Source organism: Microcebus murinus, chromosome 11 (assembly GCF_040939455.1).
Source record: "Microcebus murinus isolate Inina chromosome 11, M.murinus_Inina_mat1.0, whole genome shotgun sequence".
Taxonomy (NCBI): domain Eukaryota; kingdom Metazoa; phylum Chordata; class Mammalia; order Primates; family Cheirogaleidae; genus Microcebus; species Microcebus murinus.
The window spans coordinates 3,665,631-3,780,000 of NC_134114.1; the positions used below are offsets into that span (position 1 = coordinate 3,665,631).

Consider the following 114,370-nt stretch of genomic DNA (forward strand, 5'->3'; position numbering starts at 1 on the left):
AAAATAAGCCCTAGTGATGGGCCTGGCTACACAGCGCGTCTGCACAACCCGTGCATTTCCTCGCAGAGCGGTCAAGAAGACGAGCAGCCCTTGTCATCTGCCCTGTGAGAGCTCCATCGCCCGACGGGAGAGATCGGGGCCAGTGGTTCTCAAGGAAATAGAGTCGCAAGACATTCAGGATAGAATTCAGGGTTTGGAGAGTTAGGATGATGTTCCAGAAAAAGACGACTTCACTATATTTGAATAAATGTAGATTGTTGTACCGTACTTAAAAAAAAAAAAAAAACATCCCCTGAAAATAAGCCCTAGGGTGTCTTCTTGAGGAAAAATAAATATAAGACCCTGTCTTATTTTCGGGGAAACACGGTAGGCTTGCAATAGTTTCTGTGTAACATCTGGTTCTTCCTGCTGCATCTTCTGGTTGGTGAGACGGCAGATCTCCCTGCCTTCTCTTGTTTCAGGCTGCAGCAAGGTAGGTAGTCTTTCAAGTTCTCCACACTCGGGTCGGGGCAGTGCACCCACAAGTGGTAAACTCTGCCTCCAAAACCGGAAAAAAAAAAAAAGGCCCTTGTACGTGTTCACAAGGTTTGCCGCTCCTGCCCTGTCAGGACTGTAACAAGATATTCCTGGCTTACTGAATTCAAAAAGCATGATGCCACCAATAAATTGAGCCAATATGGTTCCCTGTAGGGTGCTGGATAATCCAGTCCCCTAAAACTAAACTGGGATTGAGAATAAGAACGTTGATGTCTAGCAAAAGTAAAAGAGTCCAGAACATCTGATACATTCTGCCCAAACTCAGGTCCCTTTTGCTCTGCTTTAACATTTTTGTAACTCATTCCAAAACATATCACCCAGCTTGTTTAGTAATTACGCATGAACAAACATAAATTAATTAAGTTAATTAATTAAATATAAACAAATTATAACAAGTTATAATTATTCTGATGAGTAAATCTTCTCTTCCTGGACCGGATTCTGTACAGTGCCTCTAAGGCATGTGGGAATCTGATTATAATTATAGGTGTCGAGGCGACATGGGAGGTTACATTGGCAGGAGGAGAACTGGCATTCCTTCCGGGGTGACTGTGCCAGGTGACGGGAGATTGGCCTCATCAGACAAAGGAGGAGGAGCTTCAGCTAGCAGGGGCATCCCCGTTCCTGTTCTCCTGTTCTCACTCTTAACCAAACGATCTCCAGCATCTGGTAAAGAAAACCTGGTGAAGCTTGGAATTCAGCTTCCACTGCAATTCAGCCACGTGCATGATGACGACTCCACCCAGGACTTGTGGCTAGGGCCAGGCCTGCAGTCCCGAGAGACAAGCAATAGCTTAGGACTTAGAGGCTTGTCATCTGATGCATCTTGAGTTGAGAACGTAAACCTTTGAGGCTGACATTCCCATCTCCTTCCTCAGTCTGGCCACAAGCAGCCACCCACCCCCCGCTCCTTACACCCCTTGCTGTGATCTTGCAGCAGCCACTGTCTTGCCTTCAATAGGCTTTTTACTCCCAATGACTCTGGGTGATAACTGACTAGGTGTTTCCTGCTGCGTGCCACATGTGCCCCCTTTCTCATTTTCTGGTGGTAATTAGATCCTTATTCACCCCAAATCGCCCCAAATCCAGCCAGGACCCATAAGCAGTCTCAGGGCTTGTCCCTGGAGGGCTGTTGCCAACAACCACTTCTGCTACCAAATCCCATATTAGTGAGCATTAAATCAGAGGAAATAAAAACAGGCACCGAAAGACAGATACTGCATGGTCACCCATGTGGAATCTAAAAAAAAGTCAATTTTATAGACACAGAGGCTGGAAGGGAGGGGGCAGAGGGGAAGGAGGGTGTTGATCAAAGGGCTCCAAGTTTCAGTCAGGCTGGAGCAGTAAGTCTTAGAGATCTATGGCCCTGCATGGTGAGCACAGTTTACAATAACATATTTTATATTTCAAGATTGCTAAAAGAATAGATTCTTAATGTTTTCTCAATACACAAAAAAAGTAAGTTGGTGAGGTGACAGACATATATTAATTAGCCTGACTTCATCTTTCTACATTGTATACAGAAATCAAAATATGCCATTGTGCTGCATACTATATACCCTTATTAGTTTTCAATTAAAATTTAATTAATTAATTTTTTAAAAATCCTCCTATAAAACAATTTTAAGTGGAAAGGGATTTAAAATGGAGTGTCCACAGACTTGCTAGACTCCGGGTTGGAAAAGTGGCTCCAGACGGGACCTCCAGAAAGAACACCAGAACGCTGCGGGCCAGGAAGCCCGAAGCTGCCACCTCTGCCAAGTGGGGAAGGCAAGGAGTCGGGGGGGGGGGCGCACATGGCTGGGGTCTGCAGCCCCCTCTCCTCGCTGGACAAAGACGTTCCAGCCATCCTGTTGACCTAAAGAGCTTGGCCTAAAAGCTGGTAACGGTGTCCTGGAACACCACAGGGCGCAGAGCTCGAGAACATAGTCAATGCAGCAGAAGCTCGACTTCCCCTTCTTCTTTCTCCCCACACTATTGTGAGTGCATCTACCGTGTTTCCCCGAAAATAAGACAGGGCCTTATATTTATTTTTCCTCAAGAAGACACCCTAGGGCTTATTTTCAGGGAGTGTGTTATTTTTTTTTTAAGTATGGTGCAACCATCTACATTTATTCAAATAGAGTGAAGTCGTCTTCTTCTGGAACATCATCCTAACTCTCCAAACCCCGAATTCCATCCTGAATGTCTTGCGACTCTATTTCCTTGAGAACCATTGGCCCCGATCTCTCCTGTCGAGCACTAGAGCTCTCACGGGGCAGATGAGAAGGGCTGCTCGTGTTCTTTCCCGCTCCACGACTAAATGCATGGGTTGTGCAGATACGTGTAGCCACGCCCATCACCAGGTCTTATTTTCGGGGTGGGGCTTCTATTGTGCAAATGCTTAGAAATCCTGCTAGGGCTTATTTTATGGGTAGGTCTTATTTTCAGGGAAACACAGTAATTGGCAGGTTCTCACTCACATTCAAAACTCTAGCCATGAACCCTTCTGCCCTCAGTGCCTAGATCATAACCCTGTGCGTGACTGGTCCTGCAGCTCCCCGCACGGCCGCTGCCAGTCTGCTTCCCTGCGGCACAGTGGGAAATGTTTCCAGTGTAAACCACATAACGCCACTCCGCTTGTTAAAACTCTTCAAAGTTCTAAAACATTTCTACCCTGGCAATAGGAGGCCCTATGTATCTGCCCTGTGCCCACCTCTTCTCCTCAGTTAGGCAGTGCCAAGTGTCTCCTTGTTCACTGCAGTCCCGCGACCTTGGGCTGGTTTCCGATGCTTCAGCGTGGCACATTTTCCCTGACTTTGCCTTTTTCAGAAGGTCATATAGTTGGAATCACACAGTATGCAGCTTTTTCAGATTGGCTCTTTCACTTACTAATATGCATTTAAAATTCCTCTATGATTTTTCATGGCTCGATAGCTCATTTCCCTCTTTTTTAAACTGAAAAAATAATAATTGTACATATTCATGGGGTACATAGTGATATTTTGATACATACAATGTATAGGGATCAATCAGGGTAATCAGCATATTCATCATCTCAAACATTTATCATTTATTTGTGTTGGGAGCATTCAATATCCCCCTTCCAGCTATCTGAAACTATGTAATATGTCACTGCTAATTCTACTCATCCTACCGTGGTAGAGAACACTTTCTTTTTAAAATCGAATAATATTCCACAGTCTGTGTGTACCACTGTTGATTTATCCTTTCGCCTACTGAAGGACGTCTTGTTTCTTAAAAGTTTTGGCAATTCTGAGTAAAGCTGCTTAAATATGCACCTGCAGGATTTTGTGCGACATAAGTTTTCAACTCATCTGGGTAAAGACCAAGGAGCACGATTACTGGAGCTCTTGGTTTTTGATCTCTCTGGGTTATACTTTTATCTGGATAACAGCTGGATAAATATCCACTTATTCATTTGCTCAGCTCATCAATTCTCTCAGCAACCATTTCTTGAGTCACTGCCACATGTGAGGGAGGCATGATTCGGGTGCCGTAGACACGGCAGGAGCAGAAAGTGCCCCCCCACATCCATTCTCAGGGAGGGGGCAGTCAGACTCAGGGACAGGGGCGGGGAAGACAGGAAGCAGGTAGCAAGACAGAGGTTGATGAGAATGGCTGCTTCGGATAGGCTTATCTCATCAAGTGGGCCCTCTGCCCAGGTGGCACCAGAGATAAGAATGACATGAGCGAGAGGGGCCACCAGATCTCGGGGAGAAGAGAAGTCTGAGTGAAGAAAACAGCCCTGCGGAGACCCAAGGAGAGGCCTCCCAAGGACCAGGAGTAGGGGTGAGAACGGAGACGCAACAGGACTTCCAAGGTTGAGATCTTACTTTTTCTTGGTACAAAGAGGATTCTGATCTGACTTGTGTCTGACGGCATCCCTTAGTTTTAATATATGAGACAGACGTCAGGGCACGAGGGCAGCAGAGGACGTCACAGGTGATGAGGAGCGGTGGGGCTGCAGGTGCGCCGGTGATGGGGGGGCGCCCTGGGTTCGGGGCCCAGCAAGTGGGAGAGCAGGGGACACCTGCAGGGAGTGTGCTGCACAGAGACGCTCCTTGCATGACCCAGGGGATCCCAGTGCCTGGGATGACAGCGACGGTGACAGCCACGGAGGAAGACGCAGAAGGACATCATGGAGCACACCCACAGGACCAAGGCTGCTTAGCTGTGGGGAGGTGTGAGGACCAAGAGAGGAGGACTGAGAATGACATCAAAAGGAAACAAGGAAGTCAGACATGCAGAGCAATACCAAGGAGATTTCCCAGAGAGACTGCACTTGAATGGACCTTGGAGAACTGGTCATTCTTAGTGCCTGGGATCTTGGTGCAAGAGTGTCACCTGCGTGCCAAGCCCGATCCTGCAGAGTGGCGGGCAGGAGTGGTGCGCTGTGAAGGATGAGCGCTGGGGTCTGGGCACACACCTAGCACCGCAGCTCAGGAAAGGCAGCCCCAGGCATGGAGTGGTCACAGACCACTTCATCCATTAGGGGTTTTTAAATCACCATCCTCAGCGGGATCTGTTCTCTGGGCTCTCTCTCACCCTAGATGAAGTCTTGAGCATGCACCCTGCTTCGCAATCACTCCTGGACAACACGGAATCCAGTGCAGTTTGCTGGTCCCTTGTCTCCTGCCTCCAGCTGTGTCTGTTCTTAGACTCCAGCAAGAGCAGTGGGGGTGGGGAGCAGGGCATGGTGGGCTGTCCCTTTGCTTCAGCACTTCCCTGATTCAGCGGCTAGTTTGTGGTCCCTCCAGATTTGGGCTGGAGGAAGGGACTCAGAGGAAAAGGTACAGTTTGTCATGGCTCATTCCATTGTGACTTGGGATCCTCAAGTGCTTGACTCATAGTCCGAGGTCGAGGTAGGAGAACAGGTTGTGGAGGAAGCTTCCTCCTGCAGCCTTGCGGGGGGCTCTTGTGGGACGTCCCACCATTTTCAACAGAGCACTCACTCTGGGCTCAGCCAGGAGACCAAAATCACACTGGTGTTTTTTTGTTTTTGTTTTTGACAGGGTCTTGCTCTGTCACCCAGGCTTAAGGGCAAATGGCATGATCATAGCTCACTGCAGCCTTGAACTCCTGGGCTTAAGCAGTTCCCCTGCCACAGCTCCCAAGTAGCTGGGACTACAGGTGTGACCACCATGCCTGGCTAAGTTTCCTATTTTTTGTAGAAATGGGGGTCTTGCTATACTGTCCAGGCTTGTCTTGAACTTCTGACCTCAAATGGTCCTCCCACCTCAGCCTTCCAAAGTGCTGGGGTTATAGGCATGCCACGGTGCCCAGCCACATGGATGTTTTAAGGCAAAAAAAGAGTAAAAAGATACCACAGAAGTAGCTGCTCTGAGAAGCAGCTGCCACCCTTTAGGCTGGAGGGAACAAGGGAAAGAGGAAGGACCGAGCAAAACTCAGAATCTCAGAGGAGACACCGCCTGGAGCTCAAACCCAGACGCCTGCAGAGGGGCCCTGCGGGGCTGGTGCTGGGTCTCTGCCCACGGAGGCAGGGCCGGGGGAGCTGGGAAGCCAGCATTTGCTGGTGTCCCAAAGGGGGTGCCAGGAGCCTGGTGCTGCACGTGTGGACTGAGGTGCTGCTACCTGGATGAACTGCCACTGCCAGGGTGCAACAGCAAGGACGGGTGGCAGGACGGGGAGTCAGACAGGACAGGACGCCAGGCACAGGCCTTGTGGCCATCTCTTGGCACAGCTGAGCCGGCTCCAGCAGGCGAGGCAGCCACGTGGCTACTGAGTCCCAGCACCACTGGGCAGAGTGTAACAGGGAAGGCATGGGGGTTGGGAGACGGTAGCTTGGCCGCCAGCTCAGGGCCCTGGGATTCCTCTTCTTCCAGTCAGCAGGAAGTGACAAAGAGCATGAGCCAGGCCCCTTCTGCTGTCATTCGACTAGTGGAATCTAATCACATGTCAGGTGCAAGAAGGCTGGGAAACTCTTGTATGTGTAGAAAAAACAGAAACAGGTTTTGGTGAGCAGCTCACGTTGCCTGCCACTGCTGCCTTCTGGATACAGGAGAAAGTCAAGGCGGCGCTGCAGTTCTTTGGATGGTGGGCGGAGGAGCAAAGTCTTATTTCTGGCTACTCACTTCCAGCCTGCCTGGGCCCTGGGCATCCAGCAGAACACCTGCTGGCCTTCCTTCTCCCTCTTGGCTGTCCTCGGGTCCATGGGCAGCTCTCACTGAGATGCCCACCGTATCTAGCACACAGAACCCCAGAGCCCATTGTCCCAGGGCTGGTGTGAGTGTGGCTGTCTCAGCCACCTCCCACTGATCTCCTGTAGCCGCCCTCATTGTTCCCTTAGAGCGCTCCACTCCGTGGCCCCTCACTGGCCTCATGTGAAGGGGAAACACTCCCTTCCCTCTTCTACCTCTTCTTGGGGTACGTGGGACATGCACTTGCTCGCTCCCCTGCAGAGAATCCCCTCCTCAACCCTCCTCCACCTCAGCCCTCATCACCTCCAAACATCTGCCTTCTTTGTCCTTCAGTCCTGGAGGCCACAGGAAGCTTCTCATGTGACAAGCTGTTACAGTTGCCAGGTGTTCACAAAACACGCTGTAAGGCGGGTGGCCCAATCCTCCCTTGCAGAGGGCTACTGCAATGTGAAAGCCCTTTAAAATTTGCTTTAACAATCATGTCAACATTGCATTCTAGTCTAAACTATGATTGCTTTAAAACAAATGTGTTTTTTTTTTTTTGTCTGGTTTCTGAGTAAAATCAATGGTCCAGGAAGAAGCAATGTTTACCCTCTGGCTTCACATCACTTTGAGGGTAAGAGCTGAGGCTGCAAGCAAACTCCAGATCCATAGGGACAAGTCCAAAACCACCATCACAACCTAGAATAGTAAGAAGAACTGGAGCAAAGGTAGCTTAGAAGCAAGCACAGTGGACATGAAGCCAGGCAAGGTTCCTACAAGATGCATTCCACACTTGGCTGTCCTAGAGGATAAGCTTTTACCTCCCTTAAGAAGGTTTGCTGTGTCCTAACTTCAGTTGGAAATTTTGCTTATGTATAAAACAGACAGGGAAAGATAGACATCTTGTGGGCATATGGTAGCATTACATTACAGGCCTGGAAATGAACATACAGTAACTTAATCGATAATACCGTGTTTCCCCGAAAATAAGACCTGCCCATAAAATAAGCCCTAGCAGGATTTCTAAGCATTTGCACGATAGAAGCCCTACCCCGAAAATAAGACCTAGTGATGGACGTGGCTACGCAGCGCATCTGCACAATCCATGCATTTCCTTGCGGAGCGGTAAAGAAGACGAGCAGCCCTTCTCATCTGCCCCATGAGAGCTCTAGTGCTTGACATGAGAGACTGGGGCCAGTGGTTCTCAAGGAAATAGAGTCACAAGAAATTCAGGATGGAATTCGGGGTTTGGAGAGTTAGGATGATGTTCCAGAAGAAGACGACTTAACTATATTTGAATACATGTAGATTGTTGTACTGTACTTAAAAAAAATAACACATCCCCTGAAAATAAGCCCTTAGGTGTCTTCTGGAGGAAAAATAAGTATAAGACCCTGTCTTATTTTCGGGGAAACACGCTATCACTGAATTACAAACTGTTAGAGTCACAAACTACTCAACAAAATGTCTCTTAGGTTTTTAGAAGAAAGAATCTATAGTTCATTTTTCTTAGGGGTAAATGCATCAAATCCTTCCTTTGAAGGAGGAGCAACCTACCTCCTTCTTGTAGGTTGCTCTTTTCATAAAGCAACCTACAAGAACTTCCAAAGAACAAATACCTTTCCATTTTGAGTTCTCCTTGGATTACAGACCAAATCTATTAGCCATTTCGGTGGAATCATATGTTAATAAATTAATTCGTCAGTTACCTCTGAAGTACATTGTATTTCAAAGCCTTAGTTTTAAGACCTTACCAAGTATCTGGAAGGTAATGAGGATTTGGGCAAGAACTGAGACCTTTTTGGTTGGATCCTCTAAACAGCTGACTAGACTGAAAAAGTGCAGGGAATCTCAGGACCAGAGGCTGGAATGCAGACATTCCTTCCAGTCATAAGGCACTCAAGCAGAAAAACAGGTTTTTCTTGAAGTTTGACAAGAAAAGTCCTCTGTTAAAAAGTTAAAAAAACAAAACCTTTTCTTCCTGTGAGTAGGCTGAAAATAACATTTATCTATTTTCCAAAATAGATGCTGCCATCAATAAATGATTAACAAGTACTCTCTGTATAGAGAGTCCTATGGACTTGCAACTGTCCTTGTCACTTTTTCCTTCAATTATAATTAGTCTTCTGTAAAGAAACGCCAGCACAAACAGGTCACCCACTTCAGAATTTAAAGGCAGATGTGCAGTTCCAAATCCATAGTTCATCACTTTTGCCGTCTAGACATTTAGTTGTCTGTTTCCATCACAGTGACAGAATAGGTATGGCCTATCATGTAAGAAAGAGGAAAAGTGTAATTTTAAGCATTCTTCACTTAGTGGCCCACATCAATTTCCCTTATGACCTATAATCACACATGTTTTTGTACAGCCTGCATACTAAGAATGATTTTTACATTTTTAAAATGTTCTTTTAAAAAACCCAGAAAATGACAAATAGGTGGCCGACACCTGTGCCTGCAAAGCCTAAAATATTTATGATGGGGCCCTTTACAGAAAGTTTGCCGACCCCTGCATTACCCAAACAAGACTTGTTTTCTTTTAATGTCTTGAGAACTGGCTTTGAGAAAGGTAGAAGAAAAGCACTTTCATCTTTGAAGGCAAATACTTATTCTTTTTTACCCTCAATGAGTTGCAGCACATTTGCTCACTCTGACATTCACTTAGCTGCACCTACTGCAGCAGCGTTTTGCAGTGTTTAAAAGGAAGATTCATCTCTAAGACATAAAAATCACTATCATCCAAATCTAAATGTGGTGTTATTAAAAATTACTCAATGATAAGGGGCAGAAAAGGAAGTAGGTGTTACTTAGGGTTGCAGAAGTAAACATGGAACCTAAAATGGCAGGTAAGGTGTAGAGTTGAAAGAAAGGGCCTTCAGGTAAAGGGAAAACAGCAGTAAGCGTGGATAGGGAAGGAGGCAGGAGTGAGAATTCCAAGCTCCCCCAGCAGTGTTTTGTGGCTGTGGTTGGATGATGCAGAGGGAGAGAAAACGGGTGCCTCCCTCCACTAACGTACTTTGAAAAAAACATTCATTTAAGCAACCTTAAATAAAAGGGAAGGTATTGTGTAGCTAAATTTGCCTGGGATCTGAACCTGGAACTGGAAAGTCATCAAGATACATACAGGTCTCTCCCTTTCTCTAAAAGGTCACATGTTACCTTGTCTTCCAAAGGATATGAGGCTGTCTGGAAATTATCCAGACATTGTTAATGTAACGAGAATGATTTGGGCAACATTGATATAACCTGGCAGCCAAGGTGAGTGGGCTGTAATACACATGTTTGAACAATGACGACTTCACCGTACTAGTCAGTGGGGCACTAGATGCTGTTGAGTGAGCATATGTTCTGTGTGGCTGTAGCATTCAAAATGACTGAGTGGAACAACTAATCTGCTTCAAATTTTGCTTTAAGCTTGAATAGTCCTCCACTGAAACTATTTAGGTGATTCAGAAGGCTTTTAGGGGGCAATGCAATGAGTGCAGTGCAAATAAAAGTATGGTATGAATGCTTCAAAGGTGGTCAAGAATGGGTTGAAAGGGATCCACGTTCTGGAAGGCCTGCCACAAGCAGAAGACCTGAGAATGCTGAACATGTACTGGTTAGGTTAAGAGATGCTGGGAGAACTGTGAGGTCCCAAGGTGCCTCCTTTGAAGAGGAAAGAGACGTCATTGACCTATGCACAATCTTTATTGTATCTTTTTCAATAAATGTGCCTGTTTTTCAAATTACATGCCTGGATACTTTCAGGACAGACCACACGCAGCTGCTGCCTCCTGTGCCTCTGCTCACTTCACCTTTCTCTTTTAACCCCAGTCTTGCTTTTTGCCCACTCATCTCTGAGGAGAGCCCAGACTTCCACGTGGATGTGCTCTACCCAGGGCATGTCCTCAGTTAGGTACAGGGCTGTCTTGCTTGGGTGTCAATAGCAGAAAACCTGTCAGAAATCTAGCTGTGGGTGGTGGCTAGAAAGTGTAAGCAAGGGTACGGGGGTGAAATCTGAAGAAATCCCAGGGGAAAATACAAATTGCTTTTTGGGAAGGGTTTTCAGTTGCAGTTTCCATACTTAGGAGTTAGAAAGAAGCTGGTAAGGCCTGGACATTAACGTATCACATGTAATGCTCGCGTTGAACTCTAAGAAATTTGGACTTTATAAATCAGACGAAGGGAAGGAAGCCACAAGAGGCTTCCAAGCAAGGTACTGAGGGCAACTGGCTGTGACTGTGAAAAAGATGATTCTAGTGAGGTGAACACGGTGACTGGAGATGGGAAACACTGCGGTTCAGGCGAGAGATCAGGGCCTGAATTTACCCAGTAACTGCGGTCAGGGCGAGGATTCTTTTCTTTTTTCCCCTTGTTCCCTCACTCCCAAGAGGTATCAACACAGGACTCGTAGTGGCCGGATAATGACCAAGTGGGTGTGCGGGATGGCCAAGGATTCGGCCAGGCTCAGTGCTCGGCACCCGGCGAGTGGCGGCGCCCACAGCTGGGGCCTGGGAACCCGCCGCTCGGTCTTCAGGGGCCGCCGCAGCGATGAGTGCGGAAACACGACCGAAGAGAGAGAGGCCGAAAACAAGAGAACCAACGCAGAAGCGGAGCGGCCGCCGGCAGCGAAGGCCGTTAACAGGCGCTGAGGCGCACGGAACACCGCCGGAGAAACCGTTCGCCCTCTGCCCGCCGCGCGGCGCAACGGGAACTGTAGCTCCTCCTTCTCCTGCTCCCAGACCCCGGACGGGCTCCAGGACAACACCTCTCCCTCTGGTTATAAATCGCGCACTTTCGCGTCCGGAACGCGGGGTCCTTCCACTCAAGCAGGCTCCTAGAGATGACGTCATCAGCGGGTCACCTGCCCCCATAGCTGAAGCGTTCTGGTGGCTGTAGAAAGCCTGTCATATAGCAAGCTGATAAAAAAGGATAGGCTCCTAGCAATGGGAGGACTACGCTTACGATGCCTCTTTACCCCTGGGCTTTTCCTTCGCAGAGGTCTTCTCCGCCGCTGCGGCAGTGCCTATTTTGTTCAGGCAGCGCCTTAGGCAGCCCCCCACCGCGACGAGGGGCGGGGCGAGTCAGGGCGGGGCGGGGTCCTGGCTGAACTGCGTCGCGCTCGGGGGCCGCGCCGGGTAGCCTTCTCTTTAGTGCCTGAGGCAGCTCTGGCTCGGAGAGCCTTTTGCCAGATCCACGGGGACCTCTGTGCACGGATGGACCCGCCCGGACCCGGCGGGAAGCGGCCTGGCAGGCGGCGGCCCCGGCAGTATCAGCAGAGAGAGGACAGGGCCGAAGCCGCGGGTCCCTGAGGCGCGCGTGCCCACCGGGCCCGGCGGCGGCACCACCATGATGCCGGGCGAGACACACTCGGCGGCGCCCGGGACGGCAGCAGACCTCTCGCGATGTCAGGGCTGTGTCTCCTTGCAGCAGGTGTGGCATCTCCCGGGGGTCGTGGGCGCCAGGGGCGACTGGGCCCGGCAGGCCGAGGGTGTGGGCCGCGCCTTAGCGCGCTGCTCCCGTTTCACAACAGAAGCGCCCCGTCGCCCCCTTCTCGTTCCCTTTTCTCGTATTGTTCTCCTGTCTTGTTTTGGGGACAGATTCCTTTGCTTTGTTTAGGCCTGGAACCCCGAATTCATTTACTGGCATGTGATGGTGGTGGGGGGCGGAGGGAGGGAGTTCTGAAGGGCCCCCTCTTTCCCTATCCAGCCTAGGGCTGACTTTTCGGTTAGTAAGATAGGCGAAATGCTGACGGTGGTTACCACTCCGAGGATAAGGCTTCGATCGTCTGGCTGATCTTAAGTATTTGTTACTTGGAGGCAGAATCTTATGTGGCATGTCTGGGTCTTTTTTCGGGGAAGCATTTCGACTCATATCTGATGAGCTCTCCCGAGGCTAATTTTTTAAGTATAATTTATGTAATTAGTTAAGTCAAGCAACATCTCAGTTGTTTGATTAAACTATTGAATTAAAGGCATGTAGAGACTGGAAGCTTCTAACAGCAGCATAGATTATTCTGTACAGTGACAGGAGAGTTGCTAGAGTCTAGCTTTAGGTCTTATGGGATGTTATTTGGGGAATAGTCCCTCTCGTTTCCAGCGACTCTCTTAGCTCTTTGATGTGGGGAGTCTCATTTAACTCCTTACTGTCACTGTCTTCAGTGATAAATGGAACTCATGGAACTCACCATCGCCATAGCTACCTCATGTAGTGTTCTAGGCACTGTAGACATTGTGGTGAACAAAATAGATGAGCTCTGCTTTCATAAGTAAGATGTGTGTGTGTAAATAAGACTTTAGAAATTTTAAGTGTTAGGAAGAAAATAAAGTAGGATGTTGGAATAATGGTCTTGTCTCTTGGGTGGAGTGGTCAGGTAGGGTGTTTTGGAGGTGGTGACATTCAGAGGGGAATTAAAAGGTGTAAAGTTTCCTGAGGTGAGAAGAAGGCTGTCTTTGAGCAGAACACAGTGTGGTTGGCATGAGTGTAGTGCAGAGGGAAGATGGTTAGTAAGATGAGACTAGAAGGGAGTGCAGGCTAGGTAGGCCATGCGGAAAAGCTTAGTTTTTATTTTAAGAATATTATCAATGAACTGATTCCAAACACTTTAAGTATCGGAAGCAGGGGAGGGAGGAAGGAAATGCGCTGCCACTCTGGGTAGAAGGGGGACTGATAGTAAAATCATTGTCTTTATTGCATTGTGTAGGTGTCTTATAATGTGCCGCTTCCCCCCAAAAAATCCAGGAACATGAGTGGAATTCAAATCTTTAATAAATTGTATTTATTCTTTGAGCCAGTTAGTTCACTGAACAAATGTTTATTGATCATCTGCTGCCTTTTAGGCATTGCAATAACTGTGATGGGGTCAAAAAGACAAAAATTCTTGCTCTCTTGGAGATTCCATTCTAGGATGGTAGCTGGATGAATAAAACAAGGAAGTTATGTTAAAAGGTAATAAATACATTGGTGATAAATTTGAGCACGGATGGGGAACGAAAGAATGTGTGAGGAATGGGCCAGTGACTGTAGGAATTTAGATAGGGAGTCTTGGAACAGTTATATTTGAGCAAAGGTGAGAGAATGAGCTCTGCTGATACCTTGGGAGAAAAGCATCTCATACAGTGGAAACATCAGATGTGGAGAACTGAGGCAGGAGCTGGCTTGGTGTGCTTGGGAAGAGCAAGAAGTCCAGTGAGGCTGGATTGGAGTGAATGTTGGGCGTTGGATGAGGTCAGAAAGGTAAAAGCAGGGTCTGATTGTGTGGCCTGTGCAGACGAATGTAAGGGATTGGGCTTCTCGGATTCACATGGGATGTCATTGGAGGCTTTTGTGCAGAAGAACTACTGATGTGAATTATGCTTCTGAATCATAGATCTGATCTTCCATCAAAAACCTGGTCTACTCCAATTTGAAAGTAGCAACTGTAGCTTTCTGGTTGCTTAGGCTAGAAACTAGATGTTATCCTTGGTGCTGCTTTTTTCTCTCACAGCCTATCAATCTGTCAGCTGGTTCTGATGGTTCTACCTTGATTGTCCACTTGCTGTTCATCATCTTCACTGCTTCCACCCTGGAGTGAACTGCTCTACTCTATGGCCTAGAAATTACTACATTAGCTTCCTAAAGACTCTGCTTCCTTCTACCCTGTATTTATTGGTTCCCACTGTTGGTTCTCAAAACAGCAATAGTGGTAATCCTGTTAAATCTCTAGATCCAGAGATATGCAAACTTTTGCTGTAAGGGGCAAGATCATAAACATTTAGGCTTTGGGGACTTGTTCACAGTTATTCAACTCTGCCACTTTAGTGTAAACACAGCCATGGATGATCTGCAAAAGAATGAATGCAGCCGTGTTTCAGTGATACTTTATTTACAAAAACTGGAGGAGTGCCTTAGTTTGCAGAACTCCTCTGTGGGTTAGGACACTCCATTGCATTTGGCTTTTCTGTGGCTTAGAATTGGAATGTCTTTAGGGGAAAAAGTTGGTCAGTTGTGAGTGAAGTCTCTGGAGCAATTCCGTTATTTTACAAAGTGAGGCTGGAAAAATACATTCCTGGTGATTTATAGAGTCTTGAATAGTAACCATTCACAAAGTCTTATACGTATTTCTGTCAGTAGTACAGTATGGTGAAGGTCTTTGTATGGCTGCCATATGAAGAGCAGTGCTTGTAGTAAATGGAGCAGTTGGTGGTATGCAGGATGGAATTAGAGGGAGTGCAAGTAGATACAGTAAATTATTTTACAGTACATACTAGTTATAAAAAAGTCTGAACTAATTGGGGCTTCCTGGAAATGGAATAGAGAAGAGAAAGGTTCTGAATGTGAGAAACTGCCAAGCCTGGACGAATCTCATGTCAGGGAAGTGAAAGATCCAGAGATTTAAAACTTGAATGATCATGAGAACTATGGTAGATGTAGGAGGAGGAAACCAAGGTGGAGGGGATGTTTGAAATGTGGGACTGAAGTTTTTGAATGACACCAGAACTAGGTGTTTTCAACCATTTTCAGATTTATTGTTTGTGAAGCACAGTGCCTCCAAGGTACTGTAATACACATCCAAGGTAATAGAGGAGGCCAGGTTAGATAGACACTGTATTCATTGTAAGAATTCTGTTTGGGGGAAGGGAGATGTGGATAGGAGATTGGGAGGAGTATGTGAAAACCCCTGTGCCAGTTCATGGTTCTATGTGCCATCACTAGAGTCAGTGAAGAAAAACCAGCTGGCTGGTGAGTGGCCTTCGATGAAGGTGAGCATGGAATAGTGAGAAAAGGATAAAGAGTGTTAGAGAGTTAAACAGGACTGTGTTGTAGAGGGAAGCAAGATAAGCAAGATTGGAAAGAATGAGAATTGAGGAAAAGCATTCCATTGGTCAATTAGTAGATGGATAATCACCTCTAGGAAATAATTTTCTGGGTATATTATAACCACAGCAAGTACCGTGCTTTGATTAAACTTTTGCATGAGAGAGAAGCTAAAGAGGTTAGATACCAAGAGAAATTCTTGCTCTGTAGTGTTTTGGGTTTTTTGGTTTTTCTTTTTGAGACAGAATCTCTTTTTCCTGGGCTAGAATGCAGTGGCACAGTTGGCTCACTGCAACCTCAAACTCCTGTGCTCAAGCAGTCTTCCTGCTTCAGCCTCCTGGGTAGGTGGGACTATAGGCACATGCCACCACTCCTGGCTAATTTTTTTTTTTTTTTTTTTTTTTAGTTTTTGTAGAGCTATGGTCTTGCTATGTTGTTTAGTCTGGAATCCTGGCCTCAAGTGATCCTCCAGGCTTGGCCTCCCAGGGTGCTAGGTGTACAGGTGTGAGTCACCACATCTGCCCTGCTTTATAGTTTTATCACAGTGAAACTTCTTGATCTTGCATAAAATTTACAGGTAGTGTATGAGCCTTTTCAACAGGAGACAGCATTAAGAGGTGCTGTGACTTTATTCTGAATTGCATTGTTTGACCGACTAGCCTCTGTCCTGAGTTGAACAGTGGTTTGCTTTCACTGAAAGTTTTCGTTTCATGTCTTACTCCTCCATCCCCTTTGTTCTTTAATAGAAGAGGTAGAGTACTAAGATCATTACTTGATATAGAAGTGCATAGAATGACTGCATTTTATGCTTTTTTTCGTAATCTCACAAATCACCTCTTCTCTGTTTCCTCACCCTTATTGATGACAGTGTTTCATCACTGAGCTGTAGTACAGTGTCCATGTGGGTTGCAGAGCTTTGGTAGTCATATAAACCAGTGTGGGGCCTTACTCTGGTGATGTTATATACAATTAAGAAAATCTTAAGTTGCATTTTTTTTTATTTCAATGGAAATATTACTTTATTTCTTCCTTCTGCTAGGCACTTCTACACATCATTTACTACATTATTCAAAGTTTTTTAAAATTGATTCATTTTTTTAAAAAATTTCAGAATATTAAGGGGACACAAATGTTTTGGTTACATATATTGCTTTTGTACAGTTTATGTCAATGTTATAAGTGTGTCCATCACCCAAATAGTGTGCATTATACCCATTAGGTGTGAATTTACCCAACCTCTTCTCCCCCCTCACCTACTTGATTTCTGTTGAGTTTTACTTCCATATGTGCATATAAGTGTTGATCGATTAGTTCTAGTTTAATAGTGAGTACTTGTGGTAAAGTTGCATGGTTTTAAGTCAAGCTAGTCATGCTGACTGACGTAAGTCACTTTATTCTAGAGAAGGAGAGGCCCCTTTTTGCCTAGCTTCACTGCAGGGAAAACAACTGGACTCTCTTGGGGATCCAGATGAGAGTTTGAAACACATGGTCATGCTCTGCAACTAATGTAACTAGATTAGATTCTGTCAGTTTGGTGTTTGGCTGTCTTTGGCACAGATTTGAACCTACTATTTACATAAACTTGTGCTGGATTCCCATTCATAATTGCCAGCAGTTTAAACTTCATCTTTGTGAAACATTTTTCCCCAGGCATACTGATCTGTAAGTGGTTCTAATACAAGGAATGCTCACAAAGTTATAATTTATTCATTTACTAAAGATATTTACTGAGGATCATTGTATATGTGATGCCATGCTGTATTTTGGAATACAGTAAAGAACAGAAGAGGCATGGAGCTCATTCTAGTTGAGGTTACAGTTGAGTAAAAAGGCAACCACAGTCTAAGTGTAATATAAGTATTACGGTGGGCCACAGAGGAGGTGATCTGGGAGCATGTAGAAGGGACAGCTATACAGGACTTTGTGTGACCTCTGTGAAGGTTCGTACAAGAAGTGATTCTAAAGTGAGGTCTGCAAGATGGTTTGCAGTTAATTAAGATGGAATAGATGGAGGGAGAGTGTTATAGACAGAGGGAATAACTTGTGTGATGGCTTGGGGGGAAGAAAACAGTTTCGGTAAGTCAGCACAAAGTAAAAGATAGGGCTGAGGAAGGGCGAGGCTCCCCAGAGGCTGGGATTTCGTCTTCTTCTTCATAGGACCCAGAAGCCACGAGGCTAGTTTTTGGTGGGTGAGTGTGCCTAGAGCATGGTCAGAGAGGGGTGGGCTTTCCTACCTTGCTGTCCTGTCCGGTATACACCATGCCAGAAGTCCTAACAGCTGATCTCTTAGAGCTCAGTGTAGGCGTTGATTGATTTTTAAAAAGAGCAGTTAATAAACACTTGGCAAACCAGGAGTTGGAAATGTGCTTTATCAAAGAGGGGTCAGTCTGAACAGTTGGCCAAATCTCCCCCAGCAAAACAATAAATGTGATTATGATTAGTGTGATTTTTAAAAATAATTACTTTGAAATAATGTCAGACTTAAAAGAAAGCTGTCAGGATAATACAAATAACTGTACTTGTCTCAAATTCATACATTGTGAACATGTCATTGCATTTGCTTCATCATTGGGTGCACACATATATACTTTATCTCCCCTGCACGTTCCAGAGTATTTCCTCTGAATATGAATGAGCACTTTATGACGTAATTGGTCTACAGCCCTCCAAGTCAGGATATTAACACTGGCGCAGCACTTTAATCCATACACCTATTTAGGAATAGTGTTTTCCTTTCCTTTATTTCAAGGTGCTGTCAAGAAGATGTGTTATATTTTATTGTCATGTCTCTTCAGCCTCTTTAATTTAGTCTCTGTTTTTCATGTTTGTGAAAGTTTAAACAGTAGAGCCTGGTATTCCCCAGGGAGTATTTGGCAACATCTGGAGACATTTTTGGTTGTCACAGTGTTGGGAGTCCCCAAGACCACACCCAGGTTCAGTACTCAGTAAGACTTAGCGATATAGTTACACTCCCAGGCATGGTTTCTTATAGTGAAAGGATACAGAACAAAATCAGGAAAAAAAAAAATCACATGGCGCCAAGTCCATAGGAACCCAGGCACTGGCTTCTAAGAGTCTTTCCCAGTGGAATCACACAGGACATGCTTGATTGCTTCTGCAGTGTATTGTGACAACATTGTGCAGTGTTGTCTACCAGGAAAGCTTATTGGAGACTCACTGTTCAGGGTGTTTATTGGGGGCTGGTTATGTAAGCACCCTTTGCCTAGCATGTACCAAAATACTCTTAAAAGGAAAGCAGCTGTTCAGCATAAACCACATTGCACAGTTTAGGGATGTTGAACCACTTTTATCAGTTCAGGGAATGGTGGGAAGTAACTCCTCAGGAATCCAAATTCCCAAATGCCAGCCAAGGGCCCACCTTGCAAGCAGGCCTTGCTGTCCTCAGGCCTGCTATGTTAACTTTTCTGTACACACCTGTTGGGGCTGGGGAAGTGTTATGGCCAGCTGGTAGAGGCCAGGGATGCTGTAGAACATTCTCTTTCTGCTCGAAATGTCAATGGTGCTGAAGTTTTGAGAAACTCTTCTCTCCTGTTTACGTATTTTTACAAGTAGTCTACTTACTGCATTATCATCTGTGCATTTACTTATTTGCTATATTATCCATATATTTTGCTTATTTGCCTAGTGCAACCATTTTCCCAGCTACACTGGCCATCTGTTCACCACCTCTCAGCCCCTAGGTCTAGTGACTTGGCCCTGGCCCTGTGTGCCCAGCCAGTGTTGATTCCATTTCCCTATGAAAGAAGGGAACGTGGGAGCAGTATTCACAGGGACAGTTCAGAAGGATACTGGATGGATAAACTTTGAGCAGTCTGTATAGGAAAGGAGTAAATGGGAACAAAAAGTCTTGAGTAAGAGATAGGCTACTTGGGGGATTGTGTTAGTATGTAAGTATAGCCTGAGGGAATCACCCAGAAGGCAAAGAAGAACAAGAGATGGTAGTTAGGAAAGAAGAGATAATTGAGAATAAATCTAAGCTTCCCAATAGGCAATATAATAGAAGTTCTAGAAGACGAAGGGCTACTGAAAGAAAAGTGATAATCAAGAAAACAAATGCTTGCTATTTCCTGAGAGGAAGAACACCTTGAACCCACTTGCTTCCATAGAACCCAGACATGTGCACGAATGTATGCCCATTAGAAGACCCCAAGTGCCCTCCACCCAGGCACAGACTGCTAACTTTCACAATTCTAAGGTTTATTAGAGACCTTGGTTTCAACCAACGTAAGTGACATACGAACCTGATGGGGGTTTTATGAGGGTATTATAGTATCTAACCAAAGATACTGCAGTATCTCACCAAATTTTAGCCGACTTGTATCTGGGCCTCAGGAAACAATGTTAGGTAGGGATTGGAATGCTGTAGGATAACCAAGAAGTGTTCTTTTTTGTTTTTTTCCTGTATAATGCTCTGTTTTGTGATTTTTAATTGCTCACACTGTGTGTTGTGTAGTGAGCTCTCTTACCATTGGGTAATAGAGTTGTGTTGCAGACTTTGGGAGGTGAGGATTATGCTGTCTACTGCCCCATACTCCATGCCTGAGCCTGCACCTCCTCTCCCCATTTTACTTAGATCGATATTTGGAGTTGACATTGTTATGACAGTATGTTATTGAGAGCCAAGTTTTGGTGTTAATTATTATTTTTTCTTTCCTGCATGGTTTCTTTTTTCCCTGATTAATGATTATATCTCTAATTCAACTTTTCATCAGTGTGGTTACACTCATAGTTATACTCATTTCATCAACTTTTCATTCAATATAGTTACACTCATAGGTGTGGTTTATTATAATGAAAAGATACAGATCAAAATCAGGAAAAAAAGTCACGTGGTGCTGAGTCTACAGGAGCCCAACCACCAGCTTCCAAGAGTCTTTCTCAGTGGAGTCACACAGGACATGCTTGATTGCTCCTGCAGTCAGTCACTCTGACATTTTGAGGAATTGCCAAACTATTTTCCAGCAGCTGCATCAGTTTACATGCCCACCAGCGATATATGAGGGTTCCAGTTTCTCCAAATCCTATCAACACTTGTTATTGTCTGTCTTTTTAATTTTAGCCATACTAGTGGGTGTTTATGTTTTTAATATTTAAGAGTTTTTTAAAATCAGTTTCTTAGAGCTCTGAATATTCCTTTTAAACATGGCCTCTTATTTCATGAATATAACATCATTTATCTTAGATCATATTATTGCATATATTTGAAGTTTTATTCTCGGTTTCGTTTACTTCAAGTTGCTTTTGCTTGTTTTGGTCTCTCTCTTTCACACTGCACATCTGTGTCTCGTGTTTGGAAATCTCTGATTGTTCGTATTAAGAGTGGGTGGCTAATATCCTGATTGTGTGGGGCTTTTGGACCCTGAGCTTCATTGCAATGTAGTCTAGTTGGGCCAGTTATTGATCGAAGAATGTCCAGTGTCAATACTCTTAGATCTTATCTCAGAGAAGGTATTTCCATTCTTCTGCCTGGAGTGCAAAAGGACTGCCCTGTTTGGAAGGAGCTTGGTGGGGAGAAACAGGCAGCCAGTCTCAGATCACTTTGTTTAGGTTTACTTAATCTGTCTGCTTTTGGTACAGTACACCTAACCCAAGTGTTTCATGGTGTCCCAGTCTTCTTCAAAAAGCAAGCCTTCTGCTGGATTGGGGGGCGAGTGATTTCTCCAAGGCATGGTGGATAGTTGGGGATTGGGATTAAATGTTTATCAGAAAATTTGCAACTAGTATTTTAGTTCCATCCCTTTTCACCTTTCCCTTGAAAGAAACTTTGTCACTGATTGTCAAGCTTATTGAAGTTTTGCTGTGTAAATTGAGTTGGTTCTCACTTTTCTCCACTGCTGGCTTTCTTGGGTGCTATCTCAGTACTCTAGAATCTGCTTTCCAGTTTCAGTTTGTCTTCTATTGTGTTCTCATCCTTGTTGATGTTGCCTTTTGAAAAAAAAATTCCTTTGACTGTATTTTTAGCTGGTTTCAGGGAGGAAATAAAAGCAGTTGCCTGTATCTACACTCTCTGTCCAGGAATCTGTATTATGGCCCACTCTAATCCAGTATGACTTCGACTTAACCTGATCACATCTGCAAAGACCCTATATCTAAATAAGGTCATTCTGAAGTACTGAGGGTGAGGACTTGAGCGTGTTTTTTGTGGGGCTGGGCATGATTTATTAATAACAGATGGTGGACCCAGCAGTTCTGTACCTGGCACACTTTTATTCATACATGAGAGGTATTCATGGTTTACCTCCTCCTCACACTTTTTGAACAAGGGAAAGGTATCTAACTAATTTTAAGAACCATGTACTGTATTTTGTGTATTGCATTATTTGTAATACTGGACATCATACAAAAACAGTATAGGCATATCACTTTTGAACATAAGTTTTGAACATGAAGTAGGATATTGGGGAATTGAATCCAGCAGTGTGTTTAAATAGTATTAACATGATATTCAAGTATTTTTATCTCCAGGAATGCAAAGCTCTTTAACATTAGAAAATCTATTATTTTAATCCACTGGAATTAGTAAATAAAAGGAGAAAAATATACATTTAAACTAAATAGATACAGAAATTTATTTGAAAAAGTTTAATACTCATAGATGATAAAATCTTTTAGCAAACTATGTGTAGCAGTTTCATAACATGATTAAAAGATATCAATCAAAAACCTGGAGTAGAGCAAACTTAATTCTAATTTAAGACAATAATTCCTGTTATCACCCCTATTCTTCAACATTGTGCAGAGTTCTTAGTTCAGAAAGAGAACACACAAATTTAATGTAAGCATGAATAAAGGAAGGATGAAACTATCATCCGTATCCGTGAATGTTATAACTCTTCATACAGAACATACAAGAGAATCTGCAGATAAGTTATTTAACACTACAGGGGGTGCTTTGCAAATATTTTATTATTCCTTTTGCATCAGTGTTCATAAGTGATGTGAAATAAACAAGTCTACTGTAATAAAAAAATTAAAAATTAGTACTATTTCTGCACACTCAAAAACCAATTAGGAAACATAATATAGAAAAACAACAGCAAAATATAGATAACATTCATGCTGGTGATAAAAACAAACATTTACATTAGAAGAAAATCTAATGGGGGATATAGAAAACTAGCATAGAGGGAAAACAGAAAATTGTTAACTATATACATTTTGATTTTATTATATGCTGCCAAAGTGCTTTTCAGATACTACCAATTATGGTCTGACTTTTGTTATATTCATACCAGTGCTTTCATTCCAGTTTATTCTGGTGGATGAAGAATAGATCTTTGTTATTTTAATTTGCATTTTCCTGATGTCAAAAAGGTAGAATAATTTCTTTTACATGTATTGTCTATTCAGATTTTTTTTTTTTTGAGACAGAGTCTTGCTTTCTTGCCTAGGCTGTGAGTGCTGTGGCGTCAGCCTAGCTCACAGCAACCTCAAACTCCTGGGCTCAAGCGATCCTCCTGCCTCAGCCTCCCAAGTAGCTGGGACTACAGGCACGAGCCACCATGCCCGGCTGATTTTTATATATATATATATTAGCTGGCCAATTAATTTCTTTCTATTTTTATGGTAGAGACGGGGTCTCGCTCAGGCTGGTTTTGAACTCCTGACCTTGAGCAATCCGCCCGCCTCGGCCTCCCAGAGTGCTAGGATTACAGGCGTGAGCCACTGCGCCCGGCCTATTCCAGATTCTTAATCTGTGAATTGACAGTTTATATGTTTTTCTTTTTCCCCCTACTTCCTATACTTACTTTCTGAAAATTAATTTGTGAGAGTTGCTTATATATTATGGATTGTTTTCTTTTAAATAATTTCCTCAAGACTGTCATACTAACTTCATAGTGTCAAGTGCCATGTAAAAGTTAAAATTTTGCATAGCTAAATACCTCAACACACTTGTGCTTTGGTGTATAATTTTAAAAATCCTTGTCTACCTTGAAATTGTAAAGGTAGTATCCTGTATTTTGCCTGATAGTATAGGCTATAGAATTTATTTTTGTTTTATGAAAGATTTGTTTTAAATATGGAAAGCCAAATGCATTAATGCTATTGAATAGTCCATTTGTTGCCTTTTTGATTTATAATGGTTTTTTAAAGTCTCCGTATCATACTATATATAAGACTAAATTCCAAAAGAGTTAAAGATATAAATACAAGAAGTTAAGAGCATAAAAGTACTAGAATAACATAGAAGAATCCTTCCCTTTTACCATCCTGGGGTGGGATAGAACCTTCCGAATTTTATGGCAGAAAACAAAGATTTAAAAAAAGACATATTCAGTTGTATAAATCTTTAAAACTTTGTATGCATGTGTGGGTATATTTTAAGGATCAGTTGACAAGCATGTATATGTAACATTTGATGAGAGGTTACTATGTCTCAAATATTAGGTAGGGCTCCTAAGAAAAGTACAACTACATGTGTACAATGAGCAAATGGTAATAACAAGCTACTAATAAAAGAAAAGAACATGAATGACCAGAAGAGATATGGAAGATTTCTCAGTGTAACTAATAAATATTAATGAAAAGTATCTCTAAGATTATCAAAGATCACAACTATCACTAATGCAGAGAGCTGGTGAAGTTACCAGAAGCACAAACACTGGAGATGTGGGTGTGGGCCTCTAAACTTCCCTGGAGGGCAGCCTGCTGCTAAATGTCAACATTAAACATCTCAGTACATTCTCAGGTCCAACAATACCACTATTTGGTCTTTATTCTAAGGAAAGATAGAAATGTCTCTCAAAGGAATGGGCAAGGAAATCATTGCATGCTCTTAGTAAAGACTGAAAAAGCACCTAAATGTCCTTCAGTAGAGAATTGGTAAATTGAATACATCTAAATATATTTACAAATGCAGTAACAATTCTGAAAGATAACAAAAAAATTAAGAATGATTTTTAATAGGTGGTGAGACTCCAAGGGAACCTGTTCTTTTTACTTGATGTATTTTAATGTGTAGATTTTTTGTTTCAATAGATATGTTACATATATAACTGTAAAAAGTGTATTATCATAAAGGGAAATATTACTGTAACGATCAAAAATCATTTGTGTTATCTAGAAAAAGATACTTGTGGGATAATCAGTAAAAATTGAGCATAGTCTGGATGATATTACTGAATTATTACTTGTGTTTGGTGTGAAAAGGCTATTGTGGTTATGTTTAAAAATAAGTTCTTATTTCTAAAGTTTTCACTGTTTAAAAAGAGACATTAAAGGAAAGAAGTTAAAGAAAAGAAGAAACCAGCTTATTTTTAAATCTTAGGAATATTTGAATGGTGTAACTAATGATGTTTTCCCTTTCAAATTGATAGTAATAATTTAAAAGTAAATCTTGGTTGGTGTCTAAAGTGTAGTATAGATTGAAATGAATTTTTTTACTTAATCTTGGCCCCATTTTAATATTCCTATTTATCTGCCCCCGTTTTATTTATTTTCCAGGGTTTTTTTTATTATTTATATGTTTTGGAGTAGTCTTAAATCCTTTTGGAAACAATGCAGGGTGAAGATTGATGCTTAATAATTAATCAGTGAACTAAAACAGTTAATATTTATTGAGCTCTGTGACTGAGCACACAGTAAAAGAATTTTTACAGCTCCTTGGTCTCAAAGGAATTACCATCATTGAGATCAAGAACAAGTTTTAGAGAGGAGTAGGAGCATGGGCTCAGGTTGTGTATGTGTTTCTATACAATATAAGTAATAAATTTACATATTTTAATGTAATATAGCAAACAGTAAGTTTATATTTTGTGAATAATGTTACAGAAAATAATTGCCTTAATTATATGTGTTAAAGATAAACAGCTGACTGTAGTTTTTTGTATTTCAGAATTTGAATGAATATGTTGAAGCATTAATTACCTTGAAACAAAAAATTATCAACACTGAGTAAGTATATTTGCATATGTTTGGCAGAACTTTGTAAACCTGACAAACTGGCTGAAGCAGAAGCAGGTGGTGGTTTTAGGTCCCTCTGGCTGCAATGAGAACTGGAGTTTCTCCTGTGGAGGCCTAGATGGGGCTGACTGAAATAAACTGCTTGTGAGCCTTTTCAGCAAGGGGAACCTTCCTTCGGTTTGTGGTTCACAGGCCCTTAAAACAAGACTCATGAGTTAGTAGGAAGTAATTTTTGTTAAATTGGAACTTTTTTAAAAGCCATTTTCTGTCTTCAAAACTTTCTTAGCCTTAGGGCTAGACCTCACATTTCCTCGCAATATTTCATAGCCATGGTGGGAGATTTAATTTTTTGAAAAAATTTTGCAAGTCTCATGTATTTATAGGCCAAGATAGTACTTAGATCAAAGGGATTTTAAGTTAAAAATCTTACATATCAGTGTAATGCTTTCGAGGAATTTAAGTTGATATATGTATATTTAGCATAAATTTGTTTCAGGAAATTTAGGAAGACAGGGTGCCTTGCATGTTTTGAAACATGATTTTAACATAGCCTATTTTCTAGATAAAAAAGTAACCCAATTCTTCTTTTCTTTGTTGCAGTAATTTGTTAACAGAATATCAGAAGAAATGCGATGATATCCTTTTACTGGCTTTTTCTGTTGAATTTTAGAATTAACTTATGTCTTAATTCCTGAAAGAGATGTGAGAATTGTTTTTTATACTTATCTTTTGGAAGGCAATATTTACAGCTGAAGTAGGGAACACTTCTTGCGAACGCAATAAATAACTAGTGCTTTCACTATTAATGCATGTTTAATGATAGTTTAAAAATGAGATCTAGCAATCTTTATTTTGTTTTTGTCATTGATTTTGATTTTCTTAAGGTCTCATAAGCTATTTAATGAGTGGGTTTTCCTCATTTGTTCTGAGGATATATTTTTTTAGGTTTAGGAATAATGTGAAACCTAATGTAATACTGTCTGAATGTTATTTTTGAATCTGCAAAAAGTGCACTATGGGAAATCCAAATTTGGGGAAATTGACTTTCATTAATTGTTTTTGCTGTTTGTAGAAAAATAATGTGTATATCCTGAATCATATATAAATAGTGCAATTGTATATTCACAAGAGAGTTCATAGGCATTCACAAGACAGTTCTTGGCCATACAGTCACCATTTGATTAGTACCCATTTCATGAGCACCGTTGTGCACTTAGACTCTGGTTAAATATTTTCTTAGCAGTGGGAAAAAGGTATGTGTAATTGATCTCTCCATATCTTGTGGTGATAACACCTTATTTTAAATCTCTCCCATAAAAATGTCAAATTTCGCCCATAAAAATAAATATACATATACTTTTAGTGATTCACTGCAGTTCAGCTTCATCTTCAATATTGGGACAGATTCAGCTGTCCAACTTTGGTAATAACCAGATATTGCTTCAATATTGTTTCTGGCATACCTGAACTTATACATCATCACCATTTATTGATTTGTGTTGGTACTATCATATCTAATTTGTGTTATTAAAGTGATAAAATAAAGATATATCGTTTAGATTTCTTTTTAGTATCTGAATTTTTACATTAAAAAATAGAGGTCATTGAAAATCTTGCTTTATTTGTTCAAACATTCAGTCTATTTAACTATAAATGTATATTATTGCAAGAGTATATCTTTGATTATGAAAGCTGTATGGAAACAATATAACTTTTTTAGATAGCTAAATAGGGAAATAGATGGGCAATTCCAATATTAGGAGAATATGCATTCATTGTATCATATTTGGAGAAAAGATATAAGCTTTTTGAGGCAATTACACATGTACTCTACTACAGAATTATTGTTTTACTCTTCTAAATTTTGGCCACAAAAATTTTAAATAAAAATTATTAGAATTTTTTAAACTATATAAAACTTTGGATTATTCTTGAATTTCAGAAACTCATTCTATAGTAGGATATTAGGCTTCAGCTTCAGCTACAGATAAATACTTGATTTTTCTAAAAGCACATTTGGCATTTGCACCAAAGTATTTATCATATCTCAAATATGCAGTAGTTTGCTCTTGAAGTGCTAATGCACTTGAAGTGCTAATGTCAGAGCTTTAATATGTCTTTGTTATATAATTTGGTTCCTTTTGCTACAAAAGTACCAATAGATTTTCCCCTTTTTTGCAAAATAGGAAAGTTATTTCTTCAATAACTGTACTCTGATAATTTAGGATTACTTCAGTGCCTTATTTTTTTGTGTGTGATTCTGAATATTTTATCGTTTATTAATCACCACTCTAAATGGCAGGGAAAATATTATTTTTTTTCATCAGATATTTTTTGAACTTATCTATTCTGCAAAGGCTGCTATAATTTAGGATGAATAAAATATAGTTCTTACCTTGAGAAGCTTATATTCTAAACAGAGGAGGATGCAGACAATGTTTTTATGAATATGCATATGCTATATTGTGATATAAACATAGGAATTTGTAGGAGATGAAACTTAAAGGAATTATCTTTTACTGTCTTAGAATAATTTACTGGCAGTATGAGATGGGAAAATGAGTTTATCAGATTGTATAATTATAAAACTGAGGGCTTATGTAAATTTTATAATCTATTTCTTTCCTAATTACTCGTATAGTTATATATTATTTTTGTAAGTGCATAACTCTTGTTTGCTGGAATTATTCTCTGGACTACTTGAGAAATGAAGGACAGGTTGGGGGTTCTGATAATATTCACAAATGAAGATATTTTCTATTACATATTGCTTTGTCTTTATTCATTAATTCTAATCATGTATTTATTTAAAGGACTTTTTATTTAGAGAAATAAATGTTTTGACTTTTGGTAGATGTTATGGTAAAAGAATAACCCAGTAAAAAGACTTCTGTATTATACATGAGACTTTGAACATTGTTTTCTAGGATTCATGATCTTCCTTGTATGTACATTGAATACAGATTATTAAAGATAATCGTAAAGTGAGTTTTATCTCCAGAAAAGTATCAGAAGGTAAAATTCTCAGAGTTTTCTTTAATAAGTTATACAGCTGCAGTTTGCAAGAAGGTGAGCCAACCTGTTTTCATAGTTGATTATACCACCTATTTGAGGAGTTGATTTGGGGTAGACATTTATCAGAGCAGATTTTTAAATGAATTTGAACAAAATGTAAATAAGATTGACCCATAATATTGAGTGGTGCTTTCATGCTCATAATAAAAGAAGATTTGTGTTTTCCTACTATCAAATTGTTAGAATTAATTTATTACTGAGGTCTTAAGTTACAACCTGATGTTTAATTTTTCAATAACTTTACTAACTACATTGCCATTGAGATAATTTAAACAATTTAAAATAGGCCTACTTAAAGTTTTGGCAATATTTCATCCTCTGATTACATTTATCACTTAGAAAAAGGCAAAACATGGTTCTAAACTAAATCAGGAAATTGCCTAGTACTTACTTTGAATAAACTGGGATGAGTTCAAGATGGGAAAAGCCAGGATTTTTTGGCAGATTGTCCTCTAATGTATTCTTCAGCAGATTGAGCATCTACTGTATTTGTTTCTCAAGTTGCTTTTGGTATATGTTTACCAAAAATAGACTACTATGCCTAAGAAATGGAAAGCAATATGATGATTATGTTGTATGAACAGAAGAAATGCATGTAAAAAGAGATTTTTTCATTCCTTTCCTTGATCCAAGTTAGAAGTAAAATCTAAAATCGTCAGTATATATATTTAATAACTCACTATAGATACTTTTGTATAATGTCAATGTACTGTCCATTTCTAGAGAGAATAGTACTCTGCATCACCAAGTGGAACAGATGCTTCAAAAAATTTCTCCTCTGCAGAAATGTCAGGAAGAACTGGGATCTTTAAAAGCAGAGTTAGAAGAGAAAAAGGTAACTAAAATGATTTTTCTGAAAAGGTTTATGGTCAATAAATTAGGATCAGCTCTTTCACTGTAACTGGGACAAGGGGAGTTTTTTTTTTTTTTTTTTTTTTCCTTTTTTTTATTTCGGCATATTACGGGGGTACAGATTTTAAGGTTTCAATAAATGCCCATTTCCCCCCCCCAAAGTCTGAGTCTCCATCATGACCATCCCCCAGATGGTGCACATCTCACTCATTATGCATGTATATACCCGCCCCCCTCCCCCCGACAAGGGGAGTTTTTATGTGTTTAAAAAAGGAAATGAATACTAGTGAAGACTCTTTAATTGTATTACTGTCCTTAGAGAACATTGAACTAATTGATAATTGGCTTAGTTTTTAGAGTGATTGTTCGCTCTGCAATACTGTGTCAGTTCCTATGCTTTTGGGGAGGATCAGGATCAGTAAAGGAAACTTCTAGCTGTGAATTTTTATGGTTTTATGTATTCTGCATTAATTGCTTTTTCGCATCTCTTTTGCCTTAACTAAAATAACATGCAAAAATTTCAACTTTAAAGGTGGAGGAATCATGTGTGAGAGAGTGAGTACAGGAGAAAATTTGATTTCTTCAGTGGCTCTGGTCTAGCCTTGGTGAGCCCAGTGGTGAGAGAAGCCACAAGAAACAAAAAAAAAAAAAAAAAAGAGAAATTTTTTAAAAAGGGTCAAAGGTAGCAGGGTTATAGAGGTAAAAGTAAACAGACATTGCTTGAAACATTGAATAGTTTGAATTATGAGAGCAGGTTCTTTAAAGGACATCTTAATGCAGACCAAGGCAGAGGCCCTGAGTGCTTCATTCACTACTGGGCTTACCTTCTGTGAGAGATGCACAAAATGAGAGAGTCTTTCAATAATATATCACATGTTCTTATAAGTAAGCCTTCAGGTTAAAGGTTATTTCCCATGCTCAGGAGGATGATGTGTTTGATCTTTTCGGGTGATACTTACTAAGCTGAGATGGAGCGCTGGGAGAAGTCCACTTCAGATATGAAAATCTGATTAATGTATCTTTAAATGGAGGCTCTTCTTTTCAAATCAACTTATATTAGGTCATTAAATATGAATTTTGATTTTGAATCAAAAGTTTACTGTATTTCAAACAAGAAGCAGTGCAGTTTAATCAAAGTATGCACCTAAATTATCGACACAATTTGTCATCTTAAGGGTAGCTTATTTGTGCCAGCAGTGAAGAAGCCTGGAGAGCAAGTAACAGTGAATTCACTAAAGTCGTTTTCCACAGCTTGTTGAGAATTAAATACTTTTCCTTTCAAGAAGTGGTCAAAGGCTGGGAAAGTGGTAGTCAGTTGGTGCAAGGTCAGTGGATGACAGTTTCCAAGTCCAGATTCTGTAGTTTGAGCAGTGTTGTTTGTATGATGTGGTCACGCGTCGTCTTGCAAGAGGATTGGCCTGTCTCTGGTGATCAATCTTGGCTGCTTAATCTTAATTACAACCATCCTCATCATTTCGTCCAATTGGTAGCAGTAGACATGGTAATCGATTGACCAGGTTTCATGAAGCTGGAGTGAATAACACCAGTGCTGGACCACCAAACAGACACCATTAGCTTCTTTTTGATGAATATTTGGTTTTGAACTGTGTTTTGGTCTTTCATCTTCATCTAACCATTGTGCTAAACACTTGGAATTGTCTAAAAGAATCTATTTTTCATCACATGTAATAATACCGTGTAGAAATGGTTCATCTTTATGTCATGACAGGGAAGAAAGGCAAGCTTCAAGAAGATTTCTCTTCTGGCACTTGTTTAATCCAAGCAGTACTCATCTGTTCAGGTTCTTTACCTTGCCGATTTGTTTCAACTGGTCCAATATTGTTGGAATAGTAATGTCAGACCTTGCTGCTAATTCATGGGGAGGTTGAGATGGATTTGCTTCCACTACAGCTTTCAGCTCATCATTATCCACCTTGGTCTCAGGTCATCCACATGGCTCACTTTCAAAATTAAAACCACCAGAATGGAACTTCTCAAACCACTGACATGCTGTGTGTTCATTAGCCACATCCTTCCCAAATACCTGGATGATATTTCAAGTTGTCTGCACTACATTGATTCCTTGATGGGCCTCATACGCAAAAATAACACGAATTTTTGTCTTATCCATGATTTCACAAAAATTGCTCTAAAAAACATGAAAGATAATCACAAGCCAAAATGCACATTTGAAAGATAGGATGTACTTTCACAATAGGAAAAAAATACAAGTGTCAAAGTGAAATGTCAAATATCAGGAAATCATACATTTCATACTTAATGACCTAACAGTAAAAGAGTTAATTAAAAATGCTGTAAAATTGTTCTGTATAAAATTTTGGTTTACTTGTTATAGGACTCTTAGAAGAGAATTCATAGCTTTTACAGATAAAAAACATTTGAAGTCCATAAAGTTAGGTGGTTTGAATGAGACAAATTGTAGTTACCCTGGAGTGATTCTTACTTCTCTACCTGTTCTTTCTAGGTTCATTTCATGAGAGTATTTGTGCCTCTTGGTCTTCTTCAAATTGTGCTATTTTAGTAGTGAGCATGTAGCTTTTCAAGACCTTTGACAGTACATATTTGTTTTTCTATTCTGTAGAAATTCATTGTTAGATATTTATGCTGTCAAAGTTAAACCTTGATCATATAAACTCTTCAGCCATATTTGAGAGGCAGCATGAGCATTGGAATCATACTTAATGATAATTAGAGTTATACTTAATAGTAAACTCTAATTAGTAACTCAGTCACTGTGACTTTAGAAGAATAAGTCAACCTGTCAAACCCTCCAAGTCTTCATTTGTAAAAAAGGGGTAATAAAGCTTGTCTCTTAGAGCTGTTGAGATTAAAGTAATATTGTATATATATATTATAATGGAACCCTCAATAGCAATGTCTTTTCCATTTCACAGTGGCTGCCAGTGTGTTGTTCACACATTTTTCCTAGTTATTGTTAAGCAAAATGATTTTATATTTTTCATAGCTATGCAGATAGCTAATATTAATAAGTTCTAATATTTCTTAAAGTTATATTTATTTTAATTGGTTGAGACAAAAGTATTAGCTATCTGATATTTAAACCAATTTTTAGAAAGATTAAGAATTACTGCAAAATTAGTATATTGTTTTAAGTTTTATGGCTTTTGTTTAATTATACTGTTAGTCATATTACATCTATTGAAAGAATCTGGGTTACATCCATTAACATGTTCAGTGAATTGTACTTTGATTTCCTGCCTAATTCATTCGGTTAATTTCACACTGTTAAAGGATGATAATTTATTTAGCTTATCTAAATCAAAACAAGTTATGGCCAATGGTCAGTGACTTTCAGTTGACAACATTTATCTATTTCTTTTTTAGAGTTCTCTAAAGTTGTATCAGGATACTCATCAGGAATATGCTCGGGTAAAAGAAGAATGCTTAAAAAGTGATGCTCAGTAAGTGATTTTAAAATTACTATAGAAATAAGGTTTTCATCTTTGAAAATAGGTAATCTTTAAATCAGTAGTGTTTCTTTTTTATCTGTCTTTGGACATTTTGCCCATAATTCGCTGAGTGATCTTGAATTATTTAATCTCTCAACCTTGGTTTCCACATCTTTAAATCATTATACCTCCTTTGAAGGGTTACAAAGAAGACTAAATAAATCATCATCTATTAAAGAGCTACACAAAGAACTCCGTAAAAGTTTTTATGTTTCTCTCTCTCTCTATATATATATATATTTATATATATGCATGCACGTGTGTCTCTATAAATTATAGTTATTGGCTCTTTTCTTTGCACCAGTACTTTAACAGATATCATGTGGAATGGGTGTCTTTGTTGCCATTGATAAAAAGGGCTGTTCAAAAGCATCTTCTTGATTTTGAAGTTTGATACTACATTCGTGTTATTAACAAAATATACATGTGAGCTACACATACAGTAGTTAAATATGGATGATATATAGCAGTGACTCAGAGTTACTTCCTTCTTCAACTCTCAGAAATCCATCGTAAAACAGTGCAGTTCTCCAACCACTGCCTTCCATAAAGTGGTGCTGTGAACATAACACCATTCATCCTCCTGAAAAGTAATGTTGACTCATTAGGCACTGGACTGACTCTTGGAGACCATCTGGACACATCTGCTAGGCTCCTAGATGATGCCATTGTAGTGCAGGGGAGGTCCCAGATGTGCTCGTGACAGTGCCTGGATAGGTACATAGCATGTGTTTCAGATGAAAGAGACAGATTGTTTTAATTCACTGTAGAGATACTGCACACTAAATAGAACATTATTCTTTCTTAGGTTTATACCATCAGAACTGAAAATTTCTTTGTTATGTAAATCTCAGTTATTAAAAAACCTATCACAAATTGCAATATCATATTTTTTCTGTTACATTATTTTTTGCAATTTAACTTACAAAATTTTGTTATTAGGAAGAAGAAATTAGAAGCTAAGGTGAAGAAGCTGGAAGGTAATTGGCACTATTGTTACCTGGCTAATGGAAGTCATTGGTCATTATGCAAATCATTGGTAACTATGAGGTTATACTACTTGATCAGATGGTTGAGTCCTTGTGGTTTTTGATGGCACATCCTGGAATGATTACATTAAGGGGTCTGTTAGAAAGGTGTGTGCATACTATACTCCTCAGTCACCAGGTTGTAACATAGAGATGGAATGTGGCAAATCTCTGAGATGTTATTGCACTCAACGTAGTAGAAGTAGGCCATACTTTTGATATAAAAGCGGTAGTTAATGAAAGGGTTTAATTTTGAAAGTTGAATCTCATGGGGCTTTCTCATTGTTTCCTAATGAAATATAAGGTTAGTAGAAAAGGTTACTATGCATAGTATTAAGAAATTAATGTATTTAGATAGTTATAACACCCTTATAGAGAGGTTTCTGTGAGATTCTTTACACTGGGGATTGTCTAATTTGTATCTGATCCTCTCTGTACCCGACCATCATGTTAGGGTCTAGTCTATAATGAGTAGGCAGAGTATAAAGGGGCCACACAAGAATCTATCAAGTCCTTGCATTTCAGCTAATAACCCTTTCTGATTCCTGAATCCATAGGAATTGAACTCAGGATCTTTTCATTTGCTTTTTCTTTCCTTCATTGTGTGGTTGAGGCACCAGCATAATGTCAGATAGAGAAACAGGGCCCTGCCAGATCCCTTCCGCACATGATTCTCCTGCATTCCAGCCTGGACGGCAGCAGTCTTTCTTACGTGCTGTGGGTTTCTGACCCACGGCACTGCTGGTGCTCTGTTTCAGAGGGGGTTTAGTTTCATCTGGAGTGTGAAGTAAGACTTTAAATTTAGTTGCATCAGGGCACATAGAATAGTAGGTGTTGAAGTATTTCTAGTCACTTGTTTATGTAGATTGAGCCAAATATTTTAGACTTAAACTCTATAAATAGTTTTGGAAACAGTTTTTCCTCTGATTTGATTGTTGCGTGACAGGATGGCAGTTAGTACAGCATTACTGTGTTCTGAGTATTGGCTTCTCTTACTGGATGTGGAGATGTGTCTACTGTATTTCAGAAAATGTTTTTAAAGTGCCCTGAAATGCCTGTGAGACTATATACAACTTTTAGAATATATTTTTGTGAAGCAAAAATGTAGCATTTATTTGTCATATAACAAATATATGTATATATTTTTAAGTGATATGGCATAATAAAAATTATTAAATAAAGAAATACTCAAACCGTTAGAAGAGTCAAGAGATGATTATTACTAAGGTGTTTTATGGGATTTTACTTTTCTTAGTAATTGTGGATGAGCACATTTATGTAAAGCTAAAATTGGTCAGATCTTACTAGTGTGTCTGAACCATTTAGTGCATCAGAACCAAAAACTAGAATGAAGGAGTTGCTGAAAGTCCAGAGAAGAACTGTAAAAATAACTAAAAAGAGGATGTGTATAACAAAGGTTTTAGGAATTATGGTTTGTTAACTTGTTAGAGTTCCAGGGAAGAAGAGCAATATGTATAATAAGCATTGAGAAGCTCTCCTGTTCCCCCACCTGATAGACAATTGTGTCAACTATATTCTGAGGTAGAATCATAGTTCTAAAATTTCTCAGACTTTTAAGGTTATTGATTACTGAGCTAGGAATAACAAGGGATTACCACAGCACCTCCTATCATGTGCTGGGCTCTTGCCTGACTAAAAGGGTTTGGGATGGCTGTGCCTAGTTTGAAAAGGACTTTTAAGGCCTATTCCACTTTTATGGTTTTATAAATGACAGTGAAAAAAGAAGTCTTCCTGCATTCAGCCCTGACTGATAAAATACTGAAAGAACAATAAATTTGTTCAAAGTTCGTTTCAAAGTTTTAAGAAATGAGAAAAACTTGTAATAGATTAGATTTTGAGTATTTCATTAAGCATAATAGTAAAGTTAGTAAATTGTTTCTCTCTCTCTATTGATTCATTGCACTTTTTAAAATGAAGAGGCTGCCGTCAAGCAAACTCAGGACTTCAAGCAACTGAGAAATGAAAAGAAAATACTTGAAAAAGAATTTAAGAAGACACAGGTACTAGATAAAAAAACTGTGCACAGACCTTAAATTCCTGGCTCCAAGGTTCCTGTATTGTCTCTGTGTTGTAACTGTATAGGCGTCAGGCATGAGCACCTGGCAGAGGTAGTCACAGTTGCCTGTTAAGTTGCACCTCTTTTACATTTGGTCCAGAATGACTGCATTTCTTAAACAGCATAAACAGTGTTAGTGCTTTGTTTTCACAGGAAAGGCTTGACGAATTTTCTAAACAGAAAAATGAAAAGGGTGAGTATTTAGTTAAAGCTTACATAAGAATTGTTTTCATATGCAGGGTATTCTTTTAAACTTTTTTTTCTCCCATGTTTTTAGAGTTGAGACATATTGGAACACAAATTTCAAATGATTCACATGGAAGCATAGATAAAAGTGAGTATATTGCAGCTTTTGTTTTAATGTTGTAGATTACTTTTAGTGGTTTGGAAGGCTGCGTGTTGCTCTTACGTGTAATTGTGAAAATGTCAGGGCTTAGTAGATGTTTCCTGTTGAAAGATGACATAAATTATTTTGTGTCTTCATTAGGTCCAAATATATGGTCAACTTATTATCTTATAGTGAATGAAAGCATCAAAAGCAGTATTGTTGGGAAAGGAAAACTAGTTAGAGATATAATTTCTATACTTTTCAATTTTAATAAGTATTGATTTTCTCACTAGATTATAATTGGTTAAATTGATTCATTAAATTCCCTAGGTACCAAATATCTAAAAAATGTTGAAGTCAGGTAGAAAAATTATAGAGTCAAAGCCCTGAAGTATATTTTCAGAAGATAGAAGAATTTAGGGAAGGCCCCAAGTTTAAAAGAAAAGTAAACTGACGGTAATGGAACAAGGGAAATCCAAATGTGTACATGCACATTTTATTACTGAGTGCCTTGTAGACGAGAAGTCTAACTTGAGAAGGTGAGAAATTGGAGTTTTCACTTTAATACTTCCATTTATTGTGTGATCTTGGCCATTTACTTCCCTTTTTTTGTGTTTTCATTCTCCCTCTTAAAAATGGAGATTATGAATTTGAATTTCCGCTGTATCTTACAAGTGTTGGGGGGGATAAATTTTCAATGTTTAATATGTAAGTAATGGTAATTCATGTCACTTATGTGTTGTTTTTCTATAAGTGGAAATGATTAAAAACATTTAAGTTGTGTGCGAATGTATAGTGTCTCTAAGTCACCATTACCTTTTTATTTCTTCTTTAAATATTTTTAAAAATTTAATTCAGCGCACAAGTTCATTTTTCTCTTGGCCTAATGCTTTAAGAGTCCACATCTTTCAGCTGCCTGGGCACTAATTGGTCACTTATCACTATCACTAATAAATAATTCCATGTGCTTTCTACTCTGTTCTTCCTACTGTTGTGTATGGAAAGTGAGACTTTGAGATTGCTGAGAGAAATAGAAGACTTGGCAACATTTGCATTTCCAACCAACAGTCAGCTTTTGAATTGAATTGCCTTCTCTTTCGGACTGACAGATGTGTTTCAGGATTCAGTTGCTCCCAGGCCTTGCTATTCACAGCAGAGCCCCTCTACACGCTTCCGTAGTTGCTCTCTATCCCTTCATTCTGTATGATGTTTTTCAAAGATCTTGTTACTACCTCAAGTAAAATTATTTTATGTTTTGTTTTTATATATCATCATGATGAGGGCATGGATGTTGTTTGTTGTACATTTTATTTTCTCCAAATAAATAAATGAAGTCTTTAGGAATCTGCTAATTATTTAGCTGTGGACCTTGATGGGTTTAATACCTAATTATTAAGTGTATTGTTAACATTTTTCCTTTTTAACACTTGACTTCTGGAAGAGATTTGTAAGTTACGAACTAAAGAATATTCGGTTGACTTCACTTTACAAAAAGGCTACCCAAGTGCAACCTTGCCTTTCCTTCCCTTCAGATTCCAATAAAAATGACCAAAAATAAAAATATATTTTTAGTAGGTCTCCTGGATAATTAAAAAGTTTTCCATCCATAGAGGAAATTAACCACTTTGGTACTAGCGTTGACTATAGTCAATAGCCACAGATGAATGCGCACAGCCAAGCATTGACTTTAGTCTATAATTTTGAATTGACTTTTCTAATTTTTCATTTATCAAAATAAAATTGTGAACATTTAAAAATAAGGTAATAAAAACATATATGTACATGTTACCTATTCTGATTTATATTACATGTAAAGCTGCCTGTAAAGTAAAACAAGCTTTCAGTGCTTAAAAGCTTTCCTCATCACACAAGAGCAAAATGGATTCTTGGTCAGTGCACAGCACAAACTATCGTGCGGACCATGAGTGCTGGCTGTGGGCCAGGTTTTGCGGCCGGTGAGTGCCCTACCGAAGTGATTAATGAGGAAGAGGTATCAATTGGTGATGAAACCCACAACTGCAAAGAAAATAGCAGCTCAGAAAAAGCAAGTTTAGCGGAAGTCCAGAGTTTCCCCAAATCAGAGGTGGCAGAGAGTAGGAGAAGGAGCAGGACATTAGTATTTTGCCAGGTAACTGATTAAAGGGTTAAAAGCGTGCCAACCTGCTAGTTTCAAAAACTGTTTCTGGCCTTTGCCGATAGATTGGCCCTTGCCCATAGACTGGCCCAAGTTTTCTAAAGTGTTAGCTATGACGTGGAAGGTACCCAGAGTAGATGTGGTTGTCCAAAAATTGGGTAATTTTGGCTGCTTTGAGGGATAGTCCCTCCTGTCCCCAGAAAATAAGATGTTTATATACTCCATGTAAACCCCCACAACTGCGTTCACTCGCTGCCGATTACGCCTCAGAGGCAGGGTTCTATAGGTTTATGAAACCAGAGTCTACATTTATTTCCAAAGAAATAGGACTGAAAATGTAAGCTACAGAAATATCCTTTGGCTTCCAAAGATGTTCTGCCTAAATGCATCTAAATCTTAGAGGAAAAACAGTGACAAGAAAGGCACCAGATGCAGGAAGACTGAGGAAACAGTTTTAAATCATGAATGAGAAAAGGTTAACAATTGAATTATTATTCTTAGAGAAAATCAAAGAACATATCCATAGGCTGCTGCTATGGAATTGAACCTGTTGGGGATCTTGAAAATTAAAAATATAATTGCCTAAATAAATAGTAGAAAAGCAGAACTGTTGGATGGACAAATAGAAGATCAATTCATTTAACCAAGAGATTAAATTCTAGGTGCCTCTGAGAATGTGTGCAAAGCCACAGACAAATGAAAGGTACTGGAGAAAATACAACGATTGCGAGGTAGAGCCAGGTGTTTCAATATTTATCTATTGGGACTCGGGAGAACAGAATCATAAGGAGAGAAGGTCAAGAAGTAATGGAAGGAAACATCTCTGAGCAGAAAACACATACAATATTCATATATGTAGAGCATGATTTTTGCATGTAGTCTCTCTTTCTGACATGTTTGTAAGAAATATACCTAAAAGCAAATGAAATGGAAAGATTGGATATAGAGGGATTGATAAAGATATTTCAAGCAATGCTAACATCAGAGCAGTCATATAAGGCAAAAAATAATTCAAACTTAGAAATGAATTTACATGATTAACAGGCTGATTAAAGGTATAATTCACTAAGAAGATACTCTATCATATATGTAAGAGCATGAAACTGTGTCAAGCAAAATTCTTGGAAATTTTAGGGGGAATAGCCATATCTCTTAATCATGGGAAGCTTCAGTGTTTCTCACACACAGAGAGTGAAAGCAGATGAGTGGAATTGAAATCACAATTCCAAGATTTTTAATTTACATACAACTCTGTAAACTACATACCTAGAGTTCTTTAAAACATTTTGCAGACATATAATAGTTGACTAATAGATAACAAAAAATCTACAATTTAATATGAGATATTAATAAAAATCTCCCTTCCTCTACAAAAACAAAACCTACAAAATTTACCTAGTAACTAAACACACATAAACACAAAACCTTCTTGGATAGCAAATAACACTGAAATACTAAACTGTTTTGCACATAAACAATAGGGCAGTATTTATTAAAACCTTCAAGATGTTGATATTGAAGGGAATGTTTTATGGCCTTAAGTGGTCATTTTACAAATCAAGAAATACAGAAAATGATGTGTTTAGCTGAAGGAGGGAATTGATGAAGATGCAAATAGAAGTTAATTGAAATAGAAAATAAAGCAATTTGTTTGGGACCCTTAAAACTGACTGCTGGATCTTTGCAATGCTGATTAAACCAACAACTGTTTGGCAAGTTTGATCTAGAAAAGGACAAAAAAAACAATAGTGCCAGGACTGAGAAAGCTATAAAACTACAGTGGAGAAATTTCCTAATTCACAAGTTCATATTTAAATGTGAGAATATAGATGAAGTGGACCAGTTTCTAGGAAAAGATGCTCAAATTGACTCAGAATAGTTGCTAAAGAGACCATAATAAATTTAGGTGGACAAGTTCTGCAAAGCTTTCAGTGAAAAACTAGTCTCTTTATGTTTCAGAACTTAGAAAATAAGGAATGGTTCCACCTCATTCTCTTAGGCTAGCATAACTCTGTGCCGAAACCAATTATGAATAACATACACATTCTCAAGACTCAGAACTTTTGTCACTTGTTAATATAGCTGCAAAAATAATAAAGTTTTAAGAAATCAAATCCATGAGTAATTTAGAATAAGCAAATTATGTCTTAACAGTTCATCTCAGGAATACTATAGGTGGTTCAGAGAATGCTAATTCAGCACCCATGCCTTTAAAAAAAAATTGTGAGGGAATAATAAAAAACAATTTGAACTTGCGAAAGTTGAAACATTAAAAGTGTAGTCATTACTGTCAGAAACAAGGTAAACATGGTTTTTTTACTTTCATTACTCACATGCTGGAGGCTCTAACTAGTGCAGCAAAATAAGCACATAAGAGTAGAAGCTGTAAATATTAATAAGAAAGAGAATTGTTATCATTTCAGATTATATAACTAATGTAGAGAATCCAGAAGACTAAGCTGGAAACAGAATTAGAAGTAATAGGAACTTGGTAAAGTGAGTATATAGAGTGAACTTACATAATGTACTATTATTAACCTGTCAGAAAAGAAGTGAAATAAGAACAACCTATTCTCACATGGCAGCTGAACCAGCAGATGTCTGGGAAAATGCCTAAAAGCAGTGTGCAGTACTTCTATGAGGAAAACTAAACCATTCCTGAAGAGCATTAAAGACTCAAACTATAAAGATGTACATTTTCCCTGAATATAAATATACAGACTCACTGAAAATCCCATTGAGGTTTTCTATGGAAAAGGACAAGCAGATGGTGAAGGTTTATCGGGAAGCATACATGTTTGGAATAGTAAAATTTTTGAAAAGGAAAAACCTGAGCCAAGATCATGTCCTAACAGATATTACAAGATAAACCTATCATGATTTAAGATGTATGGTATTGATACAAAAACTGACAAGGCAATGGAGTAGAAAAGAAATTTCATAAATGCATAAGTCCAGAAATACTTATAAATACCTTAGAGTTTGATTAAAGGAAAGGTACAATTCAATTTAATGAGGTTTTATCTTTACAAATAAGTATAAAGCCACACCAAACACTGAATATTTGTTTTCTGCTTTGTTGGGAATGGATAGTGGGTTTTTTTTTGTTTTGTTTTTGTTTTTGTTTTTGTGGTCAGATCAGAGGTAATGATTCTCAGAATAGACGTAGGTCTGGTTAATAGCCTCCGTAAGAATGGATAAGTAACTTTTTTTCTTTTTTTTTAAGGTTCCTTGTTTGCTGCTTTGGGTATACCTAATAAGCAGGGATCCTGGTCAGGTCATTTAAGCAAAGGGGATTACAGTATTTGGAAGCAGGCTTTTGGGTAGGTTAAATCACAATGTAGATAAGCTATGCAATCCCAGAATTTTTGAATTCAAAAATGGATATGCCTCGCACGCAGTGACATTTAAGAGGTTGAATTGACTCAGAAGAGGTTGGGAATGTCCAGCCTTTCAGACTTACCTATAATTGCCCTCTTCATTTGTCCTGGTCCCTTTCTATAGACTTCATTTTTTGGAGTGGTACAGTTTGCCAGCTTAAATAGGGCTAACCAATTTCAAAATCTGTGATTCCCTGGAGATGCTTTGGTTTAAATGGTTGGTCTTTGTAGCCTTTCTTGAATTAGATTAAAAATTTCACTAATTTTAATAAATGCTTATGGTTAATTTAAAAACTGAAGTTTAAGGAAACTATAATAGACAACTTTGAGGTGACCTGAAAGTAAGTTAATATTCAAAGCTACTTTTAGTTGAATTTTAATCAGTGTGGGTTGTCTTTTTATATACATTTCACCACAGGCTATTCATATTTATTCTCATGAATATGTTTTGCTTTGGAAGGTTTTTTGGAATCTGCATACTTAATGTTAAAAAAGCTTTAAAACCATAGTATAATATTCTTGGTATTACATTAATTTCATTAGGGCTGTTACAATTGCCCTTGGCCTTTCAACTTGAATTAGTGATTCTTAACCATTTTAGGAATCCAGACTCCTTTAAAAAGTTATATAAATTCGAAAGGTTTTACTTTCCTTTTGAAAGCATGTGCCTCTCTCTGTTTGCTGTGTGTGATTATCTGTTCCTCTCCATATGCTCATGCACACACATTTTGTCTCCCACCTCATTTCCATTGATGGATTTGCTACGATCTGTGGACCCCCACCAGGTTAATTATAGCATGCACAACTCTGTTGACTTTTCTGGTAACCTCATCTAACTGAGGGATGCTTCTCTACTCTTCTTTATAGACTCTGTAGAGCCCAACTCCCTTGTATTGTATTGGTCATTAACTGCTTCCTTCCCCTATCTCACAACATTATGTGGAGAAAATATATGGGCCAAAGATAAATTTGTTTAAAATGTTACAGCCCTTCCCATTAATGAATTGTGCGTAATGGTTGAGTTTGGGGAAGAGGTTTAAGTTACCTAGTTTCCCTAAGTTACCTAGTCCCTAATAAATCTGATTTCACAGAGTTGTTTTGGTCTTGTGTAGGCTGAGCCAAATGATATGACTGTAATGCTTTCTTTTTCACAGGAAAAGTAAAACTGCTTCTGAAGGAACTCTGGCTCTGTGTAAACGCAACACCCAGACTACCTGGTGAAGACAGCAGTTGTGTCCTAGGTAAGAGGGAAGCTTACAGAAGTACATTTCTGTACTTCTGGTAAAATAGAAATGTTTACCATAGACATTGCAGCCTTTAGTTTTTAGTGTCTCCTGATTCTACATGAAAAGAATTGAATAAACTAGAATGGGTACTTTTAATTATACAAAATGCCTTTCCCTTCATGTGACTTCGAACCTCAGTAAATGAATTTAGCTTTTCATCTTTTAATAGGAGTTTTCCTCAGAGAACATTCAAAGAAGCTGGAAGGACAGATATAGAGGCATGTTGGACAGGCATATACAGAAGACCTGAAAGATGCACAGTTTTTTCTAGATCATTTCATGAGTTTAGTCAACCCTTTAGCAGTTTAGCTTCATTCTTTGGTGTTTTTTTTGAGACAGATTCTCACTGTGTTGCCCAAGGTAGAGTGCCATGGTGTCATCCTAGCCCACAGCAACCTCGAACTCCTGGGCTCAAGCTATCCTCCTGCCTTAGCCTCCCAAGTAGCTGAGACTACCAGCATGCACCACCATGCCCGGCTAATTTATTTTTATGTATATATTTTTAGTGGTCCAGCTAATTTCTTTCTATTTTTTTTAGTAGAGACAGGGTTTCACTCTTGCTCAGTCTGGTCTTGAACTCCTGAGCTCAAACCATCCACCCGCTTTGGCCTCCCAGAGTGCTAGGATTACAGGCGTGAGCCACCATGCCCGGTCCAGCTTTATTTGTTTTTATGTAACTATCAGTTCCTTTTGGCTGAGCATCTTGATTTACAGTAAAATGTCACAGAAGCATTCTACCAAATTCACAGTTAAGAGTCGCTGTAGGGTTTGTAAATAGATATTAACCAAATGCCTATTTCGAAGAGTGGAAGATAACTGTTTTGTTTATAAGATTAAAGTGCTTCTTGTTTAACTTTTTGTCATTTTACTAATTTCTTATGGTTAGCTGCTGTGAATTAACAGATCACTGAGGATCTGAATCTATAGAAACATGTACACTTCATTTTCCTCTCAGGCTTCTGAAGACAAAGTTCCCTCAGAAAAATGTCAGTAGGCAAGTTACTGATTCGTATTTATGCTGAATCCAGAACTTGTCAGGTATACAAAGGCATATTTGATGGGGTTCCTTCAAATAGATTTCCCCCTCAGTTCACCTATTAGGTAATAGCATTGATAATAACCAGGTGGTGCCTGCAACTCCTAGATTAGTCACTTCAGTTCAGAATTTCTCTATCTGTGTAGGCAGAAACAACCAGAGGATTGGTCAGTCGTCTGTTTTACGCACTTGGTTTTATGACATTATGATATTAAAAGGGCAGTCATTCAGTTAGTAATCTGATGTTTTTATTTAAAAACACAGTTTTGAGGGATAAGTCTGTTATGTTAATTTTTTCAAGGTAGAAAGGGAAAGCATGGTATTTTTGTACCTTATACTATAAAACATACTTTTTTTAAAAAAAAAAACTTTTTATTTATTTCATGTGAGAACAGTTACAAAATAATTCAGAGAACTTCCTTGGAACCGTTACCTAGATTTCCCAAATTTTCAAATCTTCCATTACTAATGACCCAAACCAGAACATTTGGTACAGTCCTATTCACTAAGCCGTAGATTTCCCCAGTTTTTTCACTGATATGCTCTTTCCGTTCCAGGGTCCAGTCCATGACCCCAGTTGCCTTTAGTAGTCATCATGCTTTAATCTCCAGTCTGACAGTTTCTTGGTTTTTCCTCCTCTCCCATGTCTTTAACACTTTGGTAGAGTATTATTTTGTAGAAAGCCTATTGTTCTGGCTTGTCTAACATTTTCTCTTGTAGATTAAGGCTGTGTATTTATGGCAAGGACAGTGCAGATATTTCCCTCTGCTCAGGGCGTGGTGCTGGAGAGAAGTGTTATCACTGGGGATGGTAACCTTGATCACTTGTTTAAGATGGTGTCTGCAATTTTCTTTATTGTAAAGTTACTCTTTTTTCCTAACGAATTAACTTGAGAAAGATATTTTAATAATATGCGAATGTTCTGTTTCCTCTCAAATCGTCACCCACTGATTTTAGCATCCATCAGTGGATCTTTTTTACCTGCTACAGTTACTGCTTTGGTATTTGCCAAATAGTGATTTTTGTATTTCTCTCATTTCTTCTGTATTTATTAATTAGAATTTTTTCTATAAAGAAGAGCTGTGTCCTTTCTCCATTTATTTATTTATTAACCTATTTGTTTATGCCAGTACAGTACAGAGATACTTATTCTATACATTATAATTCAGTGCTATCATTATTTATTCTTTGAATTGCTCTAGCTTTGTGAGAACTTCTTCAGATTGTCTTGTGGACCCTTCAGACATGCTCCATCCTTTTTTGAGTACTTTACTTTTTGCTGTCTCAAGATGTTTCAGTCTCAACTTGTGTTTTCCCTCCCCAGCTATCAACCACTTTTCCAAGGAGCCCTGGATTCTTTGTAAAACTTTTTTTTTTAAAGCTTTCAAATATAACAAATGATTATGGACCCATTGTCTTTGCTAATAATTAGTACCACTGGAGTTCACCAAAATCAAGACCCAAAAGACTTGGCTTTACTTTTTATAGGAACTTTTCTGTTGCAGAATTCAGGTGCAGTATTCAGGTGACCTTGTTAGGTCTCTCAATTAGAACACTGTATAGATATGGCCTGGGGTAGGCTTAATAGTGGTTGATTTCAGATAACTTATTGGACAGAAAAATAGTGTCCCTTTCAACCTATATACACAAAGTTGTTTCTCTGCCAAATTCTGCTAGTTATATGGTAAGATTCACCAAGAGAATGAGTGAGTTAACAAGGCCCATGACCACTTCTGCCAATGCCTTTCCAACTGTGCATTATAGTAATGAGTTGGTGGGTTATCTCATCTATCTACCCATCTGCCTATCTGTCTCACTTTTCTTACTGCAAGGGTAGAATACTTATATGAAATAAATTCACATACATCTTCTAGGATAATGTTCAGGAAGCAATTGGCTGCCTTTTTTAAATTGTTTCTACTTATGGGAAGGGTAGAGGTGGGATGAAGAGAGGTTAGTTAATGGTACAAAAATATAGTTCGAAGGAATAAGATATGGCATTTGATAGTACAGTAGGGTGACTATAGTTAACAATAATTTATTGTATAGTTCAAAACAGCTAGAAGAAAAGAGTTAGAACATTCCCAACATAAATAAAAGATAAATGTTTGAGGTAATAGATGCCCCAGTTGCCCTGATATGATTGTTACACATTGTATGCATGTATCAAAATATCACACATAACCTCAAATGTGTACAATTACTATGTGTCAATAAAAAATAAAAGAAAAATTGAGTAGATAAAAAATGATTCTTACTTAGACTTAAGATTACAAGCATTTTAAAGTCTTAGAATGAGGTTATTTTTTTTGTAAGTTTTCTTGATATTGATACCTACTTTTTTACCTTTCCACAGAAATATCTTCCAAAGAAAACACCAGATCCAGAGTGTTTGGGGAAGATGACACACTACCTCCAGCACAAGGAAGTCCTTTCAGGTCCTTAGATGTGCAGTCATGCCTCACAGAACTGTCCATGGAGTTAGAGGATGATTTATCTTCATGTAAAGATGTGGAACAAGAGTGGCCTGGTAGAGCAAATTATGGTACTGACTGTGTTTTTAAGGAGGCTGGGAATCCTGAGATTGTAATGCAGAGTCATAATGATGGTGACAGTACTGACTTTTCTGACCATGATCATTTTTTTGATGAAGATCTTCAAGCTGCAATTGATTTCTTCAAACTTCCCCCTCCACTTCTGTCACCAGTGCCGTCACCCCCTCTGATGTCACCACACGTGGCTTCCTTACCTTCTTCACTTGCACCTGTGAGTTTTGTTCTCTGAATTTGAATTAGCAAGTGGACACATTGTCTATCCTAATATGTTATTGATACTCAAAGGGTATTTGTGGGATTCTGGCAAAGGCTATTAATTTTAGCAAGTTTTATTAAGGAGTAACATGAGAATTTAAAAAGGCATGCCAGTACCCCTTGGATCAACATATATAGGGTGATTTTTTTTTTTGAGACAGAGTATTGTTCTGTCTGCCAGGCTAGAGTGCAGTGGCATCATAATAGCCCACTATAGTCTCAAACTCCTGGGCTCAAGCAATCCTCCTACTTCAGCCTCTCCAGTAGCTGGGACTACAGGCACGTACCACTATGCCGAGATAATTTTTCTAGTTTTCATAGAGATGAGGTCTCCCTCTTGTTCAGGCTAGCCTCAAACTCCTGGCCTCAAGTGATTTTCCCGCCTCAGCCTCCCAAAGTGCTAGGATTACAGGTATGAGCTGCTGTGCCTGACCTGAATTTTTTCACTTTGTGTTATGGCTGCATTTTTTATTTGTCTTTATCCACAATCAAATTATAAGTTTCCTGTAGGAAGACTTTGTCTTCATTGTTCTTATCTCTAGTGCCTGGCACAAAATAAATATGAAATGAGTAAGTTAAATATATATTTGTATGCATGGAATTTTATAGTGATAGGAAAATCCATGTATATAGTATATATGCCCATTAACCTAGTGTAACTGAGTTCTCTACCTTTATTTGATGAATTCATCATCATGTTGTATGCTTACAGAGTGATTTATAGTAGTTTCTTAGGAAATTAGTCTTGATGAAGCATATTTGTATACTTTTTGGCTTAAAGAGCAGATAAATGTGTTCAGCTCCTTGGAGTCACTGTCTTGCTTTAGGAAACATCACGCATCTGTTATGTTGCGGACATTGGGCTAGTCAGAGATGATAGGGGATGCAGTTGCTGCTCTGTTGGGTCTGCCTTGTGGAGGTGGACCAGTAAGGGGGCAGATGAGGGCTCTGCTGTGCCCTGCATTGCTGAGAAACACTCTGCTCGAAAAGGACACAGAAAAGAAGCTCGTCCTGAATGGAGACCAGGGCAGGGTGGAATGCAGTGTGCTTCTGAAGGCAGGCTTCCCCAGCTGAGTTTTGGAGAGTGAGTGAGGGCGTTTCTGGCAGGAGCTGTTTGTTCACACAGCATGTAGGACTGAGGGTGAGCACCTTGTTGGGGAACATTTGTGCAGACCACATGGAAGACCCATGTGTGCCCTCCTAACAAGTTTCCACTTTATCCTGAAGGCAATGGGAAGTCTTGATGAATGCAAAGAATGGGCTTGAAGATAGATTTTTATTTGAAAGTTTCAGGATAGTCACAGTGTGAATGAACAGGGAGTGGGGACAGTCAGGAAATGGGTGAGACTATAAACGGGCAGTGGTTTGAAAGGCAGTTCACTTGATTCTTGACACCTGAACCCAAGTTAGGGCATTAGTGTTAAAGAGGTGGGGACTGGTTTGGAGTGTTATGAGAGCACACAAGCAGCATTTGATGACATTTTCAATGTTGTGGTTAGGGGAGCTGGAGGAGTCAAAGATGTAGATACTACATAGTAGTAGATACTAGGTATGTGTGTGCACAGGTGTGGTGCTTAGAGGGAGACTGGTGGGACACAGATCGTTAGAGCCTGTCAGCATCTGAGTGTAGCAGAAGCCGTCTGACTCTGATGTCATCGAGTAAGTATGTAGAAGAAGAGGATGGAGGCACAGTCTGAATCCTGGGGAACTGTCCTTATATAAATAGAGACAGGTAGTAGAGAAGGGGAAAGGAAAGGAGATTGAAAAGAAGGACAAGAGAGCCAAGAAGTAGTGGTCCTCTAGAATGGTGGTCCCCAATCTCTTTGGCTTCAGGGACTGGTTTTATGGAAGACAATTTTTCCATGGACCGCAGAGCTGGGAGGGATGGCAAGCGGTGGGGGAGCGGCTGTAAATACAGATGAAGCTTTGTTTGCTTGCCTGCCACTCACCTCTTGCTATGTGGCCTGGTTCCAAAAGCACCATGGACTGGTACCGGTTTGCTGCCCCCAGGGTTGGGGATCACAGCTCTAGAGTTCAGAAGAGGAAAGACTTCTTTTAGTAGGAGCAAGTCAGCAGTTGTTAATCTTCACCGCTCCCCTGTTCCCTTGCTGAATAGCAACAAGGTGGTTGGTACTGTTATGTACCAGATGGGCACATGCTAGAGGCAGTTAGCACAGAAAGGAGAAGACTAGTTGGGGTTTCTGGAGCAGAGGTGGGTACTAGTTGGCTGGAGGACAGGGGCTGGGAGGGAGGGAGCTATGTAAGGATGGCACAGGTATGGTTGATGGCAACAGCCAGGGAGCAGCATTCATGTGAGGATGTGTTGGGGAGACCTGTGGCAGAATACATCCACAAGACACCCCCTGAGCAGTGACAAGGCTGTACTGGCTGAGAGTCTGAGGCATGGGACAAAGAGGAAGATAGAGGGCTGTGTAGCCAGAGGCCATACATCTGTCTTGGGGGCTTTGTTACCAGAAGGTGCAGAAGTAAGAGGTTGGAGGTAGGAATGTTTGGAAGTTAAAAGAACAAACATAATCCTTAGCTCTGTGTGGAGTAATAGGGTGTGGGTCTTGGGAGAGTGTCTAATATTGGAGGGGTGGCCCCTGGTGAGGGCCAGGCACCTTCAGGGAGAGGGCACAACAGTGTCATACCAGAGATGGAGAACTGCCTAGAGACTCTAGAGCCTGCCAACACTGCCCTTTCTCAGATGTGATTTTAAGGATTCTTTGGGAAGCATGTCCTTTTTAAAAAAAAAAAAAATGCATTTAATTGATAGTCATGTTTGGTCTGTTGAATTAGTGTTTTACTAGTAAAATTCATATTTTTTTTAAGGAAACCTACTTTGGAGAGTGTACAGATTCCAGCGATAATGACTCAGCTCAGCTTAGAAATTCTACTGAGTCTGTTTCAGAAGATGATACAACTGAATCACAGAATTATTTTGCCTCATTCAGAAAAAATAAACAAAGTAGTATATCGGAGGAAAACCCCAAATTTCATGGATCTATTCAAGCTCTAAGTACATTGGAAGTAAACAAAACAACAACTCTTGGATTTGAGACTTCAACAGCAGCACTGAAAGAACCTTTAGCTCATGAAAAACACTGGACAATGTCATCTCAATTTGTGAGTGATAGAAAAAGAGACATTTTGCAAGAGGCAGAAAAACAGACAGAGATTAGGGGAAAGGACAAGTCAGTGCAAACTGAGAGGACATTTCCTAAGCCCACGCTAAGCCTGGGCATTGAGAAGTTGTCTGGCAGCCAAGCAGAGGGGAACGAGGCTGTCCCTGGGGAGTTGGAGCTATGGCATTCTCCTCCTGGCAAGAGGCCATTAAATGAACCCAGTGAATCTGAAGGAAAAACCCTATTGTCCAAAGTGATAGAATCACCCGAGTCAGAGTTTACTAAATGGGCACTAACTAAGGAAATCACTTCTGAATCAGACTGTGTAACAGGTTCTGACCATTTGCGGGAAGCATCTGGAGAAATGGAAAGGGAAACAGAGGATATGCAAGGGTTCATTTTGGGAGAATCACCTGAATCAGAAGACGATGATGCAGGTGATGCAATGGATGCAGCAGGGCTTGATACTGAAGCCAGTGTTTCCTCCTCTTCCTCACTAGCATTGTCTGTGTGCAGTAATCCCCAGTTGTCTTCTGGGTTAGAGTGTGTTAATGATACAAGTAGTCCAACTAAAGTATTCCCTGCTGAACTGCATCATTTGAAACAAAAATTACAAACTAAAATTTTAAACACGTTAAATCTGCAGTCTGAGCCACCAGAGTGTTCTGTAGGAGGAAACAGCCTGGAGAAGAGCTTGCGTGCTTTCAGCCCTGAACTGAGAGCATCTAATTTTAATGATCAGAAGAGCAGTGAGGTAGAATGTACAAAAGTTGTAAAAGACATGACCAAAATACATCTACTTCCTCAGTCAGTATTTATGAAGGCTACAAAAGATGGACAATGTGAAAGTCAAGATCTAGGAATTGAACTCGCACTAAGTAAGCCAGAGTTCACATCATTAATAGATTCTCAGGCTGGCTTGATCAAGGGTGGTTTGGGTTTCCTTAAAAGCACTTCATGGCACCATAGTGATTTATTAAGGAGAGGTGGGGAAGCAAGTCTGAGAGCTAAATCAGGACAAGAACAAAAGGCAGCGCCATCCCTACAGTATGAAGCACCAGTACCCATGCCTGATCTTCCTAGAGAAAATAATAATCCCGTAGAATTTAAGACCACATCATTGTTGCCTAATCAAGTATCAGTTATCACAAAGCAGGCAAGACCTGAAAAGATTCCAAGTGCTGAACTGGAACACTTGAGACTACGAGGGAATGAGCCTACCTTAGCAACGGGAGAGAGTGATAATGAAACTGATGATATGTCATCCACAGCAAAATGTGATGGGGAAAGAGATGATACAACACAAAAGAGCAAGGAAGTGGCTGCTGTGAAAAGCACTTCACCAGAAGTTTCTACCTCTAGGAGAAAATTGGATTTCAGTTCTCCAAGTGATTCTATACCAGTAGAAAATTCTGACTGTTCTATAAATAATGAATTATCTTTCTCTTCTGAAAACATCTGTGTCCAAAACCAAGACCTTGTGAGGGAAGCTGGAGTACAGGCAGAAGCTGCAGTGCAGGCAAAAACTGCAGTGCAGGGAGAAGCTGTAGTGCAGGCAGAAGCTGCAGTGCAGGGAGAAGCTGTAGTGCAGGCAAAAACTGCATTGCAGGGAGAAGCTGTAGTGCAGGGAGAAGCTGCAGTGCAGGGAGAAGCTGTAGTGCAGGCAAAAACTGCATTGCAGGGAGAAGCTGTAGTGCAGGGAGAAGCTGCAGTGCGGGGAGAAGCTGTAGTGCAGGCAGAAGCTGCAGTGCAGGGAGAAGCTGCAGTGCAGGGAGAAGCTGTAGTGCAGGCAAAAACTGCATTGCAGGGAGAAGCTGCAGTGCAGGGAGAAGCTGCAGTACAGGGAGAAGCTGCAGTGCAAGGAGAAGCTGGAGTGGAGGGAGAAGCTGCAGTGCAGGGAAAGGCTGTAGTAGAGGGAGAGGCTGTAGTAGAGGGAGATGCTACAGTACAGAAGCAAAAGCTGCTTCCTCAGGCCACAGATCCAGACTCAAGTGGGACAGGTGGCAGTGAGCTGCTTCCAGCCACAGAAGTGACAGCATCTGGAGGTTTTTCTGTTGAAGAGGACCCCTGTGAGACCTCGGCCGTAGCAAACAGTTCTAACATACTGCAAAATGCTAATGAACTTTTGAAATTGAAATCTAAAACTCCTGGTGGGGCTTTTCCCGAATGTTTTGTCACAACAAGCACCTCTTCAGCGTTTTGCAGAAAAGACGGAGAGACACAGGGTATCTCCCCAAGTAGCCTTGCTGACACTTTGCATTGTTACACAGGCATTCGGGAGGAAAAGGAGGACACCGAGGTAGAGGAGAGTGAGGGGCTTAGCTGCAGTGAGGGGGAACATGAGCCTGAAGCTGTGATGGGGAGTGAGCAGCAAGATGCCACCGGAGACCCACAGAAAGATTTAGGAGACACAGGTGCTGGTGTAGCTGAGACAAGACCTTCCTTAGATATAGGTTATTTGACCTCAGCTTTGCAAGATTTTACCATAAGTACTCTTTCTGAGCTAGACAGACTTTCTACATCAGATGTTGTTACGTTTCTTGAGAGTTGTCAGTTAAGGGATTATAGTTCAGGGGACTCTGTTTCAGAATGTTCTAGTAAAGGAACCCTAAATAAAGAAATGAACAAAGAACTAAAGCAAAGTGAAATATCAGGAGAAAAGTATGAAGAGCAACCTTGTGAAGAAGAAACACTTGGAACCTCTGAAGAATGGATTGAATCAGAGGATGATGATTCTTTAAAAAATACAAGCCAGTTTACTCAGTGTTCTTTAGAAACACTGTCTGAGGTTCTCACCAAGATTGGGCAAGAACTTCAAACAAATTATGAAGATTGTGATGGTAAAGATACTGATAATTTATTGCTCTTAAATATACATAACAACACGACAAGTGACAATTTAAGAGAGAAAGCTCCACCTCAGGAGATGACTAGCTCCTTGGCACACACTTCAGAACCACCCCCACTGGCAGCCGACTTGGACACCGGAGGCAGCTCTCCCATTAGCAGTGGACCTAATAATGAGAACACTCAGAACAGGCCAGAGGATGGCCAAGATGCAAGCAGGCACGCAGATAGTGGGGAAGAGCGCCAGGCAGGGCCTGCAGAGCCGCCAGCCCTGTGCTGTGACTCAGCAGTGGAGCCAGTGACTGAGCAAAGTGCTAGTTGTGAGGTTGAAACAACATTTCAGTATCAGATATCGACAGTGACCCCAGAAGTTATAAATGTGCTTATCAATAAGGATCAGAATCTAGTCATTGAGAATGGGGACAACTGGACAGTCATTAGTGGTATGGCTGTTGTTCCACCCATGGAACAGGTCACACTGTGTGAGGCTCCTGGAGACATCCCTGTTTCTCAGGACCAAGGAGGGGTGGATGCTGGTTGCGTCCCAGTGGCTTCTGTTGAGAAGTCCCCGGAGGCCAGTCTAGCTGCCCCTCCCTGTCAGGAGCCTCCATGTGGCAGTAGTACTAATCTTTCATGTCCCCAAGAGGATGTTTCAAGCAGTGCTCAGAGCACCAACTTTGATAAAAGTCGTTTGCGGAATAGACCTGTTAAGCCAAGTATATGGATTAGTTCTCAAATATATGATCAAGACTTCGACTCTCAGACTGTTCCGTCTGATCACACATATTATAACTCGAAACTCGAGCCATTCGGCAAAAATAAGAATCGATCAAAGATTTCAAACAAAGATCAATCTAACAAAACAGTAAAGACTTTAGCATCAAGCAGAATTGAGGCTCATCAGAGTGAAGTTTCTCAGTCATTTTCAGGGGAAAAAAGTAATACAAAAACCCAAAGAAGTCAAACTCAGACCATTTTAGCAAATGCTGATACATCTGCTCCTACAGATTGTTCTCCTGATACTCTGAGTAAAATACGGCAAGAAGTGGGGCCTCCCCTGCCTCCTCTGCTTGCTCCTCTGATAGCCACCCCTCCAAGGACTGCACAGCCACTTTCTCCCCTGGCACTGAGTTGTAGTCCTTCCTCACCACCCTCTCCCATCAGCCAGATCTCTCCCTTCTGTGAAATCCCGGTTCCTCCTGTGATGTCTCCATGGCCAGAAGACCCCAGGCGCACCTCTCCTCCGGGTCCTTCTCCATCTCCGTCTGCTGCATCAGCAGGTGAGAGGATAGTGTCGTCTCCTCTGCAGTTCTGTGCAGCCACACCAAAGCATGCACTTCCTGTGCCTGGCAGACTCCCGCCCTGCGCATCTGGCCATGCTCCTGTGGGAGTACCTCAGGAGAACTCCGTTAAAATCCTTGACACCATGTACCCCGAGTTGTCTGCCAGGGCCCGGACTCTCAACATCCTCAAAGGAAATCTTCAGCTTGGTCGAGGTCCATCCACTGACTGTAAAAATTTATCGGGACCTGTCAGTGCTATGATAGGATTCAAAGCAATCACTTCAACATCAACTGCTTTTGTCAAAACAGGGAACAGCTCTGGTGGTGACCAGAGCTCTGGTAGCCAAGATAAAGCCAGAAATTTGAGGACTCAGCAGGATTCCAGTGGGAAAAGAACATTGTCAGCGCCTACGCTGAGGAGTGCTAAAAGATTGCGCCTGGATGGTGGGTCCCCAGAACCAGAAATCAGGGCCCCTGCAGAAGGAATCCATAAGAACCTTCAAAGGAAACTCCCTCAAGCTGAAGTAACAACAGAGGAGGAAAGAAGTTGTTCTAGTCCAGCCATTAGTACAGTTTCACAGCTGCCTCTAAACCCCAAAGAAACTGTGGAGTCACATGACAAAGCCATAGCCAATGCACTGAAGAAAATTGCGGAGCTTTCTTTTGATCTGTTACCTGTCATTCGTAGTCATGTATATGTGGGAAATATCTCCAAAAAGCCTGTAATGAGAGATCAAGAAAAAGAAGTTGTTTATGAATTTAGCACAACAAAAAAGGTATGTGGTTGCTTTTCTGTAAGTGCATTAGGAATTACATGTCCTCAAAGACAGAGGCTGTCTGTCTGCAAAATGTGTAGATGACCTTGAGCAAAAGTTTTATTTCAAAAATGAGAATTATCTATATAAACTTTATGATAAATACTTTATTTCTAATCTTTTATAGCTTTGAAATATGATAAGATACTAGAGGTTTGATCATTTGTATTCCTCAAATACTTAAAATTTGAAAGATAAAAAAGTATCTGTCATGACTGAACTTGCCTATTTCCACATAATCCAGGCATGTTTATAAGCTTAAACTAATTTCCTTCAGAGTATCATATAATAGATCCCTTTTCCTTTAAAAGTAGTATAAACACACTTTAGTGTTTTGATAGTCTTACAGAAAGACTCTCCAGTAGTGGATATCACAAATATAAACAGAACCAAATATTTGATTTAAAGATGGGGGAAAAGGGAATTGTGTAGATTTATATATATAGTTTATTAGGATTTTTGTAGTTCTGCATTTTGTAGTTCTGCATTTTCTAGATATCTGTTGGTACCTTGTGTGGATGATTTCCAGTGGTCAATGGATCATACTTAAGTGGTTATCTGCATATACTTGGAGTCATTAGGTTATAAATATTTATTTATTTATTTATTTATTTAGATTTTTTGCAGAAAATATAAAGAACTCCCCAAGTAATTTTGAAAGGAAGTGAACAAATGTATCATTATCATTTAATGCTCTTCTTTCTGAGCAAGAAAAATGTTACTCAGTATTTTAAAATCTAAACAGTATGTAGAGTAAATTAGAGTTTAGAAAACAAGAATGAGAGTAGAATTATACTGAGTTTAATACACATACATACATATGGATTATTTTAGCAAAAACTGAGCAATTATGACTTATTTGAGTAGTGTTGGTGACAGTAGGCAACCAGGTATGTGCAGTCATGCACTCTGGCATCTGCAGCGTTACCAACCACAGGAAACAGACGGCTGTGGTCATTTCTTAGATATCCCCTACCCCATTTTTTGTGACTTGCCATACTTGTCAATTTTTTTTACCAGTTATTACTGTCATCTACCTTCTGATATTGTGCAAGTTTTATTTTTCCAATAAATACATAATTTTATAATTTTTAGCTATTCTTAGGGGAAAGATAAATAAACCTTTTTTTTTTTTCCAATTCAGCATTTAGCAGAATGCTTGCTTCACTCTATTCTCTCAGAACTAAAAATTCAGAAGATGTCTACAGACCACAATTACATTCATGCCCTCTGCAGAGTGTATGTGGGTATTTGTCGGCAACTTGGAGACTTGGAAAGAGCTCGCTTGTTGTGCTACAGTCTACTCAAGGAAGGTATGTTTAGATTGTGACATTTTTATATTAAAAATATACTGTTGCCTTTTTACTATATTATACTTGGATCTGTATTTTCAGCTATGTGATTGTTGTGTGTTTCTTAAAATTATGTTTTGTGCATTTATAGCTTTAGCTGCTATACCTGCCTGCTCCTGGTTTTCAGTAGGAGAATTTACTTAAACTTACTTATGTCCATAATACGTTCGGCTTATAAATAAATAGAATATCTCTCATCACTGCATATTTGTTTTATACCCTGTACAGCTGCTTTAGGAACAGATATAGTTTCCATAACTGTGAGAATACTTTAAAAGTAAGTGACAAGCCAAAATTCTTTGCCACTTGCTAGAAAGGGCAGCAACCCTAAGATGAATTCATAAGCTGGAGAGAAGAGTAGATCAGAGAGAGCTGGAAAGGAGTTGGGGACATGAGGGCTGTCCTCTGGTATCTTTCTCTTCACTATTATTTCTTCAGTCTTTGCTAATGGATCAGATTGGGAGACATTCTTCATTATATTAAATCGTCAGGATTTTAAAATCATAACATGATATAACAATACAACTTAATATTAATACATCAGAAAGTCTTATCCTTTACTACCATGTTTATGAGCTTTATAAGTAGGATAATTGAGTATATCCATCACTTTTAGTATTATGAATGAAGCTGCTAAGTGTTTCAGTTGCCCATTTCATTTCTTTGTTTACTCTTTCAGTCACTCATTTATTCAACAAATCATTATGGAGTGCATGCTCAGTGTTAGGAGTTCTGTGGTGACCAAAATCAGATGCAGGTATGATTGTCCAGTGGGCCGACAGGCCGTAGTCACAGCACACAAACTGTTGAGTTAGCAGTGGAGGGTGGTAGGATGGAGAGGGGTGTGGGTTCAGCCAAGACCACATTGGATTTCTTGTTCTTCCTCAACCACAGCAAGCTTGTTCTTAGCCCAGGCTTTTGTGCGTATAGGTTTCTTGTTCTGTTTCCTTGCTTCCCTGGACCTCACTGTGGCTCGCTCTATTTCTTCGCATACTTCCCTAGTCATTCTGTGTCCCTTGTTCTTCTCTATTTGCCTCATGGCACTTACCGCTCCTTAGTACATCATAAATCTTGTTTGCTGTCTCTGTCCGACACCAGATTGCATACGCTATAAGAACAGGGCTTTATTTGTCTTGTCCCTACTCTATCCCTACCCCAGAAAAGTATGTTGTCCACCCCAAGGCAGGACTCTAACCTGTTGGCAGTGATGAAGTATCTGTTGAATGAATGAATTGTACTGAGGAAGGTGGATTTGCGATGGTCTGAGGGGTCAGTGAAGCTTTCATTGTTAAAGTGACTTCTAAACTTGAGATTGGAAGATGCACAGAAAGGACATAGGTGAAGAGGGAGGAAGAGAATTCTAGGCAGAGGGAAAAAGGAGTGCAGAAGTCCTGTGGCAGCAGGAAGCATCACCACATAAACATAGGATTTAAAATTAACAGATCAGAATGGTGCAATGAATTTATCCTTTGAGCTACCCAGTCTTTTGAGACGCATGACAATAGATAAAGTAGAACAGAGAAAACTAAAAAGTTATATTAAATGACCAAATACTCTCCAGCCATACAAAGGAACAGACTGCTGATGTATGCAACACCATGGGTGAATCTCAGGAACATTATGCTGAGTAGGGAAGCCAGACAGAAGACAACACATAGTACTCAAATCCATTCATAAATATTTGAGATAGGGCAAACTAATTTGTGCCGACAGTAAGCAGTAAGTTAGGGGTTCTCTATGTCTGGGATGAGGTGATTTCACTGCAAAGTGCCAGAGCGAGAGAATTTTGGGGGCAGTGAGTATCAATTGTGATGGTGGTGGTTACATCATTTGTCAAAATTCCTTGAACTGTTTACTTAAAAAGATTGTATTTTATTGTATGTAAATTATACTTCAATTAAGTTAATTTAAAAAAGAGAGACACACCAGAGAGTAAGAGAAGGTATTTGCAACAAAAGGATTGTTATCCAGCATTTATAAAAAATATTTATTTCTTCAAATCAAAAGCTTTATGTGTTCTATGAGTAAGTTAAACTTGTGCAAATGTATAAAAATTGCTTGTACTGACACATATCAAATGGGAGAATTCTGGGACTGAGGAAGTTTGGAGAAAGAATTTTTGCCTTTCCTTTCTGTCTTAGAGGGTTTTTTGTTTGTTTGTTTGTTTGTTTTTGTCATACAGAGCTGTAGATTTGTGTAGTATTTTGATATTTTATATATATGTTTTCATTTACGGTTTCTGGCTCATAACTCCTGTAGCCCTAATTATAATCTTATGGTGCTTTAGGCCTCAGGAAACAGAATCTGTCTCTCTGACCTTCTGCCCACCTTTTACCTGTCCAAGGCAATACTCTAACCTGATTGTGGGTTCTAAGACCCTCATTCCAGAGAGGGTCCCATCCCCATACTCTGGGGAAAGGAATGCTGCACAAAGAGGCCAAGAAGAATCTGAACAGACAGACCTTGCCTGGGTTTCCTCACTCAGGCTGTTAGAGAAAAGGATATGAAATCATACCCTTTTTATACAGTCACATTTGTACACGGTTGTCCATCATGCCTATATAATGAAAAACCCAAAAGGACTGGGTTTGGAGAGCTTCTGGATAGCTGAACATGTGGAAGTTCCTGGAGAGTGGCGTGCCCAGGGAGGGTGTGGAAGCTCCCAGTCCCTTCCTCCATACCTCGCCCTTGCACCTCTGTGTCTGTATCCTTTGTAATGTCCTTTATAATAAATTGTTAAACATAAGTTAAGTATTTTTCGGAGTTCTGTGAGCTGCTCCAGCAAATTTATCAAACCCAAAGAGGGTGTCATGGGATTCCTAATTTATAGCTGGTCAGTCAGAAGTTCCAGAGGCCAGGACTTACGACTGGGTCTGAAGCAGCGGCAGTCTTGAGGGCTGAGCCTCAATCTATGGGTCTGACACTGTCTCCAGGTAGATAGTGTTGGAATCGAATTAGAGGACACCCAGCTGGTGTCCACTGCTTGATTTTGGACCCCGCCCCCACACACGTGGTCACAGAAATCTGTGTTGACTGCTGTGGTGTCTTTTAGGAAAAACTCAAAATATTGTGAGTTTTTCCTAAACATTTATATTTAAAATGTAAAGAGAGTCTGCTAAAAAGAAAATAAAAAAGCAGGAGATTTTGAAATAATCAAGGCCAGGGCCTCATCTGGGCTACTTATTTATAATCCCTTCAGCTGCATGATGCTTTGCAAGGCACCAATGAAATTAATAGAATTTATTCTTAGTTTGTAATTTATTCACTTGATCAGACATAAAGGTTTATTGCATTATTTTCTTTCTTATAGATTTTCCAGAGTCTGAGAAATTGACTTTGTTTATTGCAAACATGTGGCATGATGTATTTCTCTCTCAGTCGGTGATTAATAAAGCAATGCAGTTAGTTGCCAGGCATCGTGCTAAAGGAGAGGTTCTGAACTGCTTGAGAGCTTTTCTTAATTGGGAAAAGGTGAGCTTTGTTTTTATGTCTTATAATGCCATACTTATAGATCTTACATAAATGTTACATATTTAGTTTTGTATTAGTTCATAGGCATTTTAGAGCTGCTATTCTTCATATTAGATCTTTCAGGATATGAACTTAGTCTAGGCTTATGCATTTTGTTCATTAAGTATTCATGAGACATTCCAGAAAGAATTTTTTTATTGTGTATTGTGTTAATTTAATAGAGTTTGTTTTATACACTAATTTATGTCTGATGATAAAATCCATACATATGCATATATGTATAAAGGGGCTTGGAGGAGCTATAAAATTATGATTCTACAATAGGCACTTGGAGAGGTAAAAAAATTGATATCTCAGTTTCTTTCTATTATAATTTTTTTTGAATCTGATATTCTGTATGTTTCTTTCCAGTTGATGGAATTTGCTTTTCTTCTAAGTACTTTGTTCCCATGTTACTTTTATTATTTTTTCTTTAGTATTGACATGTTAAAGTAGTATCTAGGTGGGTGTCTTTTCATTCATAGATTTTATCCAATGAGAATCCAATTGACAGTAAACTTTAAGAAGAGGTACTGTTGTCAATAAGGGATTGAGTTTTTGAATCTGTTCTTTTCTTTTTTTTAATTAGCATGTTTTATTTTCCTTTTTAAAAAATTTCTCCTGGCTTGGTGTGGAGTAGAATTTTATATGCTGTTTTGCATTTTGTTTTTAGTACTTTTTAATGTTAATAGTCATTAGGCTTTTATTTTTTATAAAAAGTAAAGGAAAGGGCTATTGATGATTAAAAATTAGGTAAATATTGAAAAGCAAGTCTGTCTAGATACACCAGAGTATATTGTGTGGTAGAGTCACTGATTCCAGTCAGTCATTTAGCATCAGAAAAGTTCTCATGACTCCTACCTGTGGATACCTGCAGCCACACACGTCCTCTCTGGAAAGTTGCCTACCTCTGGAGAATTATCTGCCTCTGGAGGGCTACCTTTCACGGGCACCTCTGCTCTTGCCTAGTCCTTCCACGTGCACACCAGAGCCCATCTCCTTTGGCTTGTTCACAATTCACCAGGATATGGCAATTCAATGGTAAAAGATACTACTTTTGAAGAAAATACTATTTTAATAAATATATTTATTTACTAAATATCATAGCAAATAAAAATATGAAGTAAATAGTGTAAGAAAGGTGAGAGATACTCGGGGAAAAATACCATTATGATAAAAGATTTCCAAATGTTCTTTTATAAAATTAAGCAGATCTGGTAAACAAAAATAAATAAGGACGTAGAAAAATTCAGTCACATAAAAATGCTTGTGAAGAATATTTATTTTTAAAAATGCGTATGAAGAATATTTATTTTTCTTATTGTCCATGATACATTAGCAAAAGTCAGTCATAAGTTTGGCCACATGAAAACATTAGTTTTTAAAAAAAGATTTAAAAAACAAAATTTCTTGGTAATAATTCAGTAAAATTAAACATAAATAAAGCTTTCATAAAAAATACTTACATTTACTTTGAAATTGAGATACATAGTCTTGGACAATCTGGAAACAAAATATGAAAAGTAAAATCACAGTTTTAAAAATCAGTGAAAAGGAAAAACCTTAAAGATCTCTAGTTTTTTGGAAAACGTATACTCATTAAGATATTTTAAATGTCTTCATTGTTAAGCAGACAAATGAAATTGGCTGATACTCATCTTAGAAATTAGAAATACGAGAAGGAATCTAGGAAAAAGGAATAACGTTTAAAAAGTAACAGGAATGAAGTAGAGGACAAACAAAACACAAAGAAGGTAAAAACGCTGCTTAAAAAATGCTAATGATAGATAACTCAGTCTTGATTAATGAAAAAAGAAAAAGGCAAAAATATTGAAGATTCGAAATGGGGAAAAAAGATACAACTACAGATACAGAATAAAGAATGAGAAGACGACTACTGGCAACACTATAGCAACAGATTGGGAGACCTGGGATGATTTCCCAGTAAAATAAAAATTTTCAAAAATAGCTTTGGGGTTTGAACATGTTAGTAGACCAGTTATTAATTATAATAAAGGGGTTGAAAAGATGATTAAAAATTTACTATACAAACAAGACATATATAGGTGCCATCTGAATTTTTGTCTCATCTTTAAAGAACCAAGTAATTGCAATCTATTTTGGGCTTAAGAGCAAATTAAAGTCCCTTGTTCATTTTTAATAATAAACCCAATAAAAAATAGCGTAAGACAAAAAAAGCCAGTTTCAGTGAGGCATTTAGGTATAAAAAGTGCAAATAAAACAGTAAATTTCATAATGTAGCCAAAGAATAATACTTTAAATAGAGTTTATCCTAATAAAACAAGGAGAATTCAGAATCAGGAAATCAATATAATTGAAAAAGAAGAAACCCCATGGGATTATTCCTAGAATAGAAAATAGAAGGAAACTTATTAAATATAATACTGCTAGTTAAAAAGAAATCAAAGGTATGTATTATCGTCAATGCAAATTACTAAATTATTTTCAGTTTTTAAAATGATGAATTAGGAATTCCTACTATTACCATGGTAGGAAGTATTTCCCTGAGTTGGCCTTTTCAGGGTGGTATGTCCCCAAGTTTTTCCAATTGAGTTGATAAGATCCTTAAGGGTCTTTTATATATAGAATTGACTACTTGGCTTAACTTACTACTCAATTTTAAAGTTGTAAATTCATAAATCGTTTTTATAAAGCCTTTAAATTTATAAATCTTGTTTCATTTATAAATCAGGTAATTATGACAAATGTAACAATGTTTTTACTTTTGCTATTAATGTTACTTCAATTCATATATTTAACAAATTAACATCTAAATAATAATTTATAAACTATTAAAATTTAATTATCTTAAACTTTTAAAGTATTCCTAAACTTAAGATATATTCCTCAAAAATACTTGAAACTAAACCTTCAAATTGAATAAGCAAAATCTTTCTAAGCACTTTAAGCAGCTCTTGAATGTTAAATGTCAATTGAGGATGTAGAGGTCATAGTAAGTATTCCAACACTGTTTACAAACTTAATTATGTTCTCTTAAATATTTCTAATTAAAATCATGATTCTAATATTGAATACTTCAAACTATAACCACAACTTAAACATAGCAGATTCTCAGCACTTTTATGCAGATACATAACACATATACAGATTATCACATGTTCACAATTATTGCAAAATATATTCTTAAATATATAATACAAAAGAGTTAATGTATAGATTTGATTTTCTTTGTGTCTAAAGTTATTTCTGTGTCTTCTCAGGTTGCAAAGTCACTGACTTCCCTAAGGGGGATGTTTACCACTTTGGCCAAGTTTCAGCTGTTGGATAGATTATCTTGGACCATGATTTGGTTGTGGGTTATCTGATGGAAAGCTTGAAACTGAAATGAAAACCTTTCAGAATATTTATCCCCAAGTCACAGGTTAACACACTGAGCACTTCATATAATAAAGCAAATTTCTAAGCCCAAGCCTTTTGTTGTACTGAGTATGCTAAGCCTGTATTGCATATGTATTGTTGTCATACTGAAACTCTGATACAGTGCTGCTGGGATTGCTAACATGTAGCCACTGTGGAAAACAGTTGAGTAGCTTCTTATAAAGTTAAATCTTTTCTTACAAAGGGCCCAGCAATTCCACTTCTAGGTATCTTTAAGAGAAATGAAATTTATATTTACACAAAGACTTATACATGAATATTCATAGCAACCTAATTATTAAATAACAGTAGCCAAAAGCTGGCAATAACCCAGAAGTCTTTTGATAGGCGAGTTGATAAACAGTGATATGTAATGTAATAGAGTACTCCTCTGCAATGAAAAGGAGTGTTCACATTACTAATATACATAACAATGTAAATAAATATCAAAAAACAGAAGTGTGAAAAAAGCCATACATAAGAATTTATTACTATCTGATTCAATTTTATGAATTTCTGAAAAGGCAGGCTGATCTATAGTGTCAGAAAGATAATAGAACTTAAAGAATTTTTTAGGCCAGGTGTGGTGGCTCATGCCTGCAATCTGAGCACTCTGGAAGGCTGAGATAGGCGATTGCTTGAGGTCAGGAATTCAAGACCGGTCTTAGCAAGAGTGAGACCCCATCTCTTACCAAAAATAGAAAAAATTAGCCAGGTGTGGTGGCACACCTATAGTCCCAGCTACCTGGGAGGCTGAGGCAGGAGGATTGCTTGAGCTCAGGAGCTTGAGATTGCAGTGAGCTGTGATGATGCAACAGCACTGTGGTCCAGGCAACAGAGTGAGACTCTGTCTCAAAAAAAAAGACTTTTTTAAAGGTTTAATCTTTTTATTATGGCTAACTTTCTAACTTGAATTCTTTTATTTGGGTTGATGAAAATATTTGTACGAATCTGGATTATAGCTAAGCTCTTTTCTACCTGATTGGATTCTGCTTCCTAACTGTGACTTTATCATCTGGCTGATCAACTACCATGCTAAAATCATTTCATGATAAGTATTATGACTAAGATAAACATAGATCATTATTCAAAATACAACTATCTCAAAAAGCTATTTTATAAGATTAAGTGATTATTCATCTGATGCTTATTATATTTTTTGAGATAACAAAAGACATATTATATTTGAAACTCCAAATTTTATTTTGTTTTTTCTCTATTTGCTAGAATGCTCCTGCAGATGTTGGTTTCATGGTTTCTAAGCTGCTTTTGACCATACAGTTATGTCCAAAAACAGAATTTCAGTCCAGTGAAAAATTTGGTGAAGACCTAAGTGATAATACGTGGGAATACATATTTGCCATTGATCTGCTCTGCTCCCATCAGAAATGGATTTGGACACATGATAACATCATAAGGTTAGCTATTTTGCTAACTCAAATAAAGTTGGCTTATTTGTATTGTAAGATATTCTTTTGAATGCTGCATTGTGGTTTTTTTTTTATATTTTATTTCAGCATATTATGGGGGTACAAATTTTAAGGTTTCAAATGCATTCTGGTTTGAATCTTTTTTTTTTTTTTTTGCTTAAGTGTTTAAGGCAGCTGAAACATTTACAGATGACATTTTTTTTTTTTTTTTTGGCCATATGCTATACAGATGACATTTTTATTGGATAAGAGTAAACTACCCTTAATATACCTGTAACACTACCACATTCCCTTGCTTTACTTTTCCTCAGTATCAATCAATACTTTTTATTTTACTCTACTATTCTCTCTGTCCCCAGTAGAAATGACTATCAGGGGGTGGGAGTAAGATGGCTTTATTTGGTCCACTGACATAGCCCAGCATGCAGAACAGTGCCCACATGAGGGAGGCACTCAGCAAACCTGTGTTGAATAAAATGTAATGATTATTATCTTAACATACAGATACTCTAGGAAAACCCAAATCAACAGAAATATTCAAACTATAGGTTAGCAGTTCTTCTCACCTGGAAGAGAATTAAGCCTGATACTTTCAGGCATCCATTATATGTAATAAATGAACTTTTCTCTGTGCATCTGTAGCCCTGGCACTATGTGCCACCTTTGGGAGAAAATTATTACTCTAATAATTTTTCTGTAGGTGTTAATTATGCTGAGAAAGGCTGATATGAGGGAGTTTGTGATATTAAAAAGGATACATCAAAGGGTTGATAATCCATATCATTTAGATACTTGAAGAATATATTCTATGGAAATTACCTTGTGCAAGGATCCATCTGTGTACAAGCATGTCTGTCACTCTCTTTCACTCCCTTGACACTAAGAATAGATTAGACATCTAAATGTCAAACAATAAGAAATTGAATCATGGTAAAGCTATATAATGAGATTAATACCTACATTAAAATACAGGGCTATAAGTGGATTTTCATGTATTGACATGGAAAAGTGTTTGACAGTCTGTTACTAAATAAGAGAGTGACAGAATGGTCTGTCCATTGCCAGTCTGTGTGATGGTATGTGAGGGCCTACTGTGTGGGCCTCATGTCCCTGTGGCTCTTCATGGGCACCCAGGAAGCAGGGGCCCTTCTATCCCCGTCAGAGCTGGTTTGTCCACGATCCCCCCACTAGTGGTGAGGACAGTGTCAAATACAAGGGTCTCTGCCTGAGCAACTGCACACCCTGTTCCCTTCCTCAGCACTTCATGGCTCTTTCCAGGTTGATTACATCCACAGAGAGAGCAAGGAGTATCTGGAAGAAAAGCCCAAAATTAGGAGAGTAATGATTATCAGAGACTGGGTTATTTGGGGTGCTTTTAATTTCTATTTTTCTTTTGTTTGCATTTAAATTTTCTAGTGATATATTGTGAATGCCTTGCAAAAAGTAAATACATTTTTGAAAAAAGTGAAAGCAACATGGAATTGGTACTATTTTCAGTCAGTGGAAAGATTTTCTTTTTGTCCATGTAAAGTGTGTTTTGATTATTGACATTACAGTTTTCCTCTGCTTTAGCTATTTTTACACACATAGCTTTATTTGTCTGTGATCCTCCCAGGTAACTGTGGGCTTCTGGAACTCAGGGGCTGCTTTAAGTGCCTGTAGGGTCCAAACGAAAATACAGACTCCATGACTTCCTAGTTCTGTGACTTTGGGGACACTGTTCAGCTTCGTGCAAAGCCTTATAAAAAGAGTCAAAACAAAATGATGAAAACATGTATTTTTGTAGCCTCTTTTAAGTCAGTGTGGGTGAAGATATCCTGAATAGTTGGAGAAGATGTAAGCTTCCAATACCTGTTCTTATTTTAACTTAAAATGTTAGATCCTTAGCAGTTACTCTTTTTCGCTAATTGCCTATGGACCATTTAGAAGATAAGTTCTTACAATTTGAGTGATGGTGAGTGTGTATCTTTTTTGTTGTTGTTCTATAGTAAGGAGCTGTGGCCTGTTATGGATAAGTGGATAAAATACAGAAAAGGACATGCGAACATTGCATATATTCCTGATGTTATTATAGCATCAATACTGAGGCTCATTGGTGAGTTGTCTGTCTTATTGATCTTTTTTATTGTAACTGATGATATCCTGGTCAGGGAATAAGTGTATAATAATATATGATGACTTCAGAACTTCACCATAATGGCGATTTCACAACCATCAGAATAGAGGCTTTTGTGCTTAATTTCCTCTTTCTCTTTCTTTATAAATTAGTGTTTTATCTACTTTTGTCAGAGATTTAAATTTTTTATGTTAGTACATTTTATTTATAATTGAACTCGTGCATCTCAGATGCTAATATTAATACACATGCACACACATACACTAGGCTATATGAATTGCTATAATCTCATTTGGTTTCTAAAATAAGATATCTTCATTATAGAAATTAAATGATTGTTTAGGAATATTTTAAATGAGACAAATTCTTCTTAACCTCAGTTCTAAAAAGAACCTATGTGGCTGTTTGGTTCTACTCCTTTACTATTGCCCACAAATCTTTGGTCTTTATTTTTCCTTATATTTTTTCTCTTTACCTTATCTCTGACAAGCTGCTATCTAGGCTCTTCAGAATTATTAGTGATGAGATTTCCTAATTTCAAACTGACTTCTGTGTCTGCAACATGTATTTATTGCTCCTGGGGAATACAAAATAAGGTTCATACGATTTCTGCATTATGGCCCTTTAGATATTTGAAGATAGTTTTTGGGGACTTTTAAGTATCTTTGGATATTAGTTAATTAAGACTCAAAGATAACACCCATTGAAATAAGATTAGTGTTTGAGAGTATATATATATATATATATAAATAAGTCTTATAAATAGATCAAACAGAAAATATACCTACTACTTTTGTTACTATATCAGCAAATTTGCATTCCTCTTCTGTGTGTATGTCACTTGCAGATGTAGCAACATTGTGTTAAGTAAATGTATAAAATGGTTCAAAGCAAAAGCCTGGTTACCAGGTAGACACTAATTTTGTTAGAAATAACCAAAAATACACTTGGAGTCAAGTTATCAAATAAGAAGATGAGAACCAAATGACTGCTAAAGAGTATGTAAGAATTCAGAAGAGATACATGAAAAGATAAACAGAGGCACAGAAGTGGAAATAGATTACCTATGCCTAGTGGGGCACAGTCCCCAAACTGTTTTGCTGAGTTCTTCAGCACAGGATATCTTCAAGAACAATTTTTGTCATAGATGCAAAGCAGTAGGGAACACAGAAGGGTCAGTAGTGGACATTCCAATTTTAATAGCAGCTTCTCTTAGGAATTCAAGAAAAATTGTTTATACTTTGGACTCATTCTAAATTATTAAATCTTTTTAAGAATTTAAAAAATTAGAGATTTTTTAAGTCTATAAATATATTTATGTTGACCTAGATGAAGTGTCTATGGAATTTCCAAGACATGTAATATTTTTGAAGTCACACTTTAAAATATGATAATATTTGCTGTTTATTTTGCAGTGGTTGTATGTCTGTATTTATTAGTTGTAACAAGAGAGGAAGTAAGAATGAAGATTGTGTTTTTTGTGGTCACTTGTTGCATACCACAGTAGAAACGGCCTCTTGATGTTTATAGAGAAGGGTCAGCCGTATATGAGGTTCTTCTTAGTGACTTGCCCACTGTCTCTTCCAGTTAGCTTATATCATCTGGAATTACCAAATTTGGTTTATCATCCAAATTGCCTGAGAAGCTTTTTTAAAAATACAGATTCTCGGGCACCATCCTGTAACGTTCTGATAGGATTAGAATTGTGTCTGCAAAGCCCTGCAGGCATGCCAATGATAAAGTGGGTTTGGAAAAGGTAATATTTGCCTTAAATGAGATAGCACATAAAGTCATATGCTGTATGCATATATGATGATGGTGGTCCCTTAAGATTATAATACCGTATTTTTACAGTACCTTTCCTATGTTTGGATGTGTTTAGATATAAAAATACTTACCATTGTGTTATAGTTACCTATGGTATTCAGTACGTAACATGCTATACAGGTTTGTAGTCTAGGAGCAATAGGCTGTACCCTATAGCCTAGGTATATAATAGGCTGTACCATCTAGGTTTGTGTAAGTGTGCTTTATGGTGTTCACAGGAGACAAAGTTGCCTAATGATGCATTTCTCAGAATGCATTCCTGTTGCTAAGCAACACATGACTATACTTAATTTTGGTTAGATGTTACAAAACTCTTTCAAACAAAACTGTACAAGATTACAGAAGTACTTTCAAATACATACTATAAAATTAACCCATATGTGAATGAATAAGACTATATTAATAGTTTAAAAACAAGAATGTATAATTATAGGGAGAAAACTTGTAATTTTTGTCAGATTAAGGCTGGTTTATGCTTTAAATCTTTAAAAAATTCTGGCTGTTAATAAATAGATAATTTATGACTATTTGAGAATACATATTATTTAGAGTAATATGTATATATTTATATCAGTATATGTAATATATTTATATATAATTATAATATAACACAATTATATATTATGGAGAATAAGAATAATGTATGATTAATAATAAGGTATAATTGGCAATATAATAGAATGATAATATAGAAATACAGTTCAAAGGATGGGTAATTAGAGGAAAAGTATAATGTGGAAAATAAAAAGCAAGGTCAGGAAGAGTAAATCCTACTTGGGTCTGCTGATGGAGTTGGTGTGCACGAGCAAGACAGGCCTGGAGAGGCTGGGACACATGGGGCTGACCTGTGGGGGTGGCCATTGCTGGAGAGCAGCTGAGCTTTACCCCACTCAGCCTCTTGGTCCTTTCGGTGCCTTAGTTCCTTGTGCTGATGCCAGCCTAGAGTCCAGCAGTTGCTGGGCGGTGAGGGCAATAGTGCATGCTGCAGGGTAAGGAGTAAGGGCTCTTTTTAAGAAGAAACTCTGTTAGTGTGCCTTCTCACCATTTCTGAAGCTGACCTTCACTGAAGAATTGATAAATAAAAAATTAAGTTGGTAAGCCATTATTTAACTAAAGTCACACACTAATCATTCATAAAATAAGGGAATTGTCTTTATTCTTGATTTCAAATTTGCAAAGTCCTGTAAGAGGGTTTTACTCCATGGAAAATAAAACAGGCTTTCTGTCAATGCAATTTAATATTATCTAATGTTAGATTGAGATACGAACATTGCTATTAGCAAATTATCATATATGATTATTAAATGGGGTTTACTCTGACCTACCTTAACAATAATATATTAAAGACCATTTTGTGGAATGCTTGAATTGCATAGAAATATGGAGGAGTGCTAGAACTGGGTCTAATCTCTGCACTCCTCATTTCTTGGCAGAATTGAGGCCGAGAAAGGTTAAGCCCTTGTCTGAGGCCACTCAGTGGGAAGGTAGCAGAGCAAAGATAAATTTGTCCGCCACTGGATTCAGTAGAGTGTAAAGCTGTATAATACCATGTTTCTACTTGAATCTTTAATAATATGGCCCACTGGGTATTAACTGGAACCTAGAAGCTAGGAAAACTGTCTCACATGTCAGGTTTCTTTAGGTCACTAGACTGAAGTAGCCATTACTTGTTGATTTCTAACCATTCTCTTGCCAGGTTTTCAACTCTCTGTTTTTTTGAAATTGCCTCAATTTACCCCTTCTTAGCATATTTGCATCTAAAATATTGGATGAAAGCCCTGGGATCTTTATCTTGGTCTCAGTTCTGCCCTGTAGAGTCATCTTAGCAGGCTGTCCTCTCCTCTGGCTTTGTGACTGTGCTGTGAAGCGCATTGTCTCTAACATTGAAAGTAGCTCCACGTTTCTTATTTGTATTCTAAGATAGCGGAATGGTCCTGGATTCCCTCACATACCTTCTATAAGGAATTTTCTTCCAATCATTTAACCAATTTGTCATCTTTGTCAAGTCACCATATATTGAGTCTTTTTCCCCAAATCATCTATCCTAGACTCATAATTTCCTCTTATTTTACTCCTGATAGCTCCATTAATTTAAATAGCTTATAAAACCCAATTTCTTTATGTGCTTAATTGAAAGAAAGGGAGCCATTGTAACATGATTGTATATTATCCGGGAATAAATGCACATCCTGTGGCTGAATGATCCCATAACTGTGTTAGGCACACGCCCCTTTCCCTGCTATTAGTTATGCATCTAATGCCCTTGGTAGATTGTTTCAGAGAACAAATCCAATGGCATACAGTTAACAGTTAGATTTAATTACAAAGGTATATGCATATATATGTGTATTTTTGAGATAAGGTCTCATTCTGATGTCCAGGCTAGAGTACATTATAGCTTACTGTAACCTCAAACTCCTGGGCTCAACAGGTCCTCCTGACTCAACCTCCCAAGTAGTTGGGACGATAGGTGTACCACCATGCCCTGCTAATTTTTGTATTTTTTTTTTTTTTTTTAGTGATAGGGTTCTCGCTGCATTGCTCGAGCTGGTCTCAAATTCTTGGATTCAAGCAATCCTCCCACTTTGGCCTCTTAAAGTGCTAAGATTACAGGCATGAGCCACTGTGCTCGTCCCAAAGAGATATTTAAAAGTGATCAGTAACCTAAAATTTCTGATCTTTGAAGTAAATTACTTTTCAATTTCCTAGGCTGCCTAGGAATTATTCAGGTATTTAAAGTATCATCCTAGATAGTCCTAATTCATAATGCTAATATTGTTTGATCAGTAATTATTTACTATATATCTGCTAAATATCAAAACAGGATATGTGTAACTAGCACTAAGCTAGTTCGTATAGGTGATACAAAGTAATAGAAATTACTTAAATGCTGTATGCCTCAGTTTCTTCATATTTAAAATAGAAATGAGGCTCATGTACTGGGTTCACATAGAAACCCGTGGGATTCAGTATTGAGAGAGAATATGATGTCGATAGAAAAACCCAAACTTTCTAAAATAATTTAAAGAGGTTTATTCTGAGCTGAATATGTGTGACCTTGACCCAGGAAAACATGCCCACAAGAGATCTTGAGAAAATGCACCTGAAGCAGCTAGGTTACGGTTTGGTTTTATACATTCATGGAGACCGGAATTACAAGACCGGAAATCAGTACATGGAAGGTGTACAATTGGTTCAGCCTGAAAAGGCAGGACATCTTAAATCCAGGGGCTTACAAGTCATAGGTGGGTTTTAGATATTCTTAACTTGGCAGTGGTTTGAAAGAGTTGAACTTTGTCTAAAGACCTGGAGTCAGTAGAAAGGAATGCTTAAGTTAAGGTAAAGGAGTCTTCTATCTGTCATGTGCTGCCATACTGGAGTCAAGTTGGAAAGTAAACCACATTATAATGGCTTATAAAACCTTTTTATTGTTTGTAGTCAAGACTCACTAGGCCTCTTAGAAAGGAATTTGGGCAAGAGAAAAAAGGTCAGAGTTCAGTCATCAGTGAACACAGAACAATGAGCATATAACATAATATTATCTAAAAATGCATCCAAGATACATTCCAGAGTCTTTCTCCTATGTAGAAGAAGATGAGGGCTTTGCCTTGATGGAAGGAACAGGATTTCACCTTGGAGTGAGCTTACATCCGTATTAGAACCACTGGAATAAAGGAAAGCTCCAAACACGAGGGGACTGGGTGACTGATGCCGACACGTCCCTGCTTGCCTTGGCCTTCGGTGGATTTAGCTGTCCTGTGATCTCTTTGGTTCTCATACCTTTTGGTGTCAGGACCCCTATATACTGTTAACCACTTTGGTACCAGCGTTGACTATAGTCGTTAGCCACAGATGAACAAGCACATCGACTTTAGCTGACCGCTGTGATATGACTTTTCTAATTTTTCATTTATCAAAATAAAATTGTGAACATTTAAAAATAAGGTAATGAATACATATATGTGTATATTACCTATTCTGATTTACATTACAAGTAAAGCTGCCTGTAAAGTAAAATAAGCTTTCAGTGTTTTAAAGCTTTCCTCATCGCACAAGAAGAGCAAAAGGGATTCGTCGTCAATGCACAGCACAAACTATCATGCGGACTATGAGTGCCAGCTGTGGACAAGGTTTCGCAGCTGGTGAGCATGGTACCCAAGTGGTTAATCATTATTAAGAACTCTGAAAGAACTTTTGTTACTGCAGGTTATATCAATAATTATTGTATTAGAAATTAAAATTAAGAAATTTTTAAAATATTTAGTTATTCATTTAAAATTAACAGTAATAAACTCATTAACATATGACATTTTTAATGAAAAATAACTATTATTTCCAAAACAAACAAAAAATAATGAGACTGACATTGCCTTTTTGCAATGCAAGCCTCTTTACTGTCTGGCTTGATAGAAGATAGCTGGTTTTTCATTATCTGTTCTGCATTCATGTCTTGCAATATGTTGTTTTGGTTGAATGTATGAAAAAAATCCATCCAAATACAAATATGTAGTTGGTAAAGGGAAGAGTATTTTCATAGCCTTTTCAAATAATTATGGATATTCTTCTGTGATACTACAATAAAACTCAAGTAGTAATTTCTCAAAGATTAGTTGTAGTGTGAAATCTGAAATCTTATCAGTCAGCTTTTTGTATTCTGTTATACTATAAAATGCATTGGTCTAGCTTGCATGTTGAAGGGATCCTTTTGCCCTTATATGATTTTGTAACCTGGATTGTTCACTTGGAAAATAATTGATTCACACAGATCTTCCAGATGTCAGCAATACCCCCCAAAACACAATATCACCAATCTCATCACAGAAAAGTCTTAAGCACTAGAAAGCTGTGAAGCTCAGGGTGGCTGGTGGAAGTTGTTCCATAATTCTAATTTGCTTAAAGGCTCAAATTTTATCATTGACCATAATGATAAATTTTCTTGAAGTTACAAGTTCACATTGTTTGTTTTTGAGACAATGTCTGCTTCATTCCAAATAGTCATAGTTTGTCAGATCTTTCAATCAAAAGTGGTGTTGGGAAAAGCACCCAGTTTCACTCACAACACACAGTTCCACAAGTGCTTTTCTTCGCCACAACCAGTGAGCTGGGTGTGCAGGGGAGAGCTGCATGTGTACTTCCTGGGCTTTCTACGGAATGTTGCAGAGTTCTGTGTTTGAGGGCCTAGATTTAGTGAGAACAGTCGTGACTGCCTCATCAAGGACATTTCATAAGTGAAATCAGTGTTTTTGACTGTGGGCGCTTGGTGATGAAGAATTACTGCCATCCAGTGAGGTGCCACTATCTTGATACATGTTCAGGGTCCAGTCGTTTGATCTGCTGTTGCTTTTGCACTGCCATCCAGTGAGGTGCCACTATCTTGATACATGTTCAGGGTCCAGTCGTTTGATCTGCTGTTGCTTTTGCATCGTCAGCCCACACCTTGGCGCTGGGAAGAAGGCACGTAACTTCTCAGCATTATTCTGAAATAGTTCTGACTTTGAGGACTCCAAGTTGTCTGTGGACTACACTTGAGAACTGCTGCTCTATATTATCACAGCAGCTGCCAAAGTGTTAGAACCAAAAATGTATATTTTGATTGGACCACTGTCTCCTAGTTGATCTGTGAGCCTATTAGCCATTTCACAGTAGCCCTACATTCCTTCTGGATTCCATTGACGACATTGTAACTTAGCTGGGAAAGCAGCACATTGTATATCCTCACATACGTGTGAATAAAAGAAGAGATTGGGCATTTTGATCACCTCCTGTAAGGCAGTGGTGCTTTAAATTATGAAAAGTTAACGTTTAACCAAGAACTGTTTACATTTTATTTTGTGTTTCCCCTAGGTCGTTTAGGCCAATTGGGTTTGAAGGAAGGATTTCCATCTGCTGTGAAAAATATTAGTTCAGTTATTGGTATGTTTATACAGCATGCTCAGGATGAAGGTAAAACTCTTATTTGTTAAAATTACTTCTGAATCACTTGTGTTTCCTTATTAAACCATTTTTGGAATCCTTACTATGTGCTGTGCTGTGTGTGTCTCTTGCTGCCTTGTAGACTAGGGCATATTTGCAAAAACATTTTCAGCATTAGTATTTGAATGCGTGTCTGAATGTATTTGTTTGTTTATTTAAATGGCAATAGTTCGCTCTGTTGGGCAGTGCTTCTCTAAGGAAGAGGGAACTCTCTTCTCCCCTTGGTGCTAACATTCTGTCTCAGAAACTGTGCCTTGTGATCCCAAAAAAGTGATTTAACCTGGGCTCCCTGCGAGGCCTGTTGGGTGGAGGCCTCCTGTGTCCTGACGGCCAGATGAGATCACACCTGTGAGCAGGGATGCACAATGAGGTGCCAGGTATCACTGAGTACTTAGCATCTGGAGAGAACTTGGAAGACTAGAAACTTTGTGAGCAAATCTTCATGGCAGGATTTCTGTTACATTTACATTTTGTATAGCATGTAATTTTATGTCTCATTCTGTTGTGGGAAAACCTTAAGGTAACCCTTTATAAGTGGTAAATCTAGTTTCTGTTTTGATTATTGTATAATCAAGGAACAATGTAGCTAAGCAACATCCTATCAGAAATGTAGAAAGTGACATCTTAAATACTGCGTGACACCCAAGATAATCTTAACATGGTGTTTTGTCTTCAGTTTTCAGTGGGAGACTTGATATGTTGAGCTTAATGAGCAGAGCCTTTCTTGTTAAGGTGCTTTCTCTGAAGTATTTCTTTGATTTTAGGAGAGCTGCTGAAGTGATGCATGTTTCTTCCATGTGAAAGTGTACTTCTTTACCATTTAGATTGCATACTGACACAAAAGATAGTAGCCAGAATAATGGCTAATGGGTTGTCTTGCCAATAGGTACAGACTTGTTCTGTTGCTGGGGCAGGTATAACGTAGAAGCTAGGAGCATGAGGAAAGAGGATAAGCAGATATTGGGGCCTGCTATAGGTTAGACACTGTGCTTGGCACTGCCCCACAGCGTAGCAGGGTCTCCAAGAAAACCCTCTGAGGTGAATGGGTGTCTCCCTTATTTTATACCTGAGGAAACTAAAGCCCAGAGAGCAATTTGCAGAAGGTAAGGCTAAGCAGTGCCACATGCTCCTGTTTATTCAGATTGTCTTTTTAATTTCTTGTGTTTTTACTGTTAAACACTTTTTTGAGTTGTGGCCTCACTGTGTGCTATGCTGTATTGCTTCTCCATAATTGCTTATAGAGTAGGGAGAAAAGTAATTTTAAAAGCTACAGTATTGCCTGCATTTTCAGCATTAACATTTGAATGTGTGGGCTTTTGTGTTGGGTTTGTTTGTTTGAAATAACTGAAATACAGGTTGAGTATTCCTTATTTGAAATGGGAAGTGTTTCTCGGATTTGGGATTTTTTTGGATTTTGGAATATTTGTGAATATCTCTAACCTGAAAATCTAAAATTCAAAATTCTCCAATGAGCATTTCCTTTGAGCATCATGGTGATGCTCAAAAAGTTTTGGATTTTTTGGAGTATGGATACTTAACCTGTATTATAGTTAATAATAAATTTTAACTAAATAACTCCTAAATTATTTAAATAAATTACATTTTACCTAAATTAAGCTTTAATTTAAATAAACTTACCCTAAAGGACAGCTGTAATAATATACTGTAATTTATAACCTAGCTATAATCTAGAATCATATGTTATAATCTGGTATGTGAAACTGTGGTATAAAGATAGTTTTATATTTTATCTCATTTTTTTGTGTTTATTTCCAAAGTCCATTTATAAATACTTCAAGTGGATGTTTAATAGAATCATGTATTTGATGAATTGTTTTTTTTTAATTTGTAGACAGGTCTTAAATTTTTTACTGTGTTATTTAATATTTTTCATTGCTGGCAGAAGCAGAAATGATTCTGTATTTGGATTGTATTTTAGTAGATTACATTATTAAAATTTTGAGTAGTAGACATCTTCTTGGATTATAATTGATTTAAAATTTCTTTTCAGATATTCCATGGGGTATACAGTTAGCAGCCGTATATGCTCTCTGTGACTTGAGTCCCAGCAATCCAGCAGAAATTTGCAAGATCCTGGAAGCTTGGCGGAGAGAGGCCTCCAAGAACGTTCCGTCTGCCATCCTCAGCTACCTGGAAGAAGTCGGTGCGCTGAGTGCAGAGGGGCTCGGCTGACCCAAGAAGGCCACTGTGGCTAGAGAAGTGCCTTGACACATTTGAATATAAATAGATTAATCAGCTTTCAGATACAAAGGAAGGTTTAAAGAAGACGCAAAATAAACTGACAAGAGGCTCTCCTTATTGTTTGGCAAGGAGACAGGAGAAACAAACAATTGCACAGTTGTTTTTCCCTAAATCACATACATTTCACTTACGGTTATTGTGATCATGTGACATATGGATTGTATTATTGTGTCTTGGTCAAACAACAAAAAACTTGAATTTAGCCCTTTTTTTGCTGCAGAAAGTGTCTTTTTAGTGGCTTTTTAAAATTGAGTGGCATTTTATAATGAACTTACCAATATAAAAACATGATTTGGTTCCTGAGCTGTTTTCGGACTTGTGTTCAAATGAGTGACTAGGAAAAAGTAAATTGGCAAAACAAAGACCTAAAGAGTTTTCCACTTCTTAGCTGGAAATGGGCTACAAAAGTTTTTCTCAAGATGTAATACATAATTGATCCGAGTAAAACATGGAGAGCCCTTAGCAGAAACTCACTTTAATGCATTTTCTTTTTATCTCTAAAATTCCTTAAAAATATTTAACTATATATCAGGAAGAGGAGAACTGAAGAGTAGAAGTTCCCTTGCAGGTTTGTATCAGTGACATGTATATGAGCGATTCAGAGGCGACTGCAGGCAGAGAGAGCTCTGTGTGCTGTGTACATATGGTCAGTGCTATGATGTGTCTCACATTTGATGATATTCCACTTTCGGAATTTTAGTATTTGTATATAGAACATGGGTTTAATAACTCACCGTGGTTCTGATTTGTCTTATATTCATCATTTCTTAAAACTCTTGTATGTGTTTTTTATAATAAAAAATAAAAGTAAGCCATGCACGTTATTGTTCTGATTAGTAAAGAGTGACACTGGGCCTCACTTCTGTTCTACCAAAGATAAAGAACATACTCTAACCAAAAATAGGAGAAAATGGCCACTCCTGAGGACACTTGCATTCTGGTGACAGAAACATATTTAAAGATGTTGCATTGCCAGTATTTATCCAGTTTTGAGTGTTCACTGAGATGGTCTTATGTGATACCAGATACCATATAATTAAGTGCTCAGGATTGGATTTTTTGTGTAATTACAATTTAACAGCTATTTGTTATGCCTTCCTTATATTTTCTTAAGTAACTATAACACCTATAACAAACATAATTGAAATTTATAAATAACTCTGCCTTTTTGGAAACTGTTGGTATAGTCATTCTTTTACCAGTATATCTTGAGCATACTCTCTCGGCGCCTTGCTGGGAAGAGCTGAACAGCAAGCCATTTAGGAGCCAAATTCTCAAAGAGTTGTGATGTATGGATAGAGAAAAATCCTAAACAAGTAATCACCCAATAAATGCAACAATCATAAGTTGAGGTAACTGCAGTGAAGAAATCATGTAGATTTGCAGTAGAGAATAGCAGGGAGACTCCTCTTTCTGTGTGTTGGTCAAGGAGGGTCTCTCAGGAGGTAACTGCAAGGACCTAGGAAGAGAGAACCTGCCTTGAAAACAGGGAGAAATGACCCTGTTGCGTAGGTGAGGGCAGCCCTGCAAGGGAACAAACCCATAGAGTGCCAAAACACAGGGCGAGTGTCTGCAAGACTGGGTTAGAGGGACATGCCAGTCAGGATATCTGGGGACACATTCATGCTGAGTGGCAATCAAGGCTCCAGGGAGATTTGAGCAGAGGTGTCATTAGATTACAGTAACCAGGGCTGTTCTGAGGCAAAGGGATGAGAAAAGGGTGAGGTGCAGTGGCGAGGCCAGGCCTGTCGGGAGGACCACATCAGGTGGACATGGGGCTTGGTGATGGGTAAAGAGTAGATGGATTTTAAAATCTGTCTTAGCAGTAGAATCAATGCTGTGTTGAGAAAGTGGGGGTCAGGGACAATTAAGAATCGAGATTCCCAGGTTACTGAGTTGGGCTCCTGGAGTTGGGGATAGGTGTGTAGGTTTGGTGGTAGGAATCACCAATTTCAAGCTTTTCATTTGGGACATGGGAACCATGAGACATCCAAGTGGAAGTGGCAGGGAGCATATATGGGCAAAATTCTGTAGAGATAAGGGAAAAGCTTCGGAAGTTGATAGCTTATGGAAGCTATTCAGAGCTCTGTTGTACTTACATTTGCCTCCAGAGAAAAATCACTCGGTGGGTCCTCCTGCAATTTGAAGTGGTGTGGGAGAGTGGAGGAAACAAAAGGCAGTGCAGGGGGTGTGTGGGAGTGACCTTGGCAGTTGTTTCTTGGCCAGGCATGTGGCTCTCTGTAGCTGGTTGAAGTGAGCGTGGGTGGGTAGCAGTGACCTTGGTGAGCATTTTCCACATAGTGACAGGCTTGGAGCGGCTGCAGAGACTGTGGGAAGTAAGAGCAGAGCACCATGTGGGTTGCTGACAGTTTGTGGAAATTGTGCCTAGTTGAGTGGATTTGTCAGGTGGATCAAACATGTAACCTCAGCAGTTCTACGTGTTTCTGATTATTGCAGAACAGGCACACTGACGTTTTCTGATGTGTATTGATTAGCACCAGTACTATCTCCTGGTTGCCATGGTTCTGACCACCACGGTGCGTTGTTTACTTGTCAGCTCTACCCTATGTTGTGGACTGATAATAAACCCTCAGAGAGTGAACCAGGTTTAAGATATTAGTGATTTCTGATACCCAAGCAGAATGTTGCTGTAAGGTTTTCTCACTTGACAAAAACATTGTATGAATACAAAAGTAAATTAACACTTGAATCTGGAGTTGGATGGGGCTTTTGGCTAGAGTCCTTGTCCCTGTGACCACACAGGTGCTGGCGGGCCCCAGCTGGGTCAGTACAGAGCTAAGTGGGAGGGAACCAGGCTGGCTGCAGCAACAGCAGCAATTCTTCCTAGTTGTCTTCACAGGGCGATGGTGCAGGAAGCCTGGGAGCTGCTGGTCAGGTGCAGTGAAGCGGTGAGGAAGATGAACAGAGGGTGGGCAGAGTACTCCTGAGTACGTCTGACCAATCCTTGGCGCTCATGCACATTCCTAAGGTGTTTCTGGCTTTTCATTCCACGCACAAAATCTGCCTATATGTGATAGGTTGATTACACACTTGAGGTTGTAATTTTCCAGAGAGAGAGTACTTTGTTAGTTACGTTGTTTGTTTGTTTATTTGTTTGTTTGTTTATTTAAATAGGATGTGGCAGTGTAACTCAGTAAATTTAATTTTAAAAGAATGTGAAACAAATTTGTACTTGGGACTGAATTGCACTGTGGCCACTAGAGGGCTCTGTTATCCCGCCCATGAGTAAACCATGCAGGATGGAAAAGACACCTTAGCTTCAGAAGTTTACCAGCTGAAGCCTTTCTAGCAGGGAAACAGATTTTCATTCCTATTTGGGGCAATAGTTTTACTGCCTACGTCTGTTATCTCCAGAAGTAAATGGGAAAAATGTGTGGAAAGGATAACGTAAAATTGTTATTTGAGAGCATAATTAAAAAAAACAAATACTTTGTTCTGTCAAATATTTTCTGGTGACTTTTTAGGCATCCTAAAGCAAAGTGCTTTGACCAAAAAAAAAGTGGCCAGGTGAGTAATTGGCAACTGGTGGTGACAGCAGGTTCTGTCACAACTCACCTGATGAACCAGCAGGCAAAGAAGGTAGTGAACTATGTCATCCTGCCCACATTGAACATAGGTGTTTTCAAACAGCATCCCTGACACATTGTCTTGTTAGACTATTTTATGGGAATTGGTAATATTACAAATAATTTGTACATATTGCAAAGAATCTGTAGTGTGGTTAGAGCTCATAAATGTGATGCAACAAGGTTTCCATGAAGGATGTTCTAGAAATGTAGGGGAAAGGCAGACAGATCCATCAACTTGTGATTTTTGTCTCTTGCTTCCTTCCATTTACCTGACACTTTCTCAAAGAAATTCAGTGTGCCTGGTTGTGAAACAAACAGGAAGTTCTTTTCCTGTCCCTCTAAAGATAATTTTAAGGAATTAAAGAACTATCATTGTTTTGCAGTTTGTTTAACCTAGTTAAGTAAGTTCTAATAATACAGGCAAAGATAGAATTGTGAGGAAGAGCCAAGGAGAGATGGGATAATTCAGTTCTGTGAAAATGAATGCTTTTGCTTGCTCTTATGAAGGACTTTGCGCTTTTGTGAAGGACCTCAGGACCTTGGGCCAGCTCGGCTCAGGCCACCCCCGCCTCCCAAAAAGCACATATAATACATGCGCATGAGCCAGGGTGCCAGTGCTCACACTGGGAGCCCAGCCCTCACCCAGCCCGGCTGACTTCCCTGCTGGGCACAGCTGAGGCCTCTGTGCTGTGGAGGAGAGGCGTAGGAGGCTGTGTGCATGGCTTGTTGGAAATGGAGATTCTGGGCCTCACTCAGACCCCCTGAATTTGAAACTCTGGGGATGCCTCCAGGTGATGTGGGTGAATCTAGCACTTGGGGAGCTGTTTAAGTGCCCTGAGCACTGCTGCCTGCTTATCCTGTTCTGGACACCTGCCGGAGCAGTGTCTGCCCTTCCAGCTGCTTTCTGTCTTCAGAAAGTCACATTTCTGGTCTCTAGATGGCTCGTATAGCAATTTGGGAAGAGGAGGAGGTAAGCGTGTTTACGGCCTCCCTGAACTGTATCCAAATTCTAGCTTCTTTAAAAAATGTTTTCTGTACTCTTTAAGAATATTTTTTTCTTAACAGCCATTAATTGCTACTTTTAGATAACCTCACCACCCTACGTCATGAGTATACAACTGATACAACTCAAAAGGGAAAGTGAGGGGCTGAAAATGTAAACCCTAAACCCCCATACCTTCCGCAGACACAAGCCGCCCCCCTCTTGGGTATATGTTAATTTGTATTACATATCCATTTTAATTGTGTAACTTGAAATGCTATGTGTACTATTCTTTAATATTCTCATACTAACTTTGTATTCTTGTATGCATGTAGCACATGAAACACTGAAACGCCAGCGCTGGAATGTCCCCTCCCTGTCACCCTGGCCCTGCTCGCCCAGGACAGCACTGACTGGCTGTTCTCAGGCTGCACGCAGGGACGCCCAAGCCAGGGGAGGCCTGAGGGCTGGGCTGGCCCCGCCCCCTCGGCCCCACCCCGTCGGCCCGCCTTAGCCCCGCCTCTCAGTCGGCCCTGGCCCTGTGGCCCCGCCCCTCAACCCGCCCCGCCCCTTAGGTCCCACCCCGTCGACCCGCCTTAGCCCCGCCCTCTCAGTCCGGCCCCGGCCCTGCGGCCCCGCCCCTCAACCCGCCCCGCCCCTTAGGTCCCACCCCGTCGACCCGCCTTAGCCCCGCCCTCTCAGTCGGCCCCGGCCCTGCGGCCCCACCTCTCAACCCGCCCTAGCCCCGCCCCGCATTCCCAGGCCCCGCCCTTCACACGCCCTCCTCCAGTCCCGCCTCCCGCGTTCTTCCCGCCAGCGCGGAGCCGGGTCGCGGGAGCGCGGCCCGATCCCCTCGCGCGCCCTGCCCGGCGCTCCGGCCCCGGCAGCACACGCGAGTCCCTCAGAACCAACCTTGGCAAACATGCGGCCAGACCGCAAGTGAAGTGACCGCTTTGGTCTTCGAGTGACAATCCCGTCGAACGTCGCCACAGCTGTGAGGAAAGCGCGCCCTGACGTGCGGCGTCCGGGCGAAAGCGCGCTCGAGACTAGGCGCCCCGCGCCGCCCTGAGGGCTCGTCCGCACGGACGGACCGGCCGGCGAAGTCGCTGACCGTGACGGGCAAACACGGAGCCCTCTGCCCGCCCCCGGGAACCTGCCCCCGCCCGGAGAGTCGAGGCTCACTTCGTGTTCTGGAGGACAGCCCCGTCCGACCTCCAGACGCGCGGCTCTGGGGAGAGGTCCCTCCGGCCAGCTTCCCTCCCTTCCGCACAGCGCACCCCTCTGGGGACGCACGCTTCCGGAGAAGGGCGCCCGAGTCCTTCACCAAGAGGCTGCTGGCCTTCGGAACGTCTTCTGCCCCACCGGCCTCCGTCCGCGCCAGGCGAGGACGGGGCGCGGGACGGCCCAGGGCCCTGCGTGGCGGAGCGCGCGGCTCTGGGCGTCCCCGTCACCCCGGGGACTTCGCGCCCGTCGTTCCGGGCGCTCCGGTTTCAGCCCAAGCTTCTGCTTTCCCAACGCCCCGAGGGAAGAGTCCTCAAGCGAAAGAGCCTGCCGACTGCCGGGTGTTAGCCCGGGGTCAGCCCGGGGTCTGGTTAGTGTGGACACACATCCGTGAACGGGGTTCACAGGTCGCGGCAGCCGCCCGTCCTCTTTAGAGTCCTGTCACCGTCGTCTTCCGGGAGACATGTGGTCGCCAAGGGGGAGACACGACCCTGTCCCTCCCTCAAAATGCAAAAGAAGTGCTTTATATAACACGAGGAGCCTCTCCCGCAGGTGGTTTTTCGGCATGCCATCTGAATCGTTATTCTTCTTGCTCGAGAGACATGGAGAAACATGCTGTTTTCCTGAACAGCCGACTCCTTGCGGTCGCTGCACCTTCGCTGAAGATGGAAGACGGGGACTTCCGGTCTCAGCGGTACGTTCAGACAACTTTCAAACAACTTCCGTTCTGAGTTTCCGTAACTGAGGGCCATCCTCTGCGTATTGAGGATATGTTTGCTGAGTCTGCGGTGGAGCAGAAAATGAAATTTTTGTGTTTTTTAATTTTATTTTTTTTATTTTAGCGTATTATGGGGGTACAAGTGTTAAGGTTACATATATTGCCCATGCCCCCCTCCCCCCTCGAGTAAGCGCTTCAAGCGTGTCCATCCCCCAAACGTTGCCCATCTTACTCGTTGTGGTTGTATACACCCATCACCTCCTCCTTCCTCCCACCCTCCCGACACCCGATAAATGTTACTCCTGTTGTCCACTTAGGTGTTGATGGCAAACCGTTAATACCGATTTGCTGGTGAGTACGTGTGGTGCTTGTTTTTCCATTCTTGGGATACTTCACTTAGTAGAATGGGTCCCAGCTGTGTCCAGGAATGTACAAGAGGTCCTATATCACCCCATTGTTTCTTAAAGCTGAGTAGTACTCCATGGTATACATATACCACATTTTATTAATCCACTCATGAATTGATGGGTACTTGGGTTGTTTCCACAGCTTTGCAATTATGAATTGTGCTGCTATAAACATTCGAGTGCAGGTGTCTTTTTTGTAGAGTGTCACTGGATCATTTGGGTAGATGCCCAGCAATGGGATTGCTGGATCAAATGGTAGATTCAATTGTATCGCTTTAAGGTATCTCCATATTGCTTTCCACAGAGGTTGAACTAGTTTGCAGTCCCACCAGCAGTGTAGGAGTGTTCCTCTCTCTCCGCATCCACGCCAGCATTTATTGTTTGGGGACTTTTTGATAAAGGCCATTCTCACTGGGGTTAAGTGATATCTCATTGTGGTTTTGATTTGCATTTCCCTGATGATTAGAGATGTTGAGCATTTTTCCATATGTTTGTTGGCCGAAAATGGAATTTTTAAAGCACTCACTCCTGACCTATTTTATCTGTATTCTTAAGGAGACAAATTCAAACCCTATCACACTGGCAATCATCCAGAATAATATTTTAAATTCATCTTTCTGTTTGCGAAGCTTATTTGTTTGGTGATAAGGAAGTCAGTTTTCTGGATTTTGATGCAAATTTGAAGTGCATCACTTTAATTTCCAAATACAAACACTGGCATTGGGAAAACTAAAGTTAGTTGAATATGATTCTAGAAACTATAAGCTTACTTTCCTTTTTTTTTTCCCCTGGCTTTCTTTAGCTGTACGTTCCCATTTTTCAATGCTCTTAGAAAGAAAGCTACATCATTGTGAGTGGTTGGTTTTGATTCCTAGGTTGAGCTTTTATTGTGTTCTTTGCTGACTTTCTTTTCATTCCAACCCCACAATGTGGCCAAGTGGAAAGAAAGGAGTCAGGGAAATAGAAAGCTTAATTTAAAAAAAAAACAAACCCTTCGCCTGGCCCTCCAAGTTTTTAAAATTATTAATATAATCATTACTAATCCTATACAAGGGTGTTAGGTGGAAAATGTGTTGACGCAGATCCTCCCTCCTCTCCACCTGGAGGCCTGCAGCCACCTCGCTCCCAGCAGGGGGTGCTCTGCACCCTGGCCATGAGCCGGGCTCTCTGCAGTCCTGCCATACTGAGGCCTCCTTCCCCACACGCAAACCCAGCTGTATAATATTTCCAATCAACCCAACACCATCCTTTCTTCAACATGCTCCTCTATATGCTTTAAAGCGGGAAATTTCCACAGAAGCAAAGGCTGCATCGGCTGGGGTGGCAACACTTCTAACGTGCCTGGGCAGGGGCTTCCAGGGCAGAACGTTAGAGGTAGCGCTGAGAAATCAGACAGTGCCTTTTAAACGTAATCACAATATCCTACTTACCTGGAATGGTTGTGGTTGAGCCAGGGATAGGAGTACTCACACGGACCTTCAGAGGGGGGTCTCGGAGGGGAATCTCTCTATTCTTTCATGGTTTTGTGTGGCTGGCTCCTTGCGTTACTGGAACTTGGCTTTTGGCTTGCTGTAGCAATGATGAGACAAGTGTACCACAAAAATATTTTTATGGGAGTCACCCAAACATGAGGGTGTAAAACTCTTTTCTATAGGAAATACAATGCCCCTGAGAAATGCCATTCAGATAATGAGAATTTGACCTCATAAGACGTTTGGGTTTAGGAGACGTTTCTTTGTATTAAGCGAGACCACTTTGCATTCATTCTGGCAGGGTCCTTGTGATGGTTAGTTTATAGAATTAGTTATCACCACTGGAATAGAATGATTTTGATTGCTTTGTTTTGCCTTTATCTCTGTTGTTTCTATTTTATGGAGGAATGGGGTGGGCCAGGATTTGCATTAAATGTTCAAGTTGATACATAGATATCAAAATATTCTTTGTTAACTATTGAAGTAATTCTGTGTCACTAGTTTAAGTTAATTAACCTTTAAAAATCGCTGGATGGAGTTTTTCATTACAAACTACTTTCTTTTTTAAACTGAGGGATATTATATCTCTGTCTTCCTTAGTACATGCTTGAAAATCAGGTATTTTTATCATTACACCTGCTTCTAAAGCCGAGGCACACGCAGGCTAAGTGACCTTAATATCAATGACAATTTAGATTTGTTAAAAAAAAAAAAAGCACTGATTATGATTCCCTAAACCTGCCCATAGATTTGTGTATCCTCATGAAATATCCAATGGCCAAAGATGAAATGTGTTTCCTGCATCCCAGACCCTGTGTTGTCACCATGTTAAATTGAGCAAAGAAACCAGGAAGGATGGTGGCAAGATCAGACGTGGTGTACAGCTACTCCCCTTGTCACTTGCTGGTTCACCCTGGCCAGCAGAGCAGGACGGAGCTGATGTGAGGCAAGTGTCTGTGAGGAAGGCAAGTGCACTATCTGCCCAGCAGCCTGCAGACCTGGGCCAAGCACAGAGCTCAGAGCCACCTCCTGAGGTTGGTTTCACCGCTCCTGGTCTATAGCAGAGAGCTGGTGCGGGAGCCAGTGAATGACAAAGAGAAGATGCAAACTTGATCTCTTCACTGTTCTCTGGAATCTCCTCCCCCCCCCCCCATCATAATACCTCCTCACTGCCCCATTGTATGCATCCACACGTGAAGTTTCTCTTTTCTTTTGAAGAAAGGGAAGAACAAACATTAAGAATTTCAAGATGATGTCCACGTTATTAAATAGATGTTACACCAGATTATCACACAGCATTTCTGTATCATTCCAGATTTGACTATGTACTTCCTTTCTCAATCCTGAAGTTTGCAAGATTTAGTCAACCAAAACGTTTGCTCACAAAAATATTAATATCAAAGAACAATTAACACAGACAATTTCTGGTCATGCAAAAATATATATTCCCACCTAATGATTCATTTAAAATTAGAAACAATGTCTAAGTATTTATTTTAAATCACAAAGACTCATTTGAAATTTAATTTGGGTGGAAATGAATTTGTAGGAACGATACGTTTACTTTTAAATATAATTATATCTACATTCATTTGCTTCAAAATCTACAGTGACCACAATGATGGCTAAAGTAAAAATCATGTTAGCATAATATTTCTAAGATTATGACATCTCAGTGGCCCACAGAAGAAGCAGGCTTCCCCCTTTTGAACCTGTGCAAGGTATATATCCAGATGACTATGTGGTTACTTTCTCCAAGAAAGACAAACATCCTTGTGCCACTTATCCATATCCTGAGGTGTGCCTTAAAAATATGGCCCCTGAGAGCCACTGGAAACCACAAACCTGCCCAAGAATTATTAGTAGAGCCCAGCAGAAATACAAGATAAGTGCAGAATTCCTGCAGAATTGTAGGCTAATAACACAACCAAAATGCTGAATGAAATATCTTCAATGTACAGATGAGCTGGCAAAAAATAAGGGAAGCTCTTAACAGCGAGAAAAGGCAAGAAAGCTCACACCCAAGGGGAAAGGGACATTACAGCGCTGGCCCCAGAAGGGAAGGGGCACAAACCAGTCTCTGATAGTAGATTGAAGGTTACAGGCCACATGGAAGGGCCAAGGAGACAGGGTCTGGGGCCAGAGTAATGGGTGTTGTATCAGCAACAACCCCACACTCACACAGTGAGAAATCTTTAGGGTAAGCCAGAAAAACAAAAAACAACAACAAAAAAAAAAAACTAAAAGCAAAGCCTCACAGAAGAAGTTAAGGATCCTAACCTACCTTCATCCTAGCTCTGAGTTATCAGAGAAAAAGAAAAAGAAAAAATGAAACAAAAATTAAAAATTGTCTCCCACAAGAATTCTTACCCAAAGGTCAGAACTTGTGAATTTGGAGATCACCTGTGGGGCTCAATTCCCTCACACTTGTTTCCAGTGATGCCAGCTTGGTGGTTCTACCAAGTTCAAGAGACAAGTGCAAATCCTCATCAGAGGAAAGTTATTTAAATTCAATTCTAAAAGAATTCCCATGGATAAGGTTCCAAAGATCATGAATTCATACTCCTACCCACAAAAGTTTAAAAAGATGAGAAATAAAACAAAAATCAAGACATCATGACAGAAATCCCAGGAACAAACTATGCTTAGAGTCAGATTTACAGAGTTTGTGTATGTTTAACTAATCACATTTAGAATACATAAAACTCATGTGATTGATATGTTGAAAGAAGTAAGAGAATAATATGAAAGTATGACAAAAGAATAAGATACTATGAAAATTTACTGGATAGATTTAAACAAGAACAAAATGGAACTTTTTTAAGACAAAAAATACACATAAATATTTCAAAGTATAAAGCCAAGGAACAGGATAAAAGCAGATTAGTTATAAATGATGAGAGAATTTATGCAAGATTGCTCTGAAGAACCCAAAAAACAGCTCGGAAAGACAAAACAATACACAATAGAAAGAAGCATGGAAGATGTCTCTTCCATTTAGAATGTAACAAATGATGGGAAACTATTGCTCTCAACTTAATGACCCAAAGGAGATTTATAAGCCACAAAATCATAAACTTTCTAAAACCAATCAGAGAGTTGAAAATAAAAAATAGTAAGTGAACTAAACCCTAGAAAAAAAGATTTTTTCAGAGGAGAGAAGAAATTCTCATTCTTGATGTAGCTGTAAGAGAAAAATAAATGTATCATAGATGGGGATAAGGAGAAATTAGGATGAATTTTAACTCACAGCACATATGGCTGACACAGTAGAATTCTGAGGAGCCCCGATAATGGAATGAGTCTTCCTCACAGGCCCTCATCAAATGCTTGAGTCAGTATGTCAGAGCCTGAAGTGGAGGGCAAGACAGTGACCTGAAAGACTCCCCTGGAGTTCAAGGCACCTCCTCCCAATCCAAGGCAACCACCTGCTGAGGACGGGAAGCACAGCCTGAGAGCTGGGATAAATCAGTGTGAGGCAACCTCCCTTTTCAGCTGTAAACAAGAGACCTGAGAGAATCCTCCTCTCCTCAAACATGAGTCTTTGCACTGACAGCTGCAGGTGGGGTGGGAAAGGTGAAGGAAACCCCTAAGAAATTTCAGACAGAGTGAGAGCTCCACATGTGTGCAAAAGCCTGAGCAGCACTGGAGAGCAAGGAGAATTCTCAAATACTGTGCAAAGCTATCATTTGAGTTGCAAATCAGAGAGAGATCTCTGATGATTTAGAAAATTGGTGATTTGGATGACATGAAGAAATTTTGGGAATCTTGCCAGTGCTTTGACCCCAAGCACTGAAGAATGGGAAATCCTGAGCCCACTTTTAAAACATTTGAAGCTAGAACTGAATTGAAGCAAAGTTAATTTGACAGGGCAGACACAGCTGCTCTGGTGGCCTGGCACAAGAAGAGGAGTATGCTTTTCTGGAGGGAAATATTATTTACTTCCATCTCTGCTGTCCTGGTATGTTATTAAATATGATGCAGGAGGGAACAGTAACAGGAGACCCATAGATGGCCCAGTGGTTGGAATTATTTGACACGGGCTTTAAAATAACTAGAAATGTGCTAAATGACCTTTTGGGAAAAGTGTACAATATATGTGAGGAGATGGCAAATTTCTGCCATCCATTCAGAGATATAGAAGCTACAAAACAGAATTGACTAGAAATGCTAAAAATGAGAAATAGAGTATCAGAAATAAATATTTTATTGGACTTAATAGAGTGATTCAGCAGAGGAAATAATCAGTGAACTTGAGAACAGGTTAATAGAAATTATCTAAACTAAAATACAAAGAGAATAAATAGTAAAAAATAAACATAAAAAGACCAAAAACAAGAACAGCTGATAGTATCTTTGTTTGTGGGACAGTATTAAATGGCCCAACATATGTATAATTGGGGTCCAAGAAGGGGAAGACAGAATGCAGAAGAACAAATATTTAAAAGATATTTTCTGAGAATGATTTAAAGTTGATAAAAGACATAAACCCTCAAATTTAAATCAGAAGACATCAATCAGGAAAAAAGCACCTAAGCCCATCATAGTTAATTGCTAAAAACCAAAACAAAAGAGCAGATTTTAAAATGAGCCAGATAAAAGATACACATGACATACAGGAGAACTAAGATAAGTATAATCACTAAATTTGCACCAGACATAATAGTGGTCAGAAAACAATGGAAAGATACCCTCAAAATACTGAAAGCACACAGGAGAACATGCACATACATGTGCATGCACACTCATATACAAGTAGCTATTATCCTAGAATTTCATATCCCACAAAAATAGCCTTAAAAAATGAAGATAAGCCAATCTTAAAATATTACATACTATAATGTTATTCTTAAAGTGACAAAATTATAGATAGAAGGGGAAAATAGATAAATGGTTACTAGGGGTTATGGGGTTGTGTAGGGAGGAGAAAGCTAAATGTTACTAACAAAGGGCAACATGGAAGACCCCTGCAGTGATGGAACTGTTCTATATCTTGAATTTATCAATGTCTATATCCTGGTTATGATATTGTACTATGATTTTGCAAGACATTATCATTGGAGGAAGCTCATTGAAAGATATGGTATCTCTCTGCTCTTCTTACAGTTGCATATGAATGCAGTATCACCTCAAAATAAAAAAGATCGCTTTAAAAAATGAAGGCAAAATAAATACATTTTGGAAAGATAGAAGCTAAGAGAATTTTAATCAGATCTTCAAGAAATTCTAAAACTATTTTTCAGGGTAAAGAAAAATTATAACAGAGTCAACCCTGAATCTGTAGGATATAATGAAGAGCACCCAAAAGGGAACATATTTGTAGAAATATTTTTAAAAACCCTTACAAATATGTGTGTGTGAGAGAGTACAAGAACATGTATGTTTATTCTTTAAACTGTGCATATATATCCATGAATAGTAAATTTCATAATTTAAAAAAAGTAGAAAAAAATCAAGGGCGGTGATACCATCTGGAGAATGTCTGTCACATGGTCTGTGCTACACATGGGAGGGATGAAAAGAAAGTGCTATTTTGACAGCAAGGAGACCAACAGTGATAAATAAATGTGTTTAGTAAGCCACAGTAGTTCCATGTAGAGGAGCTGGAAAAGCAAGAAGAGTTGAACTACACGAGCTCCTCTAACACTCCCGTATGTACTAAGGCTGGTCTCCAAGACCTGTGTTAATAGCCAAATTGGAGAAAATGTCTATTGCTGCTCTATATCACAGTTAACTAAAACTGTGTGGATTTTCTTCCACCTCTGCCACCACCGAGACAGCAAAACCAAACCTCCTCTTGCTCCTCCTCCTCAGTCTACTTAGTATGAAGAAGATGAGGATGAAGACCTTTGTGATGACCTGTTTCCACTTAATGAATAGTAAATACATTTTCTCTTCCTTATGGTTTTTTCAATAACATTTTCTTTCCTCTAGCTTACTTTATTATAAGAATATAGTATATAATACATATAACATACAAAATATGTGCTAATCAACTGTTTATGCTGTCAACAAAGCTTCCAGTCGGCTGCTATTAGAAGTTAAGTTTTGGGAGAGTAAGAAGTTATTTGTGGATTTTTGACTGCATGGGGGTGTCTGTGCCTCTAACCCCTGTGTTGTTCAAGGGCCACTTGTAATTAATAGATTGTGCCTTGTGTGAGATCCATTAAAGAAAGAACCTTGATAACCAATATACTCCCTATGAAGTCAGTTTGAGATGGATCTCAAACATCATAAACAATCACAAAACTTCTAAAAGAGCACGTAGAAAACTATGTTCATGATCTTAGGCAAGGAAAGATTCCTTAGGAGACAAATGGCATACTCATAAAAATAAAAAATTAGACTTCATCAAGGCAATACCATATGATTCAATACATATAAACGTGTGGAATAAGCAAGAGAGAGTGGCGGTGACAGAAGTCCGTCAGTGCTTGCGTTTGAGTGGGAGAGACTGCTGGGGAGGGGAGTTGGGCAACTTTCCAAGATGATGAAAATACCCCGTGTCTTGAGAGGCCTTCCCATGGTGCACTTGACATCTGAGCACTTCAATATGTGTAAACTCTATTAAAAATAAAGCTTTCCTTGGGTGAATGTGCATAATTTTGTTACCTCTGAGGCCAAGAGTATATCTGAAACCACAGTGTTCCTTGGAGTTGCTTCAACAAGGAAATTTCTAGGGGGGAAAGGAGCAGAATTTAAGAACTGCACTGGGACAAGCAGCTCTGCCTGCCTCTCCCTGGATCCTCTTCCCTCTACGGTCTCCTGCTGCCAGCAGGCCTTCTGGTTCCTGGAAGCAGGCATATCACTGGCAGCCTGGCTGCTCTCTGCAGAAAGATAACTGTTCTCACCCTGTGGAAGTTCTAGAAAGAAGGAAATATAGACAAGCTGGGGTGGTTAACTTTGTGTGTCAACTTGGCTAGGCTGTGGCTCTCAGTGGTTTGGTCAAGCACCAGTCTACACACTGCTGTGCAGGTATTTTCTAGATGTGACTGATGTCACTTTAAAGGAGATGGCCTTTAGTGACATGGGTGGGCCTCATCCAACCAGTTGAAGGCCTCAAGAGCATAGACTGTAGTTTCCCAAAGAAGCAGCAAGACTGCTTGCTGCTTGTGGCAATTCTGCCACAAGACTGCCACAGAAACCCTGGCCGAGTTTCCAGACGGGCAGCCTGTGGAATCTGGACTCACAGTGGCAACATCAACTCTTCCCCGAATCTGCAGATTCTACTGCTCTGTTTCAGACCTGCCAGCTCCGTAAGCACGTAAGACAATTCCTTAAAATCTCTCTCTCTCTCTCTATCTCTGCTATCTATGATCTCTCTATGTATCATCTATCTATCTACCTATGGATCTATCAATCATATCTATATGGCATTAGGGCTCCCTGCAGCCACAGAACCCCTGTCCCTGACTAGTGTATACCATGCTGGTTCCGTGTCTCTGAGAACCCAGACTAGCAGGCACCTGCTCTGGTTCCTTCTGCACCAGCACAGCATCCTGACTTAGAGGAAGCAGGTGGCCCAGTGTGAAAGGTCATTTATTTGGAAGGAAACATTCCTGAAGTGATTGATGAGGGTGTCTTACAGCTGGCATATTTGGGGACAGGGGCATTCATATTTCTGAGCCCAGATTCCCTAAAATGAGATGTTGTACTGCTCATCACATAATTCTTCATGATGTACCTGTTCATTATTTCCTCGATGAAAAATTGTGGTCTGCTGCAAAATTGTTAAGCTGCAATCTCTCTATCTCAGGGTCTGTGGGCTCTTTAATCACAATGTGCCTCTTTCTCCTCAAGGGCAATTACATCGCTGATAACTCTAGAGTGAACTAGCATTGGGGTGAAGGTCACAGTCATTTTTGGATTAATTCCTTGGTTGAGACTGGAACCCCGGAGTGAACGGGATCTGAGGACTTTCTTCGCCCCACCTGGACCACCCCACCCAAGTCTGCCAACACAGGGTCCCACTCACTCTCCGGCCACCATGCTCCTCCCCCAGGATTTATTAAGCCCTTTGCTTCTGTGTCCCCAGGTCAGAAACTCCTCAGTGGCCACACCACTGCCCCTTGGGAGGTGTACCGTCCTTCTCACGTGCCAAGCCCAGGCTGATGGCACAGGCCCTTGCTGGGCCCCAGTCACTGTCCTCAGCCTGTGTGGGGCTGTCTCCAATAATAGCACGTGGCTGAATGAAGGAAGTTCCTCCAAACCGGGACAGGCCATGGTTCCAGAGCAGAAGAAGGTGAGGTGGGGGTGCGGGGAAGGAGAGCGGGAGGAGTGGCACCCAATTCCCTGAAGCACCTTCAGCTGTCCTGCCACCCAGCCATCTAGTCTCTCTTCTTCCTTCCCTGATAAGGGCATAGAAAGGTGAGGGTGGGGCGGGAGGGCCCTGGCTCACCCCCAGGGTGCCCTGGAGGATGCCTCTGGTCCTGGCCTCGGGCCATTTTCTCTGCTGACCATTAGTGCATTTATCTCACCATCTCCGCAAAACCAGTTGTTGCGTGATGTTACCTGTTGCTCTGGGTTGACTGTTTGGCAGGGCCCATGGGGAGTGGGGGGCACTGTCATTCCTCTGGGTTCCAAACACTTCTCCTACCACGCCCACGCCACCTGCCTTGGGGGCACCCCCTGCCCAGGGTGGTTGGTTCCTGTCGCACACCTGATGCAGTCCCATCCAGGACTTTGTGCATGGTATTCCAGAGTCGGGACTTCCCTTGTTCTCACGCTCTTGGGCCAGCTCTGTGCTTTGCGGACACAGCCTACAGCTGGCTCCTCTTCCCAGCTGTCCCCTCTGTCCCATCTGTCCCGCCACAGGTTGCCTCCCCTCCCTCTGCCCTCCCCTGGCAGGTACCCATCCCTGGGCTGTGCGTGGAGACCCCCCTGCCTCCTCCCCCTCCCAGTGGCTGCACCCTGGGAGGCCTGCCCCAGGCTTTTGCCTAAGAACCACGTAAAGTAGTCGCTGTCAATTTCTCCAGTAACAATTCCAAATTATAGGAAAATAGTGAGCCTTGGCTGGCTTTTTATGAGCAATAATGCTTTTTGCTATGGTTGAAGGGGAGGGGGAGGATGGAGGAGAGGCCCCACATGCGTGGCCCTTGTGCCCTGGCTGAACCGCATGGAAAACCACCAAGGTGCTCTGGAACTGAGGTGCTGCTCCTTCCCATGGTAAACACGGAAGGTGGTTTCTCTCCTTTCCTGAGATTGGAAAGCTGCCTGCAACATTGATAAGTCAAAAAGAACCACATATAATAAGATTGAATAACTTTTCAGCACCATAATCAAATCAATGTGCTGCTAGTAGTTTCAGCAATGGCATTGGCTTCCGAGAACAGCTGTCTGTCAGGATGTGTCTCATGCATGTTTGACGATCTTGTGGCATAATCTATTGGCACGTGGTGTGCATCCACTCGTGGTGTCCTGAGCCTCAGTCCAAATGTGGCAAAGCGCAGACAGGACCTATCATCAGTAGAGATTCAGAGTTCCTAGCAGGAAACATACATTTGGGGATTACCTTGTGTTACAAAGCTATATTGAAATAAAGAAAGTCAATGTCCTATGTCTAATGTTTACAATTGTAAACACAGAAGGAAAGGGAAGCTATGGTTTATGAACCAGTCCCCTGTGCCAGCCCTGTTCCCGTGACATCACAGATTGTGCAAAGTTCATGGATTGTGAGAAGTTGCTCACCTTTCTCGTATGTGAAACAAGGATGACAACAGAACCATCCTCATGGGCTGATGGGGAATCGGAGATAGTGGAAGTGCCTAGCACAATGTCAAGTACACGCTAAGTGCACAATGAATATTAGCTTCTATATGATTAATTCTCACAACAAGCCTACGAGATAGACTTGAGCACTGGAAACCCATCCTGTGTTCCCCAGAGAGTAGAGCCTGGGGAAAGGCTGCCCAGGGCACCCTGGACTTAAGCCCCACTTTGCTGCCCTGTCCCTCTCGCACTTTGCCCTCCCACACCTGATTGCACCTCCCATCCGTAAGGCCGAGATCTACTGAGCTGCAAAACCGGCTCCACTCTCCAGGTCCCAGTGGAGCCAGTCGGGGCCCTCGTTCCAGCAAGCACCTGCTGCAGTTCCAGCCAGCAGTGTTAACAGCCACTGCGGCGATTTCAGTTCTTGTCAAAAGACCGCAGTAGAAATCAGTGCTCCCCTACACAGGGCATGCCAGTCAACATGGAAAAAAAAAGCAAGTTGGAAAACAGCAGCAGTCTCTTGGAAGAGCATCTGGACGTGAGAGAGAGGCCACTTTCTGCTCCTTCGGAGTGCCAGTGTAAACAAGAGAATTCTTCAGAAAACGATGTGGAGGTTGTTCCCAGATCCCCTGAGACCTTGCAGAATGGTGTATGTTTCACGGGCCTGTGTGAGGTTTACTCTGAGAACTGAAGGTGAAGCATTCACGCTGGGGCTGGGCACTCAGGAATGAAAAGTAAGGGGTGGACCAGGGCAGCAGGCCCACAGCTGGGCCTCCCACGGCTCTCCCCATGTAGACGCCAGAGGTGAGACCAGTGTGGCCCTGTGGTCTGGGGTTCCAGGGGCAGGCACAGGGAGGACATTGAATTGAAAGAGCATCATGTGGCGGTTGTGTAGTTTCTCCTCTCGGCACCCAGCTACTCTCGTGTAAGCAACCAGTCAATTTATCCAGGGTCAGCGTTTTGAAAAATGGACAGATTAATAGCTTTTTGTCAGAACTGTTGTGCTAATGAAATAGGATAATAGGCAGAAAACCACTGTGCACATGGTAGGTCAGTATACAGATGTAAGTGATCTTGGGTAATGCACAATCCACACACCTGCCATGTCAATGTCACTTATTCTATAAACTAGAATATTTAATTTGACCATTTCCTGGCCAAGCAGAAAATAGAATTTTAATTTGCTTGTACATGTGAGATGCATGTACCATGTTCTTGAATGTGATCTGGGGGAAAATATACTTCTTCTTGCAAGTCCAGTAGCTTCAAAAACCCTGAATGACGTTAGTTTTTCATGCCCGTGCTGGAGAAAGCCTGAACAAAACCCATTATTTCCTCTGTTGTTCTCATGTCCTCTTGTTTAGAAGACATAATTAATGGTTTATCCCACATTGTTCTTGGAAAAGCTGGATAGCAGATAATATGCATTTTTAAGCAGATATTTATTTACATGAGGTGCTACTGCCAATACCATGGCTCACATAAACCAGATGTTTTTATCCCAAGCCTTTGGTATCTGGGTAGAAAATAGGACAGTGCAGCACGCTGGCCACCAAACAGTGGGAATTTCAAGGAAAACACTCTTTAATGCTGTTTTGAATATTTCCTTAAATTTTTTAGTTCTAGGAGCTGCATTTACCTAAAAGAAGCTCTAATGTTTGTTAGTTATTTTGGAAAATAATGGTGAGAGTATTTGAATCTGACCAAATTCACTGTCATTCCAGATATTTTCTTTCTTTCTTTTTTTTTTTATTTTGGCATATTATGGGGGTACAGATTTTAAGGTTTCAATAAATGTCCATTTCCCCCCCTCCCCCCAAAAGTCTGAGTCTCCATCATGACTATCCCCCAGATGGTGCACATCTCACTCATTATGTTTGTATATACCCGCCCCCCTCCCCCCTCCCACCTCCCCAATACCCTATTACTGTAGCACCTATGTGTCCACTTAGGTGCTACTCAGTTAATACCAGTTTGCTGGAGAATATATCTGGTGCTTGTTTTTCCATTCTTGGGATACTTCACTTAGTAGTATGGGTTCCAGCTCTAACCAGGAAAATATAAGATGTGCTATATCACCATTGTTTCTTAGAGCTGAATAGTACTCCATGGTATACATATACCACATTTTATTAATCCGTTCTTGGATTGATGGGCACTTGGGCTGTTTCCACAGCCTTGCAATTATGAATTGTGCTGCTATAAACATTCGAGTGCAGGTGTCTTTTTTGTAGAGTGTCACTGGATCATTTGGGTAGATGCCCAGCAATGGAGTTGCTGGATCAAATGGTAGATTCACTTGTATCGCTTTAAGGTATCTCCATATTGCTTTCCACAGAGGTTGAACTAGTTTGCAGTCCCACCAGCAGTGTAGGAGTGTTCCTCTCTCTCTGCAACCACGCCAGCATTTATTGTTTGGAGATTTTTTGATAAAGGCCATTCTCACTGGGGTTAAGTGATATCTCATTGTGGTTTTGATTTGCATTTCCCTGATGATTAGAGATGTTGAGCATTTCTTCATATGTTTGTTGGCCATTCTTCTGTCTTCTTTAGAAAAATTTCTGTTCAAGTCCTTTGCCCACTTTTTAATGGGGTTATTTGATTTTTTCTTCCTGATTTTCGTGAGTTCTAAGTATATTCTAGTTATCAGTCCCTTATCGGATGCATAGGATGCAAAAATTTTCTCCCATTCTGTAGGTTGTCTGTTTACTTTCATGACTATTTCTTTGGCTGTGCAGAAGCTTTGTAGTTTGATCATGTCCCATTTATTTATTTTTGTTGCTGCTGTGATTGCCTTTGGGGACTTCTTCATAAACTCTTTGCCCAGGCCAATGTCTAGGAGAGTGTTTCCAACTTTTTCCTCTAGAGTTCTAATAGTTTCATATCTTAGGTTTAAGTCTGTTATCCAGCGTGAGTTGGTTTTTGTGAGAGGTGAAAGGTGTGGGTCCTGTTTTAGCCTTCTACAGGTGACTATCCAGTTTTCCCAGCACCATTTATTGAAGAGAGATTCTTTTCCCCAGTGTATGTTTTTGTCTGCTTTGTCAAAGATGAGATGGCTATATGAGGATGGTTTTATATCAGGATTCTCACATCTGTTCCACTGGTCAATATTCCTGTTTTTGTGCCAATACCGTATTGTTTTAATTACTACAGCTTTGTAGTATAGTTTGATATCTGGCATATTAATGCCTCCCATTTTGTTTTTGTTGCCTAGAATTGCTCTTGATATTCGGGGTCTTCTTTGGTTCCATACGAAGCGTAAAATTATTTTTTCTATATCTGTGAAGAATGCTGATGGGATTTTAATAGGTATTGCATTGAATCTGTAGATCAGTTTGGGTAGTATAGACATTTTGATGATATTGAGCCTGCCGATCCACGAGCATGGTATGGATTTCCATCTGTTTACATCCTCTGCTATTTCCTTCCTCAGTGTTTCATAGTTCTCCCTGTAGAGGTCTTTTACCTCTTTGGTTAAATATATTCCTAGGTACTTTAGTTTCTTTGTTGCTATTGTGAAGGGAATTGAGTCTTTGATTTGGTTCTCAATGAGATTGTTGTTGGCGTATATGAATGCCTCTGATTTCTGTGTATTGATTTTGTATCCTGAGACTTTACTAAATTCATTGATCAGTTCCAGGAGTTTCTTGGTTGAATCCTTGGGGTTTTCTAGATACAATATCATATCATCAGCAAACAGTGAAAGTTTGATCTCTTCTGCCCCTATTTGGATACCTTTGATTCCATTTTCCTGTCTGATTGCTGTAGCCAAGACTTCCAGCACTATGTTGAACAGAAGTGGAGATAGTGGGCAGCCTTGTCTGGTTCCAGTTCTAAGTGGAAATGATTTCAATCTTTCCCTATTTAGTATGATGTTGGCTATGGGTCTGTCATATATGGCTTGTATCATTTTTAGGTATGTCCCTTCTATGCCTATTTTCTTAAGTGTTCGTATCATGAAAGGGTGTTGAATTTTGTCAAAAGCTTTTTCTGCATCTATTGAAAGAATCATGTGGTCTTTGTTTTTGCTTCTGTTTATGTGGTGAATTGCATTTATAGATTTACGTATGTTGAACCATCCCTGCATCCCTGGGATGAAGCCCACTTGGTCGTGGTGGATTATTTTTTTAAGTGTCTGGATTCGGTTAGCTAAGATTTTGTTGAAAATTTTTGCATCTATATTCATTAGGGATATTGGTCTGTAGTTTTCTTTTTTTGTTGCATCCTTTCCTGGTTTTGGTATCAGAGTAATATTTGCTTCATAAAAGGTGTCGGGGAGGTTTCCGTTCTTCTCGATGTTGTGGAATAGTTTCTGCAAGATAGGTACTAGTTCTTCTTTGTAAGTATGGTAAAATTCAGGTGTGAAGCCATCTGGACCGGGCCTTTTCTTTTTAGGGAGATTTTTAATTGCTGTTTCTATTTCAGCTGTTGAGATTGGTCTGTTCAGGGAATCTATTTCTTCCTGGTTGAGCCTAGGGAGGCTGTGTGTTTCTAGAAATTTGTCCATTTCCTCCACATTTTCCAGTTTGTGTGCATAAAGATTTTTGTAGTATTCATAAATTGTATCTTGTATCTCTTTGGGATCAGTTGTGATATCTCCTTTTTTATTCCTGATGGAGCTTATTAGAGATTTCTCTTTTCTGCTTTTCGTTAGCTTAGCCAATGGTGTGTCAATTTTGTTTATTTTTTCAAAGAACCAACTTTTTGTTTTATTAATCTCCTGAATAGCTTTCCTGTTTTCAATTTCGTTTAGTTCTGATTTGATCTTGTTGATTTCACTTCTTCTGCTGGGTTTGGGGTTGGTCTGTTCTTCTTTTTCCAGCTCTTTGAGTCGTTTCATTAGATTGTCTATTTGTGATCTTCTTGTCTTTTGGTTATAGGCATTTATGGAGATAAACTTTCCTCTCAGAACTGCTTTAGCTGTGTCCCAGAGGAGTTGATAACTTGTCTCTCCATTGTCATTTTCTTCATAGAACTTTTTTATTTCCGTCTTGATTTCTTCATTTATGAAGTAATCATTTAGTAGGAGGTTGTTTAATTTCCACGTTTTTGTGTAGAAATGTGAGTTTCTGTTAGGGTTGATTTCTAGTTTTATTCCACTGTGATCTGAGAAGGTACATGGTATGATTTCTATTTTTTTAAATTTCTTGAGATTTTCTTTGTGTCCTAGGATATGGTCAATCTTAGAGAATGTCCCGTGAGCTGATGAGAAGAACGTATATTCAGTGGATTTTGGGTAGAATGTTCTGTAGATGTCTGTCAGACCCAATTGTTCTAGAGTTTTGTTTAAGTCCATTATTTCTTTATTAATTTTCTGTTTGGAGGATCTGTCTCGTGCCGTCAGTGGGGTGTTGAAATCTCCGGCGATTATGGAGTTGCTATTAATCCATTTGCTTAGCTCCAGTAAGGTTTGCTTTATGAATCTGGGTGCACCTAAGTTGGGTGCATATATATTTACAATTGTTATCTCTTCTTGTTGGACTGTGCCCTTCACCATTATATAATGACCCTCTTTGTCTTTTACTACTTTTGTTGGTTTAAAAACTAAATCGTCTGAAATTAGAACTGCCACACCAGCCTTCTTTTGGCTTCTATTTGCTTGGAATATTGATCTCCACCCTTTTATTTTTAGTCTATATGCATCCTTGCAGGTTAGATGTGTTTCCTGAAGACAGCATATACTTGGCCTGTATTTTCTTATCCATTCAGCCAGCCTATGTCTCTTGAGTGGAGAGTTTAAGCCATTCACATTTATTGAGAGAACTGATAGGTAAGGTAGATTACTGATCATTCTGTTGGGTTGGATGTTGTTGCTATAATTTCTGTCTTGAGCCATTGTAATATCTGGCCTTTAATATCTTTGGGTTTTGGTTGTTTTTATATTCGTGGGTTATTATTATGATGTTCCGTGCATAACGCTGTTTTAAGTACTTCTTGTAGGGCTGGTCTTGTCTTGGTGAATTCTCTGAGCCTTTGCTTGTCTGAGAATGTTTTTATTTCTCCTTCATATATGAAGCTTAGTTTTGCAGGGAATAATATTCTAGGCTGGGCATTGTTTTGTTTCAAAAGAGTGAGAATGGGGCCCCAGTCTCTCCTTGCTTGTAAAGTCTCATTAGAGAAGTCTGATGTTATTCAAATTGGCTTTCCCTTGTATGTTACTTGCTTCTTTTGTCTTACAGCTCTTAGAAGGGCCTCTTTAGTTGATACTTTGGTCAGTCTGATGACTGCATGTCGTGACGTCTTCCTGTTTGCGTTGAATCTCCCAGGGGTCCTCTGAGCTTCTTGAACTTGTATATCAAGATTTTGAGCAAGGCCTGGGAAATTTTCCTCTACTATATCTTCAAACAGCTTGTCCAACCCTTGAGTGTTGTCTTCTTCCCCTTCTTGTAACCCTATGACCCTCACATTAGGTTTCTTCACATAATCCCACAGCTCTTGTAGGCTTTGCTCTTTTCTCTTGTTTCTCTGCTCTATTTCTGTGACTGATTTATTTAATTGGAGGGTGTTATCTTCAAGCTCTGAGATTCTTTCTTCTGTTTCATCTACCCTGTTCTTGAGACTTTCCACTGTATTTTGTAGTTCCTTGAATTGATTCTTCATTTCCAGGAGTTCGGCTACACTTTTCTTCAATGTGTCTATTTCTTTTCTCATATCCTGGAGACTTTTTGTGGTTTCTTGGTGTTGGTTATTGAGTTGTTGTTGCAGCTGGGTGAGTGTTCTTATGTTCCACATACGAAATTCCTCTTCTGTCATATTGGTTGCCTGATTTTGGTTGGTGTCCGTTTCTAGGGGGCTGGTGCTCCTCTTTGGGGGTGTGTTTTCCGTTTGGTTCTTCATATTTCCTGAGTTCTTTCACTGATTTCTTCCCATGTTGATCAGTTGTTGTTTCTTTCCTTAGGTTATTGTTTGGGTATTCACACACCGTGTTTAGTTTCTGAGGCGTTAGGTGGTGCCTGTGGGTGAAATTGGACCACTCCCTGTATATTGAGTCAGTGGGTGCCGTGGAAAGGCTGTGCAAGATGCCGTCCCTGTCAGTAGGTGGCGTTTGCTTGGAGGAACAGGCTATGGTGTTGATTTTGAGTCCTGTTATCAGCTCTCGTTTTGGGCGGAGCTGGGTTGGGTAAGCCTGCCCTCAGGCCGTTAGCAGGGGTCAAAGTTCTGTTCTCTGCTTCCAGGAAGAGCTGTCACGGCGGGGCTGGAATGATCCTGCTCAGCCAGAAAGTCTGGGAGTGGGGGTGGGGCTGTCTGAGACCTGCAGTCTGCAGCAGGCCTCGCTTCTTTCCACCCTCCCCAACTCCGCAGCTACTCCTGGGCCTCTGCCAGCAGGCCAGACCACAAGCCACCAGGCCTCCCCGGACTGTGATGCCGGCGGGGAGGTTCCCTGCACAGGAACGCCACCTGGGTTGGGCGCACGGCCTCCTCCTGGGAGGAGGGTTGCCCACTAGGACCCCGATCCACCCCTGGAGGCACACATACCTCAGTAGGCTGTTCACGTATAACCCTTCTGTGCCCTGGGCAATGCTAGCCCTCGGTGCAGGGGATCTGGTCTGCAGGTCCAACCTCTGGGTCCCAGAGTTCAAACTGTATTCCCACCAGGGAGAGGATTTCCGGTCCTAATTCACCCACAGGGAGCCCAAGCTGGGTCTATGTCTCTCAGCCTCTGAGTCGGCACCGTTTTCCTGGGAACACGGTGCCAGCAGCACCTGGGAGGGCGGGCGGGGTCCCAAACGGGAAGGTCCCATTCCCTGGAGGTGCCTCCGGCTGGTGACTGTATTGTCTCTCTGGGCAGCCGCGGGTAGGGTCGGCGGAGGGGGGGAGGAGGCAATATGGCGCCTGCCGCGCGGCTCTCCGTGCACACGGAGGTGCCTGGAGGAAGTTGGGAACCTGGTGCCACGTCTGCTACAGGCTCACCGTTGGCAGGCGGCGGCAGTCTCTGGGCTGGTGTCCGCAGGTCTCTCCACCCGCTGGGGAACCCACCAGCAGTCCCGAATGCAGGGGAGGGGAAACGGCAAATCCACCTACCCTTGCCGCTGGTCTCCAGGCTGCTCCGGTGGTCTCAGCCTCCAGTTCTCCTCCGCAGCCTCCTCCCGTGGAGTCTCCCGGGGTCTCAGGTACCCCTCCTTCCGGCCCTCGTCTGCTGTATGCTCGTCTTCTTGCTTCTTTCCTCTAGTTTCTGCTAGAATCTGTCTTTTCTGCAGAGACCCTCTGTCTGGCCGTGTTATTCGTCCGCCATCTTGCTCCGCCCCCCAGATATTTTCTTTTTGTAATGTTTTTTTTTTATCATGCCATTTATCTAAAGCTCCTGTTCTACCCTCTAGACACCCTCCGAGGCAACCATCGGTAATAAATAAGGTGGATATTCTAGCACAGTGACACTGCTGGTCAAGATATTCTTGTTCTCACATTCCTAACGGCCTTCATCTGATGTCTAACACCTTGGTGGAACCATCAGAGCCATGCAGTCGTATGAGATTTTGCTGCCTCTTATGCATCTTGGCCCCGCCACGGGCTCTGGTTTCCCTTCGGCAACATCACTCCATCTTTCTTTTGCCCCATCGTACTCTTTCTCTCTCTCCAGGCTTGAAGATCATTCTTTTGGATTTCTCTCTTCTTCTGTGTCGTAATTCATCTGTGTTTGTGTTCTGCACCATCATGTGCCTGTTGTTCCAGCTGACTTGTCATTCCACCTCTACATGTGTTTGGGAGATAAATAAAACTATGAGTTTTGTGCTTCGAGTTAATATTTTTCTTAATTATAAAACTTAATTTAACTGGAGAAGGTGCAGTGAAACAGGCATGCTCATATATTATTGGTGTCACCATGAATTGTTATAACTCTTTGAAAATAGATTTGGCAATATGCCTCAAGAGCCTTAAGTCATTAATCCTCTTTACCTAGTAATTGAACTTCTGCAAATCTATCCTATAAAACTTATCCCAAACTCAAGCATAAAATTGCACACAAAGATGTTCATAATAGAATGTAATTCATAATTGCTCCAAATGGAAAATAATCTAAACATTTCATACTAGTATAATGTCCTATAATCGTAAAATGTTTTTAAAAGTGGAAGCAAATAAACCAAAATGTTATAATGAGAAAAATATTCGTGTAAAATTGAGTGAGTGGTAAAATGGAAAGCTCATGTAAGAACCCACTCAGAGAAGCAGGGGTTAGGACAGGAATGGGCTGAGAGGTGGGACTCAGGACAAGGCAAGTGATGTGGCCAAAAGGAACACTGAGTGTTGTGGTTGTCAGGTGCTGCATAACAAATGACACCAACCTTGGTGGTGTACAACAGCAGTCATTTTATTGTGCTCACAAAGTCTGTGGGCCAGGAAATCATAGAGAGCACAGAAGGGAGGTCTCAGGTCTCATGCAGAAAGACTCTAATGGCTGGAGTGACTCAGAAGGCTGGTGCCTGGGCGGGGACGTCCTGAAGGCTGGGCTCCACTCTGATGGCTGAGCAAGTGCCTACAGGTGGACGCCCCAAATGACCTGTGCTGCCCACTGCCTGGTGCTGGGTTCTGAGAAGGAGCATCCAAGCAGGAGCACTGCCAGCGGCTGTGGGTGCTGCACGGTGGCTTATGACCTTGCCCCAAAGTCACAGGGTGTCATCACTGCCACTTTCCTACTTGACTGCTTGGATTGGATTTAAGGGGAGGGGGCACCAACTCAGTCCCTTGAAGGGAGGAGCGTTAAAGAAGTTTTGATCTTTTTATTTGCAGCAGCACATTGGGAAAGGGGTAACATTCAAGGACCTTCACCCTAAGGCATAAGTAGGTGGAGGAAATGCCACTAGTAAGAGTGCCCATGGATCAGGAAACTTTAGAAATTAATAATGAAACTAGTCTCTCCCTCTGGCCTGGTTTCCACATGTTCAGCCATAAGAGGAAAACTCACGACACAAAGGGGCTTTGAAATCTAAATGCTTGGTGCAGAGGCTCTGAGATCCCAATTCTAGGACAGCCATTGAATAAGGCAGACAACAGTCCATCTTGGATGGTGTGAAAATATTTCTATTTAAAGATGGATAGAATTGTATCACATTCTTGGTTTCTGTGATTCATTTGGAGAAATCATTTTCTCTTTTCTTAGTCTTTGAGGAATTATAGCCAGAAATTAAAATCCATGCTGCAAATCCCAAGATGACTTGGTTTACTGTATGTAGAATGTTCATTACAGCAATCCTAGAAAGGTTCCAGGAAATGGATGTGAATAACATTGTAGACATCTGAGGATTCTAGTAAAAAAAATAATATACAGGACTGATCAATTCACAAAATTGAAAGAAATTCCTCTCTCTCTCTCTCTCTCTCTCTCTCTCTCTCTCTCTCTCTGTTTGCCTTCTTGAATTTGAGAACCAATTAAAAATATTTATAAAATGAAATTCATGCTCATTCAATCATCATTGTGAATGGTTATTTCCAAATCTCTTAATCCAGTGTTCTCTCATGAGTCTCCCAAATGGCAAGTGGCCTATCCTGTCTTGGATGACAGTTATTTGTACACTAATATAACCCATTCTATGCTGGCATATCTATGCATAGATTATATTCTAGACATTTAGCATACCACCCAAGTAAATGTGTCTTTAACTAAATTGAACTTTTTTTCCTGCCTTGTTTTTAGATATGCACACTGGTTAACAGCTAGAGTTTTCAATCATGAAAGCATTTTTTATTTCCTTATATGTTTGCAACATTACCTATTTATATTATCCCATTTCTAATATTAAGTCTATATGCATAATCATAATTTTTATCTTGTATTTATGTTTTATAAAAGATTCTGAACTATGTGTTTAACTTTTTGACATGAGTGGACAGAATCATTTACTATTCTTTTGGGAGTGTTGCATTCCTTGAGAGCAACGCTATAGATATGTTTGCTGAGTCCATTTCTTTTTTACATGATTCCCTACTTATTGAGCTTGTCAGGCAGGGACCAAATCTACAGGTGACAGATACAGGCAAGGAGGGCGGTTCCTAGGGGTGAGAAGCCAGGGACCAATTAGGGGGAAGGGGCCTGTAGGAAAATGCAGAGCACCTGACAATCACGTATATCAATCACCTGGTAAAATCCCACACTTCCCGTAAGCCCTCCCGGGACCAGGCCAATAAAAGGGAACCACCTGGGCATCCTTAACGTCTTTGTTAACTAGTGGAGACTGACCCGTTCCTCTCTGGAATGTACTCTTGCTTTGTGTAGCTTCTTTTCTGCAGTAAAAGCTGTTTATGTGGAACTGCTTCCAGTCTGTGGTCACTCTGTCACACCAGCCCTGCTTGTGAATTGTCCAAGCAAGGAGCCAAAGAACCAGGACAACCACCCGCCAAGAGGCCTGAGGACAACCAGGACAGCCTCCTACTTGTCTGTCTTACGGCTGTGGGAGAGTCAAGTGGGAATGGGCCCGGTGGTCAGGAAGGGGATGTGGAGCATGTGGTCAAATCCTGTTACGTCCTGTGCTGCCATTTCCTTACCTGTAAAATGGGATGTATAGTATCTGTCTTGCCTACATCAGGACATTGTTTGAGGAAAAAGTAAAAAAAAAAAAAATAATATGTTTTGACATGCCATAGAAACTGTTGAAATAATTATACTCATATTCTGAGAGAAGTAACAGATACACAACCCTGTGCTGCTGTGTCACCCTTTCTCGTGGACCTTGATTCAGCCTCAGAAGCTTTCTCAACACAGGGCCAAGGGATTAAGCTTGGCACAGGAGATAAATTTGCCTTAAGGAGTATGTTTTTTATGTGACACAAGAGATGTCCAATAGAACTGAGCTAAAATATTACGCAGAGTTTTGTGCTGCCCTTGCTCACCCCCAGCTGTGAGTGCATCTCTGTCCATTCACAGGGAGGACCCCCACCATTCACCATGCTGCAGTGAGCCCCCACCAAGTCCAGACCTCACACAGGCTGGCTGGTGAGGCCAGAGAGGAGGCATGGCCTGGGTCAGAGGGAGTGTGCACAGGTTGATTCAGAACAAGGTTTCAACCCAAAATCATCATTCCCTTGCATTCTCCAAGCTGGATCTTGAGACAAAATAGATAATAAATAATGCTCTGTAACACTGACTTACTTGATTACACTTCTCTCATTTGCCACTTTGCTTTTTTAATCAAAATTCTTTTTTCCCCCTGAAAACTTATTATTAAGTTTGAGGTTAAGTTGTACATCTTGAAACCCCTTATCCTGCCCCAACCACTACTTGGAAACTTATAATTAAGTAACCTGGTATGCTTTAGTGAGAGGTGGAAATCTTCTAAGAACATGCTGTGATGGATGAATCCTAAGAGAGATTCCCCAGTATAATAAAAACATTAACTCTGTGGGTCCTTCCTGACACAGAAAGAAGCAGGGAAACAAGCTTTGTTAAGAAGATTAACAAAAGATTAACATTCTTGAAAGAATGTACTAATGCATTGAGCCAAGTCACTTGCCCAGTGAAATGAGTCTTTCTCTGTGTCTGCCGCATGCTGATGGGCTATGGAGGCATATAAAAGAATCTATGTGAAATTGCTTTACGCAGTTAAGAAGAGACTTTGAATTCTATTAATGGAAGACTAGATAATGCAGACCAACCTTTCTACCAGGAACAACTAGAAACACCAAACATAATATAAAGCCAAAAAAAAGTGCCTGTTTAAAGCCGTTGGAGAACTCTTAAGTCAGTAAAAACTGAAGGGCCAAGATTCTGGAAAAAGAGATCAAACTGAAGAAACTCTAATATTCGGTGCCACTTTTTCCTTCAAGGCATTTGTAGTAGCCAAAAAGTTCAGAATCTGAGAAGAGCTCTGGGCAGTCTCCCAGGCTTGGAAAGACAAAACTCAGACGTCAGGGACCAGCATGAAGAGGAGGCCCTGGGAGGTGCCCCTGACTTTTGGGATCTTGCAGGGTAATACCTATGGGTAAGGTTAACCAGAAACAGTTCAGGCCCCACGAAGATTGAAGCTCAGCTGCAAATCAGCTCAATCCTGTCTTAGATTAAGGCTATGTAGCCCTATCCTGACAGCCTTTTTGAAGCAAAATAAGTCTTCCCTGAAGAACAATAGCATAGCATAAACCAGTACCTGGGGTGGTCTCTTATTTTTCATACATAATGTCTTAAGTGCAGTTAAAAATAATGGATTAATGGATGAAAACAGATAAGAATGGGCCAAAAAACAAAGAGGAAAAACAGGATGACACAAACAGAAGCACAGGAAATCCAGATACTGACATGATCAGACACAGATTTTAACATAACTGTGATTGAGATGTTCAAAAGTTAAAGGTCACCTTGGAGAATTACACCAAAGAACTAAATCACAGGTGAAAGAAAATGTGCAGAATAAGTTATAGAAAGAATGATGCAAAATATGGCAGAGAATAAAGAGACATACTGATGGAATGAAAGGCCTAACACTCATAGAATTGGTGCCTGTAAAGGGGAGAACAACAAGAATGAGTCAATGGTAACCTTAAAAGAGATAACGGCTGAGATTTTTCCAAAACCAATGAAAGACATCAATTTCCAGATATAAGACTCTCACTGGTAATTACAATGTTGCGATATTCATGCTGTGTACCTCTGAACTCTGATTTTCATGTATGTAAGAAATGCCATAATTAATTTATAAAAACTGCAGAGCACTTTGGAAAAAGAAAGAATACTGAATAATAAAAGCATTGCAATTCAAAATGGTATGAATGGTATTATGACAGAGACTCCAGAGCAGATGTATATAATGGCCATATACAAACCCCAATTCTTTATCAAATAGTGAGAGAATATTGTAGTGGGAAGATCTGTGGCTTCCAAATCAGCTAGACCTGGATATAAATCCCAGGGTAGTGTCTCCCTAGCTCAGTGGTCTGGGCAAGTTCTTAACTCATTTTATTATCTTAAAGAAAAAATAATACCTCACCACCAGTAAATTGAATTCTCCTGCTCGGCTCTTTCTGCACCTTGCCTCCTTGGCAAAGCCCCATCCTCTGGCCACGCTGCCTTCACCTGTGCAGCAGAAGGAGGCTGGACAGAAACACACAAGTGCACAGACTCTTCTCCCCCCAAATCCATGACCACTGACCTCAAACGGGCTCTGAGAGGTGTCTGGCCACACACGACACTCACAGATCACTATTTTACACAGACCACTGTCTCCTCTCTCTTGAAACCTCTTCCTCCACCCTTCATATCAGCTGATTTCTTGGCTTCTTTAGTTTCCTGGAGAAAAGAGGAGTGATTAGAAAGGAATTGCCCCAAGCTCCCTCCTCCTCATCAACCCCCACCCCCACCCCGGCAGTGCCCACATACTCCCTCTCCCCTCCTGTTACTAGAGATGAATGTTTGCACGGAATCCTGTCTCTTCCCACTTCTCAAGGACATCTCTCAAGGACAGTGCTAAGGTAATTCTTCCTTGCTCTCCTTCACGATCAATTTCTCTCTCCCTATTGGGTCATTTCCATCAGCAAACGAACATGCTATGATTTCTTTCAATGTTAAAAAAATAACATTCCTTTTATTCTACTTTTCCCCCTAGTAGCTGACCTCGTTTCACTCTCAAAATGACTGAAATTAGGCTTTTGTCCGCACTGCTCCAGTGGTCTCTGTTCAAGGTCATGGGTGATGGCCCTGTGGCCACCCCCAGGGGCTAATTCTGAGTATTCCTCTTCACCCAGCAGGACCGCGCCCAGCTGATTCCCCTCCTGGTGGAGCACCTTCCTTACTTGGCTTCTAGAACACACACTGACTTTCCTGCTGCCTTTTGGCTTCTCCTTCAGCCTACTCTGCAGGACTCCCTTCTCCCTGGTCTCCACACCATGGTGTGCACAGGTCCTTTCCTGACTGCTCTATGTTCAGGTGTCTTGGATTTAAATAGCTTGTGTTTGCTGTTGGTTCCCAATGTGTATCTCTAGCTGTGAGCATCATCCCCAAACCCAGACTACTGTGCCTAACGTCCTATGTGGCGTCTTCACCCATAAGTCTAACAGCCATCTGGAGTTTAACGTGTCCAGAATATAACTCCTAGGCACCCCCTTGCAGCCCCCCCCCCATTACCGCAGTAAATGGCAGCTCCATCCTTCGCAACACCCAGGGGTGAGGCCATGGGGTGATTCCTCACTGCTTCCTCTTGCCTTCCACATCCCGGTTCCCCAGAAAACCCAGATGTCTGCACCCCTAGCGTGTGCCCCAAGTCCAGCCACCCCTCTCTAGATGCCCCACAACTGCCCCATTTGAGCCAGCCTCCACCCCGCCTGGGTTTGTGCGGTGCCACCTGCCTGCTCTTCCTGCAGCCCTCTGCGTTCCACCTGTCTTCCACCTGAGGCCAGAGCCAGGCTGTTAGACATAAGCCAGGTCGTGCCCGTCGCTTACAGCAACTTTTGGCATTACTCCTTTACCCTGAAGGAAAGCAAAGATTCTCGCATTGAACCCCAGTGCCCTACAGTGTTTGGCCAGTGCCCACCTCCGTCTTCACGGGGCCTTCTTCTCTGTGTGTGTCTGTTTCCTCTTTTTATCAAGACACCATCCACTGGGTTACAGCCCAGCCTAATGCAGTATGACCTCATCTTAACTAATTACAGTTGCAAAGACCCTATTTTAAAATACAGTCTTATTCTGAGATTCTAGATGGACAAGAATTTTGGGGAAGCTCTCTTCAGCTTAGAAGAGACCTTAAGACTTCCTTAAGGCATTAATAGGTTTAGTGGTAAGAGTTAGAATGTTAAAGCAACTAAAGAGATGGCAAAGTTATGTCTGCATACACACAAACCAGTTTTGAAAAAATAAAGTTATATGTGAGTAATCAGTAACTTGGGGTTTTTTCCTAGTTCGATTGGGTGTAGGAATCATGTTAGAAGCCTAGTGAATATGTTTTCTATATAATATGTGTCTTTTTTAAAGTCATGAAACCTGAATATTTTAGGAACTTGAATGCTTTTCCTTAGTAACATCATTAAACACATAATCTGTCTCCCCAGCTTGGTATGAAAATGTGCTGTCTCTGTTCTGTTGCAGGAATACAGTTTCTCTGTGGGCATTTGTGTTTTCAAGTTTCTGAGACAATTGCAGAGGTTGATGTGTTCTTTGTTTTCTGAGCATCATTATTCATTAGCCTCTCACGTCCGTTGTTGCTGCGTGGGACCCGCTATGTGGCCTGCCCCTCAGCCTTGGTGTGGTGCGGAGCCTCTCAGGCAGAAGGTTAACCTACGGTGTGAACTCGGACACCTTGGGTTTTCCTATTCTGTTCATCCTTTGGTGTCTCCACATTTTAGTGATTGTCTTGTTTGTATTTCTCCTGTAAACATGTCCTCATGTTTACACTGTGAAATCAAATGTACCCCTTGGCAGCCTTAGCGCCTGGTGGCCTTGCCTCCAGTGCCCGGCATTGCCGTCCAGCGCCTCGTGCTACCGTGGCGCTCCCTGCATCGCAGCAGGCTTCGTCCTTGCCTTTCTGTTCTTTGCTGATTCAGAGAGACAGAACTATTCAAGTTTTTATTGTGAAATGAGGAACATATAGATTGCCGTTCAAGAGTGTTCTCTTTTCAAAGGAATGGAAGATTAAGGTGCACACATCTGCAGTCTGTAAAAGGCCTTGAGGATGCATCTTTTCAATAAAAAGATTGTCTTTTTATTTGCTTTGATTAAAAACAGCAGCATTCCCTGCTGCCAGATAACTCACCTGGGTTTCATCTCACTCATCACCATCAATAAGCGGAACCGGCGTGCATCAGAACGAGCTGCATTCCAGACATCAAGGCGCACCGGCCTCGAAAAGGCTCCCTGCAGGCGTGCGTGGAGCGGGTTGCACTTTCAAGATCACAGGCAGCCAGTTTCTTCGCATCTTTATTCTCAGCCGTCTGGTCGGTTGCCTCCTGGGACCAGGGAACCTCCTGCTCTGTGTCCATTGAGCTTACAGCCACGAATACAGGCCTGTCTGGGGTGCGTCTGTCTCATGCAGCGCACGGTCGGCTGCTGACATGCTTCCCTGCCATTTTCATAGGGTCGGAGAGGGGGAACACGGCACTTTGCCACTTCACCAGAGCCTCTGTGATGGGCGTGGTTAGCTGCATTTGGTCCTAAGGTCTGACGTGGAGCACTCAGGGGTGTGGGAGCTAAATTTTTTAAGAGGCAGAAGCAATCTGCTGGTTCCAGAATGACAGTTATGATGGTGGCGGTGATGATGATGGTGATGACGATGATGACAGTATTGGCAGGGATAATGGTGATGATGATTATGGTGGTGATGATGGTGATGGTGATGAAGACAGTGATGGTGATGATGATGATTGTCATGAGTACTATTGACAGAGTTTACACTGGAGTGTGTCTACCTCTAATTTAAGCCTCAAATCTTGAGATATATTTAATATTATTAGCCTGATTTGACAGACTTGGAAACATGCCTTAGTGGAGTCTTGCTCTTCTTGTTGGGACAATCCTGTTGGTAAAACCCTCAGATGGCCTCTTGGAAGGGCCCGCCCATGGGCCTATCCCCACATGCGTGGTTTCGGAGTCAGGATGCTGTCCCTGTCATATGACTCCATGAGGTACACAGGTTGAGACTGAAGACAAAAACATTTGGGGGTGGGTGAGAATGGATGGAAAGAGTTTATTGCCCCAGCCTTTGCTAGAAGTGTCACAGTGCCTCATGCCATCCAAAGTAAAAGGCACTCAGAGTTACTGGTGGAGGTGGAGTGTGATGCAAGAATGTCGTGGCTGATCACAACTCTCCTTTCCCTGGACTGGGCAGAGCCTTTCCTGACAGGCCAGGGAGAAAGAGTCGCAAGGTCAGGGTGACAATTCTCCAGGAGACTCAGCAGAACCAGCCTGGCACATTGCTCTCAGAAGCCCCGAGCTGTGAGACGCAGGGTTCTCTGCATCAACTCTCTGCATAAATCCTCGATGACTCAAGGGCTAAAAAATGCCTAATTTTGCACGACTTCTCAGAATGAGTCTGCCCCACGTGATTTCTCATCAGAGCCTGCATTTCTGTGGTTCACCCACTCTTACCCCGGCGGGAGTTCTGAACATACAACTACCTACATTTCATTTAAAATGTATATCAATAAAGCCCTGTTATTGTAATATTTTGTGCTTTTTAGAATGATGGTATGTATTTTATTTTACAGACTAAAATAACTGCTAAAACAACAGAGTTCAACGGTTGTGCTAAGTCTAAACTGCAGGTTATTTTTAAATTTCAAATTCCCTGGCATTTTGCCTACTTCATGGAAGCTGCCATTATATATATGTTTCAACATGGCATTTCTCTGGCAGAAGTCAAGAGAGAGTCTAACTTTCCAAAGTACCTGAGATCCTCTTACCAGGTGCTGGTTTCTGGGCCAAAAGACACACCTGGCCTGTGACAAACGTGTAGCAGCCCTTGGCGAGTGACTTCAGGAAGGGCCTCTTTCTTCAGAGTGGGTCTGCCCTTACTCCCAAAGAATACCAGTATTCTTTTTTATGTGCAAAGTTCCATTTATTTATTCCAAAACTTTCGTGTCTTTTAGAACACCAAGCACAGGTACCATAAACAGAATCTGTTTTGAACTACACATGTCAAAATCCAGTCTAAAAGCTAAGTTAGAGGTTCTTAAGGAACTTAATTCCAACTTTGGCTATCAATTTTTTTAGTTCTTATGCTTTCAAGTTTGACAGTTGAGAGTGCACATTTTCCATTTTGGGGGCGTGAAACATAACACATATGTAGCCAATAAATTGCTGCCAGTTGAACTCCCAGGTGTTGTCAACACCTAGATCAAGGGACAGAGCATTCATTGTCAAGACCCCCAGAGTGATGCTCATGTTGCCCCTAAGGCTATAACCCCCCCCATGACTTCTGATGTCTGAGAGCAGCTGTGTTTTTTTTTCAGTTTATGCAAATCGTATCATGTAGTACAATTCTCTTGTCGCTAGCCTTTTTCATTCAACTTATATTTGTGATGTTCAGCCATGCTGTTGCAGGTGCTGTAGCCTGTTTGTTTTATTGCTTCATGATATTTCATTGCGTTAGCTTTCTTCTATTTGTTTATACATTCTACTATCAATTGGCATTATAATTGTTACAGTTTTGGGCTATTATGAGTAATGTTGCCACAAACATTCTCATACAAGTCTCTTAGTACATTTGTGCAGGGATTTCTTTTGAATAGAGACCAAAGAGTATAATTGCTGGGTCATAAGGTAGGCATTTATTCAAATTCAGTATATTAGGACAAATGATTTCCAAAGCAGTTGTGCTAATGCCTGTTACTGTTGACCTTTTAATTTATTCATTTTGAATGGTGTGTCATGGTATCCAATTGTGGTCTTAATATATATTTCCCTAGATGGCTAAGATGAAACACATCTGTATGTGTTTATTAGGCATTTATTTATATATACCTTTTTGGGAAATACCTGTTGAAGTTGGAGGATAAGAATAATCCCTACAGGTGTTAGTGGAATGGATTTCTGTAACAAAAGG

At 40.4% G+C, this 114,370-nt stretch overlaps 1 protein-coding gene across 1 annotated transcript; it reads left to right on the plus strand.

Annotated features, from left to right (window-relative positions):
• Nucleotides 1–11,754: 11,754 nt before the first annotated feature.
• ICE1 (interactor of little elongation complex ELL subunit 1) lies at nucleotides 11,755–77,637 on the plus strand. The gene is made up of 19 exons (XM_012757738.2): nucleotides 11,755–12,095; nucleotides 25,315–25,373; nucleotides 25,983–26,017; nucleotides 28,433–28,451; nucleotides 29,181–29,292; nucleotides 32,676–32,752; nucleotides 33,743–33,780; nucleotides 35,767–35,849; nucleotides 36,059–36,098; nucleotides 36,183–36,239; nucleotides 42,902–42,988; nucleotides 46,426–46,835; nucleotides 49,712–54,910; nucleotides 56,094–56,262; nucleotides 59,612–59,772; nucleotides 64,438–64,628; nucleotides 66,629–66,735; nucleotides 74,428–74,526; nucleotides 76,568–77,637. The coding sequence occupies exons 1-19, from the start codon at nucleotides 12,012–12,014 to the stop codon at nucleotides 76,747–76,749; spliced, it is 7,209 nt and encodes a 2,402-aa protein (XP_012613192.2). The 5' UTR covers nucleotides 11,755–12,011; the 3' UTR covers nucleotides 76,750–77,637.
• Nucleotides 77,638–114,370: the final 36,733 nt, after the last annotated feature.

Excerpts from the sequence above, each read along its gene's own strand:
- ICE1 (XM_012757738.2), top strand. The coding sequence starts at position 12,012 with ATGATGCCGGGCGAGACACACTCGGCGGCGCCCGGGACGGCAGCAGAC. Across the intron at positions 54,911-56,093 it reads AATTTAGCACAACAAAAAAG|CATTTAGCAGAATGCTTGCT; the intron begins GTATGTGGTTGC and ends TTTCCAATTCAG. Across the intron at positions 59,773-64,437 it reads CTTTTCTTAATTGGGAAAAG|AATGCTCCTGCAGATGTTGG; the intron begins GTGAGCTTTGTT and ends TCTATTTGCTAG.